Below are 121,896 nucleotides of genomic sequence, written 5' to 3'. Positions count from 1 at the left end.
GGGTCTGGTTGGAAACCTGTCAAGGGCCATGCCTAAATATAAGCCAGGAATCGTTCCATAGGTAGTACTGCTTACTCGCATTTTAGGTGCAGATCTCGGCAAGAAGCAGCTCATTTTCATTCCAATTATATTTTTTCCTTTCCAACCTATTTCAACAAAGGGGTTTTGCTGGAGAAACGGCATCTTGAGAGCAACCCACGGAGCGATGGTGACACTCAGTGGCCCTGCAGGAAAAGTGCACGTTCTGGGTTTACGGTTTTTCTAATTCAGCAGGAGGAAGACGCTGGTACCAAATGAACCTCATACACGAGTGAGTAAACATCACGGCTTAGCACAGCTGCATCCTGTGCCGTACAGATTCATATAGTACAAGCATGTAAAAACATCTATCCTGACGTGTCTGCATTTGCCTTTTTTTCTACACCATGGAGGTGCAAGGGGAGCAGAAATCTGATTCAGACTGACCTCCAAGCCTGGGGATGTCTTCCTGTTCAGAGAACAGTGTGACATTATTCCCAGTTTACTGGGACATGTAAGTGCAATTTATCCCACTTGCTGCAATAACTGCAGTGTACTTCTTACAGGCTGCCCAGATTTCTTTTGATATACACCTTCTCCCACATAGACAGTAGCCCATCCACAGCCTCACCACATCACTGAATCTCTTCAACAACCTCCTGCTAGCCGTGGGCTGTCTGGCCGATCACCATCTCCTGGAGGAAGAAGACGGGCAGGAAATGGTCATAGCAACCCTAGTTTCTAGTTGCCATTCTGTCCCATCTCTGGGCAAAAGTTCATCTGACTCTGCCAGTTTCTAAGTCCTCTGACCTCTGCAGCCTCGCATTTCAGACAGGTCTTTACATACCACTACCTCTCCCACATCCCTACCCTGCATGCTGTTTCCTTCATGACTGATCTTAGCGTGAATCTGTGCTTCCTATCATTACAAGGCTTCTCCAAGTTTGCAAGCTGAGAAAGTAGAGAGGCTGCAACCACATGTCTCCTCATCTTTGTTTTCTATCCCTCAAAAAAAAAAACAGGTCAATGCATGCCAAACTACCTTTCTGTTCCCTGCAGGGAATGGGAAGTTGGACACAGAAAGAGAAGACCCAAATGCTTTGTCTGTGAGGAGCCTGCACCAGGAGTCAGTTACCTGAAGTACCCTGAAGGCACACTTCTCCTCAACGCCACCTTTAAGATGTGAACTGCATATGAAAGGAAAATCAAGTCAACAAGCAAAAGCTGATACATATCAGTCTACTTGTAAATGTTACTGCCTGGCCATCAAGACACTATCAACTACATTGTTTATCAACATAAGAGAAAGTGTGGTGATAAGCCCACTGTGTGGCAAACTGTACAACACAAGAAGTTACAAGTTTTAGACTTTTCTAAGGAAAGAAGCCTCTTTGAATGTAAAGGTAAGCCACATTCCAGGGCCTCTATTGAAACAAATTATGTTAGCAAAAGAAATCCAAAAATGCTTTAAAAATCACTTATTCATCTATTGCATGTCTTGGATTTAAGTGTGGGCTGATAAAAACACCTTAGTAAGCTATTTGAGCTTGATTGATAGAAAACTGATCTATCGGATAAGATTGAAACTTGGCAAGCCATCACATGTGAATCTACAGGTATGCTTATCTTGCACAGAGATCATCAGACTGAGCCATGGAGTCTCACATGGTTCTCAGTAGTAGCTATTTTAAAAGTCTGTTATTGCCTTGGAGCTACAAGAGACAAATATAGGTCATTGTTTACCACAAAAAGGAGAAAAATAAAAATCTGAATTAACCTTAGAGCCTGTTTATGGTCAACAATCCTCAGTAACAAGTTTTACAATTCCAAACAGCTCTGCAGTGTTGTACTTCTTTCCTGTTTGGGGGCAAAATGTCAGAGAAGTAAGGAAGGCAGATTCATAAGCCATTGCTCTGTCTCCAAACTGGAGCATGTTAGTTGAGCATACAAGTAATATGCATGAGTCAGGATACAGCCATGTATCCAACTTCCTGGAGAGTAACAACAACTTAACTGTCCTATGTCCTAACTTCTCTTTTCATGAGGGCTCCTTTCAGTTTTCTATATGACCATTGCAGAGGCTCTGTGAAAGCTTAGGAAACTGATTCTTCTGCACCCATTAGAAGCAGTGAAGTCTTTCAGTCTTACTTACACAATACTGGCAGATAACCACAAAAGCCCAAATAAGCCATACACGTCAAACGTTTATGATTTATCAGTGCTTCAGCGGATCCCTACCTGTTAATTTTACAAACTCTGCTTCATGTATAGATTATAAATATGCTTTTGATTTTTTATAATGACACCCTAACAAGGTCAGAATCCATTTGGGGCCATCTCAAGTGCTTGCAGTCCTCCTCTTTTAAGGGGCTTTCCCACACATTTTAAGACCTTTTCTTTGAAGAAAATCCCTAGTTATCTGAGATGCTAGTTACCAGGTTGCCTGGTAGCTGCCTTCTGTACTATGCTTTTCAGGACCTTCTTTACGCAGTCCAAAGTTGCAAAACTTCTCAGGAAATTCCGCAATTGTCTCTAGGCCATCTGGGCAACCAAGACCCACACAGTGGTTGTAGTGAGGTGCTGGGAGGAAGTCTCCTGGACATCTCATCTGCCAGCTATTCACACTCCACCTTTGCTTACATACAGCAAAGATTCCTTTCTTGGACTAGAAGATGTTTCCTATGGATGTCACCAAGGACAGTGAGCACCTTTCTACAGTCAGCAGAACTGAACAAGCATCAGATTGCTCACCCAGCACAGACTGGCCACTTACTGCATTGCCTAATATTTTCTCCAAAAGGTGAAGACCTCACTGACTTCTACTGCACATTTGTCTCTTAAGGAAGCTTGCCCATACAGCAGCTCTTTTTCAGCCCTCTGCTTTGTCAGCTTCCTCAGCTCATCTCGTATGCAGCTGAACAACATCAATCTTACTTGAAACTGTAGCCCAGAAAAATCTGTGTTCACATTTCACAGAGTTGATTTCCTTACTTACCTAACCCATGCAGATAAAAGGTGGCAAGACTTCCTATCATTAGAGTCTTGATGGGACTCTTTCTATTTAGATCTAATTTCATGGCCATCTGGTGATATAAACTGCAAAACGAACCCTTGACACATGTCCATTTAGAGGCAGGAGAGACTGGCTCATGGGCACACTGAGCACACTGGCTTACAGGCTTCAGTTTTTATTTGTAACCGCACTATCTGAACCACATTCAACAAGATTAGAGGACCTTGCTCACAAAGCCCTTCAGTTCAGCCCCAATACCCAAGGAAGAAACTTGCCAGGAAGGCAACTGGGAGATTGTAGGGTGCACTTTGTCCTTTCCTGTCCATTGACAGAGCAGCATTGAACAGTACCTATTTACTCCCACGAGATCTTGGGAAGCGGCAATGCTATGAGAGCGCTCCTTGGAGGCCTTTTCCAGTTCCTTTATATTTTTGCTTGAACTCATCCCTGTCCTCTTTTTCATATCAGTTGTCCACAGAATCACTTGGTTCTTCAGGCTTTCTGGATTGACCATCTGAGTTAATGTCTTAATATAATAGTACTGGGCATTGCCAGAGTCTAAACAAGCACAGCCACTGAGGCTGCTGAATAACCCATCCAGACAGTCTGGGCATGGGTAGCTGAAATGGGAAAACTGAATTCAGTTTTAAGGGAAGTGGTTGTGCAAATCAAGTGTCCAAGACAGGGAGAGGATTATCTTCGAAGAAAGCAGGAGGGCCTGTTACAGTCACACTGCGTTTTTAACAAAAAGAAGTGGAGTGGGAAAGAAAGTGTACTACAAATCACACGTAGAGACTGTTTACAGAAAAAGATGAACATTGAATAGTGGTGCATGGTATAAAAGATTATAGTAAAGAAGGTGTAGTTAGGACTGAACTTACAGTACACAAACAAAGCAAACAAAAAAGGGGACTATTACAATTCAGAAGGAGAGGTGAGAGTAAAAAGGTCACCAACTGCAGAAAGATACAGTATGAGTGAAAAAATCGTTTGCCTGAAGGGGACTGTCCTGGGTTTACCAGGAGAAAAACAGAGACATAAAAAGTAACAAGTGAAGTAAGAGAAGACAGAAACAGAACAGAAAACAAGAGGAAGAGTAAGCAGGGGTCTTGCACAAATGGGAAAGAGGCATATAATGCAGTTAGGTCAAGGAGGGAAAGACAGATTTACCAACCATTAAAGTGAAGAGAGAAGAAATACGGGAGTGGACAGAATGCTTGGGGAGGCAGAGAATTTTGGAAGAGGCATGGAATGTTTTGAAAACAAGTGTTTGGGACAAGCAGCTCTGACAGCAGTTTAGACAGGCCGTGTGAGCAATGAGGACTGGGACTTGGGGTTACAGTGTGGGCAGTAGAGGAGCAGGGCAGTGTGAAGGGAAAGTGGACAACCAGGAATAATTACCAGCATGTAGGCGTTGACAACAAACACTACTGGGTAGAGAGTGTCCCAGGACCAGGGGGTGGGCTGGAGCCTTTGTGCTAGTGTTAGCAGCTCTCAGAGCAGGAGACACCCTGAACAAGACAGAATTCTTTGTGCAGGTGATAGAGGGAAGGAGAAAAGGTAACATGTGAAGACAGGAGGGAGAAAGGTGTGCAGGGCGGTGGTGAAGGCACAGACACTAAGACCAGGCAGAGGTCTTAGGGCAGCTTGGCAACCAGGGCTCTGAGAGGAGGGGACTGGCCACATTGGCAGGGGGTGGGGGAGGCAGAGTTTTGGCTTGCCCCTGTGTTCCCCAATACCTAGAGCTCCATCTCAATGTCTCTACTAACCCAAGAGGGTCCTGTCTCCCTTCACCATCCTATGTCCCTACCTTCCCTCTCTCCTCCCCAGTTCTCTTTGCCATCCCTTTGCTGCAGGATCCCCACTTCCAAGAGAGAGGGAGAGAGGGGTTGAGTAAGGTTTGTTCCTGTGTCAGGCCACAACAACCAGGTAAAGGGAATTTCCACTGCTGGGGACTTGAGTGCTTTGGGGGCTTTTGTTGAGGTTACTTTTTTAGTTGTTGTTTGGTTTACATAGTTCTGTTCAGAGCCCTTAAAGTATTATCAAGGTATGTCCTATTCTTTCTCAGCCTGTGATGCTGCCATCACCCACTTTCAGGGTACATAGTGAGGTTTTGGTCCTTTTTAGTTACTAAGGCCATTTTCCCATGTGCTGGAGTTGGAGGGTGCAGAAGGAATTCACCCACACCGTGATTTTTAGGCACCAGCAGTAAAGGTAGTGGGCAAGCCCCCTAAGAAGCAGAAGAGGTGAAATTGCAGGTACAATCAACAGCATACAGGATCCCAATATCTTTTTTCTGCTGTCTCCGTCTGAGTTCAGGTCCACAGCTAGAGCAACCCTACAGTTGGGATGTGGATGAAATTATCTCTGCCTGCCTCTGCTACTAGTCGTAGCTAGACTATGTCAGCCCTAAGGGCTCTTCTGCAGCTCCCGTGATCTATTTTAAACATTTAGTGTCATTTGTTCATCTTCCAGGCTCGTATCTTCTGGGCACCATTTGTTGCTCAGCCTGTGTCTTGAGGGAAGAGCATCCTTTACCAGCCCTAGCTCCAGGAGCATGCCAGTAGTGCAGGACCTATGATGCCATCTAAGTACTGCCCCAGTCTTGATGCTACAAATTGGTGACACACAGCAATCATTTATACAAGTGTTAGTCTTACCCTATATCCATAGTATATGCACATGACTTTAATCTGCTAGATTTCTGAGGTTGTCTTAGCTAGCTACTTGATCCCTTCCAGCAAGACAGGTATATAGAGAAAAGTGTAAGGACAACAAAACCCATTTTCCATGTTACCAGGAAGGTAAAACTGCCATAACCTGAGGAAGATCGTGGATAGTTCACTACATGTAACATCTATTAATGTCTTCTCTTTTCATTAAATTTCTACAGTAATGTTAGCTTTGCATATCCTGCATGCACAAAGCATCCATCACTGCCTCATATTGCTATTTCTCTTTACAACAGATAACTGAATCACTAAAAGGAGATTACAAATGTTTGCTTCCAAAAAAAAAAAAAAAAAAAAGGAAGCACAGGATATAAAAAAACAGCCCCACAAACACATCCAGATCTAACCCTTCTTTTATATGGCTTGGAAGACAGTAGGCATTGAAAGAAAATCCTTGAGTCCTTGATCTAATGGAAGTGGGATCTGAAAGAGATATCTGCAGGATCATGCACTTTTAGAGTTTTTAAAATACTCCTGCTTGACATAAGAAATGGAAACAAACAAGAGGCCACACAACACACCGTGAATGTGGAAGGGTTGTTATTTCAGTCTTACAGCCTCCTTTCATAAGTCACTGTTATACAGTTCTTTTCTGCCTGTTCCTACTCTTCAGTTATGACATAAAGATGATTCAAAAGGCCATGTAGTAAACCAGATGAGGGTTAGAAATGTCTTTTTTTGCTTAGAGTTTGTTTGTAGACAAATCGTTTTGTTAACTCTATTGAGAAGGTACCCCAGAGATAGGACTCAGGGAAGAGAGGAAGAATAAAGCCACTATGATGACCAAAAGCAAAGTATGCAACCATGACCTAAGTAATGTTTCTCTTTTTTTCAGGCATTAAAATCTTTATCAACTGTCAAGTCACTGCCTTATCTCCATATTCCACATACTTTATTTCACTTGATCCCAAATTACTGTGTATTAAGCCAGGTTTCATGTGGAAATTTAGGATCAAAGGAAACAGGGTGCATCCAACACAGCAGAGAGCCAGGTCGATGAAGTTTTCCTTATGGAAGCAGAGAACTCAGATTATTGGTTGCAGAGTCAGGGCATTCTAGTAGGAACCTTCTTTGAGATATCTATGAAAGAAAGAGCAAGAAAAGACAAATTGCCTGGTGAACTTTTAGGAAGCTGTCTAAGAGCTAAGAGAACTTAGACAATGTCATCTTTCTGTCATTGAAATAGGCACTTCCAGTTGCATTCATATTTGAGATGCTGTAAGAACTGCACATGTGAAGAGTGTATGGAAATGGAATAAAAATAGACCTTCTTAACCTTCCATGGTATGGTAAGGCCTTGGTCTCCATTGAGATTATACCTGGGCTAGAAGCTATGCCCACAACTAGATTCCAATTCACCCTGCAGACCAAGAAGGCTCTACAGGACCTGAGGGAATTAAATACAGAGTAGAGATGGGGTGCTTTGCTTGCTTACCACCAGTCCTCTACTTTGTGTCAGCTGTTTCCACCTTGGAAGCTTGTTAAGACTAACCTGAACTGCAAGGGAAAACATACTCTCTTGCTGTGTGGTCATCTGTAGAAACAAAAGAGAAAGAGCAGTGAGCTGCAGAACTGCATTGTAGGGTAGCACCAGGCTTCTTACTCTTTAACACAACCATTCCATTACCTTAATTTTTTTTTTTACCCTTCACACTGTGAATGCAGAACAGAAAAATATCTACTTTGGGTCAACCAATGTTCTGTTTTTCAGCATACCTCCCATACAGCTGTAAAAGACCCCTGTATGCATTGTGATGCCTTCTAATACAAAGACGTTTTTGTAAGCAGAGACCCTTTCATTAGTGTGTCCCAATAGCCTTGCTTTTTTATGGATAATTAGTATTCTTACATGAGATATCAATTTTTAAAATGTATGTACTAAACACAAAAATTCTTGTACAGGATGGAATAGTAAAGAGAGCAGGTGACAATATTTAGCTCTGTAAATGCCAGATTAAGAAGTCTTGTCCTCTTGATATGGTGTGGAAAGTGGAACAAGAATAGAATTCACTATACAGCATGTAGGCCTTTGGTACTGCTTTCTGAATCTTCAGTGATAGTTTTTCCATTTTGTTCTCAAATTATATAAAAAAATAAATAAATAATTCTTAATGTTCCATCTGCTGTTTTGGCTCATACTGAGAGACTCAAAATAACTCCAGGATCTCTTTTCTTTGTGCTGGTAGTTTATTTAGAGCTTTAAAGGGTAAGAAATTATTTTCCTATTACCCTCCCTGGATAGTAAGATTTTCACACTTGAAAAGCACAGAACTAAATTCTGCCTTCTGGTGGATCAGGGTTGCAGCATGAACACTGATTTTAAATAAATTTTGAAGTATTTTCAAAAGTGCCAAGGAGCTGGAGGAAACATCCTAAATTGACAGAGAAGCTTTCTTTCCACAGAGACATAGCTTGAAGCTAGAGGAAGTGAAAAAAAACAGTCATTTTGAATACATACGCACCACAACATAATCATAGTGCCAGGCAGTCTCATCTGAAGAACAGAAAAGCAATTGATTCTGTTTCTTGAATGTCAGAGTTTAATACAGAAGAAACCCAAGTTTGGAGTTGCAGGAAAAAGCGCACCAGAATAAGGGAGATAGGGAATACGGGACATAGACAGAACTGTGTCTGAATGGGGGTATAATAGTTATTCTTTGCTTGTGTCACTGAGATCTCACCTGGCTTATAGTAGTCGTAGACATACACTGTTGCCGCTTTCAGGTTCTGAACTTCAACATCTTGTTCCACTGAGATGTTAAACTTCAGAGAAGTCTTACCCAGCTGGAGAGAAGAATTGGAATTAGCAGAAATCCACTGGCCATCTCAAAGTCATCTATATACCAACTTTATTCACTCTGCATCAGAGATTTCTTTTTCTGTCTTTCCAGGTTCTTCCTCTTCCTTTTCTGCCAAAATTTTAACACCCTTGACCAGCCTACAGATTTGCATTTCTGACCTCTGAGAGTCCTGTACAAACTACCACAGTTGCTGTTACTTGAATAGGCAGTTCCCTGTGGTCTTTCTCTTACCTCTTCCAAGTAGATTGTGACTTTGTCTGGTTTTACCTCTGTCTTTTTTGCCAGAGGTATCTTCTCCAGCTGCATAGGAAGACAGGAGATGAGCTTGGTTAGCACCGGGTCATTGGCCTTCCCTGTTCTCTCACACCAACTTTAGTATTTGTCAGTGAACCACTGCTGACCAAAGCATTCAGCCTAGTCGGGGGAAGACCTGCATAACCCAGTTATAATGGTACTAAAGTTGCTGGGAGTGCACAAAGTCTCAGGACTTCACATATGGGACAACTGTCCTTGAGCCATGTTCCTACTTTCAGCATTTGCAGCGAAGGGAAACATGGGTAATAGGAGGATATGATATATCTTCCCTGTTATCTCCTGGAACACTGGAGCATGTAATTGAACAACTCTACAGGATTCAACACCACTTTATCGAGTATCCCTACAAATGGTACTGGAAATGGCAAAGGGTCTCAGTACACCCCCAGATGATTCTAATTAGGTGCTTTCCAGCTCCTCTCTAACCTCTCACTGCATATGTGATGCTTACTACTGAACATGGAAAACAAGTGGAAAATTGCCTTGTGAAATAGCCCACTGTATCTTCACTTTCTTAGTTTAATTAATTTGTAGCAAGATAAGTAGATACCAGCAGTAGATTCTCCAGCAGTTCTTAAATGTTTGGATATTTCTGGCTCAACTACATCAGAAAACCACATTTTCATATCTTCAGGGAAGGCCAGAGGCAAAAGTCTTACCTCTTTCACAGAGCTCTTCACAGGAATGAACCCTGACAGCATCTCCACCACCACCAGTGCCATGTTACTGGTCTCACGGTCCCCTACGTAACTGAAAACCAGGAGAGAAGCACATTAGATGTGGAAGGCATCACAGCATGTCTAGGAGATACTAATGAACACTTCCAACCTCTGGACTGCTCTACGGTGATGTGAAAGCTCAGCAGAATGTCTAATTGATAAGAGAAAAGGACAAAAATTTGCCCCCATCTACTTGCTCATTATTAAAAAAGATTGTGCAGTGAATGTGTTATGGTTAATGTGTTATGGCTTCATGCCCTCTGCAACATGGAGATGTTACTTTCGAGACAGTAAGGTATGGAGAATATGGACCAAGACACTCATCCTAGACAGATATGTGATGTGATGGCTTGACTTCGCAAATGAATATTTGGGAAGGGCTTTACCTACACTTACTACAAGTGCGCTGATGACTAGAAAGGCCAATGTGGGATAGGCAAATCCGGTTGCTTTTTGCAGGATTAGACAGATGCAGGCAAGTGAAATAAGGATGGGGACTGGAATTGTTGCTATCTGGTTCCAGCAGAGGTTCACACTACAGGAGAATGCACCTCAGGGCTGGTTCAACCCATGCTGCCAAGTGTCCCTCAGGGAGGGAGCTCTGGCTCTTGGGAACTATGCCATCTCAGCTGCTAGTGCTCTTGGACTCCTGAGCCGCTCTATGCTGACTGAAATAGTTGCTGTGGCATTGCAAATGCATTCCCATGCTTCTTCAGGCCTCAGTTCATGATCTCTTTGGGATCTATGGAGAAGAAGAGAGTCTTCCCCTGTGTCTTTGTCTCCAGAGACAGGAGGTTTTTAGGGGGGGTTTGATCATGTTACTGGGCTCCACTGAAGAAAGACCTTCAAGGAATCTCATACCTGACAGACACATGGATGTCAAGCTGTTCCCTGACACCATCATATTCTCTTGGTGCTGTTTCCACATCTAGAATGAAGACTTCTTCTTTTTCTGGTGGCGGGATGTTATAGTACAAAGTGGTCTGGTGGGGAGGAAAATATCTCTGTGAAGTGTCCTGGGGCTTCCCTGTGTGAGCTAAAGGACTACCTGTGCCTCCCGCCTTTAAGGAATTGGTAACCAGTGGCTAACACAGTTGGCCCCAGCTGTGCTTTCTGTTCAGATGTGCTGTTTAGCACACAGCATCAGTTACATCTGCCAAATGTAACCCTCAGCATGGAGGCTTAGCTATCTGTGATCCAAGACCTTATTCAGTACAAAAATGTCTCAGTCTTACTGGAAAAAAAAAAAAAATCATTAAGATGTGAGAAAGTACATTAGTTAAAACATTGCCCACAAGAAGAAATATGACTGTTAACTGTTGACATGAGAACAGTTATCAGTTCCAGGTCTCAAGAGGAAAAATCCTGACAAAACAAGTATAAAACCTGAAAGAAAGAAAGAGTAAAGAATCAGAAGAAGACAATTCAGCAAGAGGGTTGATCATACTCCAAAGAGCAGTATAGGCCAATCTTCCTCCACCTGCCTGGTGCCTGACTGGTCAGCAGTATTCATCAGATGTCTTACGCTTAACTGTAGTCAAGTCTAGCCAAGCCGTACAAGTCCTAGTTACTTCCTACGTGCATTAACAATAAATTATTATTGTGTCCTCTTGTCTATACACTGCTTGTAGATTCTCTGAACAGAGATATACAGTGCTCAGCTCCTGAAACAATGACATCAGCAACATATGCTCAATATAGAAGCAGGTACTGTTCTGCATCTCATCACTCCTTACTTCAGATCTGCTGGTCTCTTTAAAATGACATGGCTCTATAGGGACAGCAAAGCTGAGACATTTCTGAGATGAAGATACCATAGACGGTAACAATAAAATCATGTCAACAGAGTATACCTGAGCTCCTTCAAGCTCAACATGATTCTGCCTAGAAAACCAAATCCTACTCAGAATCTGAGGCTATAGTGTCTCCTTAGAGCCAAACCTCGCTTGAATAGTCAGTGGCAAAACCTGACAGTTCTTTTCCTTGTATATACTCACCTGTACATAAACACAGCCACTGCCAGTTGCTTGTACTGTGTACATCCCTGGGACTGCAAGGAGAGATGTCTGATGCAGGACCAACTTGTTGTTCCTGTGCACATGGAACTCCAATGGAGAAGTCTCCTTGCCTTTCACTGTCACCTTTACATCTTTGATCTCCTGAGGAATCAGGGCTGCATACTGAGCAAGGGCCTGCAGGCTAACAACTGTGTCCTGAAGGTAGAGAGAGAGTCACTTTGCTGTGGAACCATGCAGTACAAGATGCAGTACACTAGCTCAGGCACTGAGGGGAGAACAGCACTCCTCATGGCCCCAGTTCACACTCTGACACAGGCAGGGTCTATGCCGCTAAGTGCATAGGTAGGGTCTATGCCACAGGCAGCTGGTTTACTTTCTGTTAGCTGTAAAGGGTGGCTTCTGAGCTCTGGGGTTAGCAGTCCCAGGCTCTGGGTAATCTCAATTACAGCACACAGAAAAAGTGTTTCCCCCTGGCATTCCCCTTCCCAAGCAGGCTTATGTATGCCTGTCTGCAAAGGATGGATCTAGAGTGATGTGCACATGAGAAGTGTGCACACCACTCCAGACACAGTATCTCTCTCCTTCCCCCATGACTTCCTCCAACTTGTTACCTGTGTGGAAGCAAATCCACCAAAGGCATTTCTTTTTCCACTGAGCCAGTGCACAATCTTGCTTACTGAGGCTTCACTGAATGCCAAGTCTGGTTTGGAGACATGAGCCAGAAGGATGTAGGCTACTGTCTCAATCATAGAAGAAGAAGATTCTTCACTACTGGAATGTGATGTCAGAAGTTCTGCTGATGGGGAGAGAAACATGTGGAAGAGAAGAACTTATGAACATCAACTTCTCCTGCCCTAGTATCCTTCAAGGACTGGCAGTTTCCTGTATACCATTGGAAATACATGTGCCTTCCAGGGCACCTCAGGCAGAAGCCAATCACTTGTGTTGCTTTTGTGCTCTGAAGGGCCACCCTTCTATAACAGGTTCCACTTTTTTCCTTTGAAAGCACAGAGAGATCCAGGCCCTAAATCCTCAGAGTTCCTCCAGAAAACAATTTTCCTAGAAACTATTGACCCTGAACAGAGGCTTTTTGCTTAAAGTACAGTCCTAGTCTTACTAATCTCTGTGTACTGTGTATATTCAAAGCTACGTACTCAAGCTTTGACATTTTTTGCTGTTTCTGCGTTTCCCTAGGACTGTATAACAGGGCTCCCCATGCTGAAAAGCTACAGGATCCATTTCCAGTCATTTGTACCTATTGTGCAAGAATTGGTCACTCTTTGAATGAGAATTGCTGATGGGCTACCAGAGAAGCAAAACTACCCAACTCACTTTGTTGGCATCCTCACTATGCAGTGTATAGGCTAGGACAATTTAAGCTACAGCTGGCCTCCCACCTATGATCTAAGCTTATAGGCATTGAATACATCTGAGTCCAGCCAAATATTTTGCTATGGTGATGATAGGGAGCTAACCAAAGTTCAGCTAAGAATTTAGCTTAATTGAGTGTAGGTATCTCCTGCAAAGGTACAAATATGAAACCTTGAAATGCTTTAAATTCTAAATCAGTTTTCAGAACAAACCTTCACTTTAGAAATAGAATCACAAAATCACTTGTTTGCCCAAAACTAGCATAAAGACTTTAGAGTTTAGCTCAGAGATAAACAAGGACCCCACATCTATGGACTGGTATAACTTCATTACGCTTATCAGAATGGAAGGGATTTGCATGAGGGATTTGTCATTTACTACTCCCAAGGCAGTGTAAGCAGAAGTTTTAAATGAAGTGGTAGAAGGTTTCTTGAAGATGCAGCTACAGCTGACCCACAGATTAACCTTGAGTCTTTAAAAAGCATCAAATTCCTCTTTAAGATCCACCCGTAATCCTGCTAGTGAGGCTAATACAGAAAGGTGTCTCTAGCCAGCAGAAGATAAATCTCTGAGGCAGAGATTCTCCAGCAGGCAAACTGCAGTCACATCCTCAGACTCAGTAGGCAGAACACACACATTTAAACATGTAGGACACCTTTCCCACTCTTACAACTCCATTGCTCTTATCTCCATTGCTCTTATCAACTCATTGCTAACTATTAACAGTGGAAACAAAGGCCAAAGAAAAGTATGACTTGACCCACATTAAAGAGATGAAAGGAAGAACCAAGATCAGCAGCACAGAAATAAATATGTTTCCACCCAAGGGCCCTGGGCTGCGTAAAGCAGCAATGGGGAAGCAGTCAAAAAGCACTGCAAATTCTGCATGTAAATGCCCTGACCAGCAGATAAATAGACATGGTGAATCAAGTTTCCTCCGTAAGATCTCTTGCACTACAGATGAATTGCTGAAGAATGCTGGGAGCACCACAACTCAAGTGAGTCCTTTGACCACACAAATTGAGCACGGATCACTTCTGCTACCTTCAATTAGAAATTGTTCCTGGGTCTGAGAAACTAGAGACTGTCACAGCTTCAAGAGATTAACATTTTCTGACAGAAAAGCCAATCTCAGAATAGTTAAATTTTCCAAATCACAGCAATTAAATCCTACAGATATCAGGCTTTTAACACAGTCACTGCCTCTAGAACTCAAAATATTTTAAACAGCAACCTACCAGTTTCCTTCTCTAACATACGCAGGAGCTGCTCTCTCATCTCCATATCCTGACTCAATGTGAAGACATAAGCCATCAAAGCCTTGACATAAAGGCTTGTTTGATCAAGTGTTACATTCTTGAGGCAACGTAAGGCATTCTCCAGCATGGTGACCTGAGAAAGGAATTCCAACCCAGTGAAGTTCCTCTGACAAAAAAAAAAGTTGTTGTGAAAATATATCCCCAACCCTCAAGCATCCCAGCTACATCTTTGATGTATTTCAGTGCTAGCATCTCTCTCAGAACTGTGGAACATGAAGTAGAGTGGACAAAGCATCACTCACTGTGGGTGGAAAACAAAGATCTGACTGGACATACCACTGTGAGGTGGGATTGTCAATACACTTGAGAACCCAGCTGTAGGAAGTGTCTGGTAACATGCTGGCTCAGAACTGTCAGAGCTGCATTGTGTGGGCCTCAGTTCCTGAGGGGGTACAACGTTGTTCTCAGAACTGTACCAGGAATGCTGGAATATCAGCCCACCATAGCTAGAAGAGTCTGCTCTTGGCCTGAAGATCATTGCTTTTATTTCAGGTCTGAAGGAAGGGGGTTGCATACCTGAAATGTGGTCTTCTTTTTATCTTTTGGCTATATTGGTCAGTTTAATGAAAACTATTGCATCTCCCTGAAAGCCCTGAGCCATTTTCAGAGGCCATTGTTTTCCCTGAGATCACTTGGGAATGGCACATGCTCTGCTTTGCTGCAAGTCAGGCGTTTTATATTAAGAACTCCTTTCCAAGTTAACAATTTCCTATTGAGTTTATTGTGTACAAAGGTGGGACGTGGAAGAACTTTTCACCAACTCAAGCTGGGTACTCCCTGAAACCATAGACCTGGGGAGGATGTTGCCAAGCCCTGCAAGAGTTTGGATATGACTTACATTATTGTCCAGATGGAGCTCCACCAGTGCAGCAGCAATATAGGCTGTTAATGAGATTGTATCATCCACACCACCCTGCAAGTCACACAGACTAACATCAGAAAAGGGCAAAACCAATCATTGATTGCTTGCCATTTTATAGCCATTGAAACTGCCTGTGGATGGTGTATGTGAGAGAGGACAGTAGCATGCCTCAGGGAATTCCTGGACATATGGGGACTAAAGGAAAGCACTCCAGGTTCAGTTACTGAATATAGTGAAAATTTGGTGCTGAGGGCAGCCTCAGAGCCATATTATGCATCCAGCCAAGGCTTGCCTTCTCACAGAAAGGCATGAAACAGACTGTTAATCTATTTATTTTCTTAAATGTGTTACAAATAGACTCCTGAACAAAGTGTTTATGGCGCAGGATTTGCATACAAGAAGCAATGCAAGTTTACATACAGTTCAGCTGACTGTAAGAAGCTACAGGTTAATATGGGTAAACAGGCTCACAGGAGCCTCTTTTCCCATCGGAGGACATTTATTCTTGGGGAAGTTCTGAATGTATGCATAGACATGAGACATTACAACATCTAAAATGAGAAGGGGAATTTGGGCTGAGCTGCTGGAAAGCATTGCTCATACTGAACAGCAGAAACTTTGAAGTGTAAGGGGAGAGGAGAGACAAAACCTATTCCAAAAAGTTCTATTCAAATAGAAAGCCCAAGTTGAGAAATTAATGAAAATCAGACAAGGATGGACAGTCTAGATGTACACTCTGGGTTTGGGGTTTTTTTTATACAGCATCCAAATTTTAAAGAAAAAAGTGTAACCCTTTGCTAAAATAGCAGACTTTTCTTTCATAAACCTGCCTTGTATTTAATATAGGTGGCCTTACAATCTTACCTTAACAACGACAATGAATCCAATTCATGTTTACCAAAAGCTTGGTACATTTGCAGCTACACTGCAGGGATCATTTTGAGGATGTCAGGCTCAAGAAGTTATACTTTTTGGGAGGTGGGGAACAGCTGTGTCTTCAGATAATCTCAGAGCACGTAGTCAGGACTATCTGGAGTGTATTGTGTGTCATAAGGCATGAGAAGAGGGAGAATGCAGCCAGGGTATTCTAGACAAGCATTAAAATATAGAAATATTTCTTCCCACGCCCTTGAAGTGCCCTGGCACAATTGGCCATGCTGCCTTTTGGCTAAAGTAAAAATGAAGAAATCCTAGCAGAGATCCTATGAAGTATCCTGCAAGGATACCAGAGAGGGACTCTTCATCAGGGACTGTAGTGATAGGACAAGGGGTGATGGGTTTAAACTTTAACAGTGGAAGTTCAGGTTAGATATAAGGAAGAAGTTCTTTACTGTGAGGGTGCTGAGGCACTGGAACAGGCTGCCCAAAGCAGTGGTAAATGGTCCGTCCTTGGCAGTGTTCAAGGCTAGTCTGGACAGAGACTTGGGTGGCATGATCTAGTGGAAGGTGTCCTTGCCCATGGCAGGGGGATTGGAACTGGATTATCTGAAGGCCCTTTCCAACCCTAGCCATTCTATGATTCCATGATTAAGACCCCACCTGGAGGAAATGCCTGTGGTTTTAGACCACGCTTTTTTGTTCTGCTCTGGGAAGCTGCCTTGGCTGTGCTAGGCCATGGGCACATTGCTTTGTGCTGCTGTGCACAGAGAAAGAGCCTTGGGAAGCAACGCTGTGCCTCACATTGTGCTTCTCCTGCTCTCACTCCCATGTCTGGCAGCCATACCTTCAAGTCATTGTTGAAGAGCTTTCCCACACTCTGGAAGCAGCCACTGGGCAGCTGGTGCTTCTGCAGCCAGAGCAGGGCACTGTGCACATGATCCTTATTGATGTAGATGTGAGAGCTGGCTTGTCCAAAGGACCTGGCTACAAAAGCTGTCAGCCTGTGAGCAGAGCACAAAGGAATCCCATGTCGCAGCCAGGAGCTGAACCAACAAGGATAATAGGTTTGGGATGACAGTAACAACTCTGTTCACTCACCATGTGTTGCCCTGGTTGTCACCTTTCCCAAAGGCGCTGTATGAGCCATCATCATGTTTGTAGAGCAGCTGACGCTGGTAACCTATGAAGATGAATGCCAGGACATGACTCTCACTGTGAGGGCCTGTAGCATCTCAAACTGTATCTGGCTGTGGGAAGAAAGCTCCACAGCGAGAGACTTCACCAGGTCCTACAGTTAAGAGACATTGAGGCAAACCTCCCACCCCACAATTCCCCATGCACCCCACACCAGCATGAGAAGAAACAGTTGCAGAGCACCAATGAAGTATGGAATGCAGCTGCTCTACATGACTAGAGCTGTTACATGCAAGTACTGTGGGTATCTGCCCTGCTGGTTTGCAGAACGGTGGCATGCTTTGCCATCTCATGTCTGCCCATGCCCCAGGGAACCTTTGTAGGTACCATGCTGTGAACAAATTAGCTGTAGGAGTTAGGAGTGAGGAGGAAGGCTTTTCCTAGAGGGGGCCAATATAATATCCAGTTTGTTTTTCAGTACTTCTGCTATCCCTGTTGGGACTCAAGAAAGCACTGTTTTGTTTCCAGAGAAAGCTCTGAGGGCAAAACACTACTTGCATCTGTTGCCTCTTCCTCCACCCTCCACAGGGCGTCACTGGCTACCCTCCATCTTGCTCCTTTGCTGCTGCCAGTCTCTTGGGTAGATCCCCTCTCTCCTAAATATCTGACCCACTTGCAATACAAGAGAGAAAGGGGGAAGGAGAGGAAATAAAACCCTATAACCCTACCCATGGGAGGCTGCTAAGCTTGCAGCATAGCAGGGTAAGGAGACTGGCAGGCTGAAACGTGAGCCACTTTGCAAAACGGGACACAAACACTGGCACGGTATTAAGTTCAGATTAACCTGGACAGAGCTGACATGCCCCCACAATATGTGTCCTAAAACATGGTGAAACACTAAGCTACTGAACTCCTATCTATTCCCAAAGGCCATTTTTTATTCCAGTTAATAGCAGGTGATGCCATTTCCACAAGGGACTTCCATCTGCCTTGGAATGATAAGAGAACAAACCACAGGTATCACATAATGATGGAAATCATTAATTACCTACACCCTTCACTGAAAAGCAGGGTTAGTACATCAATAACAGTGAGAGACAGAAGTTCTGCTTCTTCAGAAGCACACTTTTCCTTCCATGAGACATATCCTTTATTCTCTGTAATACCTTTCTTTGTCACAGCTCTGGAGTGCTCCCACTTCTCCGTGCACCTCTCTACCAGACCAGTAGCCCACACTCTTGATTTATAGCACCTTCATTTTGGAGCAGAAGAACAAAGGAAAGTATTTACCTGTTTTCAGGAATTTCAGTGCTTTATCTTCAATTTCTGGGACCAGTTGTTTAGTCTTATTCAAGTACTGGAGTATGAAGATATTTGGTGCAAACTGAACCATGTTCTGTTCACCACAGCCAAAGGGCATCCTTAGCAGCTGGTCTAAATTTTGAAGTGCTGGGCCCATGATGTCCCCTTAGGTTTGAGGTGGAGGGGCAGGAGAAAGGAAAAGCAGAGACATTCAGCAGAATGAAATGAAAGGATTGCTGCCTTTTCTAAACTCTACTGGGATTCTGGAAAAGAGCCAGCCGCACACTTAACAGAGATGATTTCTGCTGACCTCTCCTAGATTAGTCCAGCACAGAAAGTGAAGACATCACGGTTCTTGGAGGAGGGAGGGTATAGGAAACTTGAGGGGGTTTGAAGAAAGGTGATGAGTGGGTATCAAGGAGGGAGAAGAATTACAGCAGCAAAACAGGTGGAAATCTGCCAGGATGTTTTTGGTTCACTTAGGTGGATGGCAGTGACATATGTCAGAGAAGATACCCCATTTTGTGCCTTCTTGAGCCACTTGGGGATAACCCAGGATAATTCCTTATGAGAGGTATAAATACTGAAAAAGATTACTTGATCCACATTTCTAAGGCCAGCAGTACATCCCTTACAGCTTATCTCATGAGGAACTGGGTTGATGCATCATTAAGTGCAAGCTCTTCCCACTGAGGACCCAAGAGCAGTGAAAGTGTTTCTCACCGATCACAGAGAAAGTGGCTCGTCCAGATCCCTCCAGCACTTCTGCAGGCAGAGGCAGGGAGAACTCTTCAGAGACAGTATTATCTGAGGAAGGCAGAACCCAGAAATTTATCCCATGGAAATGGTATCACACACAAGTGCAACATCCCAAAGAGACGCAGGTGAAGCTCAGTGTGACACTGTGTCACAACAGCTGGGACTTGCAAATGAATGCCTCAATACAGGAAACTGCTAGACATGGACGAACTATAGTTGTTCGCTCAGACAGAGATGGTACCACCAGTGGCTGCTCTCTGACAATTCCCCCCGCCTCTGGGTGTTTGCAGTAGCCCTCTCCTTTCAATCTTGCTCTCATGATCACTAAGTCAGGGTTTTTTGTCCCATACCTGCAGCACAAAGAAAGGCGTTCTGGGTCTTCTCTTGTAGGACACCTCCTGGCTGCAGATGGAGAAAGAGTAGTTCAGATAGAGAAGGCAGGAAAGGAAGCCACCATGGCTCAGCATGCCTGTCTGCTTCCAAGGAGGGACTAAACTTCCTCAGCATTTTGCTAACTGTTTCAGCGAATGACCCACTGTCCTCAGGTGTACTCCACCCTGAGATGTGACTCACCTTCACAAGCAGAGGTTTTATTACTGTGTCTCTCTCTCCTTGTAAAGGTGTCACAGTAACCCTGTTATCACACAGATTGTGTGAATCTTCTGCCACGCTGCTCACAGTGACGTTCACTTTGCCTGCAGGGAGCACAGGGGCACATTGCTGAGCACTTGCAGCAGACAGCTGTATGTACAAGCATTGGGATCAAACATGCAGAGGCAGGCAAATTCCACCCTTCCTCCTACTTAGCTGCCATACATCCCTCTGCTCAACCTCACCCAGCCTGGTGGCTGTCACGTTCCACATGAAGGTTTTCGCTTCATTGGCGCAGAGGCAGCTGGTGAACTGGCAGCCTGGACAGGCACCCACCTGCAGTTCTGGGGTCTCTATGAGTGTGGTGCGCACCTGAGTGTAGTGGGGTGTACAAGCACATGTTGGCATAGGGTTAGTGACAGGCAGTGCATGAAGCGACAAACACCTTGGCTCACGTAGTGAGAGGTAGTGCTTTGTGGCCCAGATGCCAGCAGCTACGGCTTCTGAGAAGGTCATAGCTTACCTTTGGGCTCAAGTTTTTGTTTTGACAGAGGCCGTGTAATTGGGGGAATGCTCACCTGGATACAGTCCTTGAGGTAGTTGAAGACAGTGGCTTTTAGGCTGAAAGTCTCTCCTTGGATCACAGAGTATGGCAGTGACAGATCCACAAAGAAAGGCTGGAAGACCCTAAGAGTGGTAAGAGGTGACAACCCAAAGCCAGTATCAGCAACACAGAAGGTGTTGGCATTCCATTCTGTGATGGTGTCAGGTACAGCAACTTGGAGAGACACTTGCCCGTCATCCCTAGAGCAGGAAGAGGGAGAGGAGAACTTGCTCAGAAGCAGTCAGAAATCTCCAGGGATCTCTCTGGGGAGGGCAGGTAGAAGCTGTTACCAACCCAACAGAGACCAAATCCCAAATCCAGGTCTCTGGGAAAAGTGTCCGTGGTTTTGGCTTCTTGTCTTGAGAACGAGGTGCAGAATCACCATGGACAGCATGACTTTCTACTGGAAAGCAAGTGATACCTCAGAAAAAAGCATATGCAGCTACAGGTGAAATTAGTTCTTCATTCACAGGCAATCTAACACAAACTGTAAATGCTTTGTGACACACAAGAGTGGATGTTTCAACAAGAGGGTTGGTGTTCCAGTGAGAATCTGACACAGATTATGTATTTCTGGGGAATGCAGCTTTAGGGAGGCAGAATTGGATGGAGTTTAGCCTTAGACTCAGTCTGACAGATCTGGCAAGACTGGTCTGGATTCAGGGGAGACAGCATCATCAGATAGAGTAGCACTCTCTTAGTCTGTGAAAGTGCTGGTGGAGAGCATAGTACATTGTCTGTACTGTAGGGCCAGCCAATAAAGCACAGGGATTTGAACTTTTGCCTGTGATTTATAAATCAGGTTCATTGAATTGGGCACAGGCTTTATTCCTCCCATATACGAACAAGAAACACAGCAGGGTCAAAGTCAGCTGCTTCAGCTGCAGGCTGGCCAGAACTGAGAAAGGAGAGCCCCTCCAGTCAAGGAGATGGACATATCTGATTCCTTACCAGCAACATTGTCTTTTCGAGAATACATCTTTTTCTCAAAGCCTGGTTGCATACAAGAAACTGGTTTCTTCATTCTAGCATTGGTTAATATTTTCATGCGCAACATCTGAGAAAACAGTGAAAAGACTAAATTAGTGACGAATAAAAGGGAACAAGAAATGTTTACAGTATCTCATGATAGTAGGTGTCATAAGGGGGCTTGTGGTAGCTGAAACAATTTAAAACTATGCTTGTTTAAATACATATGCATAAAATTACAGGTGCAGACTTCGGGCAGTGCATGAAGAATGGAAACCAACTTATGAGGAATACTGGAGTAAATCCTTACTTCTCATAAATTTCAACTAGATCTGTCCTTCACATGCCTGACCCTAACAATGAGACAGGGTCAAACACCATATATCCCATGAAAAAAGCCTAAGAGAAAAATAAATGCAAGCTTTAAATTGCTGCAGAGTTTTAGAATGGAACGATCTAACTGATCACACATAACTATTCTTACACAAGAACGGAAAGAGTGAGCGAGCAGCTGCGTGGTTCTGAGTTACCTGGGCTTAAACCAGGACAACAAGTCAGTAACAGTTCTGGCTTAGAAAACTGATGGGCAACTTGGTAACAACTTAGTTTGGATCCTGATTTTTTCTGAATGAGACTCAGTCTCTTAGGGCCTACGCTTAACATGGTGGTAATACTGAATTGAATGCACACTCATGGGCATGGGCTGAGAAAAAGATATCATCACACCAAAGGAAGGTATTTCACATCCTGTAAGCAATCCCTGCTTTGATTTAATGCCTGCAGATCACTGAGAACTCATCTACTTTCTTGAAGTACCAAACTGTTTCATGGATAGTAGGAGCCCTCACCCTTTCTGCAGAGGCTGTATATGCCTGTAGACTTAGTCATATGTTAAAAGACAGTCATCTGTTACAGGATCACTAATAATTGGAATAGGGGGTGGGTCTCCTTTAATTAGCATCTGATATAGTGTAGGACTAAGCATGTAAAAGACAGTACAGTACCATGCCTCAGGAGGGAATCAGGGTCTGTATTTGCAAGGTAGAGTTCTGTCAGCCTGAGAAGCCTACGCAACTCAGACTCCATTTTGGCTTGTTTTCAGTGTGGTTTCTCCTGTTTTGAGGTGCTTTTACTTGCATATATTTCTCTAAACAGCATTCTGGCAGAAGCAGCACTTCTTCTTTGGTTTTGTTTAGCAGACATGTTTATCTTTTTTCTGGCTATTGTACTTGTTAGCTGATTAGCTTATTTTGTCATTTGTCTTGACAGCCAGCTAGAAAGCCAAATTGTGAAGGACTTGTTTTTATTAAAAATGCTTTGAGAAGAGGTAAGAAGAGATTTAATGAAACAGAGTAAACACTTTGCAAATAAAGTAATAGTCAAGCAGCGATCCATCAAAATATGGTGAGGTGGTCAGGTCTTACTGGCATTTCTTGCAACTTGCCCTTTGTAGCTATGGTAGCCTAAAGTAGATTTGTTCATTTTTGTACTTCTGTAATCAGGCGGAATCCACTATGATTACTCATAAGTTTCATCTTTCCCCATAGTCCCCAAATGAGTGTGGCTACAATGAACAACAAGGTACAGATGACTTGTAGCAAGCAAAGCTGGGGAAGCTGAAGTTTGCAAACAGTGAATTCCTTTAGGCATTCGGGATGGCATACTGGCAACCTCTGGCTCAGGAAAGTTTAAGGTTTAGTGGAAGTGTGGACACTCACCTTAAACAGATTAAAGACATCAGCATCACTTTGGTACCACGGTGCTCCCATCCGAGTCTTTTTGTGGAGACTGGACTTCTGGGGCAGACAAGGGTATGCCTCAAAGTCTTCCAAGTGATAAGGGAACCCTCGTCCTCCAATTGTAAAGCTGTCATCAAAGACCTTCTCATACAACTGCAATGGAAAAATAGAGGTCTTCATGAGGAACTGGCCAACCAGCATGTGTATGGGTCAACTGGGTGGATTGTAGCCCTCTATTATACTTTGTGAAGCTCTGCAGCTGAGGAATTTCACACTGGCCCAGCTTAAACGAAAGGACATTAAGCTCAAGGAGTGGATATTGGCAAGTGGCTTCTAATCTGCAAGATTTTCACCTCTGACAGTTCAAGTCTTTTAACTCTAGGGTACAAGATTAGGATAAAAACACATGATTCAGTTTGAACACAATGCATTGGCACACCTGACTTACATATTTAATGATTACTACTTTATATGCCTGTTAGTAGAAAATGCAAGTGAAGATGCACTGGAACAGCATTCCTGTAAAACAGACCACTAGATCACACTATAGGTCCTATTTACTGGTGTAGCAAGTCCCCCTGGATTTGGTGAGGCTTCTTTATAGCAGTCTGGCCTGCTATAACTAAGCTTACCACTTTGCATGAGATATACACGTAAGTATTATCTCTGGTATATATACATTGTGGGATTATGTTGTGACTTTCAATTCTTGCAGTGTTTTTGTTCTAACTTTTAAATTCATTCCTCTGGAATACACAGCTGCTTTAAGGTAAGTTCATTCAACCCTTCTAGATCCCCACACCTGGGTGTGGACAAAATCCTGACCACTGTTCATCAGCCACTGTGTGCTCTGCGTGCTGTCCGCTCGCCACTGTTTTCTAAAGAACTGCTCAGGTGCTCAGCCTGATCCATCATGCAGTTACCATTCAGCAATGTTTGGGGCAGAGGTATAGGAGGACCCTACTGGGGAAAAACTCCATTTCAAAGGTTTAGCCTGGTGGAAGATGGACTAGCAGAGAAACGGCTGATAAGCACCCTCCGTCCAAGTGGAAAGCACCAGCATCTCTCTGAAGCTGCTCTCCTTGCCTACCCCTGCAGTACCATGCAGCATCCACCACTCTCCAGGCAGAGGCCCAAAGTTCAGGGCTGGTGCACAAAGAACTTGATTGCTTCATAACTGCTCAGAAGAGGCTGAGGACAGGGAATGCCAGGGCAGCCACCTAACACTGCAACCGTGTCCTGGGATGGACTATAGGCTTTTTTTTTTGCAAGTGCATGGGGAGAAAAGGCAGGCAGATACTAGGGGGTTGGTGACAGGAGGCTGAACTCACTGTGTTTGCTGTTAGGGTATTATTATTCTTCAGGAGGACACTCTTGTCAACAGCTTGGACAGAGCACAAGGACCCTGGAGCAGCCTTGAGGTTCAGATTGACTTTTGATCCTGGGACTTCCTCCTTGTGTGAGAATTCCAGTGACACCTGGAAAAGAAGAGAGTCAGGGGGCTTAGCATTGGACAGTGGGACCTTGTGACTATTAGGTGTTTGGGGAGCAAAGGGAAAGACAGAGAATAAGGTAGGGAAGTGGCCTGAGATGCTGAAACAACCCCTCCTGGAAATTCATTGGGAAGACTACAGGGGCTGCAATGTGTACAGCTCAGCCAGAGTTCCCCTACTACCACACACCTGCCACCCTCTGATCCAGAGCTTCCACAGGATCAGAATCAGGCAGACTTCTCTATCAGGGAGAGCACAGGGGACAGTGGGTTCCCATGTCAGTCATGGGGAATGGGGGAAAAAATACAGAGTTTAAGGGAGCCTGGTTAACTCTTTGGGAAAGGCTTTCCAGTTGGTGTTGGGAAGAAGGAGGTTACCTGTTGTATTTCCCAGCCAAAAACACTGGGCATCTGGTTTGGCATATACACAGCTTACACCACTTGGCTGAGGATAAAACAGGACCAGGAATCAAAACAGGCTACAGCACAACAATGGTGCTATCTCACTCTTTGTGTTTCTACTCACCTTGTGTCTAAAGCATTTTTCTACTTTAAACTCTTCCACATCAGCCACCACCTCTCCATCCAAGAAGACTGCATACAGCAGAAGCTGGATGTCAGGCAGGAAGTCATTGCCAACCATCAGAGTCAATGAGAAGGAGCCCTGCAGATCTGCACAAGACAGCAGCAAGAAAGAGAGGCAAAGAATTCAGAATCAGCTTATTGGGGTTGCACAGAAAATAAAAGTCAAAAGAGGCATTAATAATTTCCATCTGCAGATAAGGATATCCCACACAGACACTATCCTAGATTAAACCTAGTTTGGCTCAACTTTAGCAACAACATTCCTCTTCCCTAATGCATAGGTAATAGATAAACAGGCAAGCTACACAAATTTTGTATTTTCTGCGTAGTTAGCAGCATAGTCATAAGGTTCAGTAGTAGATGAAGTAGATAAGGCAGGAGAAGGACAGCTGCCTAGAAGGACACTGAACTCATATGAGAGGAGATTGTGTTGGTCTAATGAAGTGGAACCACTAAGATCTCATTTCAGTAATTCCCACCTGTGGATAAGAACAAGACCTGCAGAGACTGTCACTGGAAAGAGGTCACAGTTTTCTAGGGTATGTTATGAGACACTTAACTTCATGTGTTTCTACTCACTCTCATGTCGATTGATTGGCACCTGCTTCTCTCCACTGAAAAGGATCTTGCCTTTAGCTATCACCTGAAGAGCAAAGAGAAGATCCTTTCAAAGGTCTGAATTCTGACAGCATGAGGAGAGTGGGAAAAGAACAAGAGAAGAGAGAAGGACGTCTGACAGATGTTGTCAGAAGCTCCTCTGGCAGGGCATCACCTGAAGAGCATTGCAGCAGAGATGGTGATAGTATAGGTGTTGAAGAGGACTTGAGAGGTGTTGGTTAGAAAATGAGAAGACATGACTTTTTGCAAAGCCAGAGGTATGCCTGAAGCTAAGAGCAGCTGCAGTGAACTCCGATTTTCACATTACCAGGATACAGTACTTTTGACCTTATGAATGAGCCCAGATACTAATGACGTCTCAGCCAGGCTGTAGTCACACTTGCTTTGGACTCGCTTTCTTGAAAGTGGACTTCAAGATAACAACATGATAACAGAATTCTGGAGTGCATCAAGGGCCTGTGCAGTTTCAGGCCTTCTCCTGTAAATATACAGGAGGAGGTCAGCTGCCCCAGAGATTGCCTCAGACACAGATGGAATTCTGGGGCATACTTACAGGGCAGAAACGAGGGTAGCCCTCCACTGCCACTCATGTGAATGTAGGGTTAATAGGAGGTATCACCTCACTCAGGCTTGTGTCAAGACACTTCTAACAAAGCAAAGCAGCTGGGGGCTAGGAGCAGGTCTAGGAACTGGAAAACAGGAGGTTTGGGCAGAACAGAACTCACAAACAGTCTTATACTGGCCTGGGAGTACCTTATTCTTTCCTATCAGTAACTATGTGTTCTGCAAAAAAGGTAAAACGCCAATAAGCATGATCTTGCTCTGAGATTCAGCTGTCTTTTGTGCTCACCAAGTAGTAGAAATCAATGTGGTCTACTTCAGAGCCAAGTTTATTTGAGTCAAGGATATAATCCACTTGAACTTCATGCTCTTGATCACAGGCCATCATATCATTCCTGGCCTTGATCTCAAGGAAGCTGTTGCTTTCAGAGTAGAAAGGTTTCAACCAGTGGAAGCTATCTTCGACTTCTGTGTAACTTTCAGAAGAATCTTGCTCATCTTCATTTCCAAGACTGTAGGTACCCTTCAGCACACAAAACCATGAGTTGGCAATCAGTATCAAGTGATACAAAGAAGCTTGTACACCCTCTGAAAACACTAAGTTATTACCTGACCTGATGGCAGACCACACATCTATAAGCTTAAAATATTCTTTTGTTTATATGTCATTTTAAAGTCTGAGACTTTCTCTTATGAATTTTTAGTAGATTTTCCTACAATCTCATTTTTCTTCCTTTATCTTTCCATGAGAGCACACCCCACACCAGACTTTAACCCCAGTACAGCACCCCTGTTTTCAACTTCTGTTTCTGTTCAGATGTCCTGAAGCACAACAGGCACCAAACCAGCTTTTGTATGATGAAGCTCCAATACTTTAGGGCTACTTTAGGGCTCTCTGGACAATAGCCATGGGCCTAGGAACAAGAACTGGAGCCTGTCTTCAGGCTCCCTCAGCAGATAAATCTACTTCTCAGATTACAGATCCTCAGATCACCAAATCCTGCCCAACCAAAATTAGGGAACCTCACCCTGAATAGAGGGGGGTCTATGCAAAAAACACCTGGAACAATAGTTCCAGTCTCTGAGAAATGAATGGCAATAGGAGATGGTACTACTTGGGAATTAATCCCATATCAGCTGCAGGAATGCAGTTAGCGGGAAGATGGGTGTACTACCAGGCTGGTAACAATGAGCTCCAGGTGTAGGAACAGAAGTTGTGAGGAGAAGGAGCCAAGTACTTCAAAGTCCGCTGTTGAAGGGAGGTCAAAAGCAGCTACTTACAAGCTCAGCCTGAACAAGGTATGCACTGCTGCAGAGCAAGAGCACCCACTAGAAGTGGAGTTCAACAGAGACAGTTGTGCTGAGCCACCTCCCGCATGTCCCAGGACAGAGAAAGGGAAGATTTCCTCAGAGGAAGTATTCAAATTAGCAGATGTTTTTAGCAGAGCCAAGGGAAGGTGAGGCAGGATACAGAAGTTTAGGATCATGATTCACCTCAGGACAGCAGATCACCTTTGGTGACCATTTGTCTGAGATGTTGCAGCACAGCCTCCAGTTTCCCTGGGGAGATAGCACTGGAGAGTAATTCAAGATGCTTCTACAGATACAACTGAATGAGACTAGGAGCAAGAGGACTGTGCTCCAAAACCCTCAGATTTATTCTATTTTCTACACCTTTCGTCAGTCTGTCATCACTTAATCCTCCTTTTCCTATGGCAAATGCTCACCCTCAGAGAAACCATTGTGCTGTTCCAGCTGGTGGTATCCAGTGAGAAGTGAGCTTCCCCATTCTCGTCTGTGACGAATGTCAGGTGCGTCTCCTCATCATTGACATCAACTATTAGGTAGACTGTTTCATTTCTGAGGGGAGACTTGTCACTGTGGCAGAGCATCTGCAAAGAAGGGGAGGAAGTTAATACCCCACGGTGCCACATTCTGAGCTACTGCCAGTGCTTAATATTGTTTCTATCACTGGGCTTTCTCAGGCCTTCTAGCTTCCAGACAGGTTGGAAGGATCCGAATAAAAGTGCAATAAATACACAAAGCCAACAATATGCAGCTGCTCAGGACTAGAAATAAAAGGTAGTGCAGCCAAATGAGGCTCCTAGATATTTGGGGGAAAAGGTAATTTCCTCATACCCTGAGCTTTTTCATGGACAATACTACAGGACCCTTGACAATCAGAAAGAGTCTTGTCTTCAGCAACTTAACTGACTGTTCCTTGCCCTTCTTCATGCTGAGGTTAGTACTGGCTCAGGTAAGAGTGTTTCTAGCCCCAGTGGACAGCAGTCCTAGCATCATCCAAGGGACCATGAGTCAGAAAGGAGTGTCTAAAGCGATACACAAGGCATTAGTGATTTCTGCCAAGGCACCATGAACATTTGTCTGAAGCAAATGTTGTTTCCCTACTGATGCCACACCCCATCCCATATGCCTTTTATTGCACAGACTAGTTTCAGGAACTATTCTTGAGGAATCCTTCAGAGACTGCAGCTGGCCCCGGAATTCCCATCCAGGGAATAAACTATGTTAGGATAGGGAAAAGAAATTGCTTCTACAGGAGGCTTCACTCATGTTTGCAGGGTACCAGCAGAGCAGCACTTCCTTTTGTAGAGATAGTTGCTTTCTGCCTACAGAAGATTAGATCTATGATGTATTCTCAGGAGAGAAGGGAATCATGGGTGTTACCTTCCCTGTGTATGGTAGTCCATGTTTGTAGAACAAATGGAGATTGATAAACTCTATAGACTTCATTCTTGTCGCAATAGGAATTCTAGTAATTTCCATAGTCTCTGCTCCTGGGTGGAGAGATGGGAAATCTGTTAAACCCTAGCAGTGCTCTTACGGAAGCAGAAGAAAAGAAGATGCTCCAACATTACTTATAACATCTACAGCTTCTAAATTTAGGAGAGAAAATACATTCTTCCAGGATGTAATTCCCTCAACCTTTCTGGGCCCTCTGCTTCATGACATGACACAATGTACCCTTTAAGTGCTTATTTATCTTTATTGAAAATAAACTAGATGACTGTTTAGTTATATGCAGCTACATGGTAGATGCCTAAAAGTGGCCTGAAGGACCCCACTCACAGTGTGGAAGCTTGAACAGCAGACACCTCCAATGGTCAGAGCTAGGTGCACATTGACACTGATACTGAAAACCTACCTCCTTATAGTCAATACTGTGTCAGACTAAAAGGGAGCAGAATGGCATTCCTTACAGCAGGAGCGTGCCTAATCAGCCCTGCCTCAGGCTTAGGAAAAGAGAGGATAAGAGAGAGTGGGTAGGGACTACCTGTCAAGATGGTACGCTACAATTAGCAAGAACTACAAGGACTTATCGCAGGCTTTTCCATGGCTAGTGGGCGCTTCTCAACTGGCTGAAGAACACTTTGGTGTCCAGTCAATCACTAAAAACTTATATATGTGGTAGTGGAGATGAACGGTGGAGAGGATTAGGAAATCTCATAATAACAGATGGAAGAGGTACTGAAATAGAGACCATCATCATGCCACAGGACTTGGGAACCCTCAAGTTACTTTTCTGAAAATTAATTCAACTGCCACAGAAAGGCTAAAACCAAAGAAGTTGCTTTGAAGGAAGAGAACACTTCACAGATTCTCCAGTACCTGTTCCGTCTTCCACCATTTTTCCTATTGCAACTATGTGGCTGTCAGTTTTATCTATTTCCAGAGTCTCTGTCTTCACTGTAAAAGTAGTGCAGCCATTCTTGTTTGTCTGCAGAAAGAGAGGTATGAACAGAGAGAAAGAGCATGGTGTGGAGGAAGACAAACTGTCCCATAGATGCTGGGCAATCCAAAAGAAGTGTTTCCAAATACTTGTGGAAGAGACGGAAGTTCAAAAACCCATTATGGATACCTTAACCGGAGAAGAAAGGCAACATGCTTGGATTAAATTGTCACCCAAAAAGGTGGCAGAAAAAAATGCTTCAGGCAAATCACTTAAGGGTTAATTATGTCACAGACAAACTCAGGAGACTGGATTAAGCTGAAAGAGTTCGGGTGTCTCTACGTGAGGTAAAGGTAACTTTCTCCCTGAAACTATACAGCCCTGATTAACTAAGCCTGTCAGTGTGGCTTTCCTGTCAAGACCATCTCTGTGACGTGGCCATGTTAAACAGACTGCAACAGCTTTGCCAGGCATTAAAGCAGAGGCTGGATACAGCCAGTCTGCCAGAGAGGGGAGGCGGATAAACTATTTCTAGCTGTGCCTAGTGAAGTTTCCACAGAACCTCACAGGGCCTCTTACACGTAAGGTGAGAGGGAGCTGGCATTCAGTTGGTGTTTTGCACAGCTTAGACTGTACAGCATTCCAGCTGGAGATATTTTGCTGCTGGATGCATTTTAAGAGATGCCGAGATCCAGCTGGATTTTTCTATTCTGGCTTGTTGCTGGCTGGTCTGACATTTAGAAATATTTTCTTGTGACTTTCAGGCTGAAAGCCATGGGTAAAACCAAGCATGGAGCTCAACCACAAGCATATAAGGAACACAAATGTTCAGATAGTGTAACCAACACTGGACATAATCTCAGAAAGGACACTAGCAAATTTAAGATGATTCTTTAACTCCATCGATACAACAAGAAACAGGGCATTAGACACAGATCATTTGATGCTCTGATACTGGTGTTTATTGGTGGGAATGATCACAGAACTGAATAGACCGGTGATCTGATTGCATACAATATGATACTGTCCCATGGGGAAAAGCACTAGATGTCATTACTTACATAGATCTTACACCTTCTCCTGAAACACTGAGTCAGATATAGACAGCTAGAGCAGTAATTTGAGTCACAGGAAGAGGAATCAATGGTCTGATCAGGTTAAGCAAGTGGGAAGGCACCAGACTAAACACTGGTGCACATCAGATATGTCTTGGGGCAGGTTAAGGGGACAGACATACCTGCCCAGCAGGTAATATTTTCCACTCTCCTATTTGTTCACCTACCCTGCTGTTTTGCTTCATCTTCTCAGCAGAAGTTGATAAACCTTCTTCCAGGAACTGCGATAATATGATAAAATTGATTTCTATTTTCCCTTGAACGGGCTTTCCATATGTATACCTGTGTCAAAGAGGAGAAACATTCACCTGAAGACCAGCCACTTCAGCAGAAATATTGATCCCACTGTCATCTGGGGGAAGTGGAGCCTGAGAGAGCTTTGTACCATGTTCGCTCAGGAACTTCAGCTCATCCCTTAAAATCAGTTTGCATCCCTCTCCACCCACTATACCCAGCATCCTTGGTGTCTTTCACAGTAAATGACCAGGTGCAAGAATGAGCGCATTTCAGAGAGTGAGCTGTGTCCCTCAACCACAGGGTAATACAAGGATATTATACTGGAAGGCCATTTGACAGCTCTGGGCAATCTGTAGGTGACTATGGAGTCAAAGACCAGACATCACAACGGTACCATGTACTCACTTGCCACAGACCTTCAGCTGAAATTCCTCATTTGCTGTAGTGATAAATGGAGGGTGCTCAATCTTTATTTGAAATTTTTTCAGCACTGCTTAGGAGAGAGGAAAATAAGGGTAGAGATAAAAAAGCAATACTGGGTATGGACACTGCAAGTTTGGTTATAGCCGCAGTTCAGATAGGGGGAAAGACACTAATGTTCCCATCACCATGCTTCAATAGCTGTTACTGCCTTAGGTGACACCACCCTCTACTTGCTGCTATAATTGCACATGGGTCTGCTTTCTACTCTAGCTCAGTCAAGCAAAAATATTTTAAATGGAATAGGGTTTCATCCATACCTACATTACTGTAACTAAATGGGACTAGTACATGATGCCTCTTCCTATTATAGCAGCTGACTGGAGCAGATAGTAAACCTAGCTTAGAAGAGGGTGACAATGAGCAGCAGAAAGTGCTCATCATAGGGCCTAGCCACAGCTAGAATAAGATGTCAGACCACAACCTCTCTTTTGTAACCTATGCAATTGCAGAACCTCCAGCTCATCACAGATGGGTGCACAGACCTCAGACTGCTGTTCTCCCAGGGCAAAAGGTCTGATGAACATAGCCACATCTCCATGCTCTCTTCTTCAGCTACCCGCACTGCTTTCCCCTCAGCTCTGTTGTCAAGTCTTACCATATTCTTCAACACTGAAGGTTTTTTTAGCCATGTCTCGTTGCACTGAGATGGTATACTTCCCAAGGGGTACTTCAGAGGCCAGGGGAAAAGATAGATCCACAATGCCATGTCTTGATTGAACATTCGGCCATTCAGCAATATGGTTATGCTCAGGATCCTATTTGGGAAAGGATGCTCACAGCCACCAAGTCACCACCAAGTCACACTGGAAGGAACCTGGCAGGTCCAGCCATACTCGGGCACAAGAAGGTACTACAAGGGCTTACCCTTGCTGCAGTAGAGAGGATGCCAGAGCACCAGGAGAGATACCTCCTCCCCCCTCCAGTATCCTTTTACTGAACTTTTGAATTGGAAAGGCTGCCAAGAACTGCAAAGCTACTAGGAAATGGTAATGACATAACAGTGTGGTCTGTGCTGCATCTACTGACCACTTAGCCTTGTGCTTTGTGCTCTGTGCAGATGAGGTGTTCGGCAAAGGTTCATTACTGCCCTGCCTCTAGCTCAATTGTGTGCATCACAGAGGTGCTGGTTTCAATCAAGAAACCAGGCTGAGCAGGTAGAAAACACTTCAGCTGAACCTGAACCATAACCATAACCTTGTGAGCTTACAATTGTGGCACAACTCTGTCCGGGAGTGAAAAAGTAGAAGAGACAGCAGAAGAGACTGACATCTCCCTTTGGCCAATTCCTTGTCACTTACCTGCAGCCATATCTGGGAATACTGTAAAATCAAGAGAAACACAAGTTAAGTTTTACACAGAGCAAAACACATCCATGTGCATCAGTATTAACAACACTGCCTGACACAGGGCCCGACCAGAAATTTCCACTCTATGCAGACCCCACACTAGGTCTCCTTCTCCCTCTGTGCAGCCTTACACTGCAGTCTTTCTCCAAGGAACCAGTGGATGAATGGCTTCCCTTCAATGATAGTTTGTTCCTATGTCATGAAGAGAGATGTCTCTTTCACGAGCCTCTCAATGTGTCTCATGCTGAGGCTCCTACTTCTAGAAAAGTGGCAAAGTACCTTTGGCACAAGGTAATACTCACATCATTTTTAATGACCTTAAGGTCCTCATTGAAGTTCACAATTCGAAATCTCACTGTAGATACAAAGAAACGGATAGTAAAACATTCTGGCTGCAATATGCACAAATCTGCTTCTCATTTTCTGTGCTCCAGTATTCATGTCTCTCTGTTTACCTCAGAGGTATTCAGGTCTTTTCCCAGACAGCCCTCCCCAGCATATCCCAGCCAAGAGAACTCTGGGAGGTTTACATGCAGCTGTGGGCTATAGAAGCTCACTGACTTTACCTGGAAAGACTACAGTGATGTGTTGAAGAGTGGGGTCGGTTTGTCTGCAGACTTCATATTGTGAAGTAACTATTTGTATTTCTAGAGCTTGGCTCTACTTAAATATTAATAACAGTCTTTAAAAACCAGTGAAAGGTTGTCTAGTGTCCTGGACAGTTATGGCTTTTCTTTTATGTCTCACTAGAGATACTTTACCAAAACAACACCTGGGAGCAGCAGGCTGGGCATTTGGTGCAGCACCGCTTGGAGAGGAACATCCTGGCTCCTTTTGTTCCTGGAAACATCTGATAGTAGACATCTGCTTTCTTCCATCTCCAAGAAGTTTAACTTGCTGCACTCAGTGAAATCTTCTCCCCAGATGCGGCTGTCACCTTGACCCTTCCCTCCCCATTTTCACATGCCACTTTTTTGCCTTACCTGTTTCTCCAGGTTTGTATAAGTCCTTATCTGTCTCTATTAGAATTACATTCTTCTGGGGCTTGACCAGAACCTTCTTGCGACCCTCAAAGAGCACATTTTCCCCACTGCGGATCAGGACATGGAGAAAAACCACCTTCTCTGGCTGTTAGGTTAAAAAAACCAAACTGCCTGAGATTACAAGCAGCTTGAAGGAGAAACAAAGGCAGCTCTCCTACCAAATTTTCCAACTTCCCTCTTCTTCCTTCCCCTCCTTTGATGTAGATCTCTTTTTCCTAGTCTTAGTCTTCTCTGTGCTCCCCAGCTTCCTCATTCTCTTGTTTCTTTCTCCTTGTCATGTTTGCCTGTTCCCACATTTCTTTCTCCCCTTTACTATCTTTCCCACCCTCCTTCAACATTAATATGGCTCAGATGCAGGAGAGGCTGAAGCTTTCTAATTGGTAAGAGGAGAGGCAGCCAAGAGACATGTCTTACGTGTGATGTGGAGCCATCTCTTTTCCTGGGAATGAATTCTGGCACCTAGGTTGATTGATACAAGAAATGGAAAACAAATTCATCAGAGACTTTGCATCTTATCCCAGATGTGACACACCACCTCAATGTTGAAAAATCTCTGAACTTCAAAGTCCAGATTCCACTGTATGACTCTGTCTCTAACACACTTGACATTATAGGAAAAAGAAGAAGCTACTGCCTGCCTCTTGTTCATAAACCTAAGAATGAACCAACTGACATGTCATTCTCCCACTTCACATGAATGTGAGATTTTTATGAAACCAAGAAAAGCCATAGGGAACCTGGAGCTGACCAAGACAGTAACAAGACATGAGACGCTGATCAGGCAAAAATGGGACAGTATCAGAAAGACCAAGCTCGCCAGAAGAAAGGGTTTTTTTGATAATGACAGACTTCCTTGGCTTTCTAGAGCCAGGACTTGCTTTTTCCTAAGGGCTGGCACCAAACAGTTAATCATTGTCTTGTTGATGCAAGAACCAGAAGTGACTACAGTGATTCCTCGAGTTCTGCTGAATCTGCAGGACAATCAGGGCACAGGCACAGTGACTTTGTGCAGTGCTGAGGCAGACAGGGGCAGTTCATAGAGTGCCAGCACCAGCTACATCTCCATGGCTCTCCAGAAATATAACTGAAGGTCCTGCAGTTGTGCCCCAGCCTTAGTGTGCCTTGTTAAGCTAACTAGAGCAGCAATATTGCAACGACAGGAACTCAAGCACCCCAAGAAATACCCAGATTGCTGGGTGAAATTCAGTTAATTCAGTGGGTTCAGTGCCATTAGCACCCATCACAGCTAACTTAAAGCAAGCTCAGCGTCTGTGCAGGCTACAACTATACCTTACTGTATAGATGCAGCTTTAGGGCAGAATGGTCCTTTTGGAGCTGGATGTGCAGGCTTCTTAGGAAGCAAGGATGAAAAGAATGTGTTCCCAATGCATTGTCTTGCACTGTGATATGAGAGCATTTCTAGGGCTAAACACTAAGTACATTGAAAGTCAGTGTTTTCCAACAGGCTTAAAGTAGGATGAAATGGGCTGATACAGATCAAAAGAACCGGGTTTTATCTACACATGAAAGATTTCCCACTTTGCTAGGCTCCAGGACACTGCTGTATTTTGCATGGCAATACACTTAACCTGCTTGCAACCCATAGCAAAGCAAAAGACAGTGTACCCAGAGACCCAGAGAAGTGCTGGGCTCAAATCTGAAGTGAAGGTGGGAGCACCCACTGCCAAATCAGCTGCCACACCTACACTCACCTGGAAGGTGATGCACTGGAAAGTGCCTGGCTTCTCCACATCCCGTTCCACCAGTGTGTGGTTCTGGGTTGACACCTGCAAGGTGATAGCCAGGTGGACAGCCTCAGTCAGGGAGCTGAAGTGAATGCAGAGCTTCTCCTCTTGGGAATAGTGAATAACAGCAGGGAACACCACCATATAATGACTAGAAGAGAACAGATGGTGTTCAAAAACAATTCAGAGGCTGAGGTGGACAGGCCAGAATCCATCTCTGCTGCTTTCATGAAGAGGTAGACCAAGGGTCAGAAATACCTTGAGGCCTGCAGCCAAGGAACTACAGTGCAGCTCCCTTTCCAGAAAGAAGCAGCATGCCAAATGTGGAACTAGAATGCTCCTGATATCTGCTTGCCACCTTGCCATCAGCCAGGACGCAGCTGCCCAGTGTGCAGTACTCCAATTGCAAGTACACAGAGCAAGGCCATGTGAAGAATGAAGCCAAAGACTCAGTGTCTTGGGCATCAAGCTTTAGTCCTCCCACCAAATTTCCCCCCCACCAGCACAGGATGAACAGAGGCAAAACTTGTGCCTCTGTGCTTTGCAGTGTGTGCAGTGCAGTGCCTGCCAAACTCCAGGGACTTCACCTGCAATGGTGCTCGATGCCCAGCACTCCAGTGGGACTCAGCAGGAGCTGCTGCTGCTCAGCCTCCCTGAGAACAGGGCCCCACTGTTCAGCTCTGTGATGCTAAACAGGGCAACACCTCAGCACCACCCTTCAATGACAGTCCCTTCCACCAAGCCCCCCCAAAATCAAAAGGAGATAATCTCACGGTTCCAGGCTTGCTGCAGCTGCGACTGGGAATAGGGTCAGGGCTAAAAGGAGCACTGGTGCTCCCATTGCTTGGGCTGGGACAGAGAGCTCACAAGATCCACACAGGAGATGTGCTTGCACTGATGGGTTGGAGCAATTCGAAATATCCCCTCACATGATCCTAAGTCCAAAAAGGGGGGGAGCTGATATGTGGAGCTCGTATGTCTTCCAGGCTAATGACATGAGCTAATATTTACTTGCCTCCACCACCAGCAGAGTGAAGGTCAAACAGCACAGTTCTCCACTCACATCTGAATTCAGACGGTATTTGAGGCCATGGGGTGCCAGAGCATGGAGACATGTGGGGTGGCTGACCTCTAACTCAGGCTGAAGGGGACTTATGAGAAAAACTCATGTCAGCCATGGCTAGTCTGGATCCTGGGTATAGCATCTGTTGAGAGCCAAAACTGCACCTCAGCTACTGTCCTCAGTTTCTAAAAAGCACCCTCAGTACTCTCTGCATCATTGGAGAGCTTCCTCACATCCAGTACTTACTCAGAACTTGGAGTAAAGGCCTTTCAATTCATCTCTGTTCCCTGCATCAATTCCTTTGTCCAGCCATCCATCCCAGCTATGCCTGATCCTCCTGGGTTCAGAACCTTTCCGAGGGCCGCTCCAGCCACCCACTGCCAGCTCCTCTCATAGCTCCAGTATAAGGCGTTTCCAAATAAAGCAAGGTGTTTTAAGTCCCCACATATTCTAGCAAATCTCCACTTTACATCCTCCAAGCCAGATGTCCAGTCTCCTGCCAGCTTCCTCCAGCCATAACATAGTTCTACACTGGCACCACCACCCATGACTCTTCCCAGGTACTGCAGCCTTGTGTCTCATTTTCCTGGGTGGCAGCAGTGAAGTGAAGAGGGCTTGGATGTATTTGCCCTCTGGTTATAACCCCATTTGAAGGTGGATGTCCTCATCCTGCCCTGGCCTTAGCTGAGTTTTGGTAGAGCATAATCAAAGGTACAATACAGGCTGAATTTACCGTCCACTCACTCTTTGCTGCCGGCTGAAGCAAACCCTGGATTTACTTTGGCACAGTCCCTGTATGTGCGCTTAGCATTCACCTTCCTAGTGCACAGTCTGAAGTAACTAGCCTTTAACCTGGCACAGACATTGCAGATAATCTGCAGGATTAAAGCACTGTATATCACTGGTCTGGGAGTGCGTTTCATTCTCTGAAATCAACACACTTTTGAGTCCAAGCCTAAATTAGCAGGACAAAAAACAACCTGCGTCCTGTCTGGTTTCAGAAACACTCCCATGGCTCTGCATTTCTGAGTGGTCCAGTCAGCTGTGTCTGAAATTAAATGGCAACAGACAGACAACAAAAACAGAGTAACATGCTAAAGTGCTTCCCTGCTTCCAGGAAGGAATGAGGGTACTGGCAGAACAAACACCAACAAACCTCAGTAAGCCTTGAGGCCTTTGGTGTGCAGGCAACAAACAGTGTCTCCACCCCTTCCACCCACCCACATCCCAGCCCCAGCCATGCGCAGCATGATTTCCACTTCCTTGGTTTCGAAGCCAAGAGAGAGACAAACACCCTCTCAGGGCAGGAGCTGCGTAGTCCTTCCACTCTGGATGAAGGAAGACAGCAGAAGCAGGGGTGAAAGAGGGACAGAGGAGAGGCTAAGCCTTCCATGGAGGGATTTGACCTACAATCAGCTATGTGGAGCATCACTTTCCTGTGGGGCAGCATCCTTCTCCTGCCTAGCACAGCTGGAATGCCTGCAAGACTGTAAGAACCTCAGCTGCTTTGCATATGCGCTCTGGTCTGTGGGGAATTCTGGGTGAGGTGGTGGTGTGAAAGGAGCAGGGCAAAAGTCCTAAAACCAGGAGTGTTTTTCCACAGAGGTATAATATCTTATACTGCCAGGGTTTCACTTGGTTCTCATGCATCCTTTCCCCCACACTTCCTCTACTCCTTGGCTCTCCCTTTAGTGCTGTTGATGTAGACCATGCACTTCTGCAAGGTCTCAGGCAGAGCAACTCTGCCAGCTTTCTGCATGCGACCTGCCAACATCTCACATCTCCTACTGTGCTCCAGATCATATTTCCTTTTGGGTTATGCTTTTGTTTCCCAGAGCCATAGGCCACCATTTAAATCATTAGCAGACAAAGCTGGGTGCCTTTACAAACAGGGCAAACATGAGCCCAAGGTATCTAGTAGGAATGCTCTTCAAAAAGCAGAGTCTTTGTTCTGGCTTGGCTGGCTCCCTCCATGCCTTTTCTCAGATCTCTGGCAAGGACAATTCCCAGTACTGCTTCTCCTCATATACTTCATCAGGAATGCAGCTCCTGTTCCAGCAGGCACTGCTGTGATATACTGGCTTGTGAACTTGCTCTTGCTTTTTGAAGGCCTTTGCTTTTGCAGCCATGGCATAAATGCAAACAGAAAGATGGCTGTGCTCAAACAGCAGATGTTACGGTGGGAAGTATGTCACTGAGCTGTAGCTGGGTTCCCTCCTGCCATGTCTAGTTTTAAAACTCTTTTCCAGCAGGCATACAGCCTCTTCCTCTAGGACATGCTCATAGGCTGACACAGCTCCCACTCAAATGATGCTTTACTGCTATCTGTACCCCACAGTTACCTTCAGCATGAATCTCTGCTTAATGGAAATACTGCTTGCTTGAAAAGGCTGTCTACTGTCCTTCCTTGTATACCAGTGTCTTTTGTAGCTTTGTGAGAAAGCAATCCACCCTGCCTCTCAGGGTACTTACAGCCTCTGAGATGCTGTCTCATACTCTTATAGCTCAAAAGTCAAGGGCAAGGTATGAATTGTCAAAGGGGTCTAAGAAAATGTTCCACAGCAAAGGGCCTTTAGGAGTAAGGGAGTTATGGGAGGTTTAAGCTGTGAGTCTTTAGTGCTCATCCCACCTTTTGGCCAGTGACAGGGGGGAAATGCTGTGAATCAGCTTAAGTAGGAAAATCAAAATGGCATCTGTTATCAGAACCGCTCACACTAGCAGCAGACAAGCTGCTCAAGGCAGCTTGACAGCACTCAAGTGTGAAAGCACTGAAGGCTCCTGGCCAGCAGGACCCTGCCTCCCTCTTGCCAGGGTGCTGAGCTCTAGCTAAGAACTGCCAGCAGGTCACATCCCCGCCTCCTCCTATTCTGACCTTTCCAGGCCCTGTCTTCCTGACCAAACAATATGAACAGCTCCTTGGTGTTGTACCCATGGACAAAGCTAGAGAGCAGCTGTAGGTGTGAGATCTGCCAGAAGAGAGCAAGGCGGACAGGAGTCTGAAGAAAAGGTGCTCAGGAGACTCTCTGTCTGGGACACAAAGCAGGGACACTGGCTCCCACATGCGTGGCAGTGGCTCTGACCCCAAAGAGTAGCTGATGGGAGGGAAAGCAAACTGATGGTGATCTGACGTAGTGTCAGATGAAGTCTCAAGAAGCCTGCAGTGTGGACAAGCTCTGCTGATGATCCCTTGGGTGATGTGGTAGGGTCTCTTCCCCTGATTTTGACATTCAGTTTTGGAAGCAGTGACTTTATCTTTTTACATGTGCCGTGCAGCATGTAATGCCGACTCAGTGTTAATGGCTGAAGTACCTATGGGGAGAAGAACAGTGTGGTCTTGTTCCACTGGTATCATGATAGTGGAACAAAGAGACCAAAAGTCTTATTAGGAGTAGCCAGATCCTACCGTCAATCCTGTCCTCCTAGAAAATCAGTTTCATTTAACATTTTTTCCTCTTTTTTTAATAGAAATTATGCTGTGGCTGTACCATCTCAGCTCTACTACCCCTTCTCAGAAACAGTGTGCCTCCAGCTCAGCAGAAAACAAGCAGTCCCCATCTATGTGACAGTAACCTTGCAAAGCAAAGCTGGGAATGAGACTCTGATCACTCAGTCCATCTCTCAGCTCACCTTCTTTCACTGCACAAGCTTCCAGGTGAGGAAGATATTTTCAAGGGTTGTCATTAGGGTGAATAGTGCATGAGTTCTTCTCTTGCTGGACGGGAAGGCAAAGAATTATGTCTTCCCATGGGGACACCTTAATTGGGCACTGAATTTTCTGCTTCAGCCTGTATAGGTCTGCCAGTGTCCTTCTTGCTGTGTAGCCCCACTGAAGCATCACTCTTCTAGAAAACATTCTGAAAAGTACTGTGAGGTCCTTCAGGGCAAGAAGAGCTGGAGCAATATAGAAGCAGTATCATAATCATTATTGTAAGACCCTGGGGATTCATGAATGGGATCCACCCTGAACGATGTTTACAACTCCACCTGCAGGTCCCTCCTCCTGTTGGAAATCCCGATGAAGTGGCTTTTATTGTTATCACAGTCCTGGAAGACAACTCAGAATTTCAGAAGAAACAGGAAGTCCTAATCAAGCACACATACAAGAGGACATTTATCCAGACAGACAAACCTGTGTACAAACCTGGACAGATTGGTATGGACAGAATGCCATGTCTTGTGAGAGAAAGGGCAGTCCCTAGGCCACAGAATAGGGGGTAGCCTCTAGTTCTTGGAGCGGGGCCTGCTCTGCAAGGGAGATGGGTCACAGGCATCATCTTCCTTCTAGGCTTTGGGGGATTTGGGGATACCTCTCTCCTACGTCATCATGGGGCATGTTTTCTCTAGTACTAACCCTACTCACGCAGCGTGCTAGTATGACCCAGGCTTGTGTGTCTTGGCGAACATGTAAGAAAGGTTCAAGACAACCATGTGTTATATTTGTGATTGCTCCAGTCAAAGCTACAACAGCCTGTCAGTGCCCTAAATCCCTCTCTTTCCCACAGACTTCCTCAGACAAAGATCATGATTCTGCAGGCCCCATCACTGCCCTATAGCACAGCTCAAATCACTGCAGCGTACAGCTGTTTGCCGCATGCTTCTCCACCCTTTCCACTGGCCTGACCTTCACTGCAGGAAAGACTGAGTGCCCACTGCAGGTCCATTGTCCAGTAAAATGCTGTTTCTCACCAGCACAGCCAGCCCACACTGCCTCTCCTGCCACTGTTCTTTTCCTAGCAGGCTGCCAGCTCAGAGCAGGGCTTTGAGCATAGGCCCAGGAGTGGAGGTCTCTAGCTGCTGCCCACACCCTCTCAGTGAAGCACACGGCACATCTTTCTTAGCCATCCATTCTTATTAACAAACCTGATTTCATTTCAGCCAGTCCTGTTTTTCTTTTGCTCTATAGTCAAGTCGCGAATTGTAACCATGGATCAGAACTTCATTGCCAGCAATGAAACGGTAAGTCAAGAAGGGAGAAACCTTAATAAGTCTGAAAATGCTACGGCTTGCCTCCATGACTTGTGGGTCAGTGCTTGTCCCACCTAGGTGATCCATCTGTGGACAGCCAGTCTCAGTGTTGCTTTTGCTGCTGACAGATAGCATTGGGCACCACCTGCAATGCAGAATTTGCTCATGATGCTGGGTAATTAACAGTCCCTGGGAATTATTTAGGGAAGGCTCATGGATGGTTCAGGGATAAAAGATGCCAGCGGTGTGGGTGGTAACTCACTTGAAAGCAGCCCACCAGTAACTGTTATTTCCTCCCCACAGCACCGCCTGGTGGAACTGAAGGTAAAGCACCTACCTTATTGAGAGTGGTGAACCCTTGTCACCTTCGGGAAGATGCAGGTTTGGAGATGATGGTGGGGAAATATGGATGCAGAAAGCCAGTTACTTCAGAATGAATGGGAACAGTCCTCGATTTCTTGCCCTTCTTTCCTTTAATATCCACACAGGTTTGGCAGTGCAGTGTCATGATACTGATGACACAGGGGTCCCTGCAGTAAATGATGGGTGCAAGTGAAAACCAGTCTTCTAGAATGGTCACAGAACATTTAGTTCCTTCAGCCATGAATGAAGATTTTTGAAAATCCTGAAGTTTATTTAAGGAGACTTTTATATTTAACATACAGAATATAAAAGTTTGGGCAGTTAGTGTTGTGGCTACGCAGCTAGAGAAACTTCCTAAGCACCTTCCAGGATAATGTTATTAAAATCTTTTAGTTTAGTTTCGATATTACACATAAAATATGGGCCACAATCACCCAAGCTGAAGAAAGATACCTGAATTGGAATGGGGAATTTGGAACCCCTCTGTAACCCCTGCAGAGAGCTCACAGTTCCAATTACTATACAGTTTCAATTGGCAGTAGCTAACGCACATTTGCATGCCACACTCACCAAGCAATCAACATGTGGTTTCTGAGGCACCTATGCAATGCTTTATTCAGTTTATACAAGTGTAGTGCTCTGATACAGCTTCACCTTTTGAAACATCAGTTCCTGCTTGTTCCATATGTTTATAAAGCATCTGTCAACTCACTGCTAAGTCTTTCCTGGCTGGGTGGTGTGACCACAGAAGGAGTTCTGCATCTTGCCCTCCCAAGAACCATCAGTAGGAGGACACTGTCTATCAGGGACTGATGATGATAGTCAACAAAGCCTCCAAATGCCCTTGGATCCCAGGTCTTTAGATCCTCCTTTCTATGATGGCCTCATGGTCCCCTGCTTGAAGTCCTCAACTCATTTCCCCAGACTTTCCTGGGGATTCAAGACGTCAGGCTCCCCAGTAATCATTCCCAAGTAGCTCACAACTTAGACAACATGTGTGTTCGGGATTGACCCTCTCCACAGTAACCTAGGGGCTATACCAGCTCAGATCACCACAGGGGGCTCTAAGAGGGACCACCTCTATCTCTTAGTGAAACGGACAGGCAGTAAACCACAGTTTTGCAGCAGCCAGTGAGATGGTGGTGCCACCAGAGAGCAATAATATGATAGACTGACTGTCAGTGAGACAAGGAAAAAAGCTGTATCCCCTGAGCTTGAGCTTGCCTGAGCACTGTGGCTGTGGCATACACCTGGGCTGTCAGGACAAGAGGATATGGGCTCAGACCATGCTGTGACACTTCTTTTTGTACTGGGAAATAACTACTCTCTACTACTGCTTATGCAGGACCCCAAAGGGAACCGAATTGCACAGTGGCTGAATGTTACACCTGTGGGAGGCATTGTGGATCTGTCCTTCCCTCTGGCTGCAGAAGCACAGGTTGGAGAGTACACCATCAAAATGCCTGACCGTACGCATACCTTCAGGGTAGAAGAGTATGGTAAGGATCTGAGAGCAGCAGAGAAAGATGTATTGCTTCCAGCCCTCTTCTCTCACACAGAGTTGAATGGGCCATGCAGCTGTGAACAACTGTGCTATAGTTGTGCTAGCAGCTGAGGAGTCCAACTGCCTGCCAGTAGGTATAATCACTGACTTCCACTTATGCCCACTGGCTTTCCCCCCTCCCATGTCCTGAGAATGAACTGAGGCATCATCCCATAGCTGTGCTCTGGGAAGGAGACTAAGGCTGTCTATTCCCACCACACTCTCCTGGCTGGTCTGCTGGTGCACTGCTACCAGGCCCTATGCTGGTAATCAAGAAATGAAAGAAGAGAGTTATTTTCTGTGAACAGAACAGGATTAGAACAAATGAGCTCTCTCTATTCTCAATGAATTATATTTCTCTTGCTTTCACGCAGTGCTGCCCAAGTTCAGTGTCTCCATCCAGATGCCTCAGGTGGTCACCATCTTGGAGGAGAACTTCCGTCTCCACATCTGTGGCATGTGAGCTGACTTATTGTGGCAGAAGGTGCATTCTTACCGGTTTGGAAACTGCACAGCTATCAATAACCGAGCTCAAAGTGATCTCTACCAACCCTAGCCCCACACCAAAGTCTGGTACCCTGACATCCTCTGCTAAGGAGTTCTCCTGGACTCTCACCTTTCTCTGTGCCTATCTCTCTACTTCTTCCTCTGCAAGTTTGAAAGTGTGGCAGTGGGTCCCTTCAGTGGGGTATGTTCTCTACAATACATTACCTCTGCTGCACTGATTAGTGCCAGTGTGGAAGGACCAATGTCTCGACTTGTGGCCAGCACTATGTCCCCTAGCACTGCCTGATGGGACTAGTGTTGATTTGAAGAGAACTCACCCACCACTGCCTTCTATCTCAATCTGATTAAGTCTTTAATACTTTACTGTGAGGGTGGTGAGGCACAGAAACAGGCTGCCCAAAGAAGCTATTAATGCTCCATCTCTAGCAGTGTTCAAGGCCAGGTTGAATGGGGTCAACCTGGTCTAGTGGAAGGTGTTCCTGCCCAGGGCAGGGGGTTGGAACTGGGTGAACTTGAAGGTCCATTCCAATGCAAACCATTCTATGATTTTATGATTCTAAGTCATTTTAACTTCTTGGCATCTGCTGAGCTCATGAACCATGAAAATACTGGAGGCTGCTGGGTTGCGTAGCTGTAAACCACAGGCTGAAGCTGATGTTGTTCACCCGTGAGCCAGTGTTTCTGTATGTGAGTGTAAGTCTTCTCTGCTATGTTTTCCAGGTACACATATGGGAAACCAGTCCGGGGCAGTGTGAAGGCTGTGGTGTGCCGTAAACTGATCCGCTATAATCGGAAGTCTTCCAAAGCCAAGCGCAGTATTTGTAAGGATTACATTGGTGAGGTGAGCACATGGGACATTCACTCCTGTTGCAAAAGTGGGTAAAAAGAAGTAAGAATGCTAATGGAAGGATTGAGACAGACATCAGTTACTGAAGCAGCACACTCTTTGCTTGGGGATGAATGACTGATATGTCCAGTGTAGCAATCTTAATGATTTCTCTGACTGCACTCAAAGGAGAAAGCATCTGTAGGCAAGCTAACTATTGTAGATTTGACTACAAAACAGGTATTGCAACAGGGCAATAAAAAATAAAAACACTGTCCACATCAATTCACTTCCACTGGATGCTTTTTAGCACCCCTTTTTGATCTGTATAAATGCCTATGTGCTGTTTCCCAGAAACAGCAGTTTGGAGACACAGAAATCATTTCTTCCATCTAAGCAACCAACTGCAGTTCAGAACAGACTTTACTCATTCATCTCTAGGGTTGAATTAATGTATCTAGATTTGTTTATATATTTTTAAGCAACCCAGGCCACATCTTAAAGCTAAATCGTGCCTTAGCAGAAATCATGTCAGTGAGAAATCACAACTCATGTTTGCTACTGGCACATGAGTGAGCATGTGAAAGATGAGATGTGTGAAACAGCAATCTCCTATTAGTGACTATTCCACAGAAAAGAAGTATATTTAATATCAGCATGGGTGTTGTTCCTTTAACTCGAATGCCATATACTTTTAGATTTCTGGGCCTTGGATTTGTTCTGCACTGCAGAAGGGATTAGTGAATGATTGTTTAACAGATACGATTTCACTTTCCCAGACAAACGAGGATGGCTGCTTTGCCACTGACGTGAATATTAAGATTTACCACCAGAAGCGCGATGACAGTTATGATTTCAACCTGGAAGTTGTGGCTTTTCTGAAAGAAAGCGGAACAGGTAACAAAACCAGATTCTACATGTTATGGCAAATATTTTAGTTTATACTCATACAACGTGCTTGTCTTTGGGTTTTCATCTATAAGACTTCTTATGGATCCTTGTTCTTCCCATCAAACCACTGGAGCTTTTTACACTGGCTCTCATGGGGGCAAGTGTTCAGAGGGTTGTGTCTTCCCTGGAGCATCACGGCAGTATGGAGATTCTCATGTACAATACCACCCAAGTCTGACTCACACAGGACATGTGAGTTCTCCCAGTTGCAGAATGGGCTTTACTAGTATGCTTGCTCCTCCACAAGCTGTTGTGGCCAGGACAGCTCTGACAGTCACCTTGGTTTGGCAGAGATGGACAAGAGCTGCTTTTTCTCATCACATAGAAATGTGCAAAGAAGTGGGAAAGCCCAGGTTATTTTGTTCTTAACCCATACTTTAGGGAGGCTCATTGGAATGAGGAGATACTCAGAGCAACCAGTGATAACCAAGACTTTGTACTGTTAATAGCTCCTCATCAGACTTACCTCCACATCCCAGATATGGAGATGAAGCCACTTGTACAGAGCTCCTGTTAAATATCCCATCCTGTAAGGTTTTCTTTCTTACGGACTTCCACAAACCCTTCCTTACAAGAAAATGTTTTGCAGCCTCTTGCTGAAAGCAATGACACACATTTACTTAGCAAGCAACTGCAGTGATTTCAGATGAGCATCACATAGCAAGACAGCAGACTAAAACTAACATGGTAAAGGCAAGGAGAAACATTACCTTCTAGTGACACTGCTGTGAGAATGGGAGGAGAATGAGAGTTGACAATTATTAGTAGGACCATCTTACATAAAGTCAGAAAGATCATTTGGGAACTGTCTGGCAGAGACCTCCTGGTAGACTGCTGTCTTTCTAGCAGGCCAGAATATAGGGACACTATTGCTGAGTGTGTGTGTGTGTGTGTGTTAAATGGCTCCCAAAGTTACATGGAGAAACTACAATCCCTTACCTCAGTCCATCAAATCTTGCTGCCTTTGGTCAGATGCATGATACTCACCTGCCTGCACCTCTTGTCTTTCCTAGGGGTGGAGTTCAACACCACTGAAAACTGCAAGATCACTTTTGATGTCACAACTCTCCAGTTCTTGGGGACAAGTTACTACTATCAGCAGGGAGCTCCCTACTATGGAAATGTAAGTGAACAGGGCAGAAACATGGAAAGCCCAGTACCTTTGTGGATGCAAGTGGATGGCAGGTACAGAAGTACTGAGGAGACCCCTTACTCTGAGCTGGCTAAAGCTGCTAGCACAGTCCTCTGTCCCAGTCTCTCCTTCAACACCTCTACTAAGAGGGAACCCAAAGGTGTGACCACAGGGTAGGCACATGCTTTTCCCATATGAGATGGCTGCTGCATTAAATGGGGAGGGTTTGGAGGGTTCACCCTGAGAGTCCCTTTGCAGGGAGGGGAACTGGGACTTCTACTGGGAGGTAGATTTTCAGTCCTGAGACCTCCAATTCTCTGACAGATCTCTTCATTGTTACAGCTAGAACTCAAAAGTGCCAATGGGACACACCTGAAGAATAAGGAGGTGATTCTTACGGTATCCTATGGTAGCAGGAAGCAGACCAAGACCTACTTCACAGATGACACTGGGATGGTCTCTTTCATCTTAGAGACATCAGCATGGGACAATAGCAGTAAAGTTCTCCTACAGGTGAAGCCAAATAATTACACTGGATTTGGCTAGCACTAAGCAGTGTATCCCTCAGATCAATGTCATTGTCTCGGTATAGCCAGGGAGATGGAGGAATGGAGTAGGGAAATAACAGATCTAGGGCAAGAGGAATAGCCCATAGCAGAGCCAGCATTCTAACTCCTAGTGCCACACTGAGCAGTCAGAAGACATCATGAGAGGTGGGGCAGGGGACAGAGGCTCCAAGAAGCTGTGACTGTGGTCCACCTACATTGGACCTCTGTCTGAGGGTGGAAAGGGCTTTGTGGGGCTTCTAATGCCCATGCTATCTAAACTCCAAGATCAAGGCACTTCAAGGGAAGCCCTGTCTCTATTAGAATGTATGGAGTATCCTAGATGGTGGTTCTTGACCTTGCTGGAGGCCCACAGTGGCTACACTGGTAGCAGCAGCATTGCAGTTCAGGCTGCAAGCCCTAGTAGTTTGTAGCTCCCATCCTCCTGTTTAGGCGCCAGTTATCCCAGAGCATGATGGCATGGGCAGTGTAAAACTCCTCAGAATGGTGCTGACTGAGCTTGGCTGAGCTTGATATAAACACCTTACCCTGGGAGAGTTCAGAGCCAACTTTCCAGTCACTCTTGGTTTTGGCATAGGGAAAGCTATAAGAAATCTTCAGACACCGAGCCATCTTTTCTGTGCCACAGGCAAAGACCCAGATGGAGGACTTAAGCAGCCGGAATGTGAAGGTGTCTTACGGCACTGCATCCCTCACCCTGAGGGCCTTCTACTCTTCCAGCCAAAGCTCTGTGAGGATCCAGCCAGTGCAGGCAATGCTGCCCTGTGGGGATGTGCAACAGGTCCCTGTGAGCTATCGCATCCTAGCCTCTGAGTTGGAAAATGGGGCTGACAGAGCAGACTTCTACCATCTGGTGAGTGCAAGGCAGCACCAGCAACCAGGAAGGGTCTCTGTCAGCACAGAGCCCTTTGCTGGCCAAGAGACCTGGAGCAGAGGCACTATTAACCTTTTGCTCTGTTCATTGCCCTTTAGGTTTTGGCCAGAGGATCCCTCGTGCATCATGGCCAAACAACAGTACTTCTTGATCCACCACTAGGTAAGAGCATGTAAATACCAGGAATGGATTAAGGAAACAGGATAGAAATAGACTAAACACAACACGAAAGCCCTTCCAGCCTAAATGGGGAAGGAGAGAAAAGAGACCAACAGGAAACAACAGATCCGGCACAAAAGATCAGGAGGATCAGATTGGATCAGATTATGACATTTTTAGAGTTTGTCTGCCAAACAGAAATTATCAGACACCTCCAAGAAAACTTACAGAATCTTTTTTCTGGACTCAGCTGGAAAGCAATTTCTCTTCCAAGTGCAGTGTTGCCAAGATCCCTCATGTCTTAAGGTCACTGCTACAGAATGGGAGTAATCTATATCCTTGTCTAGCTGTGGCCTCCACAGAAGCAGGGCAGAATAATTTTTGTCCAAGTAACTGTATAGAAGTATTCTAGAGCATAAGCATGTTGCTCCTGTAATCTGTGGAGACAGACTTCCTTGCCTCTTCCTATACTTTTTCTATTTCTCCTCTTCCTTCAGGTCAGTACAGTGGGGCTTTCAATGTCACTCTGCCCATTGACCTCATTTCACCCATGGCTACCCTCTTTGTTTACACTGCCTTTCCTGAAGGACAAGTGGCAGCTGACACCTTCAGTCTGAAGGTCTCCAAGTGCTTCAGGAACCATGTAAGTGGTGCACGAAACATAAGACTGGAGGGTAGCTAATGAATGGCAAAAGATGTCCAGCAGAATCCAGTAGCCACGGTCACCTCAATAAATTCAGTCCCTCTTCTGTTTCAGGTGAAGCTTGGCTTCTCAGACTCTGTGGCTCTCCCAGGATCAGCTGTCCATCTCCATTTGCAGGCTGCGCCAGGCTCCCTTTGTAGCATCCGTGCTGTAGACCAGAGCATCCTTCTCCTGAGGCCAGAGGCTGAGCTATCCAGGGATAGCGTGAGTCACTTTAGTGCTGATCCTCCTTGCTAATACTGGAGAGATGCTAATGGTTGTAGTCACTGGTTAATAAGGCGCAGTGGATATACCAACAAGTACCTGAATGGGGACAGGACACGACTTAATTAAAACAATGAAGGCCAACATCAAACACCAGTCAAAATTTCCAGCCTCTACAAAGGGATATAATAGAATAACACCCTGTCACGCCCAAGTACAGCCCAAAGCCATGTCCTTGTTAAACTTAGAGCACGTTGCCACAGTGGCAACCAGATGGCAAGAATCTTCCCTTTCCTTCACCAATTCATTTCAGAATCCTTGAATTGCATGTTGACACTGTCTTTGTGGATCCAGGATGTGCCTTCAGTCAGACAAGAAGCTATCTAATGATAGCTTGCAGAGAATCTATCCTCACTGTGTGCACGGAGCTCACAGGTACAATCTACGAGCTAGAAGCAGCCACAGCTATGCAGCCATACCCCAGAGGTGCTCATGGTCATCTCTGGTGCTGTGCATCTGAAACTTGTGGAGGCTCTCCATGAAGCTCAGAAACCTTTGGAGCTGGGCTTTTGTGGCAGGCTAGATCCAAGCTCTGCCTCTGCGGTAACAAAAAGTCTCTGGATAGAAATTAAAACCTTCCCACACCTCACACTGACCTGTACTGTTTTCATCCCCTTTTACAGGTGTACTATATGTTCAGCTATACTCAGGACCACCCCACCACCCTCACAGACTCTTACAGTGACTACTGTACTATCCACAAGAGCCCGGGAACAATTGGGTCCCCTCAGACCACCCTTCCACCAGGAACAATGTCACCATTCATGTACAACAGATACACTTATGCAGTGTCCCAGCCAGATATTTATGAACTTCTGAAGGTAAATCTGATTTCCATAACACCTGATATATCAGAGCTGAGCCCTTTTGGATCCCAAGTCAGTGCTGGGTAGCTTCTCAGATTGTCTTTCCTGTAAATGCTGACAAGTTCAGGTTCTGAATTTGCCAAGCTTCTGAACTAAGAGATTTCCATGCTCCCAGCTTGACTAATTCCTCTTGTTCAGGCAGATACTTAGAACTCCTTTATCCCAAGCCCAAGACCCTCAGACTGTCTAGGGGTTGGAAGGAGAGGGGAGTATCATCCCGAGTCAGAGGAAATTGGAGGTTGAAAAAGAAAAGCATCTGAGAGAAAAGGGGGGGGGTATGGGGGTTCTGCATTCTCTCCTTGTATAAATTTGAATGTCAGGCTCAGGTGCAACAACACAGGGAGGCTGCTAGGCTGAGAGGTGGGGGCAGAGACAAGCCCTCAGATACACCACCCCGTCCACTGAAATCTGTCTTCTCTTCTTCCCCTTCTTTCCTCCAGAATTCAGGTCTAACATTTTTAACCAGCCTTAAAATCAAGTCTCCAATCGAGTGCCGCACTCAGACCACTTTCTACTACGACTACATGTGTACATCTCGATTTATCCTGTTTCTTTGGAAATCACGGGTAACATACAGGCTGCACAAGGGCAGCTGAACATGCAGTGTGCTGAGGAACTGGGGATGGCTTCCAGAGATGAGCGGGAGGTTGCACAGGAGATGTAAGGGGAAAGGTCCTGATGTGTGTGTGTCCAGTGCACTGGAGGGGCAGAGGGGTGGCTGCATAAGAACAACCTGTTTGGAAGCTTCTGCTGGCAGGCAGGAAGATACTATGTTCAGGAGGGGAAATGAGGCAGCTGCCTAAGGAAGGAACATCTGTTTGTAAGACTAGGAAAGGTCTTGCTAGAAACCAGAGAATGAGCCAAGATCGGCACTGGGCCTTTCTTCAGGGGCTGATAGCAAAAGTGTGAGTAGGTAGAGTTCCTCATGGGGGAGCACACATACTGGAATCCACATGGTCTCCTGGGTTGTCTCATGGAAGACAGTAGTGAAGAAAGTTGAGGGAACTTTAGAGAGGACAAGGGGGATCGGAGTGGGAGTGGGAGGGATGGAGATCTGAGCTTTTCCCAGCTGAGTTCTACCCTGATTTCACAGTTGCTCTCCCTTTGAATGAATGCTTTTGTTCCCAATAGCTTATGGCGAGCTGCCAGACTTGGAGAACTTGGACCCAGATACTGATGCTGCAGTTGAACGTGCAGAGTCAGAGCACGTTGAGCTGGGTAGCGAGGCAGGGCCAGTACGTACCTGGTTTCCAGAGACATTCATCTGGACTCTGGTTCCCATCAAGTGAGTAATTATGGGCTACATCACATGAATCCAAACCTACCAGCCACAGCAGAGAGGGAATGGGCAGGAGCAGAGCCAGGACATTGTTGCCTTCTGCACCCACAAAGAAAAGTGTGGTGTGGAGAAGTGGATAAGGACAATGGTTCAGTTGCTAGCTCTGCTTGAGATTTTTTCAGATGATCCTGGGGTTAAAATCACAGACTCTTGTAAGATGTAAGAGGCCTCCAAAGATCTGTAGCGCAATATCCTGCACAATCCTGCAGGGCCAGTTAGATCAGGTGGTAGCCAAGTTCTCTGTATCTCCAGGGGTGGAGGTTCCATAAACTATCTGGACACCTGTTCTGGTGTCTGACCATCTTCATGGTAACTTTTTTCCTTATCTCAAGTCAGAATCTTCCATGTTCCAACGTGTGTCTGTTACCTTTCATCCTATCAATATGCACCTCAGAAGAGACTGATTCCTTTATCTCTACACCTTCCCAATAGCCAGTTTTAGAAAGCTGAAGGATGTCTCTCTCCCTAGCCTTTCCTTCCTAAATTTGAAAACCCCAGTTCTTTCATCCCTTCCTTGTACATCACATGTCCCAACCCTCTGACCGTGTTGGTAGTCGTCTACTGGATGCATTGAAGTATGTCAGTTCCTTTTTTATGCTGGAAGGCAAAAAAGGGACACAGTACTCCAGATGTGGTCCCATTTGTGGCAGCAGACAAATACGGGGGAAAAGTAATTTTTCTAAATCCCGTGTTTGCAGCCGTCTTAACACAGTCCAGAAGTATATGGCCTTCATTGCTGTAAGGGCTCATGAAATGTCTCATGTTCAACTTGTTACCCACCGGAACCCCCACCTCTTTTTCTGCAAGGTTGTTTACTAGCCAGTCGCTGCCTAGCCTGTACTGTTGCATGGTATTATTCCATTCCAGATACAGAATTTATCCACTTTCAAGACCATTTTTCCAGCTTGTTAATGTTCCTCTTACTTACAACCTTTTCCTGCAGCATATAGAATCATAGAATAGTTAGGGCTGGAAAGGACCTCAAGATCTTCAAGTTCCAACCCCCCTGCCATGGGCAGGGACACCTCACACTAAACCATGTCACCCAAGGCTCTGTCCAACCTGGCCTTGAACGCTGCCAGGGATGGAGCATTCACAACTTCCCTGGGCAACCCATTCCAGTGCCTCACCACCCTAGCAGTAAAGAACTTCTTCCTTATATCCAATCTAAACTTCTCCTGTTTAAGTTTTAACCCATTACCCCTCATCCTGTCACTACAGTCCTTAATGAAGAGTCCCTCCCCACCACCCTTATAGGCCCTCTTCAGGCACTGGAAGATAACAGATATCAGGAACCCCTCCCCAACAAGGTATAGTCTGCTAATACATAGAAAGCTTAGTCTGCTAATCTTGCTGAGGATGACGTCTTTCTTATTATCTAGGTCATTAATAAAGTCATTAAGCAGTATTGGCCCAAGTATCAGTCCCTGAAGGATGCCACAGGTAAACAGCCACCAGCTGGACTTTGTGTCATCAATAACTCCCCTTTGTCCACAGCGGCTGAGTGAATTTTCTGCTTGCCTTATCATCCACTTGGCCAGTCCACACTAATGTGGCTACAAGGGTGCTAAGGGAGACTGTGTCAAAGATTTTGCAGAAGTCAAGTTACGCAGCATCCATTGTTCTCCCCTTAATCACATATCTCAACTTTCTTAATTCTCCCATGCGCCAATGTTCTGCATCTGTAAAATAGGGTCTCTTCCTCTGCATCTCATTTGGCTGGATTTTGGCCATTTCAGGGCAGGGACTGTCTTCCATTTTGTGTATGCAGATCTGTAAGTGACACCTATAATGGTGACTGCTGTGTTGTGGTTGGGAGCTTGGGTGGTAGTGTGGTAGGGGTGTCACATGGTAGTCCCTAGCACAGGCTGGATGTATAACATGGACCCCTGGGAGTCCTGTTTGGCCACACTAAACAAGAGCTGGAGATGCAACACTGCGATTTTGGTTTGCGTTTGCCTCTCAGTCCTTCCTTGCCCACCTATTTGCTATCCTTCCCACACCTCTGTCCTACTTCCTAGGAGTCCCTACACCTTCAAAAGCATTTCTAGTTCATAGTCTTAGTCCTTCTGCATTTGTCTTCCCAAGAGAAATTTTACAGGGATGGGACAGCCCCTTCCACTCTGTTTTCTCTGCAGTGACTCAGGGGCTGCTGAGCTAGCTGTCACAGTACCTGACAGTATCACAGACTGGAGAGCCATGACCTTCTGCACCTCAGAGAGCCATGGGTTTGGAATCTCAGAAACCACCAGGCTGCGGAGCTTCAAGCCCTTCTTCGTGGAACCCACCTTGCCCTACTCTGTCTTTCGGGGAGAGTCATTTCCCCTGAAAGTCAAAGTCTTCAGCTACCTGAAGCAGTGCATGGTGGTGAGTGGGTGGTTTTGGTGCTGGGGGATGTGTGGTAACAGTACTTCACTGATAGAAACAAGGGGCTACCTCCTCAGGCATTCATCAAAAACACCAAGGAAGCCCTTCACAAAGCTCCATGCAGAGCCATCTCTGTCCAGCTTATCCCTTTCCATAAGCTCAATCCTACAGTACTGTGATGTCCATGGGCTGTTGGTGTCACACAGATATTGCAACAGGGCAAACATCGCACTCACTCTGTGCTTCTGGGCTTGACTGATATTTGGATCAGGAGCTGAAAGGAAATGCTTTGTAACCTGAATTCCCTTTTGCTTCACCTCTAGCTCCAGCTTAGCCTAAAGGAGTCCATGGATTTTGAATTTGTGCATGCAAACGTCAAGTTCACTATTTGTCTGTGTCCTGACTCAGCAAAAACATTTTTCTGGGATGTAAAGGCTACAAAATTAGGTAAGGGGACAAGGGGGTGGGAGGTCCTGGTAGAGCTGCTTGAGGAAACCAGAGCTGAGCTGGTAATGAGAGTGACCTTTACGAGAAACATGAGTGACCAGCCTCAGGCTGAGCAAACTGAATGTAGGCATGGATGTGCCAACTGGCCTTTTGATGTTTTGTTCTGCAGGGAAGGTGAATTTCACTGTCACTGCTGAGGTGATGGAGCAGGAAGATGTTTGCACTGAGAGTGTAGCTGTTGTGCCAGAGTCCGGAGGGAAGGACACAGTGGTTAAACACCTCCTGGTGAAGGTCAGAGTGTGATTCCTGGTGAGGTCAGAAATGGGTCAGGCTCAAAATGGCCCAGTGAGTGGCTGTGGGAAGGAAGGGTCAGCTTGGCAGGTAGTCACCTTTCTCAGAGAGGCAGGTCAAGGAGTGATTCTAAGGGTAGTTTGGGGTGGTTCATGGGCTGAGCACCTCACTCGATGGGACACAGACATCAGAACTGCTTGCTAGCAGGGCAATGGGGGCAAAGGTTATGTAGCAGCTTAGAACTGCTTCCCAGTGAAACTCCGCTGACAGAATGCGTATCCCTGCTATCTGTGTGAAGCCCTTTGCATGGAAAGGGGGCTTGCAAGAAGCTGGGATGCTGTGTAGTTGCTGTCTCATTTTACTGCTCTCCCTTCTGACCTGACCAGCCTGTTCCCCACCAGGCAGAGGGGCTGCTGGAAGAAAAGACCCACACCTCACTCCTGTGCCCTAAAGGTAGGTGCAGGTACCCCAGAGACCTGGACTGCCTTACCACTGGGGCTGTACATGTGCACAGAGCAAGGAGACTGATCACAGTGTGGTGTCTGAACAACTTGAGGACTATCTCAAGGTGCATGGGGAGGTGAAAGTCAGGGGGGTTGGAGCTTTTATGGGGAGGCAAAGCCATTCAGCTCTAGCCAGTACTACAAGCTTCTGGCAGCACCAAGCCACTGCCTAACCACATCACAGTCATCAGTGGGTGGCCTGATCTCTGTGTCATCCTCTCTTTTGAATTTCACCAGCTAACTAGGTGATCCCAGCCTTGTTTCCACCATCTCCTGGGGATGCCTATGGGTCTGCCATCTGCTTCCTGCCTGTTGTTCTGATACTTTTGCCATTTTCAGGAACTTCAGCTTCAGAGACAATCACTTTCACTATACCAGAGAACATGGTTCTTGGGTCAGAGAGAGCCCACATCACTTTCTTAGGTGAGACTTAGGGGGGTCTTGAAAGGTAAGATTTTTCCCTGCAGTAGCCTTTTCTTTTGGTGCCACCATGTTTGCTTTAGCAAACAGTAAGAAGAGGGACTGCGTACAGTGAGGTGTGATACTGGGCCCCTATGTCTTCCATAAAAGTGTCCCATCTCTCTCATATAAATGACACTGGGCCAGATAGTTCTATGTGTAATATAAGTTATAACATCTAGATGCTAACATCTATAACATATATTATAATATTTAGGTTATATTATAACATAGAATATCAGCCAGCCAAGGGAAAGATACCATATCACTGTTCCTACAGGGCTCTTTAGGCATTAAACTCACCTTAGTGGGAGCAGAGGTGAACTGAGACCAGTCTTAGGTTATCTGGAGAATCATAGAATCATAGAATCATAGAATAGTTAGGGTTGGAACTAAGATCATCTAGTTCCAGCCCCCCTGCTGTGGGCAGGGACACTTCACACTAAAGCATCTCACCCAAGGCTTCGTCCAACCTGGCCTTGAACACTGCGAGGGATGGAGTATTCACAACCTCCCTGGGCAACCCATTCCAGTGCCTCAGCACCCTAACAGGAAAGAACTTCCTCCTTATATCCAATCTAAACTTCCCCTGTGTAAGTTTTAACCCATATGCAATATGTAACGCTTCCAAAGCTGTGGTTCTTCCCTACAGGTGATATTCTGGGGACAGCACTGGACAACATAGATGAGCTCCTCCAGATGTCCAGTGGCTGTGGTGAGCAGAATATGGTTCATTTTGCCCCCAATGTTTTTATCACACGATACCTTGAAGAAACAGGACAACTGACTCCAGAAATCAAAGAGAAGGCAATTGGCTATCTGGAAAGCGGTGAGTGCATTTCTGCTCATGTTGCATAAATAAGCTGGTGATATCCACTACAGTAGGTTGTGCAGGGGCATCTCAGCAGAGGCTTGGTGCTGAACAGGATTTGTGCAAACCTGTCACTTGCCTGACACGATGGGAATTACAACGGTGTAAATGAGGCTACTGTGTCTCAGCTGAGCAAAGGGTACAGAGCACTCACACAGTCATAGAATGATTAGGGTTGGAAAGGACCCTAACATCATCTAGTTCCAACTGCTTGCCATAAGCAGGGACACCACACACTAGACCATGTCACCCAAAGCTCTGTCCAACCTGGCCTTGAACACCACCAGGGATGGGGCATTCACCACTTCTTTGGACAGCCTCTTCCAGTGCCTCAGCACCCTCACAGTAAAGAACTTCTTCCTCATATCTAACCTGAACTTCCTCTGTTTAAATTTGAGCCCATCACTACAGTCCCTGACGAAGAGTCCCTCCCCAGCATCCTTGTAGCCCCCTTCAGATACTGGAAGGCTGCTATGAGGTCTCCATGCAGCCTTCTCTTTTCCAGGCTGAACAGCCCCAACTTTCTCAGCCTGTCTTCATACGGGAGGTGCTCCAGCCCCTGATCATCCCCGTGGCCCTCCTCTGGACTTGTTCCAGCAGTTCCATGTCCTTTTTATGTTGAGGACACCAGAACTGCACACAATACTCCAGGTGAGGTCTCACAAGAGCAGAGCAGAGGGGCAGGATCACCTCCTTCGACCTGCTGGTCACGCTCCTTTTGATGCAGCCCAGGACACAGTTGGCTTTCTGGGCTGCAAGCACACACTGCCGGCTCATGTTCATTTTCTCATTGACCAACACCCCCAAGTCCTTCTCCACAGGGCTGCTCTGGATCACTCCTCTGAAAGCCCTTTGCTGAATTTCTCAGAGACAATGTTCTTTATAATGACCAGCAGGATTGGCAGGGCAGGTTGTCATCTTGAGAATATGATAGACACAGAGCATCTTCACTATCCCCAACCTTTTCCCACAGGATATCAACGGCAACTCCTGTACAAGCATGCAGATGGCTCATACAGTGCCTTTGGGGAAGGAAGTGAGCCAGGGAACACATGGTAAGCAGAAATATCCAGACACAGCTGAGGAACAACATCTTGACCTGGTCAGGCTCCAGCTGGTTTGGATTTTGGTCTGAGGAAACTGAGGGAGTCTGCAGTTGTGGAGTCTGGAACGAAAACTGCTCCTGAGACTTTTTGAAAGATAACCATGCCGATAAACCGCCTGGAGGTATTCCCATTCGACTGTGTGTGCTTGGGCACCCCAACTGAGACTGACTCTGAAAACTTGGCTGCAAAGACACTTTCTTTCCATGTTTTCCAGAGTGCTTTGTGCCCAAGCAGGATTCGAAAGGGGCTGACTGAGCTCACTAAGTATCAGCCTCCCAGGCTTTAAATCACACAAGTTCACCCTGCTTGAATTGGCAGTGTTCTGGGGGAAGCACTAAACTGCCAGTGATTTTTTGGTCTCTTGCTTCAAATGGATCTAAGCCCAAGCTTCAACAGCATCTACCTCATGCGCACCGCTTCCAATTCTCCATCTGCACAGAGGCTCTAGCCTGCTGGTATTTCTCCAGGAATGATATAGTGGAAGACACAGAGACTCCTGTCTCCTAGTGGAGATGGGCATCAGTGACTGGTTCAATTTGATTTTCTTCTCTCTCCCTTGGCTCTAGGCTTACTGCCCTTGTCCTCAAGACCTTCAGCCAAGCCCAAGACTTCATCTACATAGATGAGCAGAATATAAAAGATGCTGCCAATTCCCTGATTAAAAGTCAGACTCCATCTGGCTGCTTCAAGAGTGTGGGGAAGCTCTTCAACAATGGTCTGATGGTATGACATGTTCTGGTTGTTCATTAGATACCTCAGAGTTCCTTCACTTTCTGGCCCAACTTGGGTACCAAGAACAAATGAATGCTACTGCAACAAGGAGGCTCTGTTGTGCCCAAGGTCACCCTTAGGTGACACTCAGAGATGTGCTTAGTCATGGTGACTAAGGAGGCTATGAAGGATGGAGGTTTGTGTTTGATGATACGTGCATGGGACTTGATGCAGTGCCCTGTCCTAGCCCCATCTCGAAAGCTAATACACGCCTCAGTTTTCAAGCTCTGTATTGTTGCCTTGGTAAACTGGTTTTGCTTCCTTTCCCATTATTGAGCTGCCATTTCTTCCTTCAGTCTGAGTTCTTTCTTGTACAGAGAGGGTCAGAAATGGAATGAGTGGAAGACTGATGGTAGTCACTCATGTGAGACTCATCTTGCCAGAGGTGTGCCCCATGCACTCAGAAATACAGCTTAGCGCATACACAGACACACTCAGAGAACCACTATAGTTGTGGAGCCACCAGCAGTTCAGTGAACAGAACCTCAGATAATTAATCCTCTGAGTGAAGAGAGAGGGACCTTTCACTTTCCCTTATGAAAGATACCTTTCCTTTTGCTCCTCCATATCCCTGCCACTGTCCTGGCCCCCATGTGAGGTGCCACCTTGCACAGGGTTGGGGGAACATCACTTTCCCTTGGCACTGAAATCTGCTACTAAGTATCTTTTGCAGGGGAGAGGAAAGGGGAAAGTGTTCAACAGAGGGTGGGAATCATCTGCCCAGAGGAGCTTGGGTACTGTGGCTGAGAAGGGCTCTGGTAAGCAGGAACTACAGGAGTAGAAACCAGCCCTGGCACTTCCTTACCAGGAGGAACAGGACCAACACCACTGCCTGCACTGGCTCTTGCTAGGGGGTGGGGCAGAAGGCACTTGTAAAACTACTCCCTTCTCACAGCAGCCCTCCTCTTTTCTTTTCTGTTTTGTCATGGCTGCAGGGTGCAGTGGAGGAAGGACTGGGGCTGAGCTCTGCAGTCATCACAGCTCTCATACACTCAGGGATGCCACGCTCTGTGAGTATCAGCAGCAGGGATGGGCTGCTTTGCCTCTGACAAATGGGTACGCTACCAGTTTTCTCCTCATGTGTCCTGTCCTTGTTTCCATGCTCCTCCACACATGCCGATACTGCATTCCCTCCTCATACACACTGCCAGCAACCGGTGTGCTTTCAATTGCATTCTAGGACCCAGTTGTGTGGAAAGCTCTGAAATGTATAAAGGACCTAATCAATGCTGATACTGACAGTTCCAACCTCTACAGCCTGGCGCTAGCTGCAAATGCATTTGCAGCAGCAGGTGATAAAGCCCTCAGGCAGAAAATCCTCAAAAGATTGGATAAGGCTGCCATAACATCAGGTATCAAAGACTGTGGGGCAGTTGAGAGGGCCATTGGCATGATTGTGTGGAGATCCCAGGGCTGAACAACCAAGGGAACAGAGGGCAGGAGTGGGGGGACCTGGCAGAGCTCTGTGGGGAGCCCAAGGCTTGGATAGCCTCTGTTTGCCAAGCTGTCACAGGCTATATCCACACTGTGAGGCAGACTTTCTTTATAGATGACCTCACAGTCCTGGTCTCCCAGTCATCTAAACTGGGGAGCTTTATGGATGTTATAGAGTTTCTTCCCAGACTGCAGACCTATGTTTTTACTGGGAAAAGCAGGGTGTGGGGGTCAAATGGGGCGATATGCAGCCATATCTTGTGCCAGTGTTCACTCAGTGCATAGGCACAAAGGCTGAGTAGGACTCCGAGACCATTAGATACAGCTACACACTCCATAAGTGTTCCCACTCCACCTTTAGATGACCAAATATTCTGGAGTCAACAGCCCAAACAGGAAGAAGGCTCTCTCTATTGGTATCAGGCTCCATCTGTTGATGTGGAATTGACATCTACTATCCTCATGGCTCACCTTTCAAAGTCAAGTTTGTCTTCAGAGGAAATCAGAAAGGCATCCCAGATTGTGTCTTGGCTCACCAAGCAGCAAAACCCTTATGGAGGCTTTGCTTCAACCCAGGTAATCCCCTTAAGCCATCGTCATCAGAGAACGTGTGACAGCAGGTTACAGTTTGAGAGCTATGGGTTCCAGCACAGCCCATAGGAAAAAACAAAACCAAAGAAATAAAGGAAAAAGATACATGGATTTACAGCTCCTGAGAGGTGGGAAAAGCTGAATATTTGTATTCCTTTGAGCTAATCCCATACTAAAAGCCCAAGGGGAAAGCTCAATCCTTATTGTGCTGTAGCTGCAGTATAAGGGAGGGAAAGGCACGAAAAGGAAGCAGGGATCCTATTTTGCTCAATGTGTGTCTCTTTCCTCAGGACACGGTGGTTGCTTTGGAAGCCCTAGCCCTGTATGCAACCAAGACCTTCAGCAAGGATGGCCCTGATCTTCAGGTTTCTCTCTCCTCTGAGGGTTTCAACCAGAACATCAGAGTAGACAACACCAATCGCCTCCTGCTGCAGACAGTGGAGCTGCCAGCCATTCCCCAAGACTACACTGTGCATGTGCAGGGCCACGGGTGCCTCTTCCTGCAGGTAAGCCCAGCCAAGGAGGAAAAGCTTTGAAAGCCAGGGGCTTGTTGCCATCTTGCCACTTAGCCAGCACTGAAAACAGACTGCTGCAGCGACTCGCAGAAATCTGGGCTTCAAGGCTCATAAGAGTAGCTGGGATCCAAGGGAAAGGAACAGCAATTTCCCAAATGAAATCTGGATTAGATTTCAGTCAAAGCTGCATCTTTTCTCCAATAAGTCGAATGAACACCACCAAGGCCAGTGCACACACAGAACCTCCACTTCCACCACATCACATCACTCTCTTACACCAATGAAAGACAGCAAACAGCAGCCAAACACTAGACAAAGATACTCTACAGCAAAAAACCCACCCTGTTGCTCTCTGCCAACTAGTTTCTTTCCGTCCTTGCAGGCCATTCTGCGGTACCACATCCCTCCAGTGAGGCGTGATGTCACCTTTGCTGTGTCTGTGCAGACAGAGTGCACCGCACCCAACATCACCCAGTTCCCTGTCACCATTCATGCTCGGTAGGAGACACTCAGTTGACCCTTGCCTTCTCTGTGCTAAGAGGCTTCTGGCACCATACCAGTCTCTTGGTGGCCAGGATTCCCCTTCGCTCATGATGTCCAAGTGCTAAGATGTCCCTGTTCATTTAACCATGCTCTCCTCAGCTGGGTGAAAGGTGCAAGGCCCCAGAGGGATGGCTCAGGCTACAGTCCTATCTCATGAGCATGCCAGTCACCACAAGTTCTCCCAAGGTCTATGGGTCTCACCACTTTTCAGGATTAGGTCTCAAAACACTAGTGATGTGAAAGCCCTGTGAGACTGGCTGCTTAATTAATTAAGTCTTCCCTCCTCTGCTCCTGGCTGACTGTCACATCACTCTCCTCTGCTATACGTTAGCCTTGTCCCTGATTTGGGACAAAATTGCCAAGAGAGCAGGTGGAGGATGTGATATTCCCTGATATGCCTAGAGAAGGTAACTCCAGAAGCCTTCCAAGGGATTTATTGTCCTTGGCTCAGCACAACTAAAAGAGAAGAGAAATCAGAGGAAGCACAAAGATTTATTACAATACAGACACAGGTATGCTTAACAAGAGAAACACTGGAAGGAAAGCCAGGTTCTTCCACCTGAGTACCAAAACTGGGCAGAGTATCTGGAGATCATGGCTCAGAAAGTAACATTAGTGCTGTCCCCTGGGTTCCTGCTGCAGCTACACAGGGAACCGTGTGTCCACCAACATGGTCTTGATCCAAGTGGAGCTGCTGTCAGGATACAGCCCCGTGGCAGGTTCGCTGGAAGAGGTGAGACCATGAGTTTGTGCCCAGCTGGGATGGGAATAGTGATGGATGTCCATCACGAAGGACTGCATGCAGAACTCTGATCATTCCTGTGGGCGGGAAAACACAGTTGTCTTCTTCCCAAGAAATCTTTACACCCAAAGTCTCCTCCAGGCTGCACCTTGCCTTCCTCTACCCCAAGGGCTCCTTTGGCCATGTGAACATTTTGCCCATGCTCTCACAAATAGCCCTGAATGTCTCTGCTTTCTGTTAGAGTCTTTCTGACATTTCCCCTCTCCCCCCTATTTTCAGCTAAAGAAAATGCCTTTAGTGAAGAAAGTTGAAAGCAAAGCTGACCAAGTCATTCTCTACCTGGAGGAAGTAAGTGGAATTCAGGCTAACATCATCATTAAAAGGACTAAAGACTGGTAGACAACTTTTAGCTTACTTTTGTATCTGGGTTCCATTAGTATTTTAAGATTCCAGAGCTGTTCCTACATGCCAGCCACATTTGCTGACATGGAGGAGTGTGTTTTGTCAGCCTGCAGTAGTTCAGATATAGAGCCTGTATACATGACCACTTGAGTGAAATAAGACTAGCTCTGATGTTAAGACTATAGCTGTTGGCACTGTTCAGACACTGTTGAAAGTCCATATACAGCGTCTGATCAGGACTGGAGGAGTGGTAGTAGGATCCATATAGCAAATTCAAGCAAGCCTGAATTTTTAGAAAGCCCTTAAGGAGCCTGAATGTAGTAGGGAGCATCCAAGATTGCTCATTCAGTTTGCCAAGATCATTCAAAATTAAACCAGATGGTTGTGTGAACAGCAGTGCTCGCTCCAGAGTCCCATTAATCCACAGATTAGCAACCATTCCAGCCTTTCTGTAGGTACAGCACCAGAAACAAGACCTGGCACGAATTTTGAAACTTCAGAATTTCCAAGAATACTTCTACATTTCTGTGATTCTTCATCCCCAGTTGTCAACAAGCTGAGCTAAGCTAGCCTCATAGTAAGCAGGTTATTGTAATGTGGATGCATTAGGCTTACAGAGATGCTGCTTTCATTATATCTACAGCACAGAGCAGAGTGGCAGCATAAAGGAAGATTTCAGTTCAGGCTGCTAGGCAGCACAAAGTGGAACTAAATCAACAGCAGGTCATCCTATCATCCAGCAGCTGTTCATCCACACCTTGCATTTGTCTGGTTAATGATGAAGGTTGTGGGAGACTGGAGAATGAGAGCTGATGTAATGGGACTGTGTATAAGAAAGTAGCCAGTCAGGCAAGATGCATGAAGGAGCTCAGAGCAGAGCTCAGTGTGGGGAATGTGGGATTGGTTGGGAGCACATTTAGATACCTAATGCACACTGAGTCTGGGGGTTTGATGTCTCTCATGAGCTGGGTGATCAAAAATGGGAGATGACCACAGCATATGAAGTAGAAGATGTTTCGAAGTTGGACTGGAAAGCAGAAGGAGCAGGTAGAAGGGATTGTCTTACAGGACTTTGGTTCTGGCAGTAATCCTTGCATCTCTTGGTCTTAGCTGACTAGGCAGCCTCACACCTACACTTTGATGGTGCAGCAGGACATGCAAGTGAAAGATCGTAAGCCAGCTAGTATCAAGGTCTACGATTACTACATGCCAGGTAAGCTTTGATGCTATACTGCAGAAACCACCAAAATGTACCACTGGAAAGAGACTTTCTGAAGTTGTCAAGTCTCAGACAATTCCATCCCTGACATCTATTTTATCTAACTGCCCCCTAGAAGCTCTCTCGTGATGGACTTGAAACCTCTTGGGTTTCAAAATGGTAAATCCTTCTTTCTCTGGTCCCAGAACCTGCAAGGTTGAAGATAGCATGAAGATCCACTTAAGGTCTAACTCTCCCACAACAGGGGAGCAAGAATCTCAGACGCATGCTTTTGTATGCTCATTCTGTGGGAGGCAGCAAAGGCAGAGGGACCATAGTGAGAGGACGGCTTAGAAAAGTGAGGGCCCCCTTAGAAAAATGACACCGAAAATAATTTCTCTTCTGTTTTCTGGGGCCCCAGTGGGAGGAATACTAGGGATTCCTACTGCTTCATAAAGCAAGGAATCCATTACTGTAATGGAGCTGTTTGGGACTTAAAAAAGTTCACAAACACCGTGACTTGGGTGAATCCAGAATAACTGCACCCAGAGTCTTTGACACAAACCAGTGGTTTCATGTGTCACAGTAGAAGGCAGTCATGCCCTGTTAGCTTAGGGAACATCTTCCCTAGAAAACAGAGGCACAATGCTGAGTTGTTTTAGTGGGGTTTCAGCAAGAGTATCTCACCAGCACTTTTTTCTCCTCTTCCAGAAGAAACTACAGTGATGAGCTACAGTGCTCCGTGCGAGTGAGGTGAGGGACCAACACCTCTTTTGTCATCACAGGCATGGCCCTGAAGAGTATGGAGAGGGAGGGAGATGCAGGCAAGGACCCTTGGTCAAGAAACTCACCAGACTGCATGTTCAGGGTAGAAAGTGATTAGCAGTGCTAAGTTAGGGTGAGTTCCTCTATCCCAGTGGTTAAACTGAGGGAAAGGGAGAGCTGAAGTGGAAGGTTTGACGTTGGAGGTGTATTACGGAAAACAAGGGCTGCCTGTCCTGAGTCCTACACCAGTCCTGGCCTTTTGCATCAAATATACATTCCTCAAGTCAACAGAGTTCCTTTTCCTGGCACTTTCCCTGCAGCTCCAGAGCTCTCCAGCCCTATCCATGCACACACCATGTTCACCTTTACTGCAGGAACTGAGTCCTTTTCAGTGTCAAGCCCTTCACACCCTCAGCCTGGCCTATGATCCATGCTAGGGAATGGGTACCTCTCCCTCCTCTTTCCAGGCTGGGCAAAGGCAAAGCTTGAACTTGACCAGTGCCTGCTCCTGTTCTAAACTTTACTTACATCTACGTGCTTCTTTGCCCACAGCCCATGAGATGGAGAAATACACCTACTTCACAAATCACCTATGGAGGTACACAGCCCTGCCCTGGGATGCCTGCCACAAGCCCCTCACTCTTAGTGGAGATTCTGACATAGGCTTTGTGTGGGTAGAGTCAGAGCGAGCCCTGTCCTCAACAGCCTGGCAGTTCCATTTGGTCAGGAAATGCAAAAGCCCCCATGAGTTCCAGCGGTTAATACTTCAGGAACACACTTTTTTTGTCCTTTGTCGTCTTCACAGGAACAGGAACCCACCCATCCTCTTGCAGTCACCGTTCATCAGTCATTTATCAGCCCTGGCAACAGCCACTACATAGAGATGAGAAGCAAAGAAAATGCTTGCAATTTCCTGCTTAACACTTAGTTTCTGAAAGGCTAAGACTGTACCTGGCATATTATTAAAAGCCAGGAGACTAGAGCTGCCTGATTGAGTGATTATTCAGGTTTACGGGTTTTCTCCCAAAGCAGTAAAATTGCATTTAAAAGCATCCGGGAAAAAAGACTTCTTCACCTCTGCTCCGTGTGTGCACGTACACCTGCAAAACTCTGCCCCTCCATTAGTGGGCTTGCGCAGGGGGAGATAGAGCATGCACCAAAGCAGAGTTAGCACCTGGGGAAGGAGGTGACCATCACACAAGTTGGAGCTGAAGGCAAGGGAGGGCTGGCTCCCATGTTCAACAGTTCCTTTGGCCAGAAGTTGCATTAGAGGCCTTTATCAAGAGCAATTGGCAAGGCTGTACTGTTGAAGAGAGGTGAAGGGCTAGATTCTCAGTGTACTGCATTACTATCTGGAGACTGCTTCAAAGAGCTGATAGCACAGGAGCTTGCAGGAAGGGCACAGGAGATACAGCTGTCACAGCATGTTCACGTGCATCTTGTACTCCAAAGGTGCCTGAGTCCTACTGCAGGAAGTATTAGGAGAAACCATACAAAGCATGAGGAGAGAGCAATAGAGGAGGTAGGTAGATAGGCAGCAGGTTCGTACATTGGCAACGGCAGGGGACATGCTTTAATTCTTCCTCCCAGCTGCGTACCAGGTAAGCGACACACACAAACCCTCACCCCAGCCCAGGTCCTCACAGTGCAGGCACAACTGCTGGACTGTTGTGATCCCTCAGTTCATCCACTAGGGAGCAGGACCCACGTAGGCTCAACCTTAATAAAGGCTGTGTCCCAGCTGGGACACTTCCTCCCATTCAGTGCCCAACCTGGAATATTGGGCAAGGGCACTAGTCATGGCATGGCAGTTCCAATCCTTTCCTTTATCATAAGTATGGGAGCTTCTCCATCCTTTTCTGAGGCACCATGCGCGATTGTGGGGACAGAAATTAAGACAAATAAGGAAGTCATAATCCAGCCCTTCCATGACTATCACCAGGCTGTGGAAGGTGCCTTGTCTCAGCTAGTAGTGGGGGTGGCTCTTTAGGCAGGTCCCTAGGCAGCACTCTCTGTGGGATGGTGTCAGGATGCAGCATTATACTTTATCAAGATTCTGTCTTATCCTTACCGAAGGGACTTCTCCAGACCTGTACTGGCTTCAGGCTACTACTAGCAAGCCATCCCCCTTCTAGCAGCTGGGTGTGTCACCCCACAAGTCACATCTTCCCAGTTTCAGCTTGCTCCTTGGCCAATGAATATAGTGGGAGGTGGAGGGAATGGACCCATGCTTGGGTCTGAGGGCCTTCGTTAGCACAGGTTGCTATGGCTTTGCATTCTCACTGCATGTGATGCTTCCTTCCTCAGTCTCATCTTCATAGAATTATAGAATGGTTTGGGTTGGAAAGGACCATAAAATCATCTAGTTCGAAACCCCCTGGCATGGGCAGGGGCACCTCACCCTAGACCATGTTGCCCAGGGCTCTGTCCAATCTGGCCTTGAAAAGAGATGATGTCCCTCTCTCCGCATTCCACCAGAGCCTTCTGGCTGCCTCTGGCTGCGAAACAGCCCCAGTACTAGCTCCACACACCTAGCCACAGGCATCTGCCAGCTTTTCTTTCTAGATGGATGCATGCTCCCCAATGATTACCATCCCCCTTCCCTTCTTCGATTGGCTACATTCCCAATGTTCCACCCTTCTGATGGCCTGTCCTGTCACACAGGGACTTGCTGCCTACCTCAGCTACAGACAGCACCGTAGTCAGCCAAGGCTTGCTCCTCTGCAAAAGGAAATAACGAAGTTGATTACACACACATGCATGCACACAGAAGAGAGTGCACAACATCTTTTCCCAGGCAGAAAACTAAGAACCCAGCTCCCAAACCCCAAAGTAGGAGGGAATCTGCAACCCACCTGGCTGGTAGTAATCGTAGACTTTGATGATGGCTGGTTTCAGGTTCTTCATCTGAATTACTTGTTCCAGTTGCAGAATGAAAGTCTGAGATTCATCGTTGAGCTTGTGGAGGTGGAAAGATATTAGCAAGGAAGGGGAGAAAGAAGTCATTGCATGTTCATCTTCTCTAGCTTGAATGCTTTCCTGCACTAAACATTTCTAATCCATTACAGATTCTGAATTTCAGAAATGAGTGTGCATAAGGAATAGCAAATGCTTACCCAATGACAATGAAATTGGGCAAGCTTCCTCCATCCACAGTTCTACCAGTGCTCTTTTTCATGCCTAGCCCAGCCTCGGGCTTCTCACACAGCTCTTTGTCCTCTGGCCTCTTGCACTTGCTCTGCCAAACCAAATGATTTTGTTCCCACTTACCTTGTCCAGATAAATGTAGACCACATCAGCTTTCACTTCTATTTTCTTAACAATGGTTCTGCGCTCCAGCTGGGATGGGAAACAATAACACAAGGAAATTTGTGAGCACTTTCCTTATGGCTTCCTGACCTGGGGGACCTGCTGCTTTATTGAATGTATGGTGTGGAGTCTGTGTGGAACTGTGTCTTTCTCACAGGTTGACCTCTGCTGTCACAGCTCAGTCAGAGGAACCTCCCACTCTGGGGACGAAAGGCTGTGTGGATAGTACGTAGGACTGATGTGTTGGTCAGCAAAGACATGCAGATCCCAGGAAAGATTCTTGTTAGCTCATCTCACTGACGCTAGACTGCTCTGAAAGACCTGCCTGGGGACTGTGCACTTTATTCATCTTTCAATTTTATGGCTTAATTAGGGGGGCATGGAAATCTTTTGGACTATAATTAAAAATATTTTGGGCTATAATTAGAAATCTTTTGGGCTATAATTAGGGTCTCTGTAAGAAATCTTGTCTTAGAATTTCTGGCAAAAACATCCCAGTGTTTAGCACACCCAGCAGTACATTGTTCCTGGCTGAAGTCAAAATAATGGCAGTGAGAGAAGCTGAACCACCTCTGATCTCCTGTAGCAAACATTTGTGAGGCCTGTACAGAAACCAGAAGTTTTGGTTCAGTTACAACAACAAAGGGTCTCTGCTAATTTAGTTACTTTATGGCCTGAAATGAATAGTTCCCAACAGAAGCAAGCACATGGGACCCTCCAAAGTCCTTACCAGCATTCTGGATCTGGGAGCCAGGATGAATCCAGACAGCAGGGAGACCTCCAGGATCACCATGTTGGATGTGACCCTGCTCCCAATGTAGCTGTAGAAGAAGAAACAGAGGGTCTGCTCTGTGAGAATAGTGCCCTCCGAGTCCCCCTTCCAGGAGGTAGCCAGCACCTTCCTTCCCCACCCCTTCCACCTACAAAATTCACACCCTGCCCCGACTGCCAGGTCCCTCCATTGCAGCCCTGAGGCTTTCCCCAAGCACAGGGGGTTTTGCTGGAGGAGGAAACCCTCGGGGTCACCTGGTAAGGATGCGGATGGTGAGGACACGCGCGTTGGCCTGGCTGCAGTTGGTCAGCTCCGTGTTGACACGCAGAGTGAAGGTCACAGCAGCCCGTGGGGGAGGCTCGTGGTACCTCAGCACTGTCTGTAGGGTGGGGATCAGGATGGGAGAAGACAGGCCAGGCATGATCTCTTGCAGGGAGAGAAGGCAGAGTCCTCCACCTCTCCTCTTTCCCACACTCATCCCAGCTCCTCACCTGAGCAAAGACACAGCTACTGCCATGGACCTGCACCAAGAACTGCCCCGGGACCTCTGCCAGTGCTGCCTGCTGCACCAGCAGCCTCTTCTGGCGGTTGACTTGGAAAGTCTTCCCAAAGCCCCTCTGAGACTTCACCCTCACAAGTGCCTGTCCTGACGTGCTGAACGTTCTTGCTGCGTATTTTGCTAAGGCTTGCAAGGCAACGACTGTGTCCTAGAAAGGGAGAGACAGCCAACCCCCTGGAAGCATCAGCTCTAGTGAAGCTGACTTGGGAGCAGGAAGGCTCAAGAAGATTCTCCCTGACAACCTCAGGTGCAAAAGTATATCAACCCACAGGGAGCTGCTTGTTACCTGGGTGGAGGCAAAGCCCCCGTAGGCATTCTGCTGACTGGTCAGCCATGCCACAATGCCAGCTGCAATTGTCATGTCCCCTCCATGCACCCTTGGCTTAGAGAGGTATGCCAGGAGCACGTAGGCTGTCAACTCTATGTCCACTGACTGAGTACCAGGCCAGAATTCTGTGGAAGCCGGAGAGCTTGGCTTGGGACTCCAGTGGATTTGTCCTCCTGTAGAATGAAGAGAAGCATGCAGGCTATCTGGAGAGGAATATAATTGGTTGGATTCACAGGAAACAAAACCCAGGGTGCTTTCAGGGCTCCTCCAGCTCATTCCCTGCACTGAGCCCTGCAACATTTTCTTCAGTTTATTCTCCTGGGCTTCATCTGGTCTTAGCTCACAGATCCTCACCTCCTTCCTCAAGAGGGCCTTGGAATCTTCCCACTGAGGAAACTCTTCCTGATAAATCACCCTCTCAGCTTGTGAAAACACCCACTGTATTCTCAGTCACAGTGCAGTTACTACTCAAATATGTACAAATACATACGTAGTTTTTAACCACTCTGGCTTAACCGCACGTTACTCCAGATCCCAGCAGGTGAACAAGAAGCATTACCGCAAACAGCAGTCAGCACCTGATTTGATGGCCTGCTCCTCCAGTTTGTACAGCAGCTCCTGGGTTGTCTCATAGTCCCCAGCCAGGGCAAAGGCATAGGCCAGCAGGGCTTCTGTGTAGATGTTGGTGATGTTATGAACTGCCTGCTGCAGGCAGCGGAGGGTAGCCTGCATCAGCTTGCCCTGCAGTGGGACAAGAGACACATGCCAGACTCTGACAGGGGCAAAAAAGGGGCAGGGGTGCTCATTCCAGGGAGCCAGGTTATGTCTTCCTGATGTAGTTCCAGAGAAACACATTCGATTGCACAGTCACTTGAGGAAAAAATCAGTGCAGGCCCAATGTGTGCTGGGAGCCCTAGCCACCAAACACTATTGCACCATACCAGTTTTACAGTGCTGTCTCTTTTGAGGAAGGACTTGACAGTTTGGCCAAATATTGGCTCCCTCACAGCACTTCCCTACCTGTTCCTGGCCTGGAGATTGACAGCATTATGGGCTGAGCAGTGCCTAGGCATGGGAGTGTACAGGAGAGCAGGAGCAGCGGGAGCATGCTCACCTTCAGTGGCTGACCCAGCTCCAGCAGTGCTGCAGCGACATATGCCCCAAGGGAAATCTCATCATCCACGCTGCCCTGTGAAGGGAATGCACCTTTCACCCTAAGTACTGTTTGGCAGTGACTCCACAGGAGGGTATCACATTCCCAGCCCCATAATCTGCTTTCTTTAAGGCTGGTTGCACAGGTTGCAGGAGCGACTTCAGGATCCTTTGGGATCACACTATCTTTTGCAGTCACAACATCCATCCAGCTATTTCCCAGCTGTGCTGCCTGGCTTGGCCCTCATTTACCTTTAGGGAGGAGTGAAAGAGGCTCCCTTTGGTGGCAAAGCAGCCACTGGGAAGCTGGTTTTTCTCTAGCCAACGTATGGCATCCTGGACGTTCCTGTCATCTACATAGATGTATTTTCTGGCTTGGCTGAAACTCTTGACTACAAAAGCTGTCAGCCTAGAAAGAGGACGAGTTGCAAGAGAAAGACAAACACAAAAAGGACAAAGATAAAGTCAACGGCCTCCTGGTGCATGTCCCTGAAGTTAACACTGACATAGTGGTGTGCAAAATCAGTCATTTTTGTACAGAAAGGCAAGTTTAAAGTGAAAATGGTCCACAGGACCTGCAGTCTGGCTCCACAAATGTACTATGCATGTACTTTACCCCGTCATTTGACAGCTGAAAAACCTCTTGCCCCTTCTACTTTTATCTGTTGCTCTTTGTCTCCCTCAAATACTTTGAGACAATATTGAATTTCCCATTTTCTTCCTCTATTTCTCCTGGCCCAGACACCACAGGGTCGAGCTGGGCCAATGCAGATATTTCAGACTCTCCCAAGCAATTCCATCCCTGGGGAGATAGTTTCTTATCGCTCTTCCCTGATCTACTGCTGGTCGGGATGTACCTTGGCTGCCAGAACACCACCAGCAGTAGGTGGTGTTGTCTGTGGGGCAATAGCATGGCCATAGAGATGAAAAGGGACCTCCTACTCCCTGGGACCACATCTTTGCTGTTCCATTTTCCCAGAAACGCCGCAGGCCTGCTTGGCTGCTTTTTCAAGTGGCTCAAGTCCCCCAGTCTGTCTCCCTGCCAGAGAGTTCCTGGGGTCTCCATCCAAAAGACGAAGCACACATCCTAACAGCATTCCCAGGCACATCAGCTGCTCTGGCCCACACAGCTAAAATCGGGAGTGAGGGATATTTGCAATGCTTACCAGGTGTTCCCCTCCCCATCCTGCTGTCCAAAGACACTGTAGGACCCGTCTCTGTGCCTATAAAGAAGCTGCATCTGGTACCCTAGGGGGACAGGAACAGTGATCAGTACAACACAGCAACACAGTAACACAGAGGGGCCAGCACTGACAAAGTGAGTGCAAGGGTAGGAGCTATGGGTACACTGGGGAAGGCAGAGGAGCAAGGTGGGTCTGTTGTACTTGCCATTGCGCAGGAATCCTGTTGCCCTCTCCTTGATCTCAAGGGTCAGCTGCCTCGTCTTCTCCAGGTACTGCAGCACATAGACAATGGGGGCAAACAGCACCATGTTCTGCTCCCCACAGCCATGGGGCAACTGCACCAGGTGGTCCATGTTCTGCAGTGCCATCCCCATGAGGTCACCTATGCAAGGGTATGAGAAACAGAGCAAGCGTAAGTATGATTTGAGGTGTTTCTCAGCCAGGTAGTAGATAATTATCTCAGCACATGAGGAAAACACTGGAAAAAAGGAGGAAAGAAGAGTGAACAAGAGAGTGTAGGATGGAGAGTGGTGACTGTTTTGCATTTCCCAGTCTTGCATCACGGTGCAGGATGACCACACTGTGGAATTCCTGAGGAACTTTCCGTTTGCAGTCTGAAGGGCTCCAACCATAACAAGTACTATTTGTAAAAGGCTATGAGCAGACCTGCAGTTGCTCGGTGTGTGTCACACAGACAAATATTAAAACACTTAGGGAAAGGTTGGCATGTTTCTGGTCCTTAGCCAGCCCTGTTCTGCTTGGCCAGATGTCAAGAGTCAAAATGGCAGTAACTTAGCAGGGGTACTAGTCAGATGGTGTGAAGGTGTCTGTATGTCCTCCAGCCAGCCAGAAAATGTTAGTATTCAGTTTATCCCTTTGGGGTTCTATTGCATAATATCCATGGCTACTTATGCCAGGCCTAGCTTCATACCGATTCTGGTATGGGGGCAAATGAGCCCAGAGCAATAAGTGTTTCGAACGGTAGGTATGTCTGGTCCCATAGACTCTCCAAAGTGTTATTTTCAACTTAGTAATGCTGAAAATGATTTCTTCTCTCCAGAAGCTTTTGTTGTAGCAGCAAAACTTAGCAGGGAGAAAAGATGGTTACGAGCTTTGCTGATTATATTTACAGAGTATTAGGCAAGTTCCCAAAGTCCCATCAAAAATAAAGACCTAGGATCTCTGGTCCAAAGTTCTAGCTAGACAAATAAGGATTATTCTCTTTTGCAGTTTACTTGTGTCGTGAAATCCTAAGTGCTAATCCAAAAATCTGAAAGCCTGGTGTTGGCAAACCTTGCAGAGAATAAACAGAGCATCCTGTCTTTGGAGCAGTTTCATGTCAGATGGATCCCTTGACACCACCACCAAGCTAAGCCTTGCTCATCTGTAACAGCAGCCAGTGAGCCCACAGCAGGAATCACTTACCTGAGATGGAAATCAAAGCCCTGGTAGATCCCTTTACTATGTTTTCAGGGAGGTGAAGGGACACAGGTACTTCAGCCATGTTTCCTGAAAAAAACGAGTGTAGCACAAAAAAATCAAGCCGGATCTAACTAAAGGACAATACTGGCATAGATAAATGGGACACTGCCTACATCCTGCTCACACCGACTGCTCCCTACAGTCTGTCCCAGTCATCACAAAAATCTCTACCGCCTGGAAACTTCTCAGATTAGAAGAGCTGTGAGAGCTGCTGGGCGGCCTGAGGGCTCGTTGAGCTTCACAACTCAATTCACTGCGCTCCACAAGAATCACAACTGGTCATCACTCTGCAGCTAAGCTGAGTCTCATCCTGGGGAGACCTTCAGTGCTGCAGGGACAGGGTAGGAGGGTTGGAGCAGCTCTCAGTGGTGACTATCAAGCCCCAGGAATGCCCAGGGGCTGCAGTGTGGGAAGGAGATGACAGAGCAGGATTTTGGCACCTATACTCAGTGGCAAATTCAGTAGGACAGCACATGTAAAAGTAATATTTCTTGCTCTTTCTTGTCTAAAAGGAAGCAAAATTTGCTATGTGGAAAACCATTTGAGAATTCTTCCATCAGACCTCCCACAGTTTAGTTCTATTCTCAGTTCTGGCTATTTCAGGCTGCAGAACCCCTTCAGGCTGTCCACATACCTCCTTTTGGGCACAGAATAGAGCTGAAAGACTTCTCCACTAACACACCTTCTGGCTGCCAGGGCAGGAGCATGAACACCAGACAGGAGAAACAAGAATACACATGAGATTCCCAAAATTTCAGAGCAATTTCAAGTCTCAGTTCAGTGGTTAGTCCCCAGGCTGTCAGGGACTCCATCCTCCTCACCTTTGGCAGGCCTGCACTGCCAAAGCCTCACTGCTCAAGAGAGCAAGAGCAAGCCTGAAGGATGGGGCTCTCTGGCCAGTGAGCATATATAAAAGCTCATGTTCAATGGTTGGTTGAGCAGTGAAACACACAGAGAAACACAGACATGATGTATGACTGTGGCTCAAGGAGGACTACCACAAGAAGGGAACAGGCTTGGCTAGTCCAGGGGGAGTAGGGCAAACTGAGCCCCATCCTTGGTATGCTAATGCTGACCAAAAAATGAGGAGCGAAAACCATTTAGGTGAGTTCAGTCTCCCTTCCCCCAGGGGCAGAGCTACCCAGACAGAGAAGCAAGCCCGCTCTCATACTGACCCGGACCAGCAAGTGTTTGACCAGCGTATGCCTCCGCTTCAGGGTAGATGGCAAGGGCTTCTTGCCCCCGCAGCGTGGGGTGGTGTCCAGTACCTCTGTCCTCACTGTGATATTCAAAGTCCCTAGCAAATAAATTGAACAGAGCCTGTTTCTTATGCCTGTGGCCAATTAGAGTCAACTTGAGTTAACTGAAGAGTGGTCTGAGATGCTTGGGGTAGCTGGTCTTCATAGCCTCAGCGGTTTGGCCAGTAAAGGTGAGCCAGCCAGTACCAATGGCTTTTTCAGACACCACAAGCATGAGGGAACTAGGTCACCTAACTAACAGGTGACTTCATTACACTACAATATGACTGTAACAACAAAAGGCCCAAAAGACCACTGGATCCCATTGTACCCTTCTTATTGCATCTGAAGCACAGCGCAGGCAATACAATGTTCCCATACACACATTCATGCAGTCCCTTCCTCCCCAGCTGGTCCTACAGCCCTCTCCTTGAGAGTTTTCCATGCCACCTATTTAGTTCCTGCCCTCTCTGGTGAACCTGTCTAAGGAGATAGAAAGAAAGCAGACCTAATGGATCACATGCTTGAGCCACTAAGAACAAGCTTTGGGATCCAAGGGATGCAAGGCTCTGTCAGTTTCTCTGCACCTCCCACTCCTCACTTCAGTTTTAGGGTTCTCCACCACCAGCCCCATTTTCATGGCCATACCCAGCTGCACTGCTGTCACATTCCACAAGAAGGTCTTGGACTCCTCTGCGCACAGACACTCCTTATCCCTGCAGGTCCGACATGGCTCTACCTGGAAGTCTGAGGATTTAGCCAGGGCCACGCTGATCTAAGGGAATGACAGATGCAAGTGAGTAACTGGGCAACTCAGGAGAGACAGCTTGGTACAATGCACTCCACAACTGGATGGCATGGGAGATCTGCCCCACATGGGCACACACCTGCACACACTGCTGTAGGTAGTTGAAGACGGTAGCTTTCAGCACAAAGGTCTCTCCTCGGATGACGGAATATGGCAGTGGCACATCCACAAAGAAGGGCTGGACTGTTCTGAGGCTCGTGGTCGGGGCAAGGCCAAATCCCCTCCCAGCCAAGCAGAATGTTTTGACTTTCCATGCTGCAGAAGCAGCAGGTGCTGTGACCAGGACACTCCTGCTGCCATTGGAGCTGAGAGGGAAAGAGCACTTGCATGAAGAAATTCATCCCATTCCACTGGAATGAGGAGGGCCTATGGCCCTGGGTGAGGAGGGTTATGCTAATCCTCATGCTTGGATCAACCTCTGCTAAATCACCAATGACTCATGTTCCAGTGGCTCACAGCAAGGCAGCTCTGAGCAGTTTGTTCACTAGAGTCATTTAAACCCTGCCTAAATGACATCAGCAATGCCTTCATACTCCTGAGCAAGACACTATCCAAGCATTCCAGTTGCATGCACTCACTCAGCAGCATGGTGTCAGTCAACAGTGTGACATCTGGGAAGCAGCAGCACCATGTTCTCCTGAGTGCTGATTCATCAGTCTTAGTCTAAGTACTGTGAATAAGGGCTACAAATTTAGCTGGTGCACCCACCAAATAGAGAGGTTAGTAGAGTGCACCCAGCGGCACTTGGTGGTTTGGTCTGAAAGAGTATTGCTCTTCCCTAAACTTGTGTAGGCTTCAGTGCTGCACCTCAGAGTCTACTAGTCCTTCAGTCTGATGCACTACAAATGCAGGAAAGAGCCACGAAACTCACATGCAGACCTCTCTTTACACCTATGGCTGACCATTTGTAAAGCCATACATCACTTACCCAACAGAGAACAGATTCCAGATCCAAGTTTCAGGGAAATAGTGGTGAAGTTTTCCATGGGCTGTAAACTGGGGTTGTTCCTTAGTGATTCTTTGGTCTTCTGTAGGAAGTCCCCCTGAAAGAAAGAACAAGGAGTCCCACCAAAGTGGGAGAAGTGAACCCTGCCAAAGGCAGACAGCCTAGCACAATGGCAGGAGGCACAGCAAGCAGTAAAAGAGACATGGGAAGAGTCTGGCAGAGGAAAACACAAGGGAGTGGGATTACGTGGTAAAAGAGGGAAAATAGGAAGGGAAAAGAGAGTGAAAACAGGAGAACCATCTTGCAGTGAGCTGGTTGCAAGTTTTCCAAGACTTGGTTAGACAAAGCCCCTTGCTGACCTGACCCAGAATTGGTGCTAAAGAGACAAGGGACCATCAGAGAGCCATTTTAACCAACACTTCTGTAATTCTGTGAATAACAATACTGTTTGCTGGTCTGCAGAATACTCACAATCCTCTGCAGGCAATGATTTCAATATCAGCAGGTGTGTAAGCCATCTTAGTATGATTACCTAGTGCAAACTCAGACACAGAGGAAGGAAGTGACTGTCCCTGCGGATGCAGCTGGGGAAGGACACACAGCCTTTGGGGTAGTCACTTGGAAATAGATACTGGCCCATATTTGGGTTTGTCTTTGCCAGGAAAGGAATGCCATCTTTCAGTGTCAGGTATTGATGCTCTCCAGAACCCTTTTTGTAGGTACTGGGTCATTCCTGCTGAGGCTGGTGGACTGGGCAGCAGGAATGCCACTCCAGCAGGAGCTGTGGTATCACTCCTGCTACTCTCCAGAGAGCCAAACTTCACCAGCAAACCCCAGAGTGCTCTTCCATCTGGGTGATCACATGTCCCAGGTAGGCTGAAAGTACAGCTCACCCATGGCTGGCTTCCTATCCGCCCGGTGAAAGCACTGAGACGGCTTCTTGACTACAAGGTTTGAAAAGATCTTCAGCCCCATGTTCTGTTAGGAAAAGAAGGAGGACAAGGGAGGCATTGATGCATCTGTGAGGAGGAGGTCACTAAACCAGCAGCTCTCTTCTGGGGAACACTCAGATGGCTTGTTCATCTCAGCTCATTTCCAGTGGCAACGGCATAGAAAAGAGGTGCCAATGTCCTGACCCACCCTTTAATGCATGCTGGAGGGAATAGCTGGATGAAATCCCCATTCAACTCCCAAGGCTGTGACATGGGCCTGTCCACAAACACAAGAGATGTCTCTATGATGTGCAAGAGCCTCCTAGGGTGTATCTCTATCACTAAATAAAAGAAGACAGGGTCTGATCCCCAGGTCCAAGGCCAAATGGCACTGCCTGTGTTTCGTCCATGCTGCTTAAGGCTAGTCCCTTCTAGAGGAGATAATATGCCTTAAAGACACCAAGAGATCTGCTGAGAACATCCCAAACAAATAGTGCCAGAGAGCAGGCTAACAACTAAGCCATGTCAGCTGTCTGTGATCTAATGCTTGGGTCACTCCCTGTCTCTCTTTTCTCTAACACTTTAAACAAACAGTACACAGCCCAGGACCTCACTCCCAAGCCAGAAAGCTGGGGTTTACTGGTCCAGGATCTTGCTTTCTGCATCTGTGGAGATAAATACTCGTAATGGGATTGTACATCTCTTGAGACAGCATAGCCATCAGTACAGACAGCAGGGGCTGTCTGAAGAAGTCAAGGCCTACTCAGACTGATGGGGGAGAAAGATAAATGCCCATAATTTCAACAGCTCTGGGAATAATCACAAGACGATTACCCGGAAGAGGTTAAAGATGTCAGGCTGAAAGGAATGCTGTGTCTTCCCCCCTAGCTGAGATGATGCTGACTGGGGCTGAACACAGCGATTTGAATGCTCTTCTACTTGGGCAGGGTATCCATGTCGGTAGGCAGTAGGGAACAAACCATAGACCTAGGGAAAATCACAGTCAGGCAGGAATTAGGCAAGGAGCAGATACCTCCAGATGCTACACTATACCTTCCTGTAGAATACGTATCTATTCCTGGCCATTACCCAGGCAAACCCCACTTTCTCCTCCATACCAAGTCCTCTTCATCCATTAGCCTCTGGCTCCCCCTGCCACAGCCCCTGCCCTCCTCCTGCAGCTTGTCCGTCACTCCTGGTTTTTGTCTGGTTGCACAGACACTCACCATTTGGCTTGTCAGCTCGCTCTCTGGTCTCACAAGGAACATGTTTTCATCCACGGCCTGTACTGCACACAGGGAGCCAGGGGCTGCCTGCAGCCGGAGCTGCACTGTTGACCCTGGGTGGGCTTCTTTAGCTGTGAAACCCACCTGGACCTTGAGCAACATACCAAGAAAAGAAATGTGAACAAGAGAGAAAGGGGAGTGAGGAGACTGACAGAGAGGTGGTACAGACAGAAAAAGGGAGTCTGGCTGGAGTCTGCCCTGCTCAGCCACTGCTAGGAACAGAAGCCACTGCTGAACCTTTCCTGGTCCCTGGTCACTGTGCTGCCTTTCTCTCTTCTCCCCAGTTCTCTCTTTGAAGGATCTGAGGGTCTTGTTCCCTCAGGCCTGCCGATTCCTGCTTGTCAGCTTTCCCCCAGCAGCAGGAGTGAGTCTTTCTTACCTTGTTTTCAAAGCACAAGGCAACATCAAAACGGATGCTGTCAGCTGTTACCCCTCCACTGGAGAAAATAGCATACACCACTAAGGAAGGTGATGGGGTCAAGTCTTCAGTGAAGGTCAAAGGGATGGAGAAGGAGCCCTTCAACACTAAGGAAGGAAAAGCGAAGTGCTTTCATCACAGCCCCACCAAGATCTCCTGCCCTCCTCCTTTTTCCTGCTTCATAATCCCACAGTGTCAAACAAATTCCTCCTGCTGCTCTGTCTGCCCTCTCCATTTCTGATCCCATGTGCCCCATCTTCCCACAGTTCCTCCCAGTCCCTCTTCCCATCATTTGTCCCCTCATTCTGCCTTTTCAGCCTCTTCCAGCTGACACAATTGCTTCCAGAGCACACACACACCACACCCCCCACCACCACCCTGTTCATGACCTACAGATTCAGGAAATTTGGGAGACACCCTGGCAACTCTCACTGTACAGCCTAGAATTGTCCAGCTGCCGCAGACTTACTGTTCAGCTTCCCAACCTGGACAGTCCTCTGGCCCCTGACAACAATTCCAGCCTTCCCAGTGACCTGCGGGAGGAGAGACTTGCCATGAGCCCATTGCTGTTTGCTGCTGGAGCATAGTCACACTCACCATGTGCATTTTGCTCTCCTAAGCAACCTCAGAAATAAACCGGGGATCCAATTCAACCCCCACCTCAGGACCAGCAGATTTACAGATATCACAGTGTGGGAGGAAAAGCTTTAACATGTGATATTCTGGCCTGGTCTGTCCAGTTAGGACAATGGATGGGTAGTGGGTTCACTGGAGATAAGTGAGAGATAGTTAAGGTGTTACTCTTCTAGTAGGCAGGTCTCCAGACTGGACCAAAAGCCATTTCCACTGAACATCTCTTTGATACCCTGAGTGAAAAAGTGATGCCCCATCCAGTTTTAAAAGGAGAAGAGTTTGACAGCAGAATCTGCAGCCTTGGTGGAGGCTAAGTGTGTGATGGGCTGCAAAAGCAGAAGCCTCCTCCCACCCATGGAAGTGACTGGGGCGCTGATACCAGGACCTCCACGCTGAGCTATAAGGGGTGTAATGCTCACCCAGTTCTCCAAGAGCAAGTTTTTCCTGTCATTCCTCCAGTGATGACCTAAGTTACACCCTCATTTCATTGGGGTCTGGTTGCATTGTGCAGCCTTTCCCCCCACGTTCTCTGTTACTCACATAGTACACAAAACCTATGCGGCTGGTGTTTTCTCCCAGGTCATCCCGGCTAAGTGTGAAGGTCACCTGGACATTCTGCTTCAGCCCACAGGGCAGTGTTTCTGTGAGTGGGTGTATGTCCAGGAAGCTCTTGGTTGTGACATGGAAGGGCTGCAGGTGATGGAAAGCATTTGTGTAACTGACGTCTGTTTTTCGAGGCGAGTATGAGAGATCCTCTAGTGTGAACCTTCCCTGAAGGGGGACCAGAGACACACAGAAACCAAGAGCTTAATGACAGCTTCAGTGCTTTGATGTCATCAGCTTGGTTTGGGAAGGGCTGTTGCTTGGTTCCTTCCTGCTGGCTGTGCCCAGGCCCGAGCTGGCTGGGGGCTGCAGGGCAGGAGTGGGGAGCACCAGCAGAGCTCAAGAATTCTCACTTTCCCATACGCAGAGGTGGGATTTACCTCCAAAGAGACTGACGAGCTGTTCCAAGCAGCTGTGTCTAGGTTGAACGATGCTGTTCCACTTCCATCTGTGATGTACGTTTTGATAAACCGACGCCTCATGAGCTTTATCACAAGATAAACTTTTCTGTTCTTCATGCTATTTCCATAGTGATCCTGAAGCTTTATCTGGTGACAACACAGGGAGGCAGAGAACCCAAAGTCAGATATTTCTTCCAGTGTCATACCCAAAACCTTCTTCCCTCTGGCAAACATAGAGCCTCCTGAGTAGGTGGCCTTAACTTCAGTCTGGCCCCAAGAAGACTACAGAGAACACAGGAGACCTATAAAACTCCCTCGTTTCTAAAGTTAAGGTGAGAGCGATTAAAAGCTGTCCACTCCAAAAGGTGTCTGTGGCTAGAGCATGAGCAGCTCATGCTGAGGCATCCTTGTATCCCAGCATCCCTGTTGAGACATAACTTATTCCTCTCAGCAGAAGCTGGAGAGGTAAACACATCAGGGAATCTGAAATGCAGAAACCGAAGCTGCACCGTCAAGTAATGTGACACGCTGCAAGGTAAAACACTGTCTGAGGAATAGGAAATGTTTTGGGTCACCAAAATTTCCTAGACACTAAATTCCTTGGCAAATGATGGTAGGGAAGAAGATTGGGAAAAAAAAAATCACCTTCCCTTTATAGGGTACTCCAGGGATGTAATATGCATTTGGTGTCTCAAACACTGCCCTTGCAGCTGTCCTGGAGATGAGGATTTGGCTGGAGGTGTTGATCTGCACCCCTGTTGGAACGCAGAGTGCAACAGAAGCAGGATCAGTACTGGAGATGACTACTGCACCCTAGCTTAATCTCACTTTGTTATTCCCAGCCCCTCTAAGCAGAGTGTCTCAAACTTCCTTCCCCAACAGCATCACCCTTCCAGGTTTGAGGGCTGCTCCTGTGGCAGCTCCTTTAGTGGTCCCCAAGCCCCTTTCTGGCCTCACACTCCCAACCGCACCTCACCCGCCTGCTGCTGACAGAGCAGCTCTGTAGGCACAACAAGTTCCTCGGGCAGGACTGCTCTCGTGTCCTGCGGTGGTCCCAGCATGGGTGGAGGAGAGGCAGAGGTCAGCCCACCCTGACCATCACACCCCTAGAATGGTCCCTCACACCCCTGCGCCTCCTCTGCTGAGCTCATGGGTACCTGTGCCTGTCTCCATGAGAGAGGCTTCTGCATAGAGCTTGCCGTCTTCCTCACCGGCAGCCAGGTTGAAGACTGACGTGCTTACAGAAGGCGTGAAGCACCCCTTGCTCGCAGTCTGCAGTAGGAAGTGGTAGATATTATTTGGGACTAGGGAGAAGGGAAAGAGTCATAGGTACAAGGTACTTCCATCATAACTGTGGACTGCAATAATGCAGACGCATGTATAGATAGATACGGTTCACATTTTAAATTCTATATTTTCTATTTTAGATGCATGGATATGTGCAATTCATATTGGAGTAATATAAAACAAAACACACATCACAGTTTTATCACAGCTACAATGCTGGCAGCCTTCCAGCTTTAGTAGAAAACTGAAGACTGGACTAACTTGCTCACAGAGCAAAGTTATGAGAATTTTAATAAATATAGCTAGAAGAACTGCAGAATCAAATGAAAACTCAAGGTCACGAATCATTTCCAAAGCTGTGAGATTACAACTACAGTAATGAGTCATAATGACAAAGCACGAAAAAATGACAAAGCATGAAAAGTTTTCAACTATATATGTACAAGGGATAAGCCCAGCTATGAACTGCTTTGTTAGGAATGGAAAGACGTAATAGGACAAGTATAAAAATACAAAATGTGTAAATATATAAAAAGAGAAACAAAGTATAAAAGCTCCTGTGTGATTTGGCTATGGAGTTAACCATGTCTCCACCATACATTAGTGTCCTTGTGCAGCTCCAGGATAGCTTCCCCTTGATGCAGTGATTTTGCAACTAGAAAAGCTCTATCTATTTCTGGTAAGTTACGCTTCTTTCCAGAAAAGAAAGCTGTATCTCTCTGTGAGATTCCTCTTTTCCAAGCCTTATCATTAACGAAGTTACAGAGAAGAATTTCTGGCGAGTAAAGGCTTCTCTGTTGGTCTGGGCAGCAACAATTGCACTCATTGAGTGAAAACATTTACTTACTAGTGTACCTATACATTACAGAGGTTGGCAAATGTTCCCTGCATTGCAGTTCATTCTGTTTACCCATTGACACTTAGTCCTGTGTGGAGCTCCTTCACTACCCATGTATCTTCCTGGATTTTACTCACTGGACCGCTGTATTCCCTACAGATGTCCTTGCTGGAATTTTGAAGACGCCTCCTTGCCTTCTGGCACAAACTGACCCTCATGGTCCCTTGCACTGCTTTCCCATAGCTGTACCTGCAAGGAGAACACCAGAGGAGCTGCTGAGCAGATGAGCTGTGTGTTTTGCTCCACATAGGTGGCCTTCCTGATGAAGGTCTTAATGCAGGTGGCATGCAGGCAGGCATAAATGAAAATAAAGTACACTGTCTGGTCAGGGAGTGCAATAGCAGAACGCTGTGTCCAACAGAGGCAGAAAAAAAGCACAGACAGGAAAGGACCCATCCTCTCCAAAGGTCTCCCACTTCTGGTTGCTTGCTTCCTGGAGCTGCAGGTGCAGACAGAGAGCTGAGCTGAGCTGATGTGCCCACACAGTGCAGAGCACAGTGAAGATGCTAGCTCAGGTGTGAAAGCAGCAGAAACCCATGTACCTGCAGACAGCAACAGCAAATGCATGGTATGGCAGTAACGGACCCCAGAGTGACCTCAGACTTGCCTTATCATGGGCTTATCTCATGATCTGGACTCTTGTTTCCACCATCAGACCTGCTCTACTGTTGTTTGCAAGGTACAGCAGAAGTGTGTCCTTGCCAGTGCACACATCTCCCCTTCCTGCCTTGCTGCTTTTCCTTGCTTTGACTCCTCTCTGGCTTTCCCTTTGGAGCAATGCTCCTGACAGTATCAGTAACAGGAAAGCATCTATGACCCATCATGGGAATGTAGAGTGCTGTACTGTTTCCCACTAGAGTTTCATATGGTCTGATTTTAAATGTCCCCATTAATGAGAAATTATGTCACATCAGCAGCTAAGGGATACCAAAAGTCTCTGGACTGCCACCAGCCCCAGTTGAGCTCACCTCCTTTATCTGTCTCCAAAGTGCTTTCCAGATCATTCTCCTTACTCCATCATGCTTATGCCTTCCTTCACACCCTCATCTGCTCACATTTTGCTAATGCCTATATAACTAGAGAAACCCACCTGCTGCTTGTAAGGGGGTGGTTCAGCAGTGTCTAAGTGAGAGGGAACAGCATAACCTTCTAAAGAAACACCAGTTCATGCTCCTTTACCTCAGCAGATCAGTCCCATATCAGATACATATTTTTCACCACATAAGGTCTCTTGAGGCTGGAAAGACAGCTTCCAGAGCTTGCCTAGGACAAGTCTCCCTATAGCTGGATGGTCTTTCCCAAGTGTAGCTCATGTACCACTTCCCTAAGGAAGAATCCATCAGTTTGATGCTTACAGTACTTGGTATTCCTCAAAAGGAATGACTCTGGCCCTTCTTGATGGATTTAAGAGAAAGGAGACACACAGAAAGAGAGACACAGTTTTGCTGAGCTCTTTCTTTTCCCCTGAACATCCTCCTTACCTGCCACACACACGCAGTGGGAAAGTTCTATCTGTAGCATAAATCTGAGCTGGTCCCTCGAAGAAAACATCAAACTTTTGCAACACTGGAACAAAAACCACAGAGTTACTCCATCAAAGGCTACAGGCTACATAGATATGGGATGACAAAAGGGAAGACCGTGTTTCTGTAAGGCTGGGTTCCCATGAAAGAACGTGTTCATGAGGTAAAAGAAGGACTAACAAACAACAGGGAAACCAAAGAAAGAATCCCCTTCCCCCCCCCCCCCCCCCCCCCCCCAACATGTGAACAGTCTGGCAGAGGTCTTTAGTGTATTCTCACTTTGTGCCAGCCTAGTTGCTACCAGATAGCTTCTCCAGGAACTTCCAGCACAATCTCCCCTGTGTACATTTCTGGGGGTGCCCACTCTATAGATTGTGTGTAATCCTAGCTTTCAGGCAGTAAATAACAGTTTACGATGTTTGGCTATATACTGGTATGCAGACAGAAACATGAGAATTTTCCCACCCTATTTTTGTTCTCCACACTCCATCTTACCACGTTGCTCCACCTTAAAGGTACTGGACACTTTTGAGTTCACCACACTGATGGTGTAGGTCCCCAGAGAGAGTTCATCAGCTAACTGGAAAGAGAGATCTGCAATGCCCTGTTTTGGTCTCACATCCAGCCACTGGCCAATCCGATTGTGGTTTGGGTCCTGCAGTTCCAGGGAAGGAAAGAAGAGGCAGTCATCAGGGTTCAGAGGCTTTCACTGATTCCTGCTGTTTTTTTCCCAGATGGTGCTGAAGTGACCCAAGTGATGAAGCACAAACAGAAGAGGTGAACCCAGCCCACCCAGGATTACTCTACGCTGTACTGCCATTGATAAAGAAATTATGAAAGATCCAGATATTTAGGCTCTCTAGTCTTACATAAAGACAAAGTGTAAGAGTTAGCTGAAGCCTGGGCATTCCTGAATGTGGAAATGGATGGAAGTTGATCCATTTGGATTGTCAATGCTTGTTAACAAGAAGAATGCGGCAGAGCATGCATGTGCATGTGTATACACAGACCCTAAGAAAAGGAAGTTGACGCAATAAGACTGCGGCCGGGGTATTATCCATACTGAAGTACCTCTCCTCATAATACCTGAGGCATCTGAAGCACCCACCTGGACTTCCACCACAGAGTACTGCAAAGCAAACAGACAGCCATGTCAGACGCTGGTATGACAAATCAACCTTCATATCAACTTACCTTACCCACCCAGCCCATATGCTACGACAACACCAGCAGTCCCAAACATTACAATAGAAAGAGCTCGATCCTACCGAACCCAGGAGAATGACTTTGAAGCAGTAAGGAAAATATGCAACATTTATGCTGCTATTCTTTGGATTTGCTTTTTGATCCCTAAATATTTAAGATGCACTTTGATAGGAACTCTACAGCTGTGAAAGCTAGAATTTGTTATTTAAAAAAGAAGACAAATAGAGAGACTCACAAATACTATCATTCCAAGTTCATAAATATTAAAATGCACCCTTTTTGTAACATTAATCATAAAAATTAGCAAAACCTGCATCACCTATAGGAAGAATACACCCCACATTTTCCTGTAAAATCCCTGGCCTAGGAGGTAAGACTTGGAGATACGAATTACTGATAACTGCAGCTGACAGTAACAGGGACAAAGAAGGCCCCTTGAGGCCTATTAATTCTCTGATTTTTCTTATATCACTGCAGCTATCAGGAAGCAGCAGTGGTGAAGGACATGATTTCAGAGCACATGGCATAAGGAGGCAGGAGCAGGGGACTGGGAGAGTAATATGTCTGTAAACAGAAGGCCACATGTTATTCACAACATTCATCATCCTAAGCTTCCATGCAAGTTATCACAGACAGCTCTTTTTTCATTGAAACAAAACAAAAGAGCAGGTTAACTATTTTTATAACAAGAATCTAATGCTGATGCTGGAAGAAACCCCAGCACCCATGTTCTTTTCGACCCATCTAATTTACAATGTATTATAGCTTTAATGCTGCAGTGCACATAAGCCTCATAATAGCTTCAGTTAAACATGAACTCTTTCGAATTTTCATCACAGCATTTTTCTAATGTTAATTTACTTATACATAGACATCGAACATTTATGGTCAAATGTCATCATGAACCAATTTTGGGCATGGAAACAAATGCATTGCTTGCTCTGTTTTCTAACTAATATAAGAGATAAGCCTTATATCTTATCTCTTACATTAGAAAGGAGAATGTGACCCTAGGCCCTCATCGATAGCCCGAAAAAGATGAAATGAAGTCAGCAATAAAGAAGCTGGGAGGACCTCTCCCTTTACTTCAGCTGTAAGGGATCTGATCCAACTTTCTGCTCACGTGTACTCTTCAGTATTTATTTGTCATGGCATGTATTCCTAGAACTGCTTGAGGACAGAGGAGTGTGAAATAGCCACAGCTTCTGGCTGCGGGTATAATTGCTTCCTGTAGGAAGATGCTAGTCTTGTGGTTTCCTGGCTAACACATATGCAAGCCCCTGGCAACTTCTCACTCCCTTGACACAGGGAACATGAGCTGCTGACAGCAGCAAGCCAATATGATTTGGTCATACCGCTTTCTCTCTTTTCTTTTTTTATGATCACTTTGTCTATATCCTTCCCTGTACCCATTTTCTTCAGATTGTGCAGATGCATCACAGCTTGCTTCTGACCCTCCTGCCACCCTTGGGTGCGACACACTCCACACAGCGCTGAGCTTCCCAGTGCTGCGGGAGGGGAGCTTTATGTCTGGCCAAGTCTGTGCGCAGCCTGTCTGGTAACTGCGCCCATGGCCAGCAGCCCACAGACGTCCGCAGGAGCCCTGGAGGGAGGAAGGCAGGTCAGGTTCATGCAGCTCCAGGGCTGCCCTGTACTAACTCAGCGGGTGCTGGCACACTCCCCACCAGCAGCACCACCCCTCCCACCAGCCAGCAGCTGTCCCACGAGAGCGGCAGCAGAGCCGATGGCAAACTGGTGCTGCTGTCCCCACTTTAGTAGAGGTTTGGTGTTGGCTGCCCTGACTGCTGCCGGGATTGGGGTTGTCTCAGTCTCCATGGTGTGGGGCTGGCAGAGGAGCCAGAACTGGCATAGGGAGCCCAGAGACTTCTCACCTCCACTTAGACAGGCTTTACCTTCTTGTTAACAGGAGAAAAGTCTTGGGTCAGTGTCACGATCCGGAATTTCACTGAAGGGAGAAAATGGAGCACCTTACAGAGACTGAGTGCGTCCAGGAAAGGACTTGCCCTGCAATTGCCTTTCCCCAGAATCACATCTCCTCACACAGCTCTACCAGCAGCCCCACGCCTGCCCTGCAGCCCCCCTTACTCCTTTCTCAGCCCTGCGCACCACCTCTTCCCCAAGATGTGTAGCAGCCGCTCAGCAGCCAGCCTCGCGTCTTTCCCACAGGCTGCATCTGGGCTCCCTTCATCTGCAGCGTGAGCACACCAGTCCTGGTGAGAAGATCTCGTTCAGATTTGCTCCCTCTTAAGTCAGCTCTGCTCCTAGCGCATCTGAAACCAACCTTTCCAGTGCCCTCCCACCCCTAAATCACGGTGCACAGGTACATCTCTCCACATGGCAGTAGATGCCTTCCCCCTCTGTACCCATGGAGGCCACACGACACAATGCACTCTGCTCATGGGAAACTGGGGACAAAGTCCAGGCAGGCCAAGGCAGGGAAACTGTCAGGGTGCTCCATGCAGTGCTCACCTGTCTGTCCTGGGTTATAGACAGCTTTATCCATCTGGATGAAGGTGCCTGTGCCAACCCTATGGATCAGGACTTGCTTCTCTTCATTTACACTGAAGTAGTGGCCATTGGAGACGCGCAGATGGACAGTGCCCACCTCCTGGGTGCCTGCAGGCTGTGGGACCTAAGGACACAAAGGAGGAGCCACTAGGTTAGCAGGCAGTAGGAGAGGACAAGATGGCATCAGAGCAGTGCTCTTCTCCTTGCTCCTGATGCACAGTGAGGCCAGCCTCTTCTCAATCTTGCTCTAAAGGCCAGCACAGGATGTCCCCTCAATGGCTGAGGGCTGTGCCTATGGAAGCATATGGGACAGACCTTGGAAATGAGGGAAAGAGAACCAGTTCTGGCACAGAAATTGTGTCTGCTCCTTCACAGGGCTGCTACTAGAACCTGCATGGGGTGAGATGGAGAAGACTCAACCCCCTGGAAGAGAAGGTCTGTGTTGATAAGAAAGCCATTTCCTAGAATGTGCGAGTCACAGAGACTGAAATTCACTCTTATTCATTAAGAAAAATGAAGAAGAAATAATAGAAAATAAGGTTTATGAGTCTGATAGATCAGAAAGGCTGGTACTGAGCTTGTGTGTGCACCCTCCCATGTATTTCCCAGTCTCAGAGCACATTTCCCAGCCCTAAAGAGAAGCTTGGAGCGAAGTAGACATGCTGGGAGGCTGTCTGAGATGAAAGCTCTGGCTTTGCCTGCATCCCAACTCACAAACGACACCCTGTGACAGTACATCCTTCTCAGAGGAGAGCCAAAAGAGCACACTGGAAGCTGCCAGGTAGAGGTCACTGCCAAGAACGATTCTGACCTGAAATCTGGAGCACTCAAAGATCCAGTTGTTCCGGACAACCTTGCGGTAGAGGCTGAGGTTGCCAGATGGGTGCACAAGAGTTAAGGCCACACGAACAGGCTTCTCCACTCCACGGAGGTCCAAGCACACCCTCTGGGAAGAGGGGTAGGGCAGTGCAGCTGGAACAATGATCAGGTACCGCCTGCAGTGAGGAAATAAAGCATCACATCTTGGGAGTAATCTCACCCACTCTTGGCACTAATACTCTATGGTCTGAGGAAGCAGGAGGGCTTACCAGCTCCCTGGGGAAGTGGTGCTGCTCTGCTGGAGTGAGAGGGACAGGTTAACAATGAGAGTGTGAACCTCTCACAGTTAGTTTCAGGTGACCTGAAAACCCAAAATGGGGTGCAGCTCCATCAGTGTCACCTCTAGCACCGTGAAACAGGACATGGGGTGTCCCCCTGCACTCCTGTGGAAACCTCAGTGTCTGGGGGGTACCCCTCGAGGACCTTGGAGTGTCACCTCTGTGATGTCCGCCATGGCAGGTGATCCCCCTGTGTTTTGGGATGCCCCTCCACCACCATCACCCCAGGGCAGGCAGCAGCTACTGCCCCAATTGTGCAGCCAAGTCATATTTAGGTGCTCCCAGTACACATGGAAAACAGAAAAGGATTTGCCCTTCTTGCTTTGAGATGGCTCCTCAACTACGTTGGCAGCAGACTGCTGCCTGCTTGGTCATCCCCAGCCCTGCAGCTCTTTCCCTTTGCCCTTCACCTTATCCTACACCTTTCCCTTTAGCCTGCCTCAGACCGCAGTCCCTCACTCTTCTTGCTCCCATCACCAGTCTTCACCTAGTTCTTGTACATGGTGATATCCATGAGAGGTTCTCACTTTCAGGAGGATCCTGAAAGGCTTGTGGCATGCCGCATACAACCCCATGCCTATCCCCTCCAGGAGATGACTCGCAGGGTCCCACACTCTCCCCCTGCTACCCTGGCCCCCTCCTCAGCATCACAGCTACCAGTGACCAGGTTTTTACATGGCACTTACGGTTGTGCTGCTATCCCCAGCGTGTAGAGCAGGCAGCTCAGGAGGAAGGGAGTCCACATTTTCATGGGAGACCCTCAGAGAGGTGGTTCCTCTGGAAGGACAGTCAGGAGGGGAGGCAGGGCGCAGCTTCCCTCCTTCCAAGGCCTCCAGGCCACCTGCTGCTGTGGCTGTTTCTCCCAGGAAGCAGACAAGAAGCCCCGAAGTTTCCTTCCTTCTCCTCATTCCTGTGTTTATAGTGCTGCAGGCACAGGGTTGTACCGCTCAGGACGTTCCCCAGCCAATCCAAGCCTTTTTGGACTCCAGCCTCTCTGCTCTCCTACTCCCCTGTGGATGGGCAAGCATCATCCAGCCAAATTCGCTTTTTATTTTACCAAGCAACAACCTGTTTCCTCTTCACTGCACTGACCCCACTCCCTGTGCCAATTGCAGCCCCAGTCCCATTGTTTTGCCTCCAGCTGGATTGTCCCACAACCTCTTGGCGTGTGCACTCAGCTGGAGCTCACGGTGAATTCTTGCGGTCACTCTGTCCCCAAGCTTTTGGCATCTGTAGCTCCCAAGGCAGGCCTCAGTCTTGAACTGGAGATGAGGCTTTGTACCATATATGTATATGTATATGCATATATCGTGAATAGTGCCCTGGTCCTTTGCAGAGTGCTGCCTTTACTCAGAGCATGGAGAGCACAGAGAGCAGCCTGAGCTGGAGATCTCACCTTATCTCTGCCTTACAGGTATTTCACTTTGAACAGGAAATCCAAAGGCTGCATTTCACTCCAGCTACATCATGCCGTCTGCTATGGTCCAGTTCAGGGCCAACCTATGCATGCACTTACCAGTGGAAATGAGGATTGAACATCAGACAGGAAGGTCAAAAACTCCATGACTTGGGACCTAGGGGGTTTCCTCTAAGCTACCAAAAGGCTGTGGCTCTAGCCCTAGGTGATGGGAACACACTCCATAGACTCATAGAATCAGCTTGCTTGGAAAAGACTTCTAAGATCATCAAGTCCAAGCATTACCCCAAGGCTGCCACATCCACCACTAAATCATGTCACCATAAAGAACACCGTCCTTTACTGTCTTGGTGTTTCTAAGGCATCCCGTTTGGGAGCTTCTTTCTGCATGCTAGTTTTATACCTGTTAGTCTACTGATTGTACTGCACTTTTCCCTGTGTATCTTTCCATAATTGCAAAGAAAAACTGGTTCTTGAAACTACTAATTCTTAAAATAAGGAAGTTCTACTTTATTGTAATGACCATTTCATCTCAAAATGAACCACTAATTTATCCTTCAGTACCAAACTGAGCTCTTTAATATGTAGGGCCTGGTAATATTTCCCTTTTCTTTAGGGAAAGACTGATGCATAACAAGGAAACTAGTTAGAGGCTTTATTTTACATCACCAAACACATAGTGGGGAGGTACAACTCCTCTCCTTTTTCTCCTGCCCCTGAGCTTTTTCCAGCTCAGATCTGCTGATGCCAATGGCTGAGAAAAACATGTAAGTGCACCTGAATAAACAAGTGAACAGGAACCGGAGCAAGAAAATGAATCAATGCCTGACGCTAAGCTGCCCTTCGTTTCTTTCCATGGATTTCAGAAAGTACAGGCAGTGCCTGCTGAACAATCCCATCTGACATTTGTTTGTTCATGGTAGATCCACAGAAGTTCTAGGGAACAGCCAGATCCCTCACAACAGCACAAGAGGCTCACAATAGCAAAGGCATTGAGAGTCCTGGCTCCTACTGACTCCAGCAGCTGTTTTGAGAGAGTGGGCACAGAAACACCTCTGAAGGTCCAGACTTAGCACTGATTGGAAACCTACATCTTGAGCAATCAACCCAAGCAGAAAGAAATACATGTTTGAGCAGCAAAAAACAAAGTCGCAGGTTTGGTGTGCATGGTTCATCTAACTCAGCCCCATCTCCATTGCTGTCACAGTGACCAGCTCCTGGTGGCCGGGAGGCACTCAGACTCCTGCACCCACTGGAACTTATGGTAGGGCACATGGTACCTGGCTGCTCTCTTGTGCTGAGATCTTTCCCCAGCCCGCAGACCCATTGATCACCCGGCTCAGAGACAGACAAGAGGCATGCAAGAAGCTGAGGCTGGCTTTGTGCCCCTGAAGACAGGCTGTCTCCAGTGCTCAAGCAGCGGATCCAAGCCCAAGCTAGATGCACGCCACCAGGACTGCAGGGTGAATCACCCCAGCCTCTCAATTTTGAGAAGGGCAAACAAACGAGGTTTGACACCTCCCACTCTAAGCAGAGAGGGACGAGTTCAGGCCAGAGAAAACAATGTTTTGTACAAAAGTGGTTTTCCCCCCAGTCTTTAAATTCTCCTGGAAGACAGCCCCCTCCCTCCAAATGCTCTCTAGCAGTCAGACACCACGGGTTCTATAGTTTAAATCCAAGAAAGAACATTTTGAAGGACCTAGAAGAGATGCTAAGAAAGTGGGCATAGAAATTGCAATCGCTATAGATCAAACATGTCACAATATAGAGCAAATATGTGCAGTTTTTACACATACACACGTAAGTGGGCGGGTTTTGTGTGTGAACAAGCTCCTCCTCAATGGGCTCATGCACGGGGTCAGTAGGAGTAGGCAGAGTACATGTGTGTGTATGACCACTGCAGCAGTTGCTTTCCCAATAAACCTCTGTTCCAGGGACTTCTATCATACCTATTGTCTGTGCTTTGCTAAGATAGGAATACTGTGGCATTGGCTGTGGTAAGTGGGGTTCCTCCCTCTCTGCAAGAGTCCAAGCTCTAGCCAATGGCCCAATAAGTACCAATAACAGGTGCTGGCCTTTACTAGCTCCAGTTCTGCTTTCTGATACCAGCAAGGACAGACATTGCCAGAGGTAAAGGCAAGGAGGGAGGAGACATGAGCAAGAAAAGCTGCAGTATCTGCAAAGGGTTTTTTACATGAGAATGAAGCATTCTGGCACAAACACTGCCCTGCATTGGGCTTTGCATTGCTCATGGACCACTGCTGAGGAAATGAATAAAGAGAAGGAAAAAGCACCTGTTCAAACAAAGGTGCAGAAGGAGGGAGAAAGTGACTCCTGGGATGAAGCCAGCCTCAGCACAGCCACTTCTGTCACTGCAGAAGGCACAGGTATCAACTAACTGAATTGGCGCATTCATCCTGGTCCTGCTACCTGCACATGAAACACAAGAGCAGGCTTTGAGCAGCCTGCCTAGCTGGCAGACATGATGGATTATGGGGAGTGGTCACTTTTAACCAGAAGAACTTGCAGTGCTTGTGTCTGTGCCTCACAGAGGGGGCTACCCTGGAACTCCAAAACTGGCATTTAAGCACATTTTCCAAATCCCTCCCTTAAACCCACCACGAATCCCAGCCTTGCCGCAGGGTCTGGTCTAGAGAACATTCAAGGCTGTGGCCAAATACAGACCCCGCGCACCCCACGCCTCCCTCCCAGACCTCTCACTCCTAAGCCTGACTTTGTGCTTAGCCATCGCACTCTCACAGCAGCCCTAGCAAGGGTCTGGGGAGACCTACTGGTCTGTACAAGCGCTGCCAAGTCTGAAGGTCTGAGATCACTAGCTGGAGTTCCTTAAATCATGGAGTTTGAAGGAATGATAAATGTTGCACTTTCACATATGCTTTGTTGTTGAATTGCCTTTGCATCTCTTTGTCATGTAACAAAGACTCTATTCACTCTACAATAGCTCACTGGGGGGGGAGGGTTCAACTCCCGGGCACTTGCCTGACAACTCATGCTTGAATTGTCCTGTGCAATATCCAGCTTCACAGGAGGAGCAAAAACTAAAATTACTCCCCTTCCTCCTTCTGTTCTAGGCCAGAAGCTAACCTGTGAGATATACAGCAGGGTAGATTTACTTTACATCCATGTAAAGTGCAGAACCGGTCAAGACTTTATTGCTCAGATGCATTTGTGTGCAATAGAGGATGCTCAGTGGGATCAGTCTCCATGCAAGGCTAGGAGTCCTTATCCCATACTGATGGCTGCAACAGTGCTCTGGAGGGAAACCCAGCGCTGGAAGAAATAAATGCCAGGTACATGGTTTGGATACACTCTCTCTATAAGGGTTCACTTCTGCTCTCTCCTACAAGGTAATCCTCTGTCACAAGAATCCAGATACACACCACAGCAGCCAGATTTGTACTTTATATTTTATTTTATATCTTTACAAGCAAGAAAATCCCTCAATTAAAGCAATCAGAATTAATCAGACGCCCCAAAGAATTCTCCAGAAAATGGCTGTCAGGATGAGCAGCATGGCTTGGCTGAAGTTAGTCCTGAAATCCAGTTTGAGATCTGTCCCAGCACCAATATCCCAAGCCCACTGAAAAGTGATTTCCCATCTTGCATCTTGCACTAGTATGATCCCCGTGGGCTGAAAGTGGACAGTAAGGGAGCAGAACAAGCCCCTGGAGAAATGAAAGCAGAAGAGGGAGTAACCCAGAGAGCAAATAATACAACCCAAATTATTAACTCTGGGATGCTAAAAGCTAGGGAGCCCAGGCGGTCTCTAAGGACTCTAAGGGAAAGGGTTTCTCTGGTTTGATCATGTGTCCTTGTTTTACCTCCCCAGAAAGAGGGACTCTGCATCCCCAGGCACAGTAAGCTGAAACTGGTACCATGAATTCTGCTTGAAAGCTGTTCTGGAATGGTGCAAAACCATCTATGAGAGTCCCAGAAAATGCACACTACTGATCCTTCACAGCATGGACACACGTTAATCATGTCATGTCCTGCCCACAGGGCAATCCAGCAAAAAGTACATTACAAAGTCCAGAAAAGCAAGGGCAGAGGCTAAAGTCCCTGGAGGACCTAGATACAGTCCTAGATGTAGGGAACACACTGAATCAGAGATACACAGGGCCCCTGCGAGACAGAGAGAGGTGGCTGGGTTGCAGCAGAAACATCACAAGGCTGCTAGCTCTGTGTGGGGGCTGAGGAAGGGACTCACACCTACCTCAGTTGCAGGAGATATTATAATCAGCCAGGGCCTGATCCTCTGCAACAACACAGATCTAAGTTATCCTTACACAGTCAAGTGCAAACACCCCGACAGTTCAGGAAGCCCATCATTCCACACTGACCTGGATGGTAGTAGTCATAGACCCTGACATAGCCTGGCTTCAAGTTGGTCACTCCAATCTCCTGCTCCAGATGCAGGACATAGGTCTCAGACTTGTGGCTCAGCTGGAGAAGAAGAGCAAAGGAAAGTTCACTTACGAGCTGTTCTTTTTATTCCTCACCCAAATTTGATCCTACCGATAGGCATCAGTTTTATCCTACTCTGTAGAGTCAAAATGACTGTTGAAAGTCCTGCTCTGCTAGTCCAGTCCTGGATTCCCCACACAAATCTACAACTGCCCCCCAGTCCTGCAGCTTCTCTAGTAGCAGACACATACCTTGTCCAAGTAGATGGCAACACCTCCTTGTGTTTGCTCAGTTCTTCTCACAGAGTGCCAGTGCTGCAGCTAGGACAGGAGAGCAGAGGAAGCAATTTAGTTGAGTCTTTTGAAAAGCAAGTGTGAGATGTCCCAACAAGGTTTAGGTAAGCTTGAGTGGGCAGATTCTCATTCACTCACTTCCAAATTTAGTTTGGACTCTTGCCCCTTCAGGCTGATCTCCCTGCAGGGCCAATCAGCTCCCACAAAACCCAAGGAAGGGAACCTAGGCTACTTGGCTGTCAAGGATATGCTGAGCAAATTGGGCCAGAAGGATCACCATCCTCAAAGCACAGAGAGCTGACACTATGTTCATGTTTGTTGTGAAGCAGAGGGCAAGGGATGGCGAGATTGCTCAAGAGAGACAGGCTCCACCTGCCTACGCAACCTCCCCCTCTCCCTGGGCATATGGCCCCATTGACACCCCATCACCATCCTGATTCCAGGCTTCTTACAGACATCCCAGATCCTGGAGCCAGGATGAATCCAGACAGTAGGGACACCTCCACAATCACCATGTTGGAAATGGATCTCTTCCCAGTGTACCTGGGGGAGAAGATCAAAAAGAGTCACTCCCAGCTTCCCTTTCCTTTCGCCACCATATCCTGCGTGCAGGACCCTGATCCAGGAGCCCAGCCAGGACCAGGGCCAAGGCAGTCATTTCTCCCTCTCACAGCAGGCAGATGATGTCTGCACTGCTTTGAGCATCCCTGATTGAGGTGACAACTTGCACTCTTCTCCCTAGCAAGAACCAAAGCCCTCAGAAACAGTTCCCTGTCCCCAGAGACACTTGTATCTTTCCCTCCCCATGTTCCATCTGGACCTTCCGCTGAAACTGCCTGGTGCCCCCACTGCAGTCAAGAAGCACCCCTCAGTTCTCCAGCCACGCATGGCTTTTCTTCCCAATTGGAGCGACGTCTTTAGAAGTCACCTGACATTGACATAGACAGTAACAGAGTGTATGTCATCCTCGGTGCAATTGTCTGGCTCGGTTTTCACTCGCAAGGCAAAGGATGTGGAGACCTGTGGGGACGGCGTGTTGTACCTCAGCACCATCTGCAGGGAGACACAAAAAGACAGAATAAGACATGGATAATTAGTTCAATATCATCTATCATACTTTTTTTTTACTGACTACTTTAATCCTCAAGATATGGGTGCCAGGCAGTAACTGGATAAACCATTCACAGTGAACACACTCATCCCAGTACCCAAAATAAAGGCCACTCAGACTGGAAACTTTCCATGACCCATCCATCTGGGGGCTCCCTTCTTCTCACACTTCCCCTTGAGACTGTACAAGTCAGGCACACATTAGCAGGACCACTACAGAGCATTTCCACCCTCCAATACTTGAAAGTCATGGAAGCATCAATGTCCTCGCATTTGGACACAGTCCTCCAGCAGACAGGTTTATTGCACTGGCAACAGGCTGGGATTAAAGCACAGTTAATGCGCGTTTCCTTGCATAGAGCTGCACCAGAGAGTTTTGGTTTTGATAAGGTGATGAGCAGAGGTTTGTCCCTGCAGGGTCTGTGGGACCCTACCTGGGTGAAGACACAACAGCTGCCGTGGGCCTGCACTGAGAACTTGCCCGGGACTTCTGTCAGCGCTGCCTCCTGCACCAACAGCCGGTTCTCGTAGGAGACCTGGAACTTCCTCCCAGAGCCTCTCTGGGACCTCACCCTCACTTCCGCAGCCCCTTTCGTGCTGTACGTCAGCGCGGCATACTTAGCCAAGGCCTGCAGGGCGACTATTGTGTCCTGAAAATGAAGGGACAATTACATTTGCAGCTCTGAGACCCAAAGAGACTTGATCTCACTGTCCTGAGGACCTCCATACACAAGAGCTCCTCTCCTCAAAGCATTTGCACTTGCAAATATTGTGCATATGTTGTACAGAGATTCTTTCTCAAGTAACATCCCCTTCCCAGGCCACAAATTACCTGTGTTGAGGCAAACCCTCCATAGGGATTCTGCTGCCTGGTGAGCCAGGCCACTATGCCAGAGGCTGTGGTGAGATCTGACCCTGTGACATTTGGCTTGGAGAGCAGGGCCAGGAGGACATAGGCTGTCAACTCCACATCCACGGACAGTGGCTGTGACCAAGGGCTGGTGCTGGGTCTGGGCTTGGACGAGGTCTGACTCCAGTGGATCTGCCCACCTGGGAAAGGAAAGCAACAGATGGCATTGAGGGATGTCAGGAAAGAAATCCTGAGGCTTCTGAGGCACAGTGGCTTGTGTCTGCAAAGACAATCAAGTAAATCCCTCTTGGCTGGGCCATCATGTCACTGGGCCATTATGTCTCTGGGTCAATTTGCAATCCCATGCATTTTGCAATATCCGATACTCCATATTACATACCAAAGTGATATGCAAAAACTAATATGCCCATAATCTGCATACACATTACCTCCCACACATCTGAGCTCTCCATTGCCCTGTTTGCCAGTCCACTAGCTACTTGATACTAGCTAGCTACCCACTCGCTAGTCCAGAAGCACCTAGAGGGCAAAGCTATGGTCCTTCCAGGTTGCAGGTAACCAAGGGCTCAGAAAGGCCACTCGTCCTTTCTCTGATGTCCACCTGGTACTGAGGTTCCCATACCTGCTCTGATTGCCTTTTGATCAAGTGTATCAAGTAGCTCTTGCGCGCGTTGAGAGTCCTTAGCCAGGGCAAAGGTGTAGGCCAGCAGGGCTTGAGTGTAAGTGCTGGCAGCTTTGGGTAGGGAAGGAGCAATGCAGCCAAGCGCCTTGCGCATCACTGTACTCTACAGGAAAGAGTTACATGGGTGTTGGTTACCTCAAACATATGTGAAGCAGACAAACACTGAGACACAAGCAGAAGGATGCATTAGCATATGCAGACACAGAAAGTACCCCAAACATTCACCCAGGTATCCATCCCTGTGCTTGAGCCTGCCCTCTTCTCTTTGTATCAGTGCAGCACCAGTAAGGACCCTTCTCCAGTCCCTGGCGCGACATGCTTGACAGACCCCCTCCCTGAGCTGGTTATGGGCTTTAGCAGTGCTCTCTCAATGAAATGAATGCCATTTCTGCTGGAATGACACCACATCTTACTTTCCAAGTCCAAACACAAGAGCAAAAGCTCACCATTGCAAATGCTTGCACACAACACACTGACCAAGATTATTGTGTTCAGTTCACCTCCACAGGGCCTTACAGCGTCACTGGGATTTCCAGTTTCCCCCCGAACACCAGTACTGCTCTTGGCAAGAAGCAGAAAATCCACTGGTCTCAGCAGCTTTGTATTCCAGCATTTAGCTATGCTATTCCAAACATGAGCCAAAGGCTTGCAGTGGTTGCCGTCCCAAAAGGCCCCAGGGTCCAACTGCTGCTTTTTGGTTGCTGTCTCTTGCTAAAGCCCAGCAGAAGCACTATAAGCTAAGCTTCCATCATTTCAGTAAGTCCTACTTTTCTGTTATTACTTTGTCCACAAGCCTCTCCAAGAAGGTCTGCCTCAGTGACACCAAGATCTTCAGGATTCAAACCTTAAGGCAAAAGCATGGCAAAGAATCCCAACATTTACCTCCGGTGTCTCTCCTGCCTCCAAGTATGCAGCAGTGATGTAGGCAGCCAAGGGGACTTCCCCATCCACACCTCCCTACAAAAAGCATAAACATCCAAAAAGCTGGAAAAGTTAATACCCAAAGACCTGAAGCTTTTCAGCAAAGGTCCCACCTATCCCTGGCTTGCTCCCACACAAGCAAGCAGAACAACACAGGAAAGTGAACTAAACAATTATCAGTACACTTGGCAAGAGCTGTTTTGAGGTGTCCTTCGAGGTGCTCCGGCTCCTACCTTCATGGCTGTGTGGAAAAGCTGGCCCACATTTCTGAAGCAACCATTGGGAAGCTGGTGAAACTCCAGCCAGGTAAGAGCAGCTTGGATGGTCCTGTTGTCCAGGAAAATGTATGGCTTGGCTTGGACAAAGCATTTAACCACAAATGCGGTCAGCCTGGTTGGGGAGAGAACACAAAAAAAGGCATAAGAAAGGGAAGAGAGAAGCAGAAAGAGATGGAGTAAATGAAAGAGAGGGAAGAATGAGTGGAAAGAAAGGATCTAAGCAGAAGTTGAGGAAAAAGACAAAAAACTGGGAGCTTTAATCTGGTGGGTCTCTCCTCACCTATTGTGCTATTCCTAATTTGCTTCTCCAAGGACAGTGCGTCCTCAGGAGAGCTGCATACCCCTGGGGAGCTCCTAGCCCACAAAATGTCTGGAACACTTTGGATTCAACAGGATGGAATGGATTCAGGGTTGGAAGCAGACAACTGCCCACCTCCAGGCTGTCAGACAGGAGGGAAAGAGACCTGGGCTTACCAGGTATTACCGTACTCATCCTTGGTACCAAATTCACTGTAGGAACCATCAGGGTGCTGATACTGTAGCTGTATCTGGTACCCTGGGAAGCAGGATAGGACATGAGTGCTCAGAATGGTATTTGCAATGAAATCACTGTGAAGGGAATGGGGTGGTTGAGTGCTCTGAGTGGAAGGGGAGTAGACACCCAGGGCTACTGGTAGACTGGACACTGGGGAAGGCAGAGGAGCAAGGTGGGTCTGTTGTACTTGCCATTGCGCAGGAATCCTGTTGCCCTCTCCTTGATCTCAAGGGTCAGCTGCCTCGTCTTCTCCAGGTACTGCAGCACATAGACAATGGGGGCAAACAGCACCATGTTCTGCTCCCCACAGCCATGGGGCAACTGCACCAGGTGGTCCATGTTCTGCAGTGCCATCCCCATGAGGTCACCTGGAACAGAGCATAGGCACCCTGACCACCTCCTGGGCAGGAGGCTTGAGGATTCACCTCCTCATACCTGAGGCCCATTCCCAGCAGTGCACCCAGCACAACAGCGCCAGCACAGCAGTGTGGGGGCACCTCTGTCCACCCAGTTTATCAGTTACACTGTGCCCTCCATATGGACTGTACACATTGCCATCCCATAAACAGAACACTCTCTCCCTTGCTGAATGTTTTAGGTTATCAGGAATTAGGAAACACAGCTGCACACATGGGGAGAATAAGGCACTGAAGCCTTGGAAACCTTAGAAAGGGTATGGGGGCCCTCTGGGTTTCTCCTTTCCTAGAGCTAAACTCCAAGATTAGGGATTTTAGCTGAATTCCTTACCGGTAACCAAGATGGTAGCTCTGACTGAACCTTCAATCGCATCTAGAGGCAACATCAGGGACACAGACTCCTGTGCTGGATTCCCTGACACCGATGGAGTAAGGTGTGTGGGGAAGACAAAAAGAAATGCGTTCTGATGAAAACAGCCTTCAAAATCCCCAGAAACTGTAAGACTGTCCTGTGCTAACACCCCATTTCCCATCAGAGAGGTTGCAGATCACCTCAAAAACCCTGTCCCATTCCACCCCTGGCTTCATCCACCTCATGATGCCTGCACTGTCCTAACAGCCTTCCTGCTACACAGGCTGAGAGGATTTTCTCCTGGAAACCCCCTGTGGTCAAAGCCACCTGCTTTTCTCTATAGAAGTTACTCCACCTCACTTCAGATTTCAGTTGCAGGCACGCCTTCTCCATGTGCCTTGTGCTCTCAAAATCTGCTAACAGCCCCATCATACACCGTAAAATTCAAGACAGGAACAGCAATCCTAAGTCATCTCCTCCAGCCTTGCCCTCTTCAGTAGTCTCATTTTATTACTACGGGAGAAAAAGGCCTCAAGCCTGTCACGTTACTGCCAGGGATGTTGATGCTGAAAGATGGGACCTCCCCACATCCTTATCCAGGGGAAGCTCTAGATGGCAATTAGAGTATGCTTCTGCAGCTTGGTCATGATGACAAGAGAAAACATTCCAGCAAGTAGAAAGACGCAGGAAATGTTAGGCAGGAAGCAGGGCATGAGCAGGGTGAAAGAAGAGAAAAATCTCTCTACCTTTTTCAGGACACAGGATGGAGCTGTGCGCCTTTTCTACCAACACTCCCTCTGGCTGTTGGAGCACATAGACGTTGCATTATAGTGAGCATACAGGAGAGAAACAGGATTACAAGTGGATTAGAAAGAGATATGGACAGAATCCTGTTTCAGGCTGGAGAGTCAGATGGAGTAACATCACTACCATATAAAAATGTAAATTATCGTCAATAGTTTTCTTTTCAGGCAAGAAAACAGCATACGTTTTCAGAACATTATAACTTCTGAATGTCTGTGAAACTGATGTTGTAAGAATCAGCAGAGAACTCAGGAGTGAGGACATAAAAGAGTGCACATATTTGAAGTTTTCCATGGTATGAAGTGGAGGATACATCTTTACTTCCCACATTCATCAGCTCTCATCTTTGGTCCCAGCTCAGGCACCGAGATTCTAATTACACACCTTGAATAGCAAGGGCTGACTGCCAGAATTAACCCACACAAAATCTGGAAATTGCACAAAGCCCACTTTTAGGTCTAGGTAACAGAACAGCTTGTCTAACCCGGACTAGAAGGAGTTTGGTGATCGTGTCTTTCTGTCCTTGGTCTGGGACAAATGGTATCTCTTCACCACAGAGTTCTTTGGTGGCCACAGCCTCTGTGCTGAGAGTGACGTTCATGAGCCCTGAAAATAACAGGTGCATAAAACATCTTTTGAGATAGCACTTCCCATTAACATAACAGAAATCACCGGTTTACAATGAAAAATGAATCAGAGACCTGTATGGTTCTGTACCTCCTAGCACAGGTTTGTGAGTAATGATGACTTTAGGATGACTGCAAATGAGTACTCTGGTTAACAGGGCAAATAACTCTACACTCAATCTCAGCTCTTACAAAACATCCCTACTTTGGTCCCATCTCTTCCCAGTTCCACCACCCCACCTTGCTGTTCTTCTCACCTAATTGCTCAGCTGTGACACTCCAATGAAAGCTCTTAGCTTCACCAGCACATAAGCAGCTGCTGTAGACACAGCCTTTGCATGACTCTACCTGGAGGTGTGCAAACTCCTTCAGGGTCACTTGAATCTGAAGGGGCAGAAGGAATGGCAGTAGTACCAAGATAAACATCACAGGCCATAGATTTCAGCCATCTCCTACCCACCCATACCCAGCTTTTTCTTGCTGAGGCTATCAGGGCTCACTTACCTTCATACATTGCTGCAGGTAGTTGAAGACTGTGGCCTTCAAGATGAAGGTCTCGCCCTGGATCACCGAAGATGGCAGTGCGAGATCCACAAGGAAAGGCTTGAAAACAAGCAGACTGGTGGCTGGAGCAAGTCCAAAGCCATTAGGTCCTGTGCAGAACATCCCTGCTTTCCATTCTGTGATGGAGTCAGGCACAGTGACAGTGACACTCTTGTTCCCATTGGGACTGAAATGCAACAGAAATGCAACAGAAGCATTTAACTGAATCTTGCTGTACACAGCACCAGGTGGCCTGGTCTGCACCCTTCTGCCAGTGCACCCGATCCCCTAACCTCAGTCTAACCCCCAATCTCTGCTGAACTTGTAACCCTTGTAGGTCCTCAGAGAAGAATGGAACCACTGTCTCAGATGTTTATACCAACAGAACATTTTTGGCAATAGGCTATGTGGCTGCAAGATGCCATCAGTCACAGTCAGTGCTTTTCTCAGACAGCACTTGCCCTTTGCACATCTAAAAATGGTTTACAGATGTCAGCAGTTTTATTCTTCTTGGCCTAGGGATGGAGAACCGCACACAAGAAAAGCAACAGGACTGGCTCAACATCAGTAGAACTCAGCAGAAGAGACAGACCCAGCCATTCACCTTCCTGTGAAAGACTGACAGCTTCAAGTCCAACATGAAGACAGGGCAGAGACTTGCCTTGTGCCTGCATCACAGCTTCTGAGAGCCGCAGACTGCTCTGTGGCTGCTATCGCAGCAGACATCTGAACAGCCCTAGCTAAAGCAAATGACATTATTTGACTCCTGTAACTCAAGACTCTCACTTTTGCCAGGCACATACAAGAAGGCAACACAAACAATATGACCTTTGGTGACAGATTAGGCTAGTGAACAAACCACACAGCAGATATCTGCTGCTAGGGAGAGAAGAGATCGATGTAGCTGGAAGGACAGTGGAGATGGGAGAGGGCAGATGTGGCGGCATCTGGCCTGAGCAGACTCCAGCCTCCAGGCACTAGACAAGGATTTCCTAAAGTTGGAGATGAAAAGTCTCCAAAAGCTCCCTCAGCAGACCTCATGCTCTCACTGAGCCTCACAGGGCACAACTCCCTGTCTTGTGAAGGACTTCCTTGGAAATCAGCTTCCCCTGCATCCCAGGATACATCCTGTGAGCACAGGTTGGCAAATGCAGCCCACAGAGATACAACAAGTAGCATGTAGGCAGTAAATAAAGCTGGTTTGCTGCACCACAACTGCTTTCCTATCTTCCTATGTCAGCTACCTCCCATGCATGGGCAATACTTCTGTATGATCATCTCGTAAAAGAAAACATATATGATGTAGACTCCTATGAGAAATGGCTTGACAGATATGAACCCCGTGACATGTCCTTAGGAATCTTCCTCAGCAGCTTTTGATCTGAACTGCTGCTATTCCCAGTCACACTAAGCTACCCAGACAACACCCCCACAGCTCAGCTTACTCACCCCAGAGAATACAAATCCCACATCCAGGTTTTGAAGAGATGCTTGTCTACTTTCTCTTCAGCTGAAGAAACAGGCAAAAACATACTGCGCTGATAGGTTGATGTTGTCAGATGCTCTGAGGAAATAACCAAGACCCAGTCACCACAGGGTCTTCAGGCCCTGGTTTAGAGGCAGAGCAGCTCAGGCTGCTGCTAATGCAAGCAGCTCAAGAGGCACCGTACTGGAACAGAAGGTTCTATCCCAGATTTTAAAATCTCTTGCTCCATTTCACATGACAGATGTACTTGGGCCTTGCTTGTACTTGTAGGTGCCATGGGAAAGGCAACCGTTCCTTCACCTCAGCAATAAGACCTAGGATCCAGTCAGCCCACTAATGTTTCAGAGCCAGAAGCTGTGAGCCCCAGGCAGCCTCACAGTAGCACAACAGGTTCAGGGCCAGGGAACGCTCTTTCTCCTCCATTTGCAATTACAGCAAGCTCTGACTTAGCTCAAACCCAGGGCTGCTTTCACCTGAAAGACTAAGCATCCCCTGTAAGAAGGAACAGTTGGCAAATGCTTACTGCTATGTGCTTTATGGCTCTGACCAAACATCAACATGGGCCTGGAAGTAAACATTCTTTTTTCCTGCAGCATAGTTGTCGATGGAGTGGTTGGACACACTCTGGGTTTCCTGATATTGGTGTTGGATATAATCTTCAACCCCATTTCCTGTAGGAAAAAAGAACCGATGCACCAGAAGCTTGTACTTTCCTCTCTGCCCTCCACCCTGTGCCTTTTTTTGCCTTCATGCATGGGGGTCTTGGCTGTCTTCTGGCTTGGGAAAGTATTCTCTTGCTTCATTTTAAGAAGGAATTACTGAAATCCTCAGCAATGGGCAAATGAGGTCTTCAGAGATAATTCATCTGGCCTGAGTCAGACAAAGTTATTCTTATTCAAACATGTTTATTTAGCTACTATGCCTTCTTAGCCTGCAGAGTGCAATTGCTCATGCTACGGAAATCAGACAAACTGTGTGAAATCCAGTTAAAGTAACCAATACCTTGGCATCCTGAATCACGCAACGGAAGTGCAGGAACCACACAGTTTCTTCTCAGTCAACATTTCAAGTCACTTATTCAAATAACAAGTGAGTTACAAGGGCCTAAACTGGACGTGTTCACTGTGCTGTCTGTAACTGCATCCCTAGAATACTGGTAAAGTCAGGGGGCCACATTTCCCTCAGTTCATGAATTATCCCAACCCACCAAATCAACCATTTTTACCCTGAATGCTGTAAACACATCATGCTCATCAGAATTTGGGAACCTGCAGGACTGATCATCTTCAGACACTTGGCGAGGATACCTGGAGTTATAATCAGATGGGAACAGCCTATAGATCTGAGAAAGCAAGGAAAAGGGGGGAAAAAAATCAGCACAGATAAAATCTGGCGTTCCTTTCCTGTCATACTTCCAAGGCCTGTTTGAATTGCTCCTTGCTACTGTGCATGAACACATGCCAGAAAGCTCAGGCTCACTGTCACTCTTCTGACAGAGCCAAGACAACCCGCTGAACTGAACATGAGGCAGAACAACAGACACTGATTTACCACTGGTGCACCAAGTGATGTTCAACTTTTCTTAACACTAACCCTTACCTGTGCCACACTGAGAGTGCTGATGATCCCAAATGCTCAAAGCACTGCCCAGAATGGACAGATAAGCTCTGCTCAGAGTGAGAGATAAGCTCTGCCCAGATGCAATGACCTGTCAGTCTCCTTTCCTCCCTCTTTCCCTCCTTCATGTCAGTACAAGGGAAGGGAAGAATTAGGATCAGGCTCACTCACCAAAGAGCGGCTGAGCTCTTTTCCTGTCTTCAGCCCAAGGACACTCCGATCCGCAGCCCAGACAGCACACGTGGACCCAGGAGATGCCTGCAGGCGGAGACCAACCTCTGAATCAGGAAGAGCCTCCGGTGTTGTGAAGCCCAGCTCCACCTGGATGGGAAGAATGCAGGCAAAACCCGAGTGACATTTCTGCTGCTGGCCGTGCTACCAATTCCTGAGCAGGGAAGGCACCTACATGATCAGAGTTTCCAAGGACTTTCCTTAGATGGAAACCCAAGGAATCTCTCAAGGACCCCCAGAAGGTATTTAAAATGTCATCATGTCAAGGTTCTAACAGGACGGATGGCAGAGAGGGACCCATCAATGTACTGGGGATATTCCTGCGTCAGCATTCTCACATTCTCACACAGCATTCTCTCTACCCAGAAAACCAGGCAGCCATGATCACACACCTTACAAAGCTGTCTTTCTGCTCCTTTTGAAGCCCAGATCTAAAATAAGCTTAGTCCTTACCTCCGGGTTCTTTATGAGTTTAGTCCCACTTTCCCAAGTGCTCTTCACATACTTGTGCACAGCACATACTTGCTCCATGCATTAAAGCACACTTCACCACTCATGCACTGCAATTCATGTGACGGCATCACGTGTAGTATCAGCCGCACACAGCTACACATACTGTGTATCCCTCAGTCTTTTCTTTCTTTGCAGCAGACACATTCACTCTCACACATTTAGCCATGGACACAAATCCTACCTTATTTCTGAAACACATGGAGACACTGAAAATGGCAGAATCAGCGATGATTCTTCCATTAGGGAAGATAACATAAACAACAAGTCTTGGAGCTGGTGCAAAGATCCAGCTGAAGGTAAGAGGGATGGAGAAGAAGCCTTTCAGCACTAGATGGAGGAGAGGGAAGAAGAGAAAGTAGATTTATAAGTAAAAATGGACTCTGCTCAGGTTTTGCTATTTTGCATGTATCTGTTTAATTCCTTTCTTCAAGGCTTTCAGGGCCAAGGAGATCTCTGGAGACCACTGAAATATTCAGCACATCTCTGGATCTGTTATTCGAGACCAGCAGAAGACTCTTCCTGGTTCTGTTTATTGCCTCAAGGAAACTAAACAACAGTTTTGGAATTCAAGCTTAGCTCCACAAAGAATGAGAGGCTCAGATATCTTTCAAAGTCTCCCATCACCAAACATATGTCATCCCATCACCAATGGAGTGGTGACTTATACCCCAAAGCACCTATAATTTAGGCTTTAAAAAAAAAAGACCTAGAGAAGCGACAACAGTGAGTCAAAATGTGGCATCCTAACGACTCAGATTACTTGCAGACAACTGCAAATTAAAGCAGGAGAGGTTTGATAGAGGGTAAGGCTGTAGTTTCATGCCTTTTGTAGGGGGAGCAAAAGGAGATTTTGAGAATTCAGGCAAAGGAGGATGAGCCTATGGGCTGGGAAATGCTGAGTATTGTTCACTTGGTATCAAGCAGAAGAATAAAGGAGACCTCAAAGCTGGAAAGGCATGCTACTCCAATGCAACAGAAAAGTAGCGAGCCAACTCTAAACTGCCAAGAGGCTTATGCCACATATCCAGATAAGATGGGTTGACACAGACCACTGGGTGCTTGTAGACACGAAGCACAAGGGTGCTGTTAGACATGAAACAGGGGAGGGCACTTACTTCTTGGCAGTCCAACCCAAACAGTCTTCTGACCTGCATGGACTATCCTTCTTCTCCCTGTGACCTGGGAAAGATAAAGGAAAGAAAATACCAGTCACATAGTCATTGCGATTACTATGCAGATTAAGGTAGCCCTGAAAATAGAGATTAAACAGGGGCAGAGGAAGGGATATGAGCTTTACTCACTCTCAGGTAGCAGGGAGAGCTCAGGGGATCAAGAGACTTGGGGGAGGACAGGTAAGGCAAATACCTGCCCTGCACCTGTGCAGAGCCTGAAAGAAAGGTGCTTTCTTGCTGTTACTGCAGCCCTGGATTGAAACCAGGATCCAGCCCCACGATGGCTGGATGAGCTGCCTGTCCTGGGCTGAGCCAAATCTATCAAACACCAGGCCGGAATCTGTAGAAGAAGCTGATCTTGTACCTTGAACCGTCACCCACTAGCAGTTCCCCAGAAACTCACGAAGTAGGAGAAGATGACACGCTTGGGCCCATGTTCCAGGTCCTCCTGGTAAATTCTGAAGTCCACCTGGATAGCCTGCATTTTATCACAGGGCACTGTTTTTGGCACACGGACAATAGAGAGGAAACTCCTGCTGGTGCTGTAGAATGGACGTACAAAGTAAGAGGCTCGCTGGTAACTCAAATCAACTGTCCCAGGCTCTTGATCCAAATCTTGACGCAGGACACTTGCCTGGTGAGAAAAAATACCAAAACCCAAACAGTTAATCTCTCTAGTTAAGCAAGTCAGCTGCAAGTCACCCTCACTGGAACTTGGTAAGAGGATCTGAGCAACACCATAGCACAGGTCTCTGTGTTGAGAGCTCATGAGGAAAGCAACTGGGATCAACAGAATAAGCTCTCAGGGGGAGACAAAATCCAGAACGCACTGAGGTGCTTCAGATTTGAACTACTGAAACCTTCAAGAAGGAACAAGGGAAATGACTGTGGGGCAGTAAGTAGCTCTGAGACGCATTTGTACCCCTGCCAACAGACCCCTTCCTCACTTACCTCCAGTGCAGCTGAGGTGCTGTTCCAAACAGTTGTATTCAGGCTAAATGAAGCTGTCCCACAGTCCCCAGTAATGTACTTCTGCTTAAATTGCTGCTTTCCATAGCTTACTATGAGGAGGATATTTTTGTTCTTCAGTGCCTTGCCTCGGTAATTGATGACTTTAATCTGAGAACCATGGTGAGCAAGAGAAGTGCAGAAGAGTCTTATCAGTGGACAGAATGTCTCGCTACTCAAACCACAGCAGAGTCACCCTTTCAGTCACTAACAATATTATCAACACCGCAACTGGTCACCTCCTGTTATAATTTGCAGTACCACGTTCATTCACCCCCATGCTCTCTACCCCTTCACAGCAGAAGGCCTTCCAGCTGCTGAAATTCCAGATGCTTGGGTTTTCACCCCAAATTTCCATCCCCATAGTTGCTGCTCCTCCAGGCTTATTTGGCAAATGATAGTCTCGGGTGCTATTCGCACTGCTGACAATTCAACAGTTTTATCTCTGCACACCATTCATGTCCCCCCAAGCTCCCAGCTGGAGGTGAGGTCAGAAATGACACTAGGTAACAGTCCCTGTGAAGGCACTGCTCATGCTCTCACCTCCAAAAGACTGTAACTAGGAATTACCTTGCCCCTGTATATCTGTCCAGCATGGTAGTAAGAATTCACATCATCAAACAAGGCCATCCCGCCAATCTTGGAGATGAGTAACTTGTGGGAAGCATTGGCATGTGTCTCTGAATGACAGCAGTGAGACAGAAACTGTAAGGAAGGGAGCAAGGAAGCCAGGCACCCTCAGCAACTTCCATGCAGAGTGACCCACTGATAATACTGATGCACGTGTTCAACTGCACACACATTCCATACCAGAGATCTGGGTATTTAGTCTTCCTCCTACTTCTAGCCCTTAGAGAGGTCCTCAGGCTTCACCACCTGAGACCAGATGCACTCAGAGTGAGTGTGTTGTGCCATTAGGAGCTGCCGGCTCTGTATTTGTAGCATCAGACAGCAGGCCCCAGTGGGCTCAGAAAGCTCAAAGCCCTTGCTAGCCTGAAAGTCCTCAGTGTTCTTGGTAAGACTAGCGCATCTTCACATGCCTCTTGCCAGCCACCAGAGCAGTTTCCAGTTACCTGTGCCATCCTCTATCAGCAAGGCATCTGCAACTATGCTGTCCTGATAGTACCTGAAGTCTCGACTGAAGGAGGACAGGCTCACGTGTGTGAAGAAGCAACCAGTCTCATCTGTCTGGAAGTACAGAGAGAGGAAAAGGCACAGGGTAGCATCACTATTATTTCAGCTGAAGCCTGCAGCAGCCTCGCCTTACCCTGAGCACAAATGTGTCTGAATGCTGCTCAGCTCCTGCTACACATCTCACCTGGTTGTTGAATGCCTGACAGAGATCTGGTTTCGAAGCACTGGGCAGGAATGAGGCTATCTTCTGACAAAGGTTCACGTGAACCATCCCATGCACAGCTTTCCCGTAAGCGTATCTGTTTGGAGAAGGGAAGGAAGAGTCAGTCACACATAGTGAGAGAACACAAGGCTTGCTTTGCAGAGCACTCACTCGGAGACACAGGGTCCCAGAGACCACTTATTCACAGATGTATTCACAATATAGCACAAGAGTGGCAGCCACACAGCAGACACAGGAGCCTGACCCAGTAAGCAGGGTCAGGCTAGGGCACTGCAGTGATGGGAGATCACAGGCTATGCGATACAACTGGTGCCAAACTAACCTATTCCGGGAAACCAGAGTCTTTTAGTTGCTAACTTGGCACAGAGCTCTGCACTTCACGCCAGCATCACCCCAGGATATGCTGAAGGCATGCATCATCTTATGAGCAGAAACACAGGTGATTAATGAAACACCTTTCATTAAGAAAGCACCTTTACGTGGGGCACCTAGTGCTGTCCTTGGACTGGACCTGGGGCAATTCCTTTATGCCTCTCTCTAGTTTCTGTTAAAGCATAATCTGGAAAAGCTTCCTCCATTTCCCTTCTGCAGGGAGATGAACACCAAACATCTGGCGCGTTCTGCCCCACAGATGGCTGCTTGTCAAAGGGTAGGTTGTTCCACCATGGTTTTGGTATAGAGACTTGTGGAGTGCTTTTAGATAAGGGATGTCAGAGTACCAGAAGCTATAGGAATGTATTGTGTGCACCAGAGTGCAAAGAGCTGCCATGGAAAATTCTGGCCTCCTGCAACTGAAGTGTAGTAAATTTCCCCAGAGCTCCCCATGGTGACTTCACCATCTTGTGCCCATCAGGCCAGAAAATAACACAGGGACACCTCCCAAGCAGAGTCCTCACCTGCCACATACCCGGAGTGGGAAGGTTTTATCTAGTGCATAAATCTGATTTGGTGCCTCAAAGATCACTTCAAATTTTGGTAGCACTGGAAAGGAAAAACAGAACTGTAGGAAACACTGGCCAGGCACAGCCCTTGCAGAGAATCAACATGAAGATAAGACTGTGGTGGAATAAGAGCTAGGAAATGGAGGAAGGTCACAAGAAGGGGAAAAGGAAGATATCCCTTGTTTCTTTAACAGATTTGTGTGTACCTTTGTGTAAACTCGATTTGTCTGATACAGAGATCTGGAATCAGCAGTGTCAAAGGCCTGTGGCCATACACAACACTCCTCCCAGTCACTGACCCAAGGTCCCAGAGTGATCCCTCTCCTGAGCCTCTGCTCAGACTCTTTTCCATGACAGACACCATTACTTTTCCCATTTGCTCTCAGGATGGTTATCACGGAATAAGCACCCAGCTTCCTGGATCAAGAGTACAAGGTCCTCTCTGCAGCTCAGACATATCCCCCACATGTCCATACCATATTCCTGGACGGAGAAGCTGCCGTAAGCTTTTGCGCTGGTGACATTGATGACATACGTCCCCAGCAAAGGCTCATCACTTAGCTGGAAAGACAGATCTGCAATGCCATCTTGGGGGACCACATCCAGCCATTGCTCTATCCGGTTGTCCTTAGGGTCCTACACCCACAAGAAAGGAAGAAACAATTGTTCCAGCATCTCACTGATCCACACCCCATAGAAATTGAGCTTCAGGATTTCAGCGCTACACACTACCAGGTTCTATAGGTGAGGAATGAGGTTTGGTATAGGCTAGTCAAAACATTCTGAAGACAATATAATGCCCCCAGCATCTGAGTCTCCCTACACTTACCTAAATCCTGATCTCAAGGAAAGATTCTTCACAGTTCCAACTTTTTCCATAAAGGTCTAAGTTGATCTGCCTACACTCGTGCAAGAACAACTCAGATTTCTACTGAAGTAAGCGGGAGCATAACTTCAAGTAAGTGCGTAAGAATAAAAAGAGCAAGGAGAGCGTCAGTTTTAGAAATCTTGAAGTTCTACTATTCTACTCAGAAGCCTGAAAAATCTACCAGGAACTGAAGATGAATAGCTCAGTAAAACGGCTGCCATCAACATTACTGTAACACCAGATTTCAGCATCACTCACCTGGAGAAACAGCGAAATCTGGAGGGGGAAAGGCAAAAACCATTAGAAAACAGAAACGCATGCCAGCAACACACACAAGGTACTTCAGGTGCAAATCCCTCTCTGACGGATGTGCAACTAGTGATTTGGAAATTTAGAGCACTGACAACAATATAACGTAAAATAAACATCACCAGAAAGGAGAAATATCAGGTGAATCCATTACAGTAAGGTCTGGAGAAAGGGAAAAGCCAATCTGGAGGTCATCCTGCACTTGCTAATGACTTCCTGGCAGAGCCTTCCATGGGGAAAACTCACTGCCCAAACAGACCTACTCTGGCTCAGCTGCAGCCTGCAGGGGTTACAGAGGTATACGATCACGTAGTTGGGAAGGAACCTCTGGAAGTCAGCGAGTCCAACAGCCCGCGGAAGCATGTCTTCTTAGAGCAGATTGCTCATAGCCTCCTGCAGCTGAGTTCTGAACATCTCCACGGATGAAAATGCTTTCTCTGGGCCCCTTTTTCGAAACCTGATCATTGTCACAATGAAAATGTGTTTCCTAAGTTCTAATCTATTTTTCCATGTTCCAATTCATAGGAGCCACCTCCCACCACATGTCCAGCAAAACTCGACTTGAAAATTATTCCCTCCCCATGACCCCATCACATCAGGAATCGCTATGTCTTATGCTTGTGCGTAAGACGAGCAAGAGACATGTATAGCTCTGCCATCTTTCTGAGTTACCAGCTTTTACTTGAGTTACTATTCTCCTCTGGACACTCGGCAAGCCTGGACCAGGGACAAATGTGGAAGAGCTGGAAATATGGTAGGTGAGCAGGGTAGAAAGGAAGTAGGATCCACACATGGAACAAGGCAGCCTTTCCCACAGCAGCCCAGGGCTGGCTTACCGAGTCATTGAGCACCATGAATTCCTCATCCAGAGTCACTATGCGGAATCTCACTGAAGGCAAAGAAACCAAGGAATATATTTATCAGACCTCAGTCCTCCCATGCAGACCCCTGCTCTGTTTTCCCAGGTCCTGTCTCCGTGCTATACACGTCTGTGGTTAACATCTGACATGGATATACCCACATGTAAGATACCAGGGAAATAACCTACTGCCTCCTGCAACTTCACAGTCACCACAAGCTGGATGTTATAGCCACTGAAAACATCACTCAATGAGAGGCTGTTGAGCCGTGTTTTCAATTGTCTCAAAGCCTTCTGCTAGGCTGTCCATGAATTTCATGCAATCACAGGCTTCCCATATAGTGTTACCAATAAAAAGCCTAGGGCCCACAGCTGCTCCCTTTTGCAGCTCTCACCTGTCTGCCCCGGTTGATAGACGGGCTTGTCTGTTTGGATGAAGGTGCCACTTCTAGCCTTGGAGATCAGAACCTTTTCCTTCTCCTCAATACTGACCCCTTTGCCCGTGATGATCAGTTTGACAGTGGCAATCTCCTCTGTGCCATCAGCTGGAGGTGTAACCTATACAGGGAGAGGAGAGCACACAGCTCCCAGGTAATCTGGGAGCCCTGAGCAGAAACTCAAAGTGGAATAAACTAACCAGTTCCTCTCCACCTTTCCCAGGACATTCCCGCCAGTATCTGGATCCAGATCACATCTAGGTCTCACTTAGACCTACAAGACAGCAGGAGGCCCAGCATGCCATGGAACCTGGTCCTTTTTTGCCACTGGTTAAGGAATTTTGCCTCCGGTGACCAGCCTTACACTTCTGGGTCTTCAAACCCGGTCAGGAGGATGGGCAGATGCCAGAGAGGTGGGAGACAGTAGCAGAGAATCAAAGGAGAGCAATAAAGCCGTAGCAGAGCTTCAGATGCTGGGCCTTCAGAACTAGCATGTACTAGCAAGTGAGAAAGCCAGGTTAGAACAGATAACCAGAAGGTGCTCCTGTCTCCAGCAGCCAAAGACCCCAGCAGCCTCAGCACAGACTGTACTGTACAACAGAAGAGATGCTGTTTAGGCATATCTGCCTTATCCTGAATCTTTGCTAAATTCTCACCAACAATGAATTAGCTCTAAGCTGCTGCTTGAAAATAACAAGCACATCAATTTCCATCCAACTGCTCTTCAGGAGCTCCTAAGAGCTGAGTTGCTGCCTGACTCCAGGTCCTACAGAAACTGCAGGATGTCATGCAAAGCACCATTTCCCCAGGCTTTAGCTGTGGAGCTGCACAGGTCCTCTAGAGTTCAGCTAAAGCTCCTTCATCTAGTCTGGGACGGAAAAGAAGGGAACAGGTCAGTTCTCTGTATATATCCAGAAGTGCGGTAGATTCTAACACTTTAACTGCAATTTAACAATTGACTCAGAAGGGAAATTCAGTGCTGCCCAGCTTATACTCTGTTTGGCTTTACATTCCTAGGCACCATCCACTCCCCCTCCTAGCAGGCTCACTCCAAGGCAAAGTAGACCCTGTCCGTGTCATCCCTTGTCAGGGAGTAACGTGAGGGATTTACAGCTCCGGAAGGGAAAATCAGTGATGGCATTTGCTTACCCAGAACTTAGTGCACATAAAAGCCTTCTTCTTCTGGACGGTTTCTTGCATTAAGAGCTCACGTCCTGCAGAGCGCTCCAAGACCAGATTCACTTGAAGCTTTTCTTCATAACAGGTGATATGGAGGCAGGCAACTTGGCTGGATGGGTAGTGGAGATCTGCAGGGATCACCACCAGGTAACGTCTGGGGCAGGGAAAGAAGGCATCAAAGGTGGCACCAGGTTGAGGGCTCAGAGACATGAAGAGCTTCTCTGCAGTATCGCACTACTGCGGAACTCAGCAATGTGCCAAGGCTTCAGTCAGCATTGAAAAGAACAGTGAACCCAGCAAACTGATGGCTTCACTCATAACCTGGGAAAGAGTTTCTGTTTGATTATCTTAACTACAGCCCTACATATTCCAGTTATCTCCTGAACTCCCCAAAGCCATCCCTGGCAGTCTTCAAAAGAAGTGGCCTCATAACCTTGCAGTCTAGACACCAGGGATTTGTTCTGGCATGGCAACTGGAGAAGCAAATATCCCTGAGTCTAAGGTCTTACATGGAAGCCCCCCAAAAAGGTGGCTTGCATTTAACTCACAGTAGCCAATCCTAATGCATTGGAGGTTAGGTTAAAGAGTCAGCTACCCTTTGGGGTGCTCTGTGATAGAACAGGAAGCACAATAGTTGATGGGATGGAATGTGGTCCATCCATCTAGACTGATGTCTTCATGAAAGAGACCAAAACATAAGTTCAGCATCACTCACAGTTCGTGAAAAGCAGCTGCAACGTGGAACAGAAGGCTCAGGAGGACGCCTGTCCTCATCCTGGGGGCTCTTGCTCCAGTGGCCCTCTTCCCCTGAAATCACTGAGGCTGTTTTTAGGGGGTAATTGCTTTCTAGCACAGCCTAAAGAAGAGATGGTATGGGGGAGGAGCCAGCCTCTCCCCACCTCTTCCCTTCTCCTGAGATTATAGCAGGCAGCAGTAGGGATGGGTGTACTGTGCCAAGTCCCCCTTAGCCAATAGCAGCCACTTTGGCTGCCACCCACCGGTTTGGAACATCCCCTCCTGCAGGGCTGCCATGGAGACATCTGACCAAATAGATTTGTCATGGTAGAAAAACAGCAAGAACTTTGCAGATCAGTGACCCAGGCCAGGTCCTGATCACTTGTCACTTGTGCCCCTTTGTTTCAGCTGGAGATGGATTGTTGCTGGGCAGGCAGGCAGCAGCAAGAGCTCACCCCAGCACCCCGCAGGCAGTGCTGTCACTCAGGATAGAGGCTCAGTAGCTCTCGATCAGATTATGGGGATGCGGATCTCCTTACGCTGTTTGGCTTGAGAATGGGAGCAAAACCTTGCCTGTGCCTAAGGAAGCACTGCAGTAACACTAACACCAGCCAGCAACCCCTACTGAGCCAATGACTTTGCCTTTTCCTTCCCCAAATACTGGGAGGGAAATGGAAATACATACCGGTCAACAGATCTCTCTACCAGCTCCCTGCAACACCCATCAGCAATGGCACCATCTGCAAGGCAGGGGCCTCAGGAACTGGTTCCAGTTCCTCATTGTTCATATCTGGGTGTGCAAGGTCTAAGACACAGTCTCTGGTTCTGTTTTTGAGTCTGAGGGTTGGGTTAAACCCCACAAACTAAAACACGAGGGACATTTTCTAGCACTGATGATGATGCGCACATAAGGGTGGACAACTGTGTTGCAACCAGCATGGCCTCCCGAAAAGCATGGTCACCATGTAAACTGCCTGTTGTGGGTGGTACTCAGACTGTATGAATTCTCAAAGTACATCCGAGACTTGTGTGAGACAGCACTGGTCCAGGCTGGTACAAGGGACTGTCCTAATAATACAGACAGCTACAGTTCTGTGCCTGGAAATACTTCCCTGCACTGTTTAACAGTGCTAATGCTGCCTAAGCTTTCCATATCTGGGTCCCGACATGATGCTACTAAAGCAGGCAGTTGGGATCTCTTTGACAAAACCAGGTTCCAGGATGTCCAGAAATTTCCAGTTAACTTGGAATCTCTGTTCCCAAGGTTCTCCATACTCTTTTTCCAGATGGGGTTGAGAAGGCTGAGCCCCCTCTTACCTCTATCACTGGGCCACTCTAGAACAAGCATGCATCATAGGGGCTATACATTATGCACAGGAGTTGTTGGTGCTGGCACTGCCTTTGTCTCAAGCGCCAGCAGTTTCACGGCTTAACTGATGGAGATAACTGGCCAGAGGCCAGATATCCCAACTGATTTCAGAAACCAGCACTTAGTTGATCTAAATCATTGTTAGGCTACCAGGCAAGGAAGACTGGACACCTCTTCTTGCGATAAGTGCTTTCTTGTGTCTTCGTGAAGGCAGGTCACGTTACCGAGAATGGCAGGCAAACATGCCTTTTAGTCTGAAACCTAAGACTGTCCCACAGCAAGCTCGAGACACCTCATAAATGGCCATAAATGGATAAACTGCAGCCAGAGAGGTGCAGCTGCTGGCACAACTGACAGGAGTTGCACCCACCAGTGCCAGCACTGTGGAAATCTCTGACCCTGTCCCACCGCGCTCCTCCTGTGCTGTTTGCCCAGGTGCGTTCTCTATTCCTTGCTTGGCTTTGGCAAACCTCGCTCTTGCTCACAGGAACATACACCTGAAGGATCTGCATTGAAGGCAGCGACTGACAGCTGCACAGGTGTCATAGACCTGAACATAGCCTCTGAAACAGAGAAAGCACAGCAAAGCTGTGCAAGTTTCTAGTTCTGCAGTTTCTTTCTCTACATGGACTCAGAGGAGGCCTTTGTGCTGAGCCAAGAGACCCTTGGCCAGTTAAGGGATGTACCCCCTCCTGAAAACACACCGTTCAGGTGGAGCAAAGGACATAACACATACTAACAACACAAAACCATATAGATACCTGCTTCCACAGATAACTTGAATCAAAATGAAAAGGAAGAAGAGACTTAATAAAGGTCACACCTGTGGACATGGAACACAGTTTCAGTGGTTCAGAGTGAGGACCAGGAGTGATGGCATCTTGGAAATCACTCCAACATTTTAATATTGTTAGTGGAAACAAGAAGTCAATACTATCAGCGTTCTGTATGAGGAAAGTAGTAATGTCTGCAGAGCACTTTGACAGGAGACTGTGCAGAGAGGAGGAAGTCACCGGTTTCTTGAAAGAATCACGTGTTAGAGACCCTGTAGCACAGAATAATTCATCAAAGCAACCGAACTATTCTTCATTCTCCTCTAGACATTCATCACCAGCTTCATACAGGCTTAGGGCCTCCTCCATCGTTGCCTTTTTCCTTTCCCATTACAAACTCCATGCTCCTAACCACTGACATTTCCAGCTCGCCTCTTACACATACATGCACACACTCCGTAACTAGCGTGTAGCATCTTTGAGGGCAATGAGTTTTGATAGCCCTGTGTTTTCATAGTGAAGTAGTTTTGCATTAAGGGTGTTTCATAGTCAACACAGGGTTCATAAAGATTTGTGAGGCCATGTTTCTGCAACCTGACCAACATCCATAACATGGTGGAATCCCCCCGCAGAATCTCTCCATAATGCCAAGGTAGATTAGACTGCTGCGCCCACTTTCTGATGCCTTAACAGCAGAATTTGTCCACTGCACCAAAGCCAAGCAAGAAATTCAGAACACACCTGGACAAACACAGCAGAAGGAGCAGGAACTGACTGGGTCAGAAAGCTTGAAGGCAACACAGTGTAAACTGTTCTATCCCTCTCTCAGTGCTTGGCTCCTACAATGCGATCATTCACAGAACTGCAAATCTGCTGCAGTTTTTGCCCAGAAATCTAGTGCAAGCCTTTAGGTTGTAGGCTTCAAATTTGTTACTTGGAACTGAGCTTTAGAGAACTACAGAACTATGCCCAGGGGAGTCTGGAAACCTTTACATGGATCTCTCTGCAAAGAACAGGTGTGAACCATGAAACCTGCAGCTTTGCATGCTTCTCACAAACAACTAGTGCAGCTTTCTACCTAAGACCCCGACAACCCACACAACCCACTGAAAGAGCCTATTATCTTCTGAACCTTCTTGGCCAACACCCAAACTCTTAGTTCTTGCTTCATCTTTCCTATTCGTCCCACTGAACTGAGGAAGTCTTAACAGCACTCCAGGCACAGTGATTTATCCAAATCACAGCATCCCAAGCTGTAAATTCAAATCTAGTCATTAAGTAATAGGCACTCTTGAAAGCTGAAAACCGTTTACAAGTTGATAAACTGGCTCAGTCAAAACCACAAAGACTTCCAGACCTGAATGTTGTGGCTTAGGAATCATCTCTAGTGTTAACAAGCCAAAACCCAAACAAGAACCTAGCGGTAAAGCTTGGGGCGCTAGATAAAGCAAGTTCCACCAGAATAATTGTGGTGAAGCTTCAACTACATGTAATATAACATGTAATATACTTGCGGACCTATTTGTCAGGTCTTAACGTGAGATTCTTCATTTTGGTGAAGCCACTTTCTCAATGACGCTGCAACTTTGATTACACCCAGGAACTCCTCCTTGGTGGAAGGACCAAACAATACTCATTTTGTATGGATGTAGTTCTAGTAAACCGACCTGAGACATCACAGTAGCTTTTAGAAGAGGTGATCTTCCTGGAATAGCTTGAACATTGCCAGAGGTGGGCAGGAGGCTACACTCAAAGTGAGGATACTCCCTAAAAATCTTTTAACTATGCCTTTTCTATTTAATGTAGCACTGAGCATACAACTGGAGATGAAGCATGCGCCAAGCAACAGAGGTCTGCCCACAACGACTGAATGCAGGCTCAGAAGTTTCAGATTCAAAGGCGTGTGGAAGAAGCATTAATGTGAAACAGCTATTCAGTGTTAGACACAATTCACAATGCTACTCTGCACCAGCTATTTTGATGACATACACACACGCATGCCAGGTACACAGTTTTGCCGTCTTTCTGGACTCTACATGAAGAAAGGGACAGGGAAGATCTCTTCCTTTTGAGGAAAGATACCAGAGATTCTTATTCCTCTGGCAATCCCTTCTCTTTCTTCCCTTCCTCTCCTCCGCTGTCTTCTTTGAGTATCCTTCCTTTGCTGAGCTGTAAAGGACAGTACACAGTAAGCAGCTGGCCAGTTCACAGATGAGCACAGCTGCAGTTCCCAGGCACTCTGATGGAAAGGAGCACAGGGTGCTTCCTTGTACCCAACCTTTCCAGGATATAAGAAAGGAGAGGTGGGAGAGACAAAGTCCTGAAGAGTTCATCATCAGCCTTATGCTGAAGCTTCCCCTTTCTGTGAAGCCATGGCTCACAGAGTTCCCATCCACAGCACAGGTGGGCCAAGGGAGGTTTAGACTGGATATTAAGAAAAATTTCTTCACCAAAAGGTTTGTCAAGCACTGGAACAGGCTGCCCAGGGAAGTGGCAGAGTCACCATCCCAGGAGGTATTTAGAAGACATGTAGACATGGTCATGGTTTAGTGGCGGACTTGGCAGCATTAGGTTTATGGTTGGACTTGATGATATTAAGGGTCTTTCCCAATCTAAATGATTCTATAGGTCTCTCTTCTAAAGGGTTCCTGAACTTGCTTCTAAGGAAGAGTGAAACCAAGCCAAGTTCAAGGTCCTACACCTGGGTCGGAGCAATCCCAGGCACAGCCACAGGTTGGGCAGAGAAGAGATTCAGAGCAGTCCTGCAGGAAAGGACTTGGGGGTGCTGGTCAATGAGAAAACAAACACGAGCCAGCTTCAGTGTGTGCTCGCAGCCCAGAAAGCCAACCGTATCCTGGGCTGCATCAAAAGGAGCGTGACCAGCAGGTCGAAGGAGGTGATCCTGCCCCTCTACTCTGCTCTTGTGAGACCTCACCTGGAGCATTGTGTGCAGTTCTGGTGTCCTCAACATAAAAAGGACATGGAACTGCTGGAACAAGTCCAGAGGAGGGCCACGAGGATGATCAGGGGACTGGAGCACCTCCTGTATGAAGACAGGCTGAGAAAGTTGGGGCTGTTGAGCCTGGAGAAGCAGCTTGGAGACCTCATAGCAGCCTTCCAGTACCTGAAGGGGCCTATAGGGATGCTGGGGAGGGACTCTTCATTAAGGACTGTAGAATCATAGAATAGTTACAGTTGGAAAGGACCTTAAGATCATCTAGTTCCAACCCCTCTGCCATGATACACCTGCAGTGATAGGACAAGGGGTAAGTGTTTAAAACTTAAACAGGGGAAGTTTAGACTGGATACAAGGAAGAAGTTCTTTACTGTCAGGGTGGTGAGGCATTGGAATGGGTTGCCCAGAGAAGTTGTGAATGCTCCATTCCTGGCAGTGTTCAAGTCCAGGTTGGACAGAGCCTTGGGTGGGATGGTTTAGTGTGAGGTGTCCCTGCCCATGGTGGTGGGGTTGGAACTTGATGATCTTAAGGTCCTTTCCAACCCCAACTATTCTGTGATTCTATGAAACAGTCACTTCTCATACCCTGCTTGTCACACAGAACAGCAGGATTAGAGTGTTCAGAGAAATACCTATCAAGAGGTATCCCATGCTGCTACTTATTATTCCCTCTCTTAGTATGTAAACACAAACACAGGCCCTTGCCAAAATTTACACTTGACCTGAAGAGACACTACTGAGCAAGGGCAGGCCTCCTGGCTGCACGTCCTTGGCCATGGGGAAGAGCTGCCCCACATTTGCACAGCTGCCATTTTCCCACTGCTTCCCAGTAATTTGGATGACCTTGTCACCTATGAAGATGTGCTGTCCAGCTGCAGGAAGCATTTGGTCACAGAGGCTGTTAGCCTGGAAGAGAGAGTCTCAGACAATAGAACAGGCTACCAACCGCTGGATCTATGTAAGTAGTGAGAGAAT

The 121,896-nt window shown here is 46.9% G+C and overlaps 4 protein-coding genes across 13 annotated transcripts; 1 reads left to right on the top strand and 3 right to left on the bottom strand.

Moving 5' to 3' along the window:
* Positions 1–6,286: 6,286 nt before the first annotated feature.
* On the bottom strand, positions 6,287–36,957 carry LOC136012337 (alpha-2-macroglobulin-like protein 1). 6 transcript variants are annotated; one of them, XR_010611681.1, is made up of 37 exons: positions 36,835–36,957; positions 36,029–36,212; positions 34,731–34,775; positions 34,257–34,401; positions 33,576–33,628; positions 33,226–33,246; positions 32,523–32,682; positions 31,850–31,934; positions 31,375–31,489; positions 30,032–30,140; positions 29,090–29,199; positions 28,129–28,293; positions 26,691–26,924; positions 25,802–25,865; positions 25,164–25,309; positions 24,477–24,623; positions 23,125–23,298; positions 21,389–21,494; positions 20,732–20,840; positions 20,412–20,637; positions 20,079–20,205; positions 19,816–19,937; positions 19,593–19,644; positions 19,207–19,290; positions 18,472–18,648; positions 17,146–17,227; positions 16,892–17,048; positions 15,145–15,219; positions 14,226–14,412; positions 12,228–12,412; positions 11,596–11,811; positions 10,460–10,581; positions 9,539–9,629; positions 8,796–8,864; positions 8,445–8,547; positions 7,199–7,297; positions 6,287–6,843 (listed from the first exon to the last, which is right to left on the bottom strand). XR_010611681.1 is itself a non-coding variant. In XM_065675498.1 (37 exons), exons 1-37 carry the CDS (start codon positions 36,900–36,902, stop codon positions 6,809–6,811), a joined length of 4,392 nt encoding a protein of 1,463 aa, XP_065531570.1. In that variant the 5' UTR covers positions 36,903–36,957; the 3' UTR covers positions 6,287–6,808. The 6 variants fall into 6 exon arrangements, 5 of the variants coding, with proteins under 5 accessions (XP_065531570.1, XP_065531579.1, XP_065531599.1 ...); XM_065675498.1 differs by having other exon boundaries at positions 7,256–7,297; XM_065675507.1 differs by having other exon boundaries at positions 7,256–7,297; positions 12,228–12,409.
* Positions 36,958–38,405: 1,448 nt separating this feature from the next.
* LOC136012322 (alpha-2-macroglobulin-like protein 1) lies at positions 38,406–66,167 on the top strand. Of its 5 annotated transcripts, none has more exons than XR_010611675.1 (37): positions 38,406–38,613; positions 40,590–40,776; positions 41,115–41,277; positions 42,028–42,080; positions 42,393–42,413; positions 43,798–43,951; positions 44,370–44,454; positions 45,223–45,343; positions 46,108–46,225; positions 47,293–47,402; positions 47,754–47,924; positions 48,606–48,830; positions 48,950–49,013; positions 49,508–49,653; positions 49,768–49,917; positions 50,601–50,798; positions 51,284–51,371; positions 51,975–52,128; positions 54,321–54,549; positions 54,873–54,996; positions 55,166–55,287; positions 55,674–55,740; positions 56,130–56,213; positions 56,902–57,078; positions 58,094–58,175; positions 58,793–58,949; positions 59,933–60,007; positions 60,178–60,349; positions 60,793–61,007; positions 61,313–61,528; positions 61,920–62,035; positions 62,723–62,813; positions 63,102–63,170; positions 64,335–64,437; positions 65,134–65,175; positions 65,740–65,857; positions 65,993–66,167. XR_010611675.1 is itself a non-coding variant. In XM_065675472.1 (37 exons), exons 1-35 carry the CDS (start codon positions 38,516–38,518, stop codon positions 65,172–65,174), a joined length of 4,446 nt encoding a protein of 1,481 aa, XP_065531544.1. In that variant the 5' UTR covers positions 38,406–38,515; the 3' UTR covers position 65,175; positions 65,740–65,785; positions 65,993–66,167. The 5 variants fall into 5 exon arrangements, 4 of the variants coding, with proteins under 4 accessions (XP_065531544.1, XP_065531554.1, XP_065531526.1 ...); XM_065675472.1 differs by having other exon boundaries at positions 65,740–65,785; XM_065675482.1 differs by lacking the exon at positions 65,740–65,857 and having other exon boundaries at positions 55,689–55,740.
* Positions 62,801–90,583, bottom strand: LOC136012363 (alpha-2-macroglobulin-like protein 1). The gene is made up of 36 exons (XM_065675564.1): positions 90,525–90,583; positions 89,493–89,676; positions 88,643–88,805; positions 88,066–88,118; positions 86,055–86,075; positions 85,442–85,601; positions 84,905–84,989; positions 83,501–83,612; positions 82,396–82,510; positions 81,884–81,993; positions 81,218–81,385; positions 80,775–81,005; positions 80,071–80,134; positions 79,563–79,708; positions 79,124–79,273; positions 78,732–78,884; positions 77,859–77,943; positions 76,948–77,062; positions 76,099–76,324; positions 75,860–75,986; positions 75,149–75,270; positions 74,608–74,662; positions 73,917–74,000; positions 72,697–72,873; positions 72,474–72,555; positions 71,560–71,716; positions 71,270–71,344; positions 70,734–70,896; positions 70,114–70,328; positions 69,760–69,975; positions 69,523–69,647; positions 69,227–69,317; positions 68,458–68,526; positions 68,043–68,145; positions 67,867–67,908; positions 62,801–62,899 (listed from the first exon to the last, which is right to left on the bottom strand). Exons 1-35 carry the CDS (start codon positions 90,581–90,583, stop codon positions 67,868–67,870), a joined length of 4,302 nt encoding a protein of 1,433 aa, XP_065531636.1. The 3' UTR covers positions 62,801–62,899; position 67,867.
* A 4,095-nt stretch (positions 90,584–94,678) lies between these two features.
* On the bottom strand, positions 94,679–115,862 carry LOC136012358 (alpha-2-macroglobulin-like protein 1). Its single transcript, XM_065675550.1, has 36 exons — positions 115,804–115,862; positions 115,059–115,242; positions 113,868–114,030; positions 113,450–113,502; positions 112,563–112,580; positions 111,913–112,072; positions 111,392–111,476; positions 110,457–110,571; positions 110,212–110,326; positions 109,709–109,818; positions 109,082–109,249; positions 108,534–108,764; positions 108,074–108,137; positions 107,140–107,285; positions 106,386–106,535; positions 105,823–105,939; positions 105,121–105,268; positions 104,561–104,678; positions 103,073–103,298; positions 102,826–102,952; positions 102,427–102,548; positions 101,885–101,939; positions 101,118–101,201; positions 100,562–100,738; positions 100,310–100,391; positions 99,791–99,947; positions 99,519–99,593; positions 98,577–98,739; positions 97,916–98,133; positions 97,518–97,733; positions 96,902–97,026; positions 96,426–96,516; positions 95,932–96,000; positions 95,617–95,719; positions 95,490–95,531; positions 94,679–94,941 (listed from the first exon to the last, which is right to left on the bottom strand). The coding sequence occupies exons 1-35, from the start codon at positions 115,860–115,862 to the stop codon at positions 95,491–95,493; spliced, it is 4,335 nt and encodes a 1,444-aa protein (XP_065531622.1). The 3' UTR covers positions 94,679–94,941; position 95,490.
* Between the last annotated feature and the right edge of the window lie 6,034 nt (positions 115,863–121,896).

Source organism: Lathamus discolor, chromosome 1 (assembly GCF_037157495.1).
Source record: "Lathamus discolor isolate bLatDis1 chromosome 1, bLatDis1.hap1, whole genome shotgun sequence".
In the NCBI taxonomy this organism is placed as follows: domain Eukaryota; kingdom Metazoa; phylum Chordata; class Aves; order Psittaciformes; family Psittacidae; genus Lathamus; species Lathamus discolor.
This window is presented reverse-complemented; position numbering and strand designations above follow the sequence as displayed.

Coding starts and splice junctions, on each gene's coding strand:
- LOC136012337 (XM_065675498.1), bottom strand. CDS start 36,902: ATGGGAGCACCAGTGCTCCTTTTAGCCCTGACCCTATTCCCAGTCGCA. Junction 29,200..30,031: donor AATGGTGGAAGACGGAACAG/GTACTGGAGAAT, acceptor CTCTCCACCCAG/GAGCAGAGACTATGGAAATT. Junction 11,812..12,227: donor GTGGATTTGCTTCCACACAG/GTAACAAGTTGG, acceptor CTCTACCTTCAG/GACACAGTTGTTAGCCTGCA.
- LOC136012322 (XM_065675454.1), top strand. CDS start 38,516: ATGGAGGGATTTGACCTACAATCAGCTATGTGGAGCATCACTTTCCTG. Junction 43,952..44,369: donor CTTCAGGGTAGAAGAGTATG/GTAAGGATCTGA, acceptor GCTTTCACGCAG/TGCTGCCCAAGTTCAGTGTC. Junction 49,918..50,600: donor CTGAGCTATCCAGGGATAGC/GTGAGTCACTTT, acceptor CCCCTTTTACAG/GTGTACTATATGTTCAGCTA.
- LOC136012363 (XM_065675564.1), bottom strand. CDS start 90,583: ATGTGGACTCCCTTCCTCCTGAGCTGCCTGCTCTACACGCTGGGGATA. Junction 84,990..85,441: donor CTTTAAGGTGGAGCAACGTG/GTAAGATGGAGT, acceptor TTTTTGTTCCAG/TGTTGCAAAAGTTTGATGTT. Junction 69,648..69,759: donor GTAGCTGTGTCTTTGCTCAG/GTGAGGAGCTGG, acceptor CCCACCCTACAG/ACAGTGCTGAGGTACCACGA.
- LOC136012358 (XM_065675550.1), bottom strand. CDS start 115,862: ATGAGGACAGGCGTCCTCCTGAGCCTTCTGTTCCACGTTGCAGCTGCT. Junction 103,299..104,560: donor TGGGATTTGTATTCTCTGGG/GTGAGTAAGCTG, acceptor GTTGCATTTCAG/TCCCAATGGGAACAAGAGTG. Junction 95,720..95,931: donor TTGCCATCTACTTGGACAAG/GTATGTGTCTGC, acceptor CTTCTTCTCCAG/CTGAGCCACAAGTCTGAGAC.